The sequence below is a fragment of the Blennius ocellaris genome (genome assembly GCF_963422515.1).
Source record: "Blennius ocellaris genome assembly, chromosome: 13".
NCBI lineage: Eukaryota > Metazoa > Chordata > Actinopteri > Blenniiformes > Blenniidae > Blennius > Blennius ocellaris.
The window spans coordinates 20,048,487-20,169,629 of NC_137662.1; the positions used below are offsets into that span (position 1 = coordinate 20,048,487).

Genomic DNA, 121,143 nt, shown 5'->3' on the forward strand with positions numbered 1-121,143 from the left:
GCCCTGTGACCATCTTTAGTGGCGTTATGGTGTCGGGTGGCTTGATGCTCAGTGCCTTTGCGCCAAACGTCCAGTTCCTCATCTTTTCTTATGGAATTGTGGTTGGTGAGGAACATTATGTCCTTTTGTATGCAGTTTACAATACTCTACTACAGCTGTTGACCGCCCAGTCACCACATCCGCCTGACCACATTTTGATCAGTGAGGTAGAGGCTTGCATTTTTGCCGGTGCGGGAGGAAAAAAAAATTAAGTCTGATGTTGCCGCGGTCATAAGGGAGAATCACCTGATCTTCTTATCCCAGAACATATGAGAATCTTGTAACTTATTGCGTAATCATTTAAAGCAGGAGCACATGCCAAGTCGAACCATTGCGTAACATCACAGGCTCACAATATCCTAATCACCTGTTAATGAATACCACCGCCAATGAATGTATGTCGACAAAAGACACACTGATCATATCACTCCCATTTGTTTGAGATAACTGTTTGTGATGTGCAGAGAAAATATCATAATGGCCTCGCCTGATTCCACTGAGTGCCTTTATTGCCTCTGCGTCCTCTCTGGTGCTCGTGTGGGCAGAGCACCACCTGTTAGAGCACATTAGCTGACATCCCAGTCATGCTTAATCCTGGTGAACCCCGCACCATCAGTGCTGCCTCTTGCGCAGGGCGGGCCAGAGAGGGGAGGACATGCATATTTGAAGACGGTCGTTTATTTTTAGAGATGCCCTCAGATATCTGGCTGTAGGAGCACGTGCAGCTTGTTTACTGCTCATTGTGAGTTGTGTTTCGCTTACTTTATAGTGCCTGACATCTTATACCCAGTGGTATTTGCACTTAAGCATACTATTTTTTATTTTTTTATATATGCGAACATTATAAGTGAAACTGAAAAGTTTGTATTGTTAAAGTTGAGCTAATAGAAATTCTCTGTATGTCTGTCCTCGTCTTCTCCCATTTCTCCTACTATAGGCCTGGGCTGTGGTCTGGTCTATGCAGCCACTTTGACAATTACCTGTCAATATTTTGATAAGCGGCGTGGTCTGGCCCTCGGCATTGTCACCACAGGTACTGCCGCCTCCTCCTGCCCTGTGATCTCTGTGTGCAAACCAGCTCTACATGCTCACTCCTTACATATATGGGCTGCTGGAAGCCTTAGGAAGCTGAGGCAAACATCTGTAGTGTAGCAAACACAATAAAAATATGTAGGGGTGTGACCATGGGGGGAGTTTGGTTGGTTGATGGTCACGTACGGTTAAACAGTAAAGCAAGCAAAACTAGTGAGGACCCAGATACAGGCCAAGCTAAAGTAAAGATGGAACAGACCCTATGGAAGCTACTCAGCCCAATTTGGCCCACGACTGATGCACTGCATTATCTCATTTTAAAAATTGGAATAAGTTTGCTCATCAATCATACATCAATCATACATGTAAAGATATGAGGACTTCCGTCCATGTAAATTGTCTAATCGAAAGGCATGTGTGAGCTTTCAGTGAGCAGATTTAGTCTGGCGAAGACTTCAAGTAATTAGAGTTTAGGAAGTTTTACATTGATAAGCACTGGTACAATCATATGCATTTCTCAAATGAGCTACTCTAATATTAATGGTGAACTACTGATGGCACTGTCTACATGTTTCCCTATTTCACCTAATTCAAAGATAAGCTACATAATGGTTTGAATTGTTATTGGTAGAAAGTATAGATTTGACATCAGTACACAACCAATCTTTATTTGTTTGTTTCTCTACTCAGGCACAAGCGTGGGTGCGTTCATCTATGCCTCCGTCCAAAACGAGCTGATTGTGCTTTACGGCTTGGACGGCTGCTTGCTCATCATCGGGGCTTTAGCACTGAACCTCATGGCCTGTGCCGGTTTCATGAGACCTCTAAACATGCCGGGGTACTACCTAAAACAGAAGGCTGCCCTGGAGCGCAACACAGAGGAGCAGCTTTTTGAGAAGCCGTCATTTGATGACCTCAAGATCACAGCGGGTTCTACCACAACCACACCGGAGAAACCTTTGATGGTGAAGGAGCTACTCATTAACATTGAAGCCAAGGAATTGGCTATTCAGACAGAGAAGAAGAAAGGCAGTGCCTGGGCTGGTTTAGCATTCATGAAAATTATCAAGAAGAAACAGCAAGCTTATTCCAAATATATGCAGTCCATGTATGAAATCCTGCAGGACCAAGCCATGGTGGCCTTCTGCATTGCTATCTTCCTCTTCAGTCTGGGGGCATTCCCTCCTGTGCTCTTCATCGAAGATGTTGCACAAAGCCAAGGACTCATTGAAGAAGTTTGCGTCATTCCTCTGGTATCAATCGGAGCCATTTCTGCAGGTGTGGGTAAACTGGTATTGGGTATCCTGGTGGACATTCGTTGGATCAACAGTATCTATTTGTACGCCTCCACCATGTTTGCTGGCGGTGTGGCACTGCTTCTAATCCCTATCACTAAGACTTATCTGGGACTGCAGATTCTGTCGTCTGTCCTTGGTTTCTTCTCTGGTAACTGGTCTCTCACCTCCTACATTACCACAAAGATTGTCGGCTTGGACAGACTGACCCAGGCCCATGGGATCCTCATGTTCTTTGGAGGATTTGGGATCATGCTCGGACCCCCTGTTGTTGGTAAGATGACTAGATTATTTTCTCAGAGTCTAATTTTTGCTGTGATAACAGTTATGTTTTGAAGATATCAGGTTATGTTGTCAGAGACATTTCAGCTATAACATTTTGTATCAGGCAGGCAAGAAAAAAAAAAAGAAGAAACCAGCATTCTTTAGCTGCCTTCTGTGTTTTGCTGCAATCTCTACTGACTGTACTGACTGTGTCTGTTATTCTCATCACTTGGCAGGTTGGTTCTTTGACTGGACGCAATCATATGACTGGGCTTTCTACTTCAGTGGGAGCTGTGTTATTCTGGGAGCGTTCATCCTCTTTCTGTTCACTCTTCCTTGCTGGCACAGAAAGCACTCCGACAACGACAGACCAGACGTCCATTACACCAGCAACTGTGATAAAGTTGCCTCAGTTGCTTGACTATGAGCACCTTTCGTGAGATGTCATAAGGTCTCACACCTACTGCCCAACGACTGTACCTGAAGCACCTCGAGGAGGAAGTTCCTTTCTCTGATTGCACAGGGTCATCCCCTCATTTCTGCTGCCAGGTTTTAAAATACCAGATTTTGGAAAAACAGGCTTTTCCTCTGTACTTAACCTGCACCTCTCAGGTTCAAATTACCAACTAACAAATAGTTTCTAAAGGTAGGACTCTGATGCTTGTGTTGATTTTTTTTTTGTTATTGCCTCATTTTACGAGGTCAAAGAACAATACCGTTAGAGTCCTAAAAACCCACTTTGTGTTAAATTACACACAGGTTTTCACTTCATTGTAGCGTTGAAGTGTCATGGGGGACTATAACAATTGTTAGGTGTTACTGTAATAACGTGTTAAGTCACTCTGCACAAATACCCATAGATGAATCTCATTGCAATAGAAAATGCAGGGATCAAATGAAGGAGGGGAGAGAGCGCCCTTTTTGATAATCATCAAATATTTGTTTTTATTTTGTGCTATGGTTTTGGTGTGCGTATACCTTAATTACTCCACAATGTATGTTACCAAAGCATCCATAACAGTCAATGCCTGTCAACACATAATGCCTGTTGGAACAACTCAAAAGCCTTGCTTTCTCAATATTTTGTGTTTCAAGTGCATTGACTTTATTTGTTTGTAAGTTGTTTTTTTGTAGAACAGCTTCCACATACCTCTCTGTTTCTGTATGAAGCAGAAGTAAGCTGTGTTGATTCACAAACATGTACCTTCAAAGCATGTGGATTTCTTTTAAAACACAGTTATCATGACCTCTTCTGGCATTTATATTGACCAGGTTGGTCCTATGTCTATGAAGTTGTGTGTGTAAATGTCTGTGTGTGTGACGTATGTGCTTGTGTCTACACACGCATGGTTGCATATGATTATGTATACGTGTAGACTATTTGATAAACTTTTGTATCAGCACTAGTTTGTTATGTCCAATGTGCTAGTGACTTTTTTTATGCACAATACCAGCCAGAGAGCTGTGAAAAAAGTCATTTCTGTTTAACTTTTGTGATCATAATTGTAACAAATACATTGCAATAGACTTTTAGAATCACTTGAAAACTGTTAATTAGACCACTACAAATGTTTTTTATAGTTGCTGGGATATTAGTATTTGCATTTTATATTTGTAGAGAGAATTCATGGGGTGACGAGTTACAGTTTGTAGAGAAAATCGTATTAGACTGTTATTTTTTATTGCAGCATTATTTAAGTTGTTCTACTTTATTTAAAAAATGCAAATAAAAAAGTGTTTGATTTAATGGTTTTGTGTGTCAGCCAGTCATGATGGATGCATTTTAAACATTTCAAATTATGTGTAGAAAGTGCATATAACTACCACTCCCATCACAATCAGCATTGCTATTATTATCTGTTTCCTAAATGTATTGCCTTTATGCACACACACACACACACACACACACACACACACACACACACACACACACACACACACACACACACACACACACACACACACACACACACACACACACACACACACACACACACAGACTTACACACCATGTATGATTACAGAATATGGACTTATTTTGATAGAGCATGTAAGAGTGTCAAAAATGACATCTTGTGATGTTTATCATCTGTTATATTCACGTGACAGCAATGCAGGTGAAACTGGGTCTCTGGCTCAGCACCTGCAATTTGTCAACCCCCCCTCAAAAAAAAAAAAATACCGGATTGAAGCGATCTGCTATTCTATTCTATTAATTTCTTTTCTATTCTATTCTATTCTATTCTATTCTATATATTCTGTATCGCGTCCGGAACTGCTCTTGACGCTCTTTCGTCTCCTAGCAACCTCCACAGGTCGTCATAGTAACACAGGGGTCACGTGACTGGCAACCCAAACAATTTTCCGGGGAGCGACCTGAAGGAGGGCGGAGACGTAAGCTAGCTCCTCGTTTGTAACAGCAAGCACTATATAAAAGCCCACCGCTGGAATGTGAGGGCGATGGCCGCCACTAATCACCGCGACACAAACTTTCGGCTACTTTGCGGGAGTGGAGCGTCATGTCTGGGCGAGGAAAAGACGTCTGCGCTTCAAGCATGGAGAGCTGTCCCGGTCCGCTGAGCTGAGACAGACCAACATGGGAGCCAGCGCTTCACTGTCACTCTGTGTAAGTCCAGATGAAGAGTGTTTAATAGCCACTGGCAGCATATGCATCTAATGACTGCGCACTGCAACGTGATTACCTAAATAAATGCACTTGATGTCCGACCGCGTTCCATTCTGAAAAGAGGAATACAGAGCTCTCTGTTTGTTTCTATGGTAGAAAACTGAGCGTATCTGTCAGCTCGTTAACTCTAACTTGGTACTTTGAAATAATGATTATTGTACTAGTTAATTCCTGACACTGCAGTTAAAGGTGAATTTCTTCCACTAATTAAAAAAAAAAGAAAATCATCTTAAATATTTAACATCAAGAATCCATAGTATCCACTACAGTATTTTCCTTTTTTAATTGATAAAATATGCAGGTTTTACAGTATGTTGTGGTTATTTTCACACGTTCCCATGCTCAACTAGGGTTACTATTTGCATTTTAAGTAAGTAATTGGAATAAATAAAGCTCCCATTTCTACTCTGAACCACCTGTTGCTACTGAGGAATATTTTTTAATACTCTGCCCAATAAAACAATACTAGTAGAATCTATAATAATATAGACTATATATGTAGACCATCAGATCATTCTATGACAAATGACCTGGACCTTTGTGTTTTAACCTCCATCACATGCAATCCTGCTTCATGTTCGCTCATATTTTGTGTTAAGTGTGTAATCTGTCTACCTTTCTACACCTTGTATTCATGTATTTATATTGTGTTGACAATTTGTCCACTTTATTCATTTTATTTTGAAGCACAAAGGGAGCAGCACCTTTGATTTCATCATTCTATTCTATTCTATTCTATTCTATTCTATTCTAAGTAACTATTATCAATACAATTTGAAGTTTCTGGGTTATTTTTAAAATATAACATCAAATTATTAAAAAGTGAAATGCCAGACCAACATTTCCCTTTTCATAATTGTTTATTTTTTTTAAGTTGAAGAATAATTTATTTCTCATTGCATGCAGAGTGATGCAACTTCAGTGAGAATCCTGAGGCCCAGTGCTAAGGTCAGCCCAGAGCCCGTTGCTCCCGCCTTGGTTTCAGAGCCTGAACTGACATCCACGTGTGTGTTTGGAGTTGCTTTGGAAACACTGCAAATGCATGGACAGATGGTGCATGGAATACCCGTTGTACTGAGAGACATGGTGGAGTTCCTGGACAGGAATGGTAAATGAGGCATAACGTCACTTCTTAATTTACCCTTCATAAACTATGTCTTTTAAATTTGTCTTGTACCCTCGCAGTGCCACCTTTATACTTAAACATCATGTGCGTATATTTACAGGCTGAATTTGTTCCTTTTGTCATAGGATTGCACCATAGAGGTCTGTTTCGCCTGTGTGGGTCTGTGGTGCGGACCAGGCAGCTAAGGCAGCGGTGGGACCATGGAGAACGGGTGGACCTGGAGCAAGAGGGAGACGTTCCCACAGTGGCCTCACTCCTCAAGCTCTTTCTGCGGGAGCTACCTGTCCCCATAGTTCCCGAACCCCAGCGGAAACAGCTTGCTCAGAGCCTAACAGGTACTTGGAAGTCAAATAGGCTTCCTGGGATAAACTGAGTTAATTCCCCTACTCAAAATGACTTTGTGAACACACCAATAATAGTAAAGTGAAGATATTTTTATGATATTGAATGCAAATACTGAAACCTCCCGTGCCTATATGGGTGTCCTTCATATGGCTCCGTCTCATTAGGCCATAGACACATGGCTGGACAAAGAACAAGCAATCCTACAACAGATGGCATGACCCCAAAGAGCCCAGATCTTAACAGTCAGTCTGGGATTATGTAAAGAAGCAGAAACAGCCAAGACAGCTTTAAATCCACAAATTGACTGGCAAGTTTTATCAAAAGCTTCAAGCAACTTACCTGTTTTCAAGTGCATTAAAAATGATGGTCGAGTGTATAGCATGTGATAAAATCAGTGTAAGAAAATGTTGATCATGTAAAAAAAAACAACAACAATATTTCACTTTGAAACTATTTCGAATTGAAATTTAAAATTGCTATTGTGAAATTTGAATTTCAACCTATATAATACATTGTGGTGAGTGTGTTATTTTCTGAAATTATGAAACATTTTCCTTTCAATATGCTTATTTTCAGGATCAGCGGATGTCACGGCGATGAATCAGAGTCTGAGAGAAAATCTTTGCCACTTCCCCAATAACAGCGCCATCATTTTGTCCTACCTCATCCACTTTCTGTCCAGAGTGGCCGCTGACAGCCAATCAAATCACATGCCTGTGGAAAATCTGGCAACTATCTTTGGGCCCTGCATCTTCCAGTAAGCTACGGTTATTAATGCCACGTTGAAATCTTCATTATCAACCTTCCTTTTTTGCGCAGAAGGAGTTTCTCCCTGAAAGGAAATGGGTGTGGATTGTGGCTAATACCACAGAGCATGGCACACAGACGTTCAGACAGTTCTAACAGAAGTCATCAGCATTTTACCGGGTGTTTCTCCCTTCCTGTTTACAGAGCTCAGTCATCACTATAAACAAAGACTCCTCTGGGAGACACAACGCGCGTTGTTGTGTAAGTTTCTGTCAGTGTAGAAAGAACTTATTATACTTAGTCAGCAGCCTTTGAACTGCTGTCACTGATGAGTTCCTAGAAAGTTAACGGCATGTCAATGGAATGTGGTTCAACTCACACCATTTATTTCTGTAATTCTGGAAGGAAATATCATATCGTTGTCGCTGGAGGAGACAGTGGCTGTTATTTGGCAGCAGATGTCTGGAAAAGTGGTAACTTCACAGAGTTGGAAAATGGCTTGTTGTTTCTGCTTCGAGTTCCGCAGGAATGAAAACAGAAATAGAGGAACTGACAAATGTGAGAATGGGTCACTGAAGACGATTAGAGTGGAATAAACTGTACTAAAATGTATCTACGTCGCATTATAATTAGATGTGTGTTTGGATAACCCGCCCATAGACAGACGGAACCATACCAGAGCAATAGTCGAGTAGCAGTAGACATTTTTGGTTGTTTGCTTGAACTCGTACTGTTTTTCATATTGTCAGATATCATTCATGGCTATCGGGATCCACAGGAAATAAAAAACAAAGCCCCTTTCATCCCAGATGTATTTTGTTGGTTTAAAATATCTGGTGTATAAAGTAAGGCGAGACAGCTTTATTTGTATAGCACATTTCAGCAACAATATAATTCAAAGGGGTTTACCTGAAAAAACTTTTATAAAGAGAGAAAGATAAAGATAAAGAAAAGAAAAGATAAACACGAGCACAAAGACACTAAAACAGAAAACATTCAAGGAAAGGCCGCAGCAGCAGCAGCAGCAGACAGAAGCTTCCTCAGCTTGCTTTTAAAAAGAACAAGTTCATGCTGCCCTACAAGTTTCAGGGAGTTTGTTTTAAATATTTGGCGCATATAAACTAAAAGCAGACTCTGCTTGTTTGATTTTGAGTCTGGGAACTGAAAGCAGGTTTGATCCAGATCTCTTGATGTCTTGTGATTTAACAGAAGATCTGAGATTTATTTTGAGGCTAAAACATTCAGATTTTTTTTTTTAAGACCAGGAGTAATATTGTAATAAGCTTGATTTATGAATTCAGTTTATCTCCATTGTGCTTTTGTCAAATAAACTAACTGTAATATGCCAGGTCATATAATGAATCTCCATTGATACATACAATTGTTTGTTGAATTTACTAATTATGTGTGTCAGAGCTGTTTAATCCAAAAGAGTGTGTTTTAAAAACAAATGGCTTTACCATAAATAGCTATGTATTTTAGAGATTTCTTCTTGAAAATGTAAAGGATAAAACTTAATGTTCAGAAAAGACCCTCAGATATTTTTAACCCCCGTTCTCTCAAGTACTTTAAACTTTTTAACTAAAATGATGTTCCTCTTTTTGATTTTTTTTCCCCACTTTTTTTTTTGGTCAGACTTAATGGTTCTCATTTTATTCCCACCATTTGGATGTTTTAATGTCTTGGCCTGACAGACATTGTAGCACATGTTCGTCTCATGCACCATATGTGACAGCCTCTCTGCCAGCATTGGCCCATATTACTCATCCATATTTGTCACCCAGACCCCTTCATGAACAGCCTGTTCCCATCCTATGTATCGGTTACATAATTCATGTGACAGACTACTCATGTCCCATCATCCCCAACTGACCGGCTCTCTCTGTAAACACGCCTCTATTAATACTCACACTTCTCACATTCTGTCTGTCGGGTGTATGCCGCATTAACCTTCAAGCACCATGCGTGCAACTGGATGAAACCTAAAAAAGGTCAGAGTGGAGGATGTTAATGACAGCGAGGCGCATTTCAAACACATTGCAGCACGTGAAGACCTTCTATTTTGGTCAGGTGGCAATATCCGTCTCTCACATGTAAGATGTTTGACGTCTCTGGTATTCAGAGGAGAAGTTGTTGACATTGCCAAGCTTTGCAGGTGTTGCCTGTATAGTTGTTTATCGGTTCCAGTAGAAACCTCATTTTCCTGTGTGGTCAGGTCATGTCAGTTTACTGCTGTGTATGCCTCCGTCCACTAGGTGGACCCCTTCTCCTCTATGGTTATGTATGGAGACATAATGGAGAATACTATAGTACGTTTGACATTGTGTTGTTCCTCTTTCTCCTCTCCACACAGTGTACCAACAGGACCCAGGATGCTGGAGGATCAGAGTGTGTGTAACGCCCTGCTGCTCCATCTTCTGAGGAACCACATTGTCCTGCTGCCATGCCTGACACAGGACTCAGTGGACTCATCACTCGCCTCCTCTTCACCCCCTCCTCCTTCTCTCTCATCTCTTTCACACTTTCAGGTAAATTGCATGATCCGTCTTTTTTTCACATTTTAATGTGTCTTCACCACAGCAATTTTGCAGTAACTGATCCAATCCAGGCCCTCGTTATCAAATAAAACAATTTATCAGGCTGTATGCAGATTGTCTGGATATCAGGAAACATATTTAGTTTGCTGCAAAAGAAGGCATTAAATGGAAATAACTTTGTTAGATAGTAATGTTATATTATACTATATATATGTCGGTTTTCTGCAATTTAAGTTTTATTTTTTGTTTTAAATTCCAAATTGAACACAAAAGTGAAAGAATTAAAAAAGAAAGATGCCACATAAACAAACAAACAAACAATGCATCTGGAAAACAGTTGTAATAATAACTTTTATTTATATACCAACTTTAAGAACAGTGCTCACAAAGTGCTTTGACAGTAAAAACACACAAACATAAAAAAGTCAGGCGAGACATGAGGACACAAGCAATAAATAAAGCAATAGACTAAAATTAATTACATTAAGCATGAACAGAGAACTGTTTAAGAAGATAAATGAAAGACGGATAAAGAAAAATAGTGGTCATATGTAATATTACTGTGTGGAGCTGGGATCAACCCTATCAGACACCGAGTTGGATAAAACGGTCTCGAAGATGGATGTATGGAAGTTGTGTCCTCAAAGGAATATGCAAAACAACATCTGCTTATCAAGGAAAAATGTAAATTTTTCTGCTACATTACAGAAATGGTTGTTTTTCATGAATCTATAATAAGATCATGATTATGAATCTGGAGGATTTTTTATTCTGAAAATCAATATATTGGATACCAAATAGTCAACCTTGGAGTCTTGTGTGTTTGAATTGAGGAGTTTTTCCCTATTTTTTCAAAATTTACCATGTACACTTAAAGTTATTTCTGTAGAATGCTTTTATGTTGTTGTTGTTTATTTTGACCCTGTGCTCATGTGTCCTCACTTGTCATGTTGGCAGGTCCGACCCAGCAGCTGTCAGTCAGAGCGTAGCGGCGTGGGCCGGCTGGAGGACCAGACTACCTCAGCCACATCAGTTTGCACCTTTGAACAAGTGGCACAGAATCAGCCGGCACTCATCAGGTACGGTCACCATCTAAAGTTGTCATACTGCACAAAATGTCGCTTTGTGGTGAGTACAGAATAAAATGACATCCATGAATTCTTGTCTGTGTGTATGAATGAGTGGGACAGTCCTGAGTGATTGTCACTATAACTGACTCATTAGTAACCACACAGCTGCCTGTCTGACTGTGCTCTGCTGTCTTAAAGCACATTAAAATTGTCACTAAGCCCTACCTTTAAATATCTTACCCAGGGGATTAATGAGGAGCTGACCTCTCTCGTCTGCATCATTCAGCGAGTGGTCAGGTTGACGGGTGTGTCACTGGTGGAGTGGATGTTGAAGCATCATTCTGAAAAAATGACAGTTGATCTTTGATGGTCTTTGTTGTTATTAACACGGAAAAGATGTTCAATTGTATTTCATAGTTATATTTATGAGAACTCTTTTTAGTTTTAACACTGGAGCGTTTCTTAAATGATGTTAAAAGACATCATGGATCCTCAGTCGAGCATCAAAATTTGTTTCAGAGAAGTATAACACAATATTGCAGGAAAGAAACTTTCTATTTAGTTTCACTAATCCATACCAGTTGACATTGAAAGGTGAGAAGTTGTTTAAAATTTATTTCATTTTGGTTACTTGAAGATACCGTTTGCCTGCTCTCCTTGTACAGTTGGGACTGTGAGTTTGACTGTTTCGTTGTGTTTTCTCTTGCAACCAGTCTATTATGTTCAGTCATTTTAAGATGTCGCCAAAGAGCTGGGTGTGAAATCTGTATTTTGTGTATAAACGCGTCTTGCCCTCCTGACACAGCAGACAGTTGGAATCAACACAGTGGCTTTACCTTCCAAATGACTTTCCCTTTTCAAAAGTCCAAGCAACATTGCATTATATTCATTTTGTCTAGAGCAGGATTCAGTGAACTTTTTATAGAACAGAGGTTTCAATGTGAACTTTGTTTTTCTTTAATAAAAAAAGGATTAGGTGTCCCACGCAGTTGCGTCGTCTCAAGTGCATTGCATACAGCGTGGACACGTGGGGATGCTCCACCTACATCTTTAAACTCGAAGACCTTTCAGACACAACCTCCAATAAGAGGATATACTGGGCCCGCTTCGTGTTGTTCTACGGTTTGTGTTTATCTTTCAGCTTCTCACAGAGCAAACAAATATCAAACATTTTTCACCAACAGCTTCCCACTCTCATCTGTTCTGCGGGCATTTTAGATGCTGCGTCATTTTAACAAGTTTGTTGCTTTCTACACCTAATATATTGTCTGAAATCAACGGTACACCACTCTTCCTCTGTATCAGTGCAAATTGAAAGTGTTTATTTTAAAGCACTGGACTGTTTTGATCATAGCTTATGCTGAGCTTTCTCCAAACGTTGTGTTCTTTTCTTGCCATGTTTGGCTTTTTATGTATGTCATTAACGTCCTTGATTGTAGTGTAACTATATGTACAAATGATTTTGTATATATAGTCTGTTTTCTGTCTCTAACCATTTACTTTGATTCCAAAAGAAAACCTCAATAATATATTCCAGTAGATGGACATGTGGGCCAGTCAATTCACATGTTCTTTTTTTTAGGGCAAATCTAAATATCTAGGCCAAGAATCACTTGTTACTTTGTAGTTAATTTAATAATCTTTTCACCAAGGTTATAGTTTTTGGATGGATTAAGGAAATATGACTCATGAACAGTGAACAATCTGTTTGGTGTCTAAATCTTTATTAGTTTTGTGTTTTTGGTCAGTTTCTAGGTTCTCTCTTGTGTTGAGCTCTTTGGCCTACTTCATCCACAACGCAGCATCAGAGCTGGCATTGTCAAGCTTAAATATGACCAACTGCTTCTGTACATGAATTCATATTTTTGTCTGTCTCTGTGGACCCTTGTGTGCCAGTGTGTGTATGGTCATGGGTAATGGAAGGGGGTGGGCCAGCTCTCTGCCTGCGGGTGTCACTCACGACCATTAAAGTACTTATCGTTTGCGCTCTCTTGGCTGTATGCCTTTGGTTTACTGCCATTGTTCTGAAGTGGCAAGTTGCTGTCTGTCACATGTAATCTGAATGCTAGGCTGCTGCAAGTTCAGGATTTTTTATTTTTTTTGTGCGAAGGATGTTTTCTTGCCTCGTCTGCTTCAGCATCAGTGACAACAACCATGGAGCGACAGTCCTTCACAAGTGAGTGAGCTAAAGCCAGCTCTACCTAGAGCCAAAGGAGAGCGGCAGCTTACTTTACAATACAAGAGGCTCATTAATACGTCAAATATATTAATAGTGTGCTTGTATCTATCGGCAAAGAACGGTATTGTTTATTTGTGAGTATTATAATTGGTGACATGTGATTTATTTTTTCTGAATCTGCTCTGTTAAGATGTTTTTGAAGGAATTATGAAAGCACAACATCTTGCAGATCAGTTTATTGTTCCTTTTGCAAGTGGCTCATTGTGAAGCAATTATGACCTGGATGTTTGTTTTCCCTCAGAGACCACCAGTTTTGTAATTCATAAACACTATACTCCACTTACATCACACTTCTAATATTCATCTCAAAGTCAATTATTTCTTTCATCTTTTGCATATAGAATTTGTACACCAGCTTGAATGCACAAGGTGCATCAGTGTGTATTTATTTATTGAGCGATGCATTGATATATTTTAATTCCTTGTTAGGTTTTTGAAAAGCTCACTATGCATTTGAAATGATGTATAAAGTGGGAAAAACCTCACATAGTGCCTTACATTGGTTAAAGGGAGTGATGTCATCCCCTAGTCTGGATTTTTGGGCATTTCTGTGTGTACTTTGGTTTTTTTCTCCAGGTCCTCCAGATTTCATCCAACAGTCCCCAAATATCTGTTTGAGGTTATTTCAGGACTTCGAAATGGCCTGTAGATGTGGATGTGGATATGAGGGTGTATATTAGTCGGCCTCTCTGTGCTTGCACTGTGCTTACACTCTGATGACCTGTATCCTGCCTTCATCCACAATCAGCTGTGAGCTCCAGCGCCCCGTCATTATAAACTGGATCAAGTGGTGTAGCAGCTTGATGGGTGATAGATAAAAAATTTGGAAAAATATGGAAATTTTCATAATAGAGCTTACAAAGCACTCGCATCTAAAAAAAACAACAAAAAAACATAGTAAAATAATTTGGGATTGTTCTTTTGATTTGATTTTATCCTCAAATATGACTTTTGTATACGCAATTTGCCAAAATTGATTTGTTTTATGAACCTCCTCCCTTGACCACCTCTTTTTTAACTTAGTGCATTGTTTCTCTTGTTATAAAATCTTCACAGCCCTGACGCGCCCGCGCAGGCTTGTGAAACCAGCTGTGACGTCAGCACTGACATTCAAAAGCTGATTTCAGACCAGAAGGCTCTGGAGGAGAGCAGTGAAACCGTGGAGACAGGCTGTGTGCTCTTTTGCCCCACTGACCCGGGGCCAGAGAAACATTCGTCGAGCAGACCATCTCAGAGTGTCCGGGGGGAGCCGTTGGAGGCGGATTGTACCACCCAAGGGTAAGCACCAGTCATATCAGTGTCATGTTACTGACAAATCACTATTCATTTTGGATTTTGTGCACCGTTTAATTCATTTTTTTGTTGTTGTTTTTTAATCAACAGGACATATTTACAACTCAATTCCACATCAACAAAGAGAGACAAGGAAGAAGTGGACATGGAAAAGGATAGAAAGGCCTCTTTCTTTTCCATCAAAGATAACTTTTCCACGGTGTGCACAACCATTGATCGTAGCTGTTGTGTTCTTGTTTTCATATTTAAACTTTATTTTGCCTCACTTTTATTTTGTGTGCATTCACACGACCAATACACACGACCCGAGCTTGTGAAACTATATGATGAGCAGATGGGTGGATGGATGGATGGATGGAGTGTTTCGAAGGTCATATGATATGTACTGGTTTTTCAGACTTCTACTGACCCAGGGCAGAAATCAGAGAGCGATACAGCAAATGAAAATACCCAAACACACAGCAAAGAAAGGTGAGAAGAAAGACTCTTCTTAAGAACCATATAAGATTGTCTCTTGTTGCAGTGATGTTTATTTGTACCATGTTCTTTATTAGTTTAACTCCTTGTCCATAGAGTTTGTTGGAGACTCACATATTGGCAACACATTTTTAGGATTCTAACAGCAAAACCCTGAAAGAAGTAGCGCTTGTGATATTGTCGCAGTTCATGAAGGTCAGCTTGAATTCTCTCTAGTTTCTTGCTATAAGTTGTTTTTGTTCATCTTAGCTCATTTCATCTCTGCGTCCCACAGTTAAGTAGAAAGTAGGTTATGGGAGCAGTGTGCTGCTCCCAGTCATGCTTTTGATATGATTCCAGTCCAAATAGCACTGCCTTGCCACAGGGCCTCACGTGGAGCAGACCAACTAGCTAGATCAGATTGACCGAGCACAGTAGCATGCAGAGTTTTGGTTTGCACCCCCTTCACAGAGTGAGAGGACAAGTTATCTCACTCATGTCTCATTAATGTCAGACCTAACCCTAATGACAGTGCCAGATGCCTCCTGGCCACAGAGCTACAGTGGAGGCCTCACATTCTGCTGTGTGTGTGTAAGCAGATCTAATACAGCATTGATTAAAACATAGAGAAAGCATGACTCTACAGTACAGCGGTAAAGCCACATGGACTGTGAACAAGCACATAAAAACAAAGTGGTTACAGAAATATTTTAATTGATTTATGTTCATTTATTTCAAAGAGTTGTACTGCATATTTAGCAGTTGTTGAGATGATTTTGTTTTCCAGTGTGCCATGCTGCAGAGAGTACAAAGAGAAGGCAAAGGACAAACCCAAAGAGCCGGACTTGAAGGTAAACTGGCTCCCATTTAAATTCTACTCATTCATGACCCTGCAGCTATTCTGTTATAAGTCAGTCTGAGTTTCTGTGGAGTGAATTTATTTTTAGTGCACATTTGAAAATAACAAATATTTACCAAAGTGCTTTAAAGACAGTGAAGTAAAAGGTAAGCCTCAGACCTGCAGGCTAACCAAATGTAATGCACTAATGCACTTAGAAACCCACTGCGGACAGAGAGAATCAGAGGCCAGAAGTTTTTTTTTTGAGTTCATCTCAGATTTTTTTCGGTCAAGACTAAAGTTTTAAAGAGAAAATGCAGCTGGACATATTTTTCCTCAGACTATGTCTCAACTTTTCCTAAAGATCCTGTCTAAAAATGTTGCTTGTATGTATCGTGATGAAATATATAACACATGGATTACTTCTCCATATGTGTCATTTGTAAACACTTTTGATGCCCACATTGTTGTGTGTGTCAGAACGTCTTATTGTGACTAAGATTGAATCAGTGGTTATGCTGTCTGTCTTGAGAGGAGAGGAGGAGAAGGAGGAGGATGTCGTGTTCCTCCTGATGGCTGCACTGATTGCAGAGGCAGGGTCACCAGCTGTGACGTACGTTCTCCTTCCTCCCGGTCTTTTTAGATACGCAAATGGAATGCAGGGTGTCTGAGACACCGGGGTGGCTGATACCTCCAGTGATTGTGCGCAAGGAGTGTCTGTGTGTATTGTTTACACCTGTGTGTGTGTATTTGTAGGTGTGAGGTTGCCTGCCTGTGGGTGTTTCGCTTCAGTAATAATAGCTCCACTCCTTCCCCTCCCCTTCTATCCTTCCACCTCCTCTGTGTGACGCACAAAGCTGTGTTTTTTTTTTTTTATGAATGAAGAAGCGAGGAGGGTGAGAAAGAAAAAAACTGAGCCTCTATTTGATGCTGCTCAATGACGTTGACCACAATAGTGGTGCCAGAGCATTAAGATTAACTTAAAATTGTCCCAAACAATTCTGAATCCTATTAGTACCTCTCTTGACACCACCCACATAGGCACACGCACACACGCAAACACCCTCAGTTCACTGAGGCAAAAAGCAACGTGACTCCCCACAGCGCCATCAAATAGACTCCTTACCTCAGCCTGACAACGTTGCTGTGGAAACGCCTCGCCATATGCAGTACCTCTCTCTTCTCGTGCGCACACACCACACGCAACCACATGAGCGGTATTCCCGCCACCGCCCCTTTTCTTCCACGCATGATGAATAATCCATGTGGAGGCAGTGCAGCGACAGAAGAGTCTGAGAAGCCGGTCCAAGGGAACACCATGTGGATTTACGGATTCTCTTCCTAGTTTCTCTTACACTCACACACACTCACTACGCGGCTCAAATGGTCTGAAAATCTCATGATGCTATTATTGGAAGTGGAGCATGCACATTAAAGAGATCCCATGCTGGACTGTGGTGATTATTAGGGGTCTGACTCACTGACCGGCAGAAATATCCGTGTGTAGGTCATTGACTGCTCGCTGGCTCACCAGCTCTCTGCTTGCACAAACATCTGAGAGGAGCTACGGCACAGGAAAGTCGCCTCGTGAGGATTATTTTGCTCTTGTCAAGCATCCTGTTCACAGAGTTGTGGACAGCTTTTGGAATTTTGGATTCCCAGGAAGAGAAGGCAACTACTCACCCTCTTCTTCCAACTCTCTGCCACAGTGGACTTATCGAAATTCCCAGGGAACACTGAAGATACAACTCTTCCTGACATCCCGCTTCCCCATCCTGCCTGCAACCCTGAGGCCATGTTCTGCTTCTGTTTCCAGAGCCCCTCCCTCCAGCTACAAGCCCTAGAAGCTGACTCGGGACCACCACTACCGACAGTGGACCCCGAAGTTCAAGGTAGCCCACCTGCTCTGCAACAGCCTCTTACTGCTGAAGCACAGAGCCTGTGTTTGATCCACAAGCTGCTCCTCCAGTCGCCACCCGCTCAGGATCGGCACACAGCCGACTCCTCACAGCCTGGTAAGATACTGATAAAAATTGTCATTCTGAACTCACAGTTAGAAACATTTTCCAAGGATATAGTGATTTAAAAGTGGTGATTTATACCCCCATGACTGTACTATTTAAAGCATCTCACACGTCATTGAAAATGAAAGCCATAATCCTCGTCAGTGTGAGAGGGCTTCATATCTATTGTATATACAGTGCTATTAATAGTGCTTCATTCATTATCAGTTTTTACTGGGCATCTCTCCAAGCGCCTTCATTCCTGCAATGCCTTATTGTTCAGGAACTCTTGACAACGAAGTGTGAGCGGCATTATTTCCCAGAGCTGGGTGTGTCTTTTCTTGATAAGTTGGGTTGCAGCTCACCGAGGTACGAAGCAGTTTGTCTTGCATCACCTCATAGCCGCTGGTTTGAGTGTTGCTACATCTTATTATTAGGGACTTATGTTAATTGGAATTTAAAAAATATCAATTCAATCCATATTGTTCATTCATGCTGCATTTGGTGTATTTGTTACAGGTATACATATTCCATAGTAGCATTTTATGAGATTTGTCTTTTATCCACTCATTCATTTACAATCATTTCATCCTTTATTTAGCCTTTATATGGCATTTATTAAAGTATTTTGAGCCTCACAATTTTAACACTCAGGTTTTGCCTAAGAATTCCTTAGACCTTTTTTTTTTTAAGTCTGTCCTAAAAAACACAATGAAATGTTAATGATATGTGATAAAAACACTGGCCAAGATTATATTATATTTCACTTTTTTTAATTGAAAAAATGAATTAAATAGGGTAATATTTTCTGTCTGTGAAAATAATTCCTTTTCAATACAATCACAAATATGATTTTTTATTTTTTTTAATCTGTGATGGTTTTAACTTAAAACAGTTCTAAATGTTAACTAACATAATATGTTTATTTCTGCAAACATAGTCTAGCAATCTGTTAATATTTGATCCTGTTTCTCTCTCTTTCAGTACAAATGTCATCCCCACCTTTATCCGAGTGCAGTCCTGTCCTCTCTACGTACTGTGATGGATTGTCTGGAGAGGACACTCTGCCAAGCCCACCGGGGCCCAACGCCAGCCCACTCCTCTCTCGTTTTATGACGAGTGACTGCCCCATCCCATCTCCTCGCTGTCCCAGCCTCACCCACAGCCAGCGCTACAACCTGGACCCTGAAGCGGCCCCATCTCCGCCATGCTCGCAGCACATACGCATGTAAGGCAACAGTTTCGTCACTACTTGTATTGGAGGTGACTCATACATGGGATTGTCACAGACTTGATCTTTCTGCCACATTCGTGGGCAACAAATGAGTTTTTTTTTTTTTTTTTTAAGTGTTTGTTACCTAGAAGAGGTGTTAGTGTGGTAATGTTGCATCAATAGAGCGATGAATAATTTCAGGTGACAGATCAGTGCATGTGTAAATCAGGAAGTTGACATAAACACTTTCTGTCTCCAGGGCTCGATTTGGTGTCCTTTCTGAGCCGGAAGAAGGCTCTGTTTCCATCTCAACGCTCCACAGACACATCCACATGTTGAGGAAGAGGATCAGACGTTTTGAGGAGCGTTTTGAACAGGAGAAGCACTATAAGGTGAATAGAGCGAATCATATTCTGATATTAACAGACTTTTTCAGTACTGAGGAGACATTCAATTAGTTTTTTGGTTTATAAGTGCATGGCTGACAGTGTTGAGTAATTTTTGAAGTGATGGATGTTTTGCAAGGCACAAACATCAGACTCAGACAAAGGACTCCCTCTACTGAAAAATTTAAGGAATTGCATGTCGTTCCACAATGGCTCTGAAGAAGGATGTCTCCGTGTGTGCGTGCGTGCGTGCGTGTGTGTGTGTGTGTGTGTGTGTCACATCAACATAAATACTCCTCATTCCAGGTCAGGTATAGAGATACAGACCCCTGTCCTGTTGTTGACACCGGTTTCTTTTCTGCAGCCGGCCCATAATGACAAGACGGCACATCCAGAAGTGGCCAGACTGATGAAGGAGCTCATCAAGAGTCGCAAGCAGCTTAAAGGTCAGTTGTATAACCCACTCACACACTCACAGAAATCAATGACTGCAGCATCCTCCCTCAATCAATATTACTTCTCTCAGATCTTTGATCTTTGCTGTGCTGAATGTTCACTTTGTTTTGTGATGATTTCTTCAAATTCAACTACACTCTTGATATGACAGTGTTTGCTGCATGTTAGGAAGGCAGTCCCATTCTAAAAGGCACTTTACTGAAGCCTAAAGTCAAAACTTGAATGTGTTTTTTAGGTCTAGTTATAAAAAAATCCCCACATTGATACATGGAAGAGATTGAAAATTAAACTTTTGAAAGCAAATAATCTTTTTCTTGAAACATACTTGTAGATTTGTATCTGAAAGTGCACAATTGATAGGATAAGCAAAGCATCACAACTGTCTATACTTTTCAGTGCAAATTTACTGCCACTGCTGTTTTTCAATGTTTTACACTCGATTCAATCTGTTTAATTTGAGTTTTAAAGATGGTTTAATCACTGTCGTCCAATGTGTTGTTGAGCCTCCTGACAGTGTTGCAGGATACATTTGAAACATCTGCTCAACAAATAAATATAGTAAAGGAGGATTGTTATGGAGCATAAAATATAAATAGTAGACTAAAATGTAAGTACCTGAACCCATACTTCAATGCAATACTGGAGAAAATATAACTTCATTTTCTTACTATAATGACATGATTGCAAAACCATCAATGTAAATAATACCAAACTTCAACCAGACATTAAATCCATACAGTACTAGCTTATATCTCTGAAATACTGTTTTCTGTTTTGTAGAGATGAAACTCAGACAGTCAGAAGAATCGGGCCAGAAGAGTCTCACCTCCTCTGCAGAATCACGCAGGAACAATGTAGACCAACGGGAGGCCGTCCCGACAGGATCTGAGCTGCAGCAGCTTAACAACAACAGCAACGCCAAACCAAACGTGGAAGACACAGTCAACACCATAGCTAACAGGATGAAGGAGAGGAGAAGAGAGCTGGGGCTGCCTGACAGCATCAAGGTTTGTACTGAACACTGCTGGTTGACTTTAATACTAGGTAAGGACAAGTGTCAGGTATGTTGTACGCTGCACCGACCGATAAAATGACCGACACCTCGTCTGTACAGGAGATGTCCCATTTCCAGATGAGTATGGAGAAAACCAGCATGCAGAAGTGTTTGCTTTACTTTGAGAGTCTGCATGGGCGACCGGTGAGAAAAGCCTCCGTTCATTGCTTACTTTTCTGTTATTCCCCCGAAAATGTATTTCTTGTCCTCTCATCATCATTAAGTCAACTTGTGTTTCTGTGCTCTCATTCAGAGCACGAGGCAGGAGCGAACTTTGATGAAGCCCTTCTACGATCGCTATCGTCTTCTCAAGCAGCTGCTTTCTTCTGTCGCCACGACTGTCATTACAACTATTGTAAGTACATATTCATGGAGTAGTTATTTAAAAGAGTAGAGGAGGGTTACTCTGCCCTCCAGTGGCCGGATAGAAGAGATGCATGAGTAAAATAATGAATGCCTTGATAAGACGTCACTGAACCTGAATTTGAGAGGTTCGAAAGTATCTCTCACACTTTTCTGTTTCATGTTTGAATTTAATATGACAGCCTTGTGGTTCCTCTGCTTATTGATGTGTCTGCGCAGGAGGAAGAGGACGGCTCTGATGAAGAACACCCCAGACAGCGAAGCCCCAAGCAGCAGCAGCAGCCTCTTTGGTTAAAATTTCCCCCGTACGTTTCCTCAGAAGAATCGCAAAGTCTCTCCAGCCTGGAAACGTCTGAGACGCCTCTGGTGTCTCCGCTAGATGAGGCGAGGAGCCTTCAGCCTCAGATTATCACCATGGCAACGCTACACGAAGCCTCCAGGTACAGTCTGGACCTAAAAATAGTCTTTTGCTTTCCACCCAATAGCATGATGGTCGAGGTACATTTATTGTACATAATGACAGACAATTGAAATGATAAAAAAACAAACTGGCTTTGCAGATCAGAATTACTGGATCATCTCAGGATGGTTCGATCGGAGAAGCGGAGACTTCACCAGGCGCTGCGGGAGTTCGAGGATCATTTCCAGACGCAGACTGGCCGGTAACCGTGACCCACACAAACCACACACACAGCGCATCCAAAGTACTCAGCTTTAAAATTTTATTTTTGTCTTTTAATAAACTTGGAACATTTGGTTTTCAACAATGCCTTGTGAAAAACAAAGAAAAAAAAAAACATCCACAAAAGAAATCCCATCGTAATGGTACGACAGTGTAATGCACACTCATTTAACGTTAATCCAGCACAGAGAGCTCAGGAAAGAGACGAAGAGATAAGACGTTTGCTCTGAACTGTACACATCCTTTGTTCTGTACATGTTAGTCCTTCCAAAGTAAATACAGTTTTAGTTTTTGTCTACAATACACACTGTACAAAGCTATCTGAGTAAGGCAACATAGGGACTATCAACCAGTTATGGAAGCTGCTGCAGGTTGTTCGGAAACTACAACAAGAACAAAAAAAAAGGTCTTGCCTAAAGTTTGCATCTTTTCTCCTCTTTGCATTAACAGGGCTTGTCAGAAGGAGGACCGGGGACCAATGGCGGAGGAGTACTGCCAGTATAAGAGCCTCAAAGCGAAGCTCCGTCTACTAGAGGCCCTGCTCAGTAAACAACACGACTCAACCAAGACAAGTTGAGCTGCTCACAGTGGGACTCCCTTTCACCTCAACAGGACTTGATCCTATCTGGATGTAAAAAGAAAAAAGGTCGTTTCATGCCATGCTCATTAAGTAGATGCACTTTACAAGAAGAAAATGGATGGACGTCAATGACAATCAGAATGAAGAAGGCTGAATCACTGCAATGTCCTAAAAATGCATCCGTAACCATTCAAACTCATCCGACTAAAAATCTTATGTAGCACGTGTGTTTGTTATTGAGCACAAATTGATGTCAAGGATAAAAGAACTGTAATAACTTGTTCCATTACTTTATATATGATATGGCACTTTTTTTTAACTCACTTTTCCTTGCCAAAATACTGCTGTTTGGAGAACTGTCTCCATATTCGATGTGGAAACTGCATCATGTATATATATATATATATATATATATATATATATATATATATATATATATATATATATATATATATATATATATATATATATATACACATATATATATATATATATATACTTTTTTTTAAGTGCTATCTTGGCAAAACAAAAATTTGTAAGCGAAAATGCAATCAGTGAGACAATCCTGCAGTGTTTGTGCATGTTTGTTATTTTAGTCCTACATTGTGCTATGATATGCATCAAGGATTTCATAGTCAATCTAAATTGTGACCATTTGATTTACATGTTCACTTCGGAATATCAGTAAATGTTGGCGAACGTAGGCATGATAGTGCAACTTCTAACTGCTGTTCAATTTGCGCCCCCCCCCCCCCCCCCCTTGCCTGTATGAAGTATAATCCCCCCTAAATGCCGTTGTTGACAATGTTCAGAGCTTTTGACATTGTGCACTTCTGGTTTATATAGTTTTCTATATAGCTATCTATATATATAGATATATCTATATATATCTATATATAGATATATATATGAATGTATCAATAAAAATAAATATTTTTTCACATTTATTCTGCTAAACACAGTTTAAGGTTCTTTCTTCCCACTGACTACAACTAAATGAGAGTGAATGTTGCAGAAAAGGTTGCTATGGTCGAGGTACTGACACCTTTCAGACTCATGCTGCACAGACCCTCATCATGCTTCTTTTTTTTTCAAGGTCAACAAGTTAACAAGTAGTTTACACCTGGTCAATAAATTCCTGGTGAATACACATGGTAGAGACTGTTGCATTAGTACTGTTAGGATTCCGCAGCAGTTTGACATGTTGTTTTTTGTTGTTGTTCTTTTTTTTTTTTTTTTGCAACACCTTTGGTATAAAGAAAGAAGATGATCAATGCTGCAGCCCTAGAAAGTTGTCGTACCGGTCCAAGCCGCTCACAGGAGGTAAAAGAAGTCTGTGTTGAATGAGAAGGAAACAATCAAAAAAAGACAAGTAATCAGTAACAAAAATTCTTGTCCAGACACACACACAGTGGATTCTCAGTTAACAGCATATTCATAAGAACAAGGCAAAAGGTCAATAATAAAATATGGGACAAGTGTTTCAAATAGAAGGAAACTGGAAAGAAGCAGCCCGGGTTTGTTAGTAAAGTTAAAGGGTTTGATCGGTTCCAATGTGACTTGCCAGGTGTGAAGATGGATAAATTAGGTCGTGTCCCAGGTTTTCTTTTTTTTTTTAATTGGTGTCCTTAGGTACGTTTTTCTTTTCTTTTTTTCTTTTGCTGTTGTTGTGGTTTTTAGCATAAAGGTAACCTTTTCCGATTAGGAGCCGATGCTGCAGGTGTCAAGAGGTGTGTACCAACCCCCCCCGACCTTTTTTTTTTCTTCTTCACTCTTTGGGAATGATGGTCTCTTGAGAGTACAGAGCTGTGTCAGAGATATGTCGGTGTGCCTACTGAATCTGCTGCTTCATGCATGCGTTGGTCTGCTTCATCAGTTCTTCCTTGGTTGTTTGCAGAGGTCAGTCAACTCCAGTCCATTCTCCTCCCTCCCTCTCACCTCTCTCTCTCTCTCTCTCTCTCTCTCTCTCTCTCTCTCTACATTCTGCCGTTTCTTAGCGGCCCACGCTGATGTTGCAGGTCTTGCAGCTGGGGTCTTTCTTGGCATTTACTGTGGACAGACTCATCAGCTGGTGCCCGCTGATCTCGGCCACCGTGCCCGACGTCAGGTCAACGGGCTCCGTGTATATCACCTCCAGGATGACGTCCTGGGCGTGGTGGAACACCAGGCCGCCGCCACTGCCCTCTTCGTCTTGCTTGCAGGTGAGGAAGCGGTTGTTGGTGAGGTCGAGAGCCGGCAGCCTCTGCTTGCAGAACTCGTCTCCCCTGGAGCCCTTGGGTGCCAGGACCAGGATGACGTAGTGGTAGGCCGTGTACATGCAGTAGAAGTCTCCAAAGTACAGGTTGGTGTCGGGGTTGAAGAGCGAGTCAGCCTGGACCTCAAAGCGATGGCGCCCGTATGGGGAGTCCTGCGGCGGCTTGCCCGTGTTGAACTCTGTGTTGCAGCTGAAGAAGAGGCCCTCCAGCTTGCCGCTGATGGGCGAGCCGTGGCTGCCGCTGTTGTCTTTCACTGACGGCAGCATCCGATTCTCTTGCGCCTCCCTGCAGTTTGGGTGAGAAAAAAGACGAATGAACTAAATGAGATGAAACTGAACAAACATAATTTTTAACTTTGAGCCTCATGGAGAAAATGCTGAACACCACGATGACCAACCTGAACGGGGTTAGATGATTAGATATCGATAGATCAATGAGACAAGTCTGGCAGAATGACAGTTCTGAATGTTCTCACTAATGTATTCATGATTCACCTCGTCAGAATGAGTTTGACAGTTCCCCATTATCTATCTCTACTCTCACTGATAATATGATCAGGTTATGAGAAGAGGTTATTTTAACACAATGAGACACAAGAATGAACTTCAGATGATAAAGCTGTTTGTAGTAAAAGAGATCAAAGCGATCCAGAGAGCGCGAGGTTGTGAAAGTTGGCTGTTAAAAAATAAATGCAATCTGAAAGAAATCCTTAGAAATTTCAGGATTTACATCATAGATCATGCAAGTTTTAAATGTGATCCTTTTCATGTTGCTCATGTTGTTCATCATTGTCCATTATTCATGAACAATATTCATGTTGTTCATTATTTTTTGCAGTGCAACAGTTTTTAGTGATAGCAGGTCGTTATGCAGTTTTATTTTACTATTCAACAACAACTGATATAAAACACGTCTGAAGCAATGGAAGTTATTTTTGACAGTAAAAAAAAACAAAAAAGAAAAACAAATTGAATGTGTAAAATGCAGCCTCAAGTCTGAATCTCATAAATTCCACACAGAGTGAATTCACAATGGAAGACATATCTAGTTTCACCGCTGCTGAAGTGGCACACGAACCACATTATCCTCATCCAGTTTGTCCTGAAATCTCATGAGAGTGGAAAACCAAATCATTCCTCAAAAGAAAAGACGCCTTCAGATTAACAGATGAACATTAAAATCCGTAAATTCCTATGCGGCAGCTCCAAAGAACCAATAATGAACACTAATTAAACAACTACCACTCCGGAGGTTGCCATTATATCCTTAATTAAGGCTTTGTTGTGGGCATTGTGGACCCAATGAAGCTGAGGCCTTATGGAAGGCTACAGGCAATACCGTGTCTCTCCATATGATGGCGCAGTGGAACAGAAGCTCTTTCAGGACTCCATAGCAGCTGCACATATTCAGCAAAAGGCAGGGAAACTATCCAGATGACATCATGCTGTACAGTGCCAACAAAGGAGTGCTCACAAGCTGTGGCTTTACTGGAGACGCTGTGTTTTGTTGCTCATTTCCTCAGACGCACAGGGCAGAGAGGAGATGAAATAAATGAATCCACACCATTAGCGGGCAAAGAGAAAAGTAAACATACTGTATGAATGTCTCAGTGTAGTAGTTGGCTGCTATGGAGATATTTCCCTCTCCTCAAACCGTCACTCTCCATGTTTTTTCTTTTTTTTTCATTCTGTTTGCCCACATCTCTGAACAACTGTCAGCTATTGTCTGCCAGCCAGAGTAACACCCGACTCCACTCGCTTTCACAGCATCCACATGGCAGCACAGTTGGGGGGGTTGCGTGGGGTGGGGGGAGTGAGGGGGGGGGGGGCAACTGACTGACTTTATTTTCTGTTGCCAGTACAAATGCAGAGAAGGTTACGGGAAGAAGTGCCTGCCTGCCACGGTAGTTTGACGTAGTACTTGTGTGGATTGATGGAAATAATCAGCCTGCTTTGTGCAGCTGCAGACTCCAAACACCTGGAGCCAGGCAACAAAGAGCTTCAGCAGGAAATGGGAGGAAACACATTAGGCTGAAATGACCGTCATGTTTGTGAGGCGCTGTAATGCATAATATCAGTGCAATGTTCATCTGGGAGTAACTAATTACAAATGAAATTCTGGAATTAAACACTATTTTGGGGACTGTTATTACTTTAATATGCACATTACATTCCATTTAGAGTTGGGTGCAATTTACACAAGAGTGCAAGTCAGTATATTAAAAAAACAACAACAATAAAATGCTTTAATGCTAAATACATGGCAGTAAGTAAACCCACAATTTCAATTAATATTCATACTTTTTTCAATGTGCACTTTTTAGTCAACAAGTACTTTGTTTTACAAGAGACAACAAAGGCTGTTTTATATCATGTCATTTTTGATTATTTTACAGCATGTCAGAGAAGTTCCTTTAAGGTAGATATTTTATTTATGAATTGAATCAAATGACAGTAGCTCCCAAGAAAAGAACAACAACACTACTTTATATTCAAACCATATAACAGGCGTTGTATGGAGGACAACTTATCAACGCTCCTTCCACCGTTGATTTCCACTGCATTGCATATCACAGCTATAAAGTAACATTTAAAGGCGGCTCAATTTGATCTTAAAGGTCATATTTGCATGAAGCAGCATCACAAGGTTTTAAGGTCAGTAAGATCACTACTTGGTAATGACTGGATTTTAATGTATATCATGTACAAGAAAATGATATTCAAAGGTTAGTGTTCTAACCAGACATCTCATAAGAAAATATCATACTGGAGACTTAAAAACAGACACTTGGAATACAGTGACACAAATACACATGGCATCAACCTTTATAATCAAGGAACATATGACAAAAATAAGATGAGAATCAACATGTCCTAGATGCTTTAAAACTAAATGGCTAGATTACATATATTCTCAATCCTCCAAACAGAGGGATAGTGAAGCAGAAAAAGTAGTAAAAACAAATTAATTAGTGATATTGAAGCCTGTGGTGCCTACCTTGCGTGGTCAAAGTACTCTTTATTCTGGTTTCTGTAGAAGACGGAGAAACGCAGCATCCGGCCAGCGATGACCTCTGCCTTCTCCAGCAGCTGGTTTAGATGCACCGTGGAATAATCTGGAAATAAACACAATACCCGTGAGTTTAAAAAAAAAGTAACACACAAATGTAGCTCATGATTATTTCAATTATGCAACACCCGATGGACCATGTGTGCTCGTGCAATACAATGTAAGAATGTGTGATGATTCTTCCCTTCTGGACTTTTCCCACTTTATATGTTGATGTGACTCAGCAGTGAGGTTTTAATGGAATCTGATTTCACCAAGCATATCTGGTGTTTATCCAAAGGATGCATTCCTGAGAAAAATAAAGAAACACTTCAACACAGATGACCATGTAAGAATCTGAGCAATGGGGGAAAAAAAACCAAACAAAACAAAGTGTGAACACAGTTTATTCCCATGCTGTAAATATTTAATTTTTCATTCAGCCAGTTGCTAACACAAAGGGGCCGTCGATGAGAAACTGAAAAACATGTCTGACACCATCAAACCATGTGGTATTTTTTTCTTTTTTTTCCTATTAGACGGGCTTTTTACAGGCATGAAAGGTGAATATCTTCTGCCCCCCGGGGACGTGAAGGAGGAGCAGCATCATTAAATATTCTTCTTAATCCTCCTTCCAAGCTCCTATCAAAACTAATTTCTCTTCATCGGTTTCACCACCACGCCACCTCTCTATGGCTCTGTTTATTTCTAGATTTTTTTTTTTTTTATAATAATCTAAAGTTATCCTAGCAGCACTGATGGTTTTCTCTTTGTTACAGAAAAGACTGCTATATTTCAACTCCTGGATGTATCCCTGGTTTCTGTAGAGAAAAGCGATGATAATAATTTATGGCAACTTAATTTTTATTGCACATTTCTACAAAGATTAAAACTGATACAAAACTAAACAAAAAGATATTCACAGAAAATCTGTAAATTACAGTGCAATACAAGAGTTAAATCGACTGTGCAACATGAAATGGATTACTGCTTTGAAAATCTTCAGCCTTCCGTTAAAAGCTCTGAGTTAAAGCCATCTTGAAGATTTCTAGGAGTTTGTTCCAAATATTCAGTGCGCAAAAACTAAAATCAGCTTCTAAATGAGTGCTTCCCCCTGGGAACAGAAAGCAGGATTGATTAGTTGACCGGAGAGACCTGGGAGGTTCATAACGTAGCAGAAGACTGATAGATTTGTGAAGCAGAGCAATAAGGGCAGCATGACGGTAGTCCAGTCGAGATAAATGCATGAATCAGTCCCTCTAAATACTGATGAGACATCATCCCTTTATTTTTTCTGCTACGTTCTCCAGGAGATTATATGTCTTTTTTGTTGTCTTTATTTGTCTTTCTTCTGTTCAACATCACAGATTGCAGAGCCAAAACAGTAGTGAGCCGAGGATGGAGCCTTGAGGAACTCCATATGTAATTTTGTTCAGTTCAGCTTCACGCTACCACTAGAGACAAAAATCAACATTCTTTCAGATTCAGATTTTAGGGGATTTATACTAGTTTAGTGCCATGTCAGACATCCCTCCCTTGTCACATTCAGAAAGAGACTCAATTAAAACTAGGTTGAAAAGTTTGCCACTGCTGATTGCCAGATGTACTGTATGTTCTGCAAAACCTATTGTTAACATTATGCAAAAAGTATTTGACCTGACTCATGAAACCAAGAGAGAATGATTTTGGTTAATCTTTCATGAAGCAAAACAAAATTCAATGGAAAATTTTGCAATTTTACAATCATTTGATTCACATCAAAAGAATTTATTCCTAAAGTTGAAGCAGGAACTTTGACTGTCTGATGCCTGATGTAGCCCTTCATTTGCCTATTCACGAGACTCAACCCCCACTGTTAGACACTGTTAAATACAATACGTTCCGTTTTCCCCTAAATTAAAGAGTTTACATCAAACTGCATTTTGTTTAACTTTGAAATTCAAAGGGCACATGTGAAGCAAAGCGTGGGATTTATCAATAGTAACCCTTTGCAGCAATAGTTTTTTTGAATTCTCAAACATATGGCACAGTAATCACAGTAGTAACTGTGTGATTAAGCCATTATAAAAGACATTCAGGACATAATGCTCTTAAAATCTGGTTTTAAAGTTATTGGTACTTTGTCATTATGGTAACAGGATACTTTTAATGGATGGAGGGCAAGGACTCAGTGGTGAGTTGAAGGACATCAGAGAAGAGAGCAATGAGTAGATAAAGGGTACAATTATATAAAACCTTTTAACATTTTTGTGAAAAATGAATGTAATGATGAACTGCAGGCCAAATAAAATGTGAGCCTGTAAAAGATATTACAGATGCATTACAGTTTGAGATTTATTTATATAATCTATTCTCTAAACCTTTAGTTGTCACCAGCCAGCATCACATTTCCCTCTTTGTATTGTATCACCCTAATCAGTAGAGCCACTGGAAGCCACACTTACCCTGTGTCTTTAGCTGAGCGATTCTACCCCTCGTCTATAAACGTCAGCAGCCTTTACGGTTGAGATAACAATGGATTTGCATCAGGCCAAATTTTCAATATCTTCACTATTTTGATTTGTAATGAACAATTGTCATTCGTTGGCCCCAATCAGGACTGTGAAGTGGAACATGTGCAATAGCTCATAAAAATGAGGAATTTCTTTCCCATCTCCCAGTTTTTTAGATAATTGAAAAAATATTATTGCTACAGGATTTTATTTGGAAGGATTTGCCATGGTGAAATGTCGCCACATTGCTAATGTAACCAAGACAGACAGTGGGGCAGATACAGGACGCTGCAGCAGTATGGAGTTGAATCAGGGACACCGGTTATAGCCACTCGGCCGCCAGGATAAGCCTCCACACCCTCTCTAATAAATTACACCCTCGAGTATTCCACACCATCATCGCCTTCCCTGCTCCCCTCCCCCTCCGTAAGCCTCGAGCCAGTGATGCTGAACTCTGCGACCTCTGCATCTGAAGATATACAGCACAGCTCCCTTTACCCCTTTAATCTTTCCCTTTCCTCATCACCCCTCCTCCTGCCATACATACATCTTCCCCTACGCTCTGCACATTAGCCTGTCTGTAATGTTCTCCCTGTTATTGCGCCCGATGCTCCACTGTATCGTCGTCTTTTCCATTACCGTCCTCTGTAATTCACCTTGTCTTTGCCAAAACTCAGAAGTGGCAAAAGATGTCGCAGATCCTAAAAAATGCCCCTTTGAGCTGTGTGTGTGTTCCTCACCGGCGGTGCAGAACTCGATGATCTCACTCCACTCAGAGACGGCGTAGTCCCCGTCGGTCTGTTTGGACGCGGTTTGGACGGCCACGGTGTACTCTGTACGCGGGCTCAGGAACCAGTGGCCCCGGACCGTCATGGGCAGCGGCACTGCTTTGGCTACGAGCTTAGTGGGGACATCCTGGAACGAGGGAAGAAGTGAAGAAGGAGAGGTTATACGTGAACAGTCTGAGATGACTTGTCCTTGTATGGCTATTCTTTCGCCCATGGGAAAACACACGGCCGAGGGTTTGGCGTGTGTTGCTCGCCGCAGGTAATACTTGTGGATCACAGCCAAACTGCTCAATCCCACCACCATCCATAGCATCAACAGGCTTCAGCAGCGCATTGATTGGACCAAGAGCCACTGCCTAGCAACAGAGTCAGCCCATTAATCCACCAACAGTGCTGCTGCACTGAAATCAAAAACAGAGTATGGGGCTTGTTCGCTTTAACAATGCAGAAAAAAAACCCAAACACTCAGCTACACAACACCCAGGAAGTGAAAACAGGAGGAGATGAAGGAAGCTGATGAAACAAGGCCATGAGATTACTAAAACAGATCACTGAATATCTGTTGAAGAAGAAGGTGCTGCTGTCCTGCTGCATTAAGGACCTCAAAGAATCCTTTGAACAAAACTACTTTAAAATTATAATAATGTTTTTTTTAATTTGCCTCAAGCAGAAAAACCCGAAGGCTGTGTTGATGTGAAATGCAGCATTTCAGCTTCAAAACAATCGTTTTAGGCTCCGAAGAGCACGAGGTTACTGTTTACTGCGCCATAAACGCTGTTATGACAACAGTCATGGACATGAAAGAAAAGTCTCATTATCTTGCACCGAGGATGAGTGAATAACAGTTGAGGGTAAAGTCAGGCATTATATGAATATGTCAGCAAATGTGTTGAGTGCCCTTCAGCGTGAAGTCTGGCTCACCTGACTAAAGGTCCAACCAGATTAACCAGATCTGTTCCTTCACCAGTGGTTAGCTGTACGGATTGTAGTCTGAGCTCTCTCTCTCTCTCTCTCTCTCTCTCTCTCTCTCTCTCAAAACCGAAGTCTTTGATATGACGTCACGGCTGCTCATTTACTCTATATCAGGTTTTTCTAATTATTTCACACTAAAATTTTACAAACTGTACCTTTAAATGTTTGCACACACTGCCAGTTAAATTAGAATATGAAAGGCAGTTGACAGCATCTAAGTATGATTTTGTAACATATACTTGAATATTTATTTAAACTGATGCACTTACTAATTCCTGCATATTATAGTTTGTCATTTCTCTATTTTCCTAATGGAAAAAGCAACGTGCTCCACTTTCTGAGACGAAAGCGAAAGGCGAGGGTTGAGTCATCTCCCCGTGGTGCTCCTCTTTAAGGCATTCATCTGTCTGTTTGACTCAGGCTTTACCTTGTGTTTGAACTTGTTTGAGTTTTTGTTCTCCTTCTTGTTCAGGTCAATGAAGTAGTGCGTGATGCGCTCCTTGCTGCGCGCCTCCATGTCCCAGCAGATCTTGAAGGAGTCACAGGTGATGTTGCTGATCTTGATGTTCTGAGGAACCGGGAGCTCCTCCATCTCTGAGATGCTGCCGTCCTGGGATTTACTTCCTGTGATGTTGAAGAAAAAAAAGAAAAAAAGGGCTAAGTTGGGATGGCAACAGAAACAATTATATTTGTCAAATGGAAAATGGATTGTATTTTTTGTAGAAATATTTTGGGTATGTGCTTTTATTTTGGTTGGTGCCTTCTTAAGTTGGATATCATACAACCTCTGAGTCTCTACCTGCAGCTGGTGATTTTAAAATCAGCCAGTACACTGCTTCAAAACAGTTGGCTATTTTCTCCTATAGATTGATCATAAACCTGTGAAACACACATGCACAGCTCTCTGAATTTCTTTCTGATTATCATTCATACATATATATATGTGTTACCATGGAGACACATCAGCCCCTCGAAACCAATTTAACTGTCGGGTTTTCTGAACATATGCAGCATTAAATATTGCAAATATCTAAATTAATTTCCACTCTCATCAGAAGAGATCTGCACACATGATTTTTCTATTGCTAGTCAGCCAATGAAGAGCAGCCGCCTTTTTTGAAGTGGGTGAACCTGGGGAGGATTTCAATGTCATACCTTGTCATTGCATAGTTACTTTAATTTTAAGATGAAAGAAAGAATATTTATTTTCTTTTCTTTTCATTTTCTTTTACATTACTATGTCCTGTGAGTAAATAAGCAAAGATTTACAACCAAAAGTGCAGACTGAGGACAAAGAAGATGTCAAAACACGGTTGAATGAGAGCTTTGTGGCATTAGGATGAATGCAGACTTTGCGTCACATCATGAGACGCCCACTTGGCAGGGCAACAATGTGTTTTCTGTGCATGCTCCGGGGTCTAAACAAGAGTGTGTAAAATTCACAAATGCACTATTGGGTGGGGCGGGTGGGGGTTAATAATAGCAGAGGCAGTGAAGCGAGCAAAATCCATCTCAGTTCATCAACAAAGAGAAGGCCAGATAGCACAGTAATTCCATAATTGGGTGTGTGGGCACTTCTGTCTAACCTACACACTCCACTCTGCCAGAGGTACGTTTTAGTGTGATTCATTTAAGAAGAAAAATACAAACAAACAAAACACAAAAAGCAGAATGTAACTATGACCCTAACTATGTCTATTTTGCCTCTAAGCAAAACACAAACAAAAGAAAGGCAGCTAAGTCTTACATTGCTTTAATGTCTTGGTTTTGTTTGATGATCATCTTGAAATAATATTCATGAAAGAAAAATGTATGCTCTTTACAAGCAGAGAAGAGCAGACCCCCCGCTTGCTTCCCTCCTAATCATGAGCTCCTAATCAGCCGAGCAACAAAAACAGTAATCTTGAACTTGGAAATAAAGACCACCTATTGCTAGATGCTTGTAATAACTGCTTCATGGAGCAAAAAGCTTCACATTGTGATATAACCTTCACAACCCCCTATAGAGGTTAACTCCCTCCTCAAATTTTGAAGCTGCAAGTCTTGTCTCTCGCAGTAATTTGTGGTTGAAAACCAGATCTCAAACAGTTTTTCCTGACAAGATACTATATGACAACATAACATATTATGTCAATGGTTTTTCAATCCCTCTCCTAAATGATTTAAACTGACTGCACTATCTGAGCGTATTCCACAGGGTTTAAAGGATCCAGTGGGGGGGTCCTAAGTATGAAAAAAGTAAACATGTCAGCAGCTAAATCCTCCGCCTGATTGCACATCGTTTGGTTCTCAGATCCACACTACCATGCTTTGATTTGTGGCGACATCTCATCCCACAGCAGGTCTGCATTTAAAGCCCATCTCATTATACTTAAAGCCCACTGAGCTGATAAGTTTGGCTCAGACTAACAGGGTCAACATGAGTCATGACAGAGCAGATCTCTGGTAGGAAAATGCTCTGGCGAGTCAGCACAGTGCTGCAAAGTCACCTGAGACTTCATGTTGACCTTCAAAAAAAAAAAAAACACATGACAAGGTCTGTTGTCATCGTCTGAGATCCATTTCAAAGAAAGATAACCAAAGGGAGGAAAACATGCCGGCAGAGTTCTTGCAAGTGTCCAAAATTCCAATAAAAACTGACTTGGTGTCACTTGCGCCATCTTAAGCTCTCCAGATACCTGCAGCACAAAACTGTAAACATCAAGCACGCACCAAAGATGACAAACCTGTTAACTCACTTTCTGTGTTTCGCTTGAACCTGTTTGAGTTCTCTGTCCTCTTCTCCTCAAAATGTTCATGTCAACACAAATGTTTCCCTTTCTAAAACTCCACAATGCTGATTGAGCTGCTGTTTCCTCTGCTGCACCTCTAATTAACCTGAGAATGGAGCCACTGACACAGTGGAGCTTTCCAAGTGCAGTCTGGTGATGCACACGTAACACTGTTACTTCAACTCAGTCAAGATAAAAGCTAAAGGAGCCAAGATCAGTGAAACGTGGCTCTGAACTCGATGGTGTTCAGGGCCGAACCTTCAGTGAGGAGCAGCAACGGTGACCCCAGTCCCTCCAAATCTGGTTTCACATGAGGAAGTTCCACTGAGTTATTGCTGGTGATTGTATATTTCTCACTTTACTGTTAACATCTTTTTGGAAATTGACATTGTAGAAATAATAATAATACACATATAGGAGATCCCCACACTCAGGTCTTGACCCATATCACACTGTTTTCCATAATAAAACTAAACTTGAGTAGTTTTTGGTGATTAACACATATGAGCTTGATCGATTAAACTTCACTCTAAGTTTGTTATGTAATATGCACGGAAATTCTTTATCAAAATATAAAAATAACTGTAAATAACTGTACTAGTAGTCATCCTTGCATTTGTTTTTACACAGGCTTTGTGAGATAATGTGTTAAGCTCTCCACCAGGTCCTCTGGGACTGAAGGAGTGCAGGATGAAAGATGGAGGACAGGAAAGCCAAGCGGGCTGAAGGTCAGCTGCTAAGGGGACAAACTAAGACCTTTGAGTCTCTCTTGGAGGGCCAAACCTTCATTCTGACTTAGATTTATGTGCGAGCATTGTAACCTACCTCTTCGGTCTCTGGACTGTTTTGCAATTGCACCTAATGTGCAATTTTGCCGAGTCAGAATTGTACCACGAAACACTGTTATATAATCGTCTTCTCTAGCTCGGTCTTAATATTTACTGCACTGTATGAAGATGCTGAGCAGGATGGGAGGGCGGAGGATTCTGTGCTACATCATGCACGTTAACATCTAAATGTTGGAAATCCCAGCCTATTAAATATACTAAACCCTCTCAAATGGTCGTTATTGGGTATTGCCCTTTTGCTCAGTGTGCAGTGAAATGCCACAGTCTTGAATACCAATAGATGCAAGAGGATCAATAAAAATCTTGTTAACATGCATACACAGGACCATCTTAATGGCTCTCTATGGTAAGATTTGTTCCAGTCACACCTGCTTTCATCCTGAGTATTACTTGGTAATGCTTTCTCCTGTCGAATGGAAAGATATTTGATTGCCATTCGAGCCATCTAAACAATGTAAATAGACTCCCTCTGCGGTCACAGTGTGGGACTATAGTGCCCCAGTTGAAGGACTCTGTGTCTTGAAATTGAAACGAGTCACCTTTCATTGATGGCCAATGCTGGAAAATTAGTGTTTTGATTACTTCTTAATGAGCCTGATATGTGGAAAAACAGCAGGGTGATTCTAGTAATGCAGATCATTTGTGACTGAACAAGTAGGCACTCAGCAAAGACAGACAACCTCCTACATTTGAAGTTGCAGAGTTACTTCTGATTGTGATCTCTACACATGAGCTGCACAATCGACACTCACTAGGAACGGATGTGCACAGGCCTTTGAAAATCGCGTCTTTGTTTCTGTCGATGCACAGGCTAGACCGAGACAGAAACCATGCTGGGAGTGAGAGGAGCTGCCAACAGAACAAAACAAAACAAAACATCTTTCTCTCGGAGTGAGATAAACAATGCCCCGTTCATTGGGGTTACTCAGTCTGTGTTCCACCTTTTACACATCAGCAAGTGCCTGAGTGGCAGACAAAAGCTTTGTGTGGACACTTTTATAATAGACTTTAGAAGAAGAGAAAGACTTTTAAAGTCCAACATTGACAGGTTAATTAAATCCTTAAGCCCTTTTGACAGCAATAAGGTTTTTCCTAAATCTCTTTCCCAAGAGTCTAAAACCATGAATCATCTATAGTTGAGATTTTCTTACAGCTCAGACTTTGAGTTCCTGCATAGAAGGATCTTATGTAGCAGCAAAGGGCAAGAGACTTTGAAACATTACCATGAATATTTAAACAGGATGGTAATTATCAAAATGCACAGCGTTTTAGCTCACAAGAGAAGTTCTCCAGTATTTAGGAGCATAGGAATATATTTACATTGCAAATAAATGGCTAATTAACATGTACCTGCAACTGTTGCCAGCATAGTCATGAGACACAACTGCTCATGCTGAACATTGGCCAAAGTGAAATGCCAGCTTACTCAGATGATGCTGCGTGTCATAAGGCAGGCCTGCTGTTCTACCATGTTGGAACATTACTGGATAGGCTCTGTTAAAAAATATCAATAATACAATACAGTAAGAAACAGTTTTACCAGCAGCTCTGCACTGAGGAGCAATGGCGGTTTGAGCTCACGTGCACAACCATGATACATGTAACGCAGCAGGTGTTCGCCATCTTGAATTGAGCAATTCAATTGATAGTTAACAACAAAGATAAATGCAAATGTTCATATTCAGGGTAATAGTTTCTGAGATGCTGAAGTGGACTGTGTATTCACAGAGCTAAATGTTGCCAGCCTCAGTAATAAAAATCCATAATGGCTGAAACACTGCTCATTCATGACAAACAGATTAGGGAGGAAACATGAAAAACAACAAACCCAGCTTAAAAACAATTGTTTCTCACACTGCCAGCTTAATCTCACAAAACTTTTCCTTGTTTCACAGCTACACCCGTTTGCACCAGACTTAAAAAGTAAGTCCGTTTTAAGAGCTGTAATCGGCATTTGAGCAAGATTTAAGTCCACACCTGGCTTCAGCTAGACAACAATACTTTGATTTGCACCTTTATGAGTGCACAATTGTATAGTACTTAGCAGTCTGACCTAGGAGAAACAGATTGCATGTTCTCCCTGTTTTGCTTGGTTACTTTCTGGTTACTTTCCACAGTCCAAAAACTTGCATTTCAGGCTGATAGTTGATTCTAAATTGAACAAAGGTGCATAAAGCTACAAAGATGATGGACAGATCAGCATCTCGAGCAAACGATTTTCCCCATTTTAGACACACAGACACACAGACACACAGACACACAGACACACACACACACACACACACACACACACACACACACACACACACACACACACACACACACACACACACACACACACACTGAGGGGAGAGATATTTCAACAGCCAGAGACACTTGGCTTCATAAATGGCTCCCATTTGTCAATGCAACTTAATTATGTCAGCAGCCACAGCACAAAGCTCTTGCGATACATGTGTGTATTTCATTACATGCTGCAAATATGCTTAAACCGTGATGATAAAATCCAAATGGTGCTCGGAGTCAACTCTGCAGAGATAGGAAGCAAAACTAGCCGAGATAGCATTTCGAAAGCAGTGAAGAGAACATTTCGCTCATCAGCAGTGATCATGTCATGTTGCCTTTACTCTCTATACTGAGCTGAACCTACCCCACCCCCGCAAGTACTTCTGCAGATACTGCCCCATCTCGAAACCGAACCATTAAGGCCCCAACGCACACAAGAAACAACTTGTCTTCCAGTATATCTTTTGTGCATTGACAAAGTCAAATGGTCTTCAATGTGCGTGTGTGCGTGTGTGTGCGTGCGTGCGTGCGTGCGTGCGTGCGTGCGTGCGTGCGTGTGTGTGTGTGTGTGTGTGTGTGTGTGTGTGTGTGTGTGTGTGTGAGTGAGTGAGGCAGAGCTCTTTCCCACAAACAGTAGGCCCACTGAAGCTGCATGCATCCATTTGCTGGGTCAGCACGGGGATATAAGCCTCTCATCCCTGCAATTAAATATTAATAGATATGGGAGATAAATTTAGAAAGCTATGTGAAACTGAAATGAACGCAGTCTTCGGAAAATGTATTGACAAGATGAGATGCATCTTCATTTCCAAGGAAGGTAGAAACAAGAGATGCAACCTTCAACATTGGGTGTGGCGGGTACGGAAGGAGTCATACGATGTGGCTGGAGGTCATTTCACAGGTCAAGTGCAAAACTGCAGCATTAACTGGAAGTGGACGAATCCAATCAGAAAACAGATGGAGGAGTGCAGATTGCAGGCATGGTAATATAAATTGCTTCTTACGATCATAAATCTCAGGTTTTCCTCAGAGTTCTTGCACATCTAATGTGAACTAATGACTTAATAGACATTGGAACAGATGTTTCAGACAAACCATCGTACAATGAATGAATAAAAACAACAACAACAACAGCAGCCATTTTTCTGCAGAATTTGCACAGAAAGTAGACTGTTTCTCCATAAACAGGGAGTATGTGGATGTCTCAAGGATACAAAGATGCTATTTACACTGGCTAATCCGCATGACAAATGGGGAATGTGTTGCAAAGGACCAATTTGTCTGTTGTTCAGCTCACCTGCAGCATGGCAAGCGCAAACCTAGCATGGTCCATTTGAAGGGCGCAGCCACTACTGAAATTAAAGTTTTACAATGAGGCCACCAATAACACCAAGACAAAACCAAATGCATGCTCTACATTGTGTGGAGCAACTGAGTGTGGCAGATGAGAAAACAACCCTGTGTGGTACAATGGATGCTCTGTGGTCAGAAGCTGGAGATCCTTTAGGAGCTTAATGAAGACACACCATTGACTCCCTGGGTTCCCATAACTGGTCAACCTACACACAGACCAATAATCTGGAATAGTTTAGAAAAAAAAAATTCCCCTGTGAAAAGAGATGATCATATTTTAATGCCTTGAATCTGAATTAATCTCCAATCTTAATCAAAAGGCATGTCTGTGACAATGAGTCCGACTCAGATGTGGAATCAGTAGTGTGTAATTGCACTGATGGGTGTGCAAGGCTGCACCGCCTGTGCGCCACACACACACACACACACGCACACGTGGGGGCAGCCATGTTTCAGCCTCCTATTCCCTCCTGATGATGACTTGCTTTTTCCCCCCCATCCCCACACCATTAAGTTGGCATCAGGGTGCTAATGAAATTGCTCGTCCATATTTCCATTAAAAATGTGGCTCGTCAATGCATTCATTTGGATGACGACTTTTCTTCAAACTCAGTCAGTGGTGAATAATCACAAAACTTTTAATTTGGGTAATTTTGAGGTATAATTGCAGATAAGGTGGCGGATTTGTGAATATGAATGCAATGGAGAGTTGTTTGTTTTTTTTGAGTTATGGATGCAAAATAAGGAAATAAGGAAATAAACAATCTACAGTGATAAAGCAGACAAAATAATATGTACAATGGAACAATTTAAGGCAGCTTCTTCAGGGAAAATAATTGCCGGCAGCATTGATTATAGGCGGGGTGGCTGCCGGCCTCTGTCCATGTCTGTGGTGCTGAAGTAAAACCACTCACCACTGCTTCCTCATCGCTGCAATTCCTTTTGAATGCATTATTTTTATTTGAAGCCAAGTCCCTTCTCTTATGGAAACCGTGCTACCACTGTACAGAGACACTCAGGTATTCCACACACGCGCGCACAAGCGCACCATCCCTCCACCCATGCATCCATCCATCCATTCATGCAACCTGCAGCGCAGCCGCCGGCTCCTGTTCCTCTCTAAACACACAATAAGGGTAACAGCATGCTGTTCAAACCAACCACAAACTGACTGCGTGCGCTGGACTCGACAATGGAGCAGAATGCAGACTTTTTATGCGCAGTGACAAAAAAAAACCTCCCCTGCTTACCATCTCGCTCACACAACTGTATGGCGTCCAAGCTCAGGTCCTTGATCATCCCCTCGCAGGGACTTAGAGGGCTTGTGATGTTGTGCGCCAAGCCTGGTACCTCCATGTCTGCAGAAGAGCCTGGATGGTGATGGTGGAGATGGTGATGCTCCTTGGTTTAAAAAAAAAAAGCAGCTTTTTAACGTTCGTCCACGAGACTTGCTTAGCAGCAGGCGTCCGTCCACGCTGGTTAGGAAAGGAGAAAGGAGAAAGACAAATGGAGAGAAAGAGAGAGAGAGCAGTGTCCGGTCCGCTCGCTCCGTCGCGCACGGTCTCCTGGGTGGTGCGGCGAGTGGCGCGTCAGCGGAATCGTCACGGACTCCAGCAGCATAAACCGCCAGTTGCAAAACGAGGCATGGCAGCTTCTTCGGGTGTGTGTGTGTGTGTGTGTGTGTGTGTGTGTGTGTGTGTATGGGGTGACGCGTTTGATACGCGTGTATATAAATCTTACAGATCTCAGCCTCTTGCGTTTCTTTCAATTCGTACAGTCCTTATAATGCGCGCTGCGCTTCTGGTGCCCTCCGAGCCACAAGTGTGCGCGTACAGCGTGTCCGCAGCCGCGGGACAGTTCAGCGTGAATAGTTCAGCGGATTAGTGCAGAGACTCTCTGCAAATTCAATGGCTCCTTATGTAACCAGATTATCCCGGTGTCCCCCTCCCCCTCTACCCCCCCTCCATCTATAAAGCGTCCAGACGCTCCGTTCCTTGCACGTTCAGAGGCTGTCACATCGTGGCGCGCAGCCTGCTCCTGCGGGACCGCAGGTGCAACCGGACCGCACAATAATGAGCTGCAGGGGCGACATCATAAATGGAACAGCTTTACCTCTTTCTTTCCCATCTCATAAGCGATCAGTCTTGCGTCGCAGACACATTAATGGTGCATAATAAAATTGGAAACCCTGTCAGTTCAAAGAGGAACAGCCATACTTCATGCTTGGGCGTGGGTGTCTTTATAATAATCTCCAATAGACTTCCGCACCCCCTTTTTTTTTTCTTTATCAGTGGCCCCCAGGAGCTGGAGCGCGCGACCACAAAAGGTCAAGTGCAGATGTAAACCATGGCTAAACAAGGCTGCAGGCGCACTTCATAACTCACTAAGAGGAAGTCAATGTTGATCATCATGGAGTATTTTTTTATTCTTACATTACCGTAAGCAGCCTTGTCTGTTCTGCGCACTCCTCTGGAGAGGATCAGAGTGAGGTGGTGTCACTTTCTGTTTGTTTTTGTCTGTCTCAGTGTTATACAAGGCGCCCTGAGGAGAGAGAGAGAGAGAGAGAGAGAGGCCACAGAGTGCTTATCTATTCGGTGGACAGCGGATCGTGCAGCTGCGCCTTTGAGGACCCTGAGTCACGCTGATCATAACGACACAGTTGGAACCGCTGCGTTATTATATATGGGCGGGATGCAGGAGCCACCCTAAACTTATGCATCATGAAGTTAAAACAGAGAACGATACATAACCAACAATATAGTCTCCAGTAAAGTACTTGGTGAATATTTTCGTGCACTTTGCAGGATTAAAAATGAGGTTATGGCACGCAGGCGAATTAAACTCTTGGTAAGCTTTTAATCACCGTGGCATTCATATTCGGTATGGGAAACGCACCACGGAAGGCTTGGATATTTTATTACATGCTCAGATTTGCCGCTGCATCTGGCTCAAATTTCCTGCTTGTGAAATGCAACTCATTAAAAAGTGAAGGTCGGCATGAGGAACAGTCCCTGCAAACACACAACCATCTGTATTTGAGGTGATGCTGCCATATGCAGAATCAATAGATGACAGTGACGTTATTCTTGTGTGCATATGGTATGGACCTAATGCTGGATGTTCATATATTCACTCTTATGAAGCTTTATGAGCTCCTTCTGTCTGAGATGGCTTGATTAAAGAGCATTACACTGATTACCACAGATTAACACAGCATCTGTTTAAAAGGCCACATTGCCTCCACAATTTCATAAACCAGCTCATCAGAAGTCCAACGAGAGTCACCAAAAAAATAAACAAAAACAACTAGAGCACAGCTAATAGCCTTAAGCACCCCATTAAAAAAAAGTGCACCAGCATCATTTTCTCTCTTTCTCACCCCTTCGCCCTCCTTCCCTTCTCGTTTACTCATTTGGCCCGCAGTGCTTCTCTACAGGAGAGAAGGAGCAGGAGGAGATGGAGGATGAGGCGGCTGACCGATTCTGAGCAATCCCTTCTCATCCCACCTTCATCCATCCTCACTTCCATCCCTCACTCCACTCCACCCACCCGTGTCCCCTCCAGCCAGAGTCGTCCTGCGTTAGCGTCAGTGTTTCCAGTAGAGCTTCAGGAGGACGAGGGAGAGCGACACACAACAAGCCAAGTCCACCCCCTCCCCCCTTTCTACCCTCCTTGACCCCCCCCCCCCCCCAATCCATCTTCACCCACAGTCCTCACATCTATTCTGCCTCTTTGAATTCACTTCGCCTAACTCACTTTCTCTATCTTAATCTGCTTTTTTTTTTTACTCTGCATTTCATTGTGCCCACATTAGTCTCAGGGCCTGTTGGTGTTTATGCACATTACAAGCCTTAAGGTTGCTCCGCATTATTGGCAGCCCAACCCCGTTTGGCCAACTCTGCTGTGCTGAGGCCATATGACCCCAGAGTGACAGATGGAGAAATAGCAGGGAGAAGGGTGTCGCATGAAAACAAGCCAAATAGGTGCGAAAAATCAAGAGGCAGCATATAGAAAACCCAATGACTCATACACACACTAACCTTAATCTACTGCACGTCCATACACTGCCCATGGTCACCACACATCACTTTTCATAGTAGAGGTCAGCTGTGAGACAGGATGTGGGGCACAGGCCACAATCTTTTAAATGAGTCGAAAACAGGAAGTCCCCAGGGCTCAATTTGTGTGTGTGTCATTTCATACCGCAAACACATTTGTCTGGCATTTTAGGGCATGAAATGAAGCATGTCATTGATTTGCAGTGTGAGGTCTGGCCTCAGCTTAGCTACAGTATGATTGATAATGGATATATGTGTCTCCGGCCCTCCACTATAATTCCATTTAAATCAGAGCTTATATGAATTTCAAATAAATTGCACTTATACAATGAGAGGCCACATTTTTAATCAGAAGAATAAAAAAAAAGAAGGTTTCTACTAAATCCATCAATAAAAATGAATCTACAAGTAATTGCATGCAAAATAAAAGGGAAGCTTAAAGGAATACTCGTGACATTTGGGAAAGAAGCTTAGTTGTTTTGTTGCAGAGTGTTAGATGGAGGGATAACTATGTGGCCGCAGCACCAAAAGCTGATTAACTACCTGAGCACAGATGGGAAAGAGGGAGAAGCTGCGAGCACCGTTCTGCATGGAAGGCAAACAAAGACACCGACAAGCAACACATTTGCTCTCATTTGTCGAACCTGAAGAGAGCCAACAATTCTCAGATTTTCAAGAAGGATAGCCTATTTTTATTTTATTTTTTAAAAACATCCCATCCATCCATTTTTTCCACCCAATTTATTGTGATCAGGTTCACAGCAGGCTGCAGGGTATACACAGATTGTAGCTTGGTCTGTGGGTAATACGATGATGTGGAGTTTACATGTTGTACTTGTGTGCAAGAGAGTTTTATCCTGATAATTTTGTTTATTTTTACATTCTCAAAAAGGCTGTACCCTGCATTATCCCATCATCAGGTGGGATCGACTCCTGTCCTCTGTGACCCTAGGATGGATTCTAACAATCAGTAATGTAATAATGGCAATTATCAAACTAAGCCTCACTTATGTGACAACTTGCCAATAGTCTATTCAGATATTCAATCATTGTCGAGTTTTTGGGGTCAATTTTTGTGCAGTTTGTTTATCAAAAGTATGGGACAATTGTCCTAGTATTTCATTGGGGATACATACGATTCAGCACTTCTTTCAACTATATGGTTGTAAAAAATAAATAAATCTGGTATTTTATCACAATATTTCCAAGTTATTATGTCGGTGTCAAGTTACTACAATATTGGCTTTATTACATCCAAAATAGCCCAAATTATTATATTACTGTCAGTTGTGCTATTAGCCATTTTCAAATTATTGGTTGCGACATGGATCGAGGAGAAGGAAAGCTGAACTGACAGGATGTCGCTGCATCCTGGTTTTAAGTTCTATCCCTTAAATTCACAACATTCTCCATATTTGGGCGTCCAAAATCTTGAGAACTTGCTGGCTGATTATCTTCGGGGCTTCTTTCATATCATTACAGCCACTTGAGGTCACCCTCTGCTCCATGACAGTCATATAACTATAGTACATTCTTCTATCCAGTCATATATTTGCAATCACAGGTCAGCACTCCAGTCAAAGGTCAGATTGTGGGTGGTAACTGGGGGAAAACCATACGCAAACTATACAATTGAAGCACTGGAAACAAACCTGGATTCTTCTTGCTTTGAGGTGTGAGTGCTCACAACTACTGCAAACCACGATACATAACTAACATTTCCTTAAGATGATTAAGTTGCTGGTCAATAAGTATTATTTAGCACGTGTAGTAATAGGGATATGTAGCTTTTGAATTCACAAGTTTATCTGGCAAATGGTGGCTTATGAGCTGAAACAAGCCGATTAATGAATAGGAAGATCCTATCAAACAGCATTTGTGTGGTGAGCTCAAGCCAGAATATCTATTAATTCAATAAAAAAATTAAGTAATTTCACATTCAGTACACAAACTACAAAACACAAAGCAGTGAATGAAAGTTTGGGTTTTTTTTTCTTTTCAAATTCTCCACAAAAATGTCCTTCTTTACTAAATTCTAACTTATTTAATTTGATGAGAACCAAAAGTTTCATCTTTGAGAAGGAAGAAGTGAATTCATTCCAAGTAAATTGAGCATTTTCAACAACAGGACTAAATTATAGCTCTCTGTTCAAATTCTGAAATTATGTTGCTAAACAAGGTACTGCAGAAAGTTAAAGTGTGTTTTCTGGTGAGTTGCAGGTTTTTCTGTATTTAAAAAAAATAAAAAATAAAAAACCCCAAAACAAAATAAACAGGCGCTTGAAGCCAGACTAATCAGCTGCTGTGAGCATATTGTCCACTGGATGAGAGCCAGATTTGGTGAGGCGGCAACCAAGTCGCAGATCCTCTCATTTACACCTTTCCTGCAGAGGCAAGCTGCTCATGAGAACAATATGTGAAGCTGTGGACTCTGCTGGTCGCTGTGTGAGGAGGCTGCCAGGCGGGATGCTGAATAAATGGATGGTGGGTCTGGTGATAAAAGGCCCATCACTTGTCTTGTCAGCAATTTAACTGCCCCCCCCCATCCCCCACCCCACACACCCCCCATCCCCATCACTCACAAAAAGGAAGATGGAATTGAAATTAGCCACACTGGCCCTGGGAATGATTGCCAGCTGTGTCGGACATATAATTGTAGGGGAGAGACCAAGTGGCACTTTGACATTTGTGATTGAAAAGCGTCTTTCTTATAACATATAAAGGGCAATACAAGTTTTTTGTGTGTTTTTGGGAATCTAAAGAGATATACTTCAAGACAGAGCTATCATTAAAAACAAATAAATAATAAAAAAAAATATATATATTGTGTTTTTTTTTAATTCTGGCATTGATTTGTTTTGCATATGAAGATTGGCAGCAGACACCATAATCAATGTTTTCCCAACATCCTTCCCACACGTTACAGCCGGGCTCCTGCACCTCAACATACCAGTATTTACATCCCATTTAGCATTCTGCTGTTATATAAACATGAAGGCGGTTTGGTGTTTTTTACTTCGCAAAGCACCTGTTGAAATTAAATGACGGACGAGGACAAAGTGGGCGAGTCACAAGCTGCCGCAGAGCAGAGTTTAGTGGCACCACCTGTTTTTGTTAAGGGCTCATTTGGGTTGGTTAAGAGACTTTTTTTTGTTTGTGCTTTTTTTGTTTTGTTTTCCCTCCCGCCTGCCATGTGCCGCCTGAACGTTAATCTGCTGCCATATTCTGGAAGTGGATGAGGTTTGTCACTACCTGAAATAAAGTGAATCACCCTCCCGGCTGCACAACTGTTGATATATCCTCACAGGATGCCGAATAGACGGGCTTGCATCACATTACATTATTCTACATTTACACATCTAAAAGCAGATAAAGATAAAATATGCAGCTCATTACAGGAAGGAATAAACTGCCGCCTGTAACCTAAAAAGGACCCATCTTATGAAAATGCTCTTTAATAATTTCAAAACATTTAATAATCTGTTGCTGAGCAACCATTCTCTCTCGCTTCACCAGCCATGAGTCATTTAAAGTGGCAATACTGCCCCCTTGAGGTTTTTATGTGTACCGCTTGTGCTTTTGATATGCATTGAGCAGACTGAAACGATGGATTCAACCTAAAATGGCTCTCTTCAGACACTGGTCTCTAATTTAGTTAAACTGCTCTTTGTAAAAGGACATCGCAGAGATCAATCCCACTACAAGATATTGTAAAATTTAAAATAATTCTTATCACACAAATAGAAAAAGGTATACAACTTAAATCGGAGATTCCTAACATAAAGATAATGGGGACATTAACATTAAACAAAAAGTATATTTGAGAGTTGTCCATCTATGCACATCTCATACTTAAAACACTTGCCATTTGGATTGTGTGACCGGGATAATGCCTTAAAAAACAGGAAATGCCAAATAGTGTTCCTGCACTCAGTTGAATAACAGATACAAATAATTTTTTCCCCATTCATTACACCATGGTCTTTGTGAGTGCTTCCATGAGCCACTGATTCATTTTGTTGGATTAAACAGATGCTCTGAGGTGGATTAGACGTCATGTCACTGTAACCACGTCACTTCCCTTGGTTTACTCCCAGTGTTGACGTACATGGGATAAAGGTAAAGTGACTTTGGCATTTGGTTGGACAAGCACCCAATTTAATAGAAACTAAAAATTTGTTAAAACCAAATGCTTGTTTTTGTAGAATTATTATAATTTTTTTTTAAACTGGATGGAATTCTGTGCTTCAAGTGCATACATAGAAAATTTTGATCATCACGTCCAAATACAAGTATGCGGGAAATTAATGCATCTAAATTGCTCACATCATGAGTGTTTCCATGTTTGCCCTGTGACCTGTCCAGGATGTGCCCCGTCTTAGCCTTAGCTGGATTAAACGGTATATAGACAGATGGATTGATAGCCATCTGGTGTGTCTGACAAGCCTGCGGAAATAGGCAAGTTACCAAAAATTACAGATAAGGTAGTGGACACCAGTGATTTCCAAGTATTGCCCTCGGTGAAGGGACTTTCTCTTCACTATATATCAGAGGCTACGGAGGAAGCTCAATTTCAGCTTGTGTTGGCCAGAGCAGTAAAATAGGTGCATATTAATCTGTAAATCAGAATTTGTCTTTGTGTTGCAGATAATTCATAAAAGTACCTCACAAAACCAAACATTTACGACTGAATAAGTCTACAATCCCAACATTAAATTTATTTTTTTTATGAAACTTGTCGCACAATACAGTGAGTGGAAGGAAAATAAAATCTTTAGCATTATGTGTACTTTTAAAAACACTGATTGTTTGAATTTAAGGCTAGTTTGATAAGCAACAAGGTAGCCATCTTGCATGGCAGCGTCAGATATTTTAGTTTGAGTAATCATTGTGTCCTTAAGAAATGTTTTGACACTCCTGCTTTCAGGTATGCTTGTTACATATTGGGACAAAATAGTTTGCCATCCAGACATTATTGTAGTAAATATTACACTGTGCAATAATGAAACGATGTGATAGAGGTCAGACTTTCTGAATGCTGAAATTACATCTTGATTTTAATGCGGACTCTTGTGACAGTCCATCACTTTATCGTCTATACTAATTGATCTAATCCAGGGTTTTGGAGGGCTGGAGCGTCTCCCACCGTGCTATAGATGAAGGCAAGGCACATAAAGGACAGGCTGTGAATCAAATCAGAAATTTTCACTGAAGAGAGAACTAACCCATACTGGATATAATTCTTTGTATACAATATGGTTTGTATACAAACCTGAAAGTGCAACCTATTTAGGGATTGTATTTTCAAATGTTATTGTTGCCACAATGACACAGTGAAGACATGTCGATTCTTACTTTCCACATGATTTAAAGACAATAAAACCAAAAGGAGACATTTGTTTGCATACATTTATTACCTTCATAATATTGTTTGAATCTTTGAACAAACTTTGTTTTTTCTGCCGGCTCGACAAATTCTCCAAAACATCTTGTGTTTATGTCTGTACTACAATACAGTTAGAACAACAGTAGCATCAACAGATGCCACAGTGAACAGAGCTTTGGCCACATGGCAATGTTTATACACAGATTCCTCCCTGGAACTTTATGCAGATTTGTACCTTTCTCACATAAAAATACAATGGCTGCATAGGATGAAAAAATTGTACAAAAGGTATGTAATACATAATTTCCTTAGTGGTTTACATTTATTATAAATGTACCATTCGATTGCAATACAAAGATTCCTTCAAATAATCCCTTTGGGAACAACAACATGGACTAATACCAACAAATCAAAAACATAATCGTGAAACTACACTATTAAGGGCAATGAATAGACAGGCTGGCAGTAAACGTTTTTGACTATGCAATTCCCTTCACGGATCCGTAATTAAGATGCAACAACATGCAACAATCATTTCCCTAAACAACATTCATTTTATAAGACGAGAACCTCTTCTGCCCTCTGAGCAAACGCATCCAAACGAGGTGAAGTGTGAAAACAAATGTCTGCTAGGCAGGAACACGAGTCACAGCACTGAGAAGATCAGTGCAGTTTCAATGTAGTACCATGATGACGGAGGCCGAACCAGCCCCGGGTTTCATCTCAGGATCAAGAATCCCTTGCAATATATGTTTTTTTTCCCCCTCCCTCTCTTTTTTTCTTCTCAAAGAAAAATAAAACAATTACCTGGTTGGCATCAGCAACCATGTCATATTATTAATTAGTATAGATTTTACCAACTTGACAACCACATTGAAAATGGCTCAAATCAGATGCCGAGGGTGTTAAACTAAAAGCACCTTGAAAGGGAATCATAAAAAAAACCTAGGAGAGATAAGTGACCGACGTTGACCGTTTCACTTGATATAAACACGGCTGCTATGGTGAAACATTTGGCGAGAGAAACGTTTTCTCAGAAGAGTCCTGTACATTCCTTTTCTTTAATAATTTTATACACAGCACTTTCATTTAAACCAAAATAAGAAAATCCCTCAGCTTTTGTACTCATCGTGCCGCAAACAGAACGATGAGAAAAAAATAAACAAAATGAGGCACTTAATTGCACTTAAAGCACCCTCGTGATGTTGGAAAATCTTTGGGCTTGTAGTGTTAACCCTCGGATATATTTTTAGGAACATCAAGCGCACAAAGATAATGCTTGAGTCACCCAGAGTTGATGAACCGCAAGACGGATGATGTTTCTCTTCTCCAAACGCATAACTGAACCCAGTTCCTAATATGAGCTGTAATGACAGACTGTGCTGCTGCATGCATAATCCTGTTGCTTTATTAAACATTGCTTAATAAGGGCTTTTCGGGAGGGATCAGATTGCATGAGTGATGGTATAAATTCCAGATTATTTGTTTGTTAATCTTACAGTGACCCTCTGGTAACTTTAGTTTATCTATGCATCAGAGAAATGTTCACCAATACCAACTTGGCGATGGGTAAACCGAGCCTTTGTGTGAGGCAGCTCCCATCTGGACATGAAGATCAGACCAAAATATTAGTGTTCCTAATGAAATATGTCCCTGCTGAAAAACTAGCTATATACATTGGCACTTTTTGCAACAAAGGCACGGCCTTTTTCAGTTATGAGGTTCGTCTTTCTTTGTTTTTTTTTTTAGCTCACAAATGGAGTAGCCAGTTAATAGAAAAGCCCCCCAAAAAAAGAAGGCACAAAGCTCTGATATCACATCTCAAGTACCAGATGTGTATTTTTTGGAGCTTTAAGGCACATGGACGGGGTCACAGGGAGGCCATCGCTGACAAAAAACAAAAAAAACAAAAAAAAAAATAGATGAGAAAAAAAGAGCATGTACTATAAACAAACAAAGGAAAACCACAGAAAGATGCCTGTTGACACAATCGGAGAGAGGCCTACGAGGCTGATCCTCACTGCCTCGCGTCTCCGCTGCTGTCAAATGGCACAGCCATGTTATGGCTCCACAGATTTAGATGGCCAAAAATAAAAAGCACAAGATACTTACAAAAAAAAATAAAATAAAAAAAATCATTGAAACCCATTCATGAACATATAGAAAAATACACATTGTAAACTGATAATCAATAAACATTCCACTTATTCGCCTAAAATGGTAATACAAACTAAAAAAAAAAAAAAAAAGATCAATGCATAAATGAATACAAAATACTTAATTTTTTTTCATTTTGTCTAGAAATACATACACAAACTGCTGCTAAACAAAAAACAAAACACTGACCTGGAGGAATGTCCACCACCTGATAAACAGAAGGCAGCTAAACGGCCATACTGAAGCTTTTTCTTTGGTGTGTTCAATTTGATCACTTCGGTGCACTGGACCTGTTTGGCACTTCATTTGGTGGCGCTCAAAATCTCACTATTTAAGTGCTTCCATTTGGTGTGGTACAAAATGCATCTGTGCTTTAATGCAATAATAATAATAACAAAAAAAATGCACAAGTATTATTTCAATTTAAGGAATAAGGCTCTCACAGGCAAAATTCTAGTTTTATTAAAGTGCAAGTTACTGATACAAACAGCCTAAATGCAAACGCAGGTTGTATCAATGTGTAAAATGATTGTACTAATCATTCTGCCTGTTCCCTTGAACAAAAAGTGGACAGAAATACTGGACAGTACCCTTTTTCAGAACTGTAACATTGCCCTTCATAGATAAAAGCTCCAAGACAGATTTGTGGGTCTACAATGAGTGAACACTGAACCCTACATATTTGAGAAATCCCTTTTTTTTTTTTTTCCAATTCTTGTTGGTACATCAGGTGAATATGGCTTTGTTTTTACATATACATATATATTTATACTATATGGCATGGCAACACTGAACAGTCTTTTTGGGTAAACAACCGCTGAAACCTGGGCGCCACTGAGAGACTCTCTCCTCCTTCATGGACGGTTTGTGGGAAAGCCTGCAGGTCTGAGCGCGTCTACCATCGCCCGCTCACGCTGGCCATGTCGGCGTGAAACTGACGGGAGAGGCGGCCGCTCGCTCCCCCTTCCAGGAAGGAGGACCTGATGGGTGGCTCAAAAAGCTTCCTTCGGTTCTTGTTTAATTCTGAGGGGAAAAAAACAAAGAAGAAACACACAAGCACCACAAAACATCAGCGTGGTTTTTAAAATGTGGGCAGCTTCTTGTTGGGTTGTTATGGGAAACTGCAGTGGCTCATATAAATACGGCCAAGGAGTATGTTAACAATTCTCTACAGCCTCTTTTGATTAAAAATGACATGTAAATTACATTCATATCACTAAAGAATTGCTCAAATCAACAAAGGCCCTCTTTGTGTCCATCTGGTTTTACGAAGCCGCTTGGACAAAACGCTTTCAGGAAAAAAATGTCAGACGAGCACTCATCTCAGAGTTATTCATACGATAGCTGCGTTTGGCTGCTGCCAGCATAAACCTTCAGTCTGATTACTCGAGACAGACGGCTCACGCCAGCAGCTCTTTTTACTGGCAGGCCGGTAGGAAGCTAAAACCTGGATTGCCTTGACTGGTACTCTATCTCGTCTTGAAAAGCAGAAACTTAGAGAGTCAGGAGAACCTGACAGACGTGGATGGTCCCCGTTTGAAGCCGTAGAGTCGGCCAGCCAGGAGGAAAGTTGGCCCGGCAAAAAAATAAATCTTTGAATCATATAACTTTCCAAATAATCAGAGCCCCGCCTTCGACATTTCCCCTCGCTGGGCTGACTGTCAGGCTCTGGTCTGAGGTTAAATGAACAGAATACCCATGACAGGAAGCCCGTGATCCCAGCATGAGCGTGATTAACTTAAACAGCCAAACAACTCCAGCTATTATGACGTCCCCAAAAAAATGATGTCATTAATGAAGTGCGACATCCACCACAATCACACTGGATTGGGTGCAACAATAGGGCAGAGTCGACTTCTGCGTCGGGGCGGCAGCTGCTGCTGCAGCAACATCGACACACTCATCTGAGAAGAATTTTACTCAAATCCAATTGACTGCTGCAAATTACTCAAACATGTTTTCTCATATCTTTACAAGATGGTGGAATTTGCTTTGGCGAACTTGCTTCCATGCGCCTGCGCTTTAAGGGTCCATGTGGAGCGGTTTGAGAAGACTTGCGCTCAGTTGTAATTAGATGTAGTGCAGGTTTCACCCTTACACAGCTGGAGTGAAGCCAAATGTAGGCCTCGTCCACGCGAGCCAAAACGACATCTTTTCTCTACAGCGTCCTCAAAAAACAAAAACACTATGAAACACTGATGACTCAACACAAGGCTTCAGGGCATAGAGTTCATGTGCAAGGCCTTTAACGGGTGCTGTGACTCACCAAATACACGGAGCACATAGAAATTTAAAAGTCGGCTTATAACCCTAACCCTGCTTATAGACCTCTATATAGCTCCGAGTTGTATAGGTCTATGGCCCTGCTCCTTCTCCAGCTCGTGTCAGTAGCTTCTGCAGCTCGACCAGAGCCCTTAGTCTGAGATTGTTGTGTGAAGCAAGAGGGGGATTGCCTTGTAGTGTTTTTAAGCAAGACAGTTGACCATATTTACTTTTTGACAAAGCAAACTGTGCACAGCTGCCTGCACTCTAAAGATCTGAAAAGTGCAGTAGAAGTTGTGCCACCGCGGATTGCGCAGGCCAAGCCATCGGTTCAATGCCACAACACACACAAATTATTGCATGCACTTTCAAAAAATTAAGAAAATAAAAATGCAAGTAGGTGCATGTACTGTATTTGTACCAGAGATTGCGAGCAGCATTTTCCTGCGTGCGCCAAAGGTGGTGATTCCCAGTTCCTTCAGGTCCTGGTCGGTTAGAGTCAGGAATGTCTGGAGGTCGATCTGGAAGCAGCAATAAATCCATTTCCCTCAGTTTTCACCACAAATCAGAAACCTCAACCTAAAGGAGACCTTGGTCCATACACATCTTGAGTCAATGTGGAAGAGTAAATATTACACTGTAAAATAATTGCTACACATTACATTAAACATTTTAAATAAAACAGTTTTAAATAAAACAATTATTATCAGATTTCCAACTAAATACACCGTGCGGTGTCATGCCGTCCTCCAACACATTTGCTTGATAACCAAAGAAACAGAAAAATGTGGTGAACCTCGTCGCTCATAGCTCCTCTGTATCCTCCTATTATCATCTCTTCTTACATATGAATAATGACAATCAAATTTAAATAGAGGTGAGAGTGAAACTAACTGTACAGAAGAGATTTGTAGAGTAACCTCACTCCAAGTTCGGGGCCAAACTCAAACCACCATTCAGTCTTCAAAAATGTTTAACAAGTGGGTAAAATGATGCAGAGAAGCGGTGGGCTGCAGAGTCTCACACACCCAAACCGTTTTTCATTCTGTAGATAAGCACCAACTGAATAATCGAGAGTCAGTATGGGCCAAGCAAAGTTCACAAAGACAAAAGAATGAACTGACAAAGCCAGAAAGTGAAGATGTCCTTGAGAGAAACAGTCCGGCTAGATTTTCCAATAAACTTTCTACAACATAGATTCTAATTGTGTTTTCTCTACTTACTGTTTTCACGTTAGGGTTTCACATAGTTAAATCTTTGTTGTGTTGTTCTGGAGTTCAACACAATCTAGATTAAGAGCAGTGGATTGCATTAACACCGGGGCGCTCGTTTAAAACAAAAGCATAATAATATGCTCTTTCACATTTCTATATTCCATTAAAAGTATTGGTCAGTGAACAGTTCACCCGTTGCAATGAAGGAGCGCAGTGTGTCCTACCTCTTGTTGCTGGAAGACGTCCGTGTATTTCCCCAGGCCCAGTTTACTGAAGAGCTCGGGCAGGTCGGAGCCTTTCAGAGAGGAGTTCAGGCTGCAGCCGTTACTCCCCGTCACTGATGAGATGGAGTCCATGTAGTTGCTGCTGCTGAGGAAATGCTCTGCAGCTGCCAAACAAGAGGATCAAACCAATTCAACGTAAAGAAGCAAATACTGACTGTATGCAGAAAAACTAGTGAAATAACCACAGAATCCCATCATCCGGTTCGATCAGTATATAAAAATTAAAATGTGTTCATTTTGTATTCAGGCTGAAATATTCCGCTGATGGTGCCATGCGAAGTTCAGCATAACAACAACCTGATGGTGCTCAGAAACAATAGGAACAAGACATGATCTGCAGACACCTGACTGACTCAGTCAGATGTCAGTGGCTGCAATAAACGCCGACTGGCTGATCGCACCGGGGAGATGACAAGCCCGCTATATGTGCTGGAAGGTGTTAACAAGCCATAAAAAGGCTGCATCTCAAACGATTCGCAAGGAGCAGGTGGCACCGGAGTGAGAGAGTGATGATAACTGAAGCGGACAGGCAAAGTGCAACAGGAAGGAAACAGCAGCCAATCAGCACTGTGGGAAGCACACCAGGACTGTTCTGGTGGGAGACATTAATGGTTTCTGGTCAGAGCTAACGCCTAAACCAGAGGGATGGTTTTAATCTAAGCAAAACTAGTGAGGTTAGTTAAAAAAAAAAGAAAAAAAAAAGAAAGAAAAGAAATTCATGTCTGCTAACCATTTTCTTAATATGTTCTTTGGAAATGTCATCCTGCATTCAGTAATGTAATTTTGATTTTAATCAGAATATAACTCAATCAGGCATAGTTAAGAATAGTTAAGCATGACTGTGCATAATGAAATATCTTTTTGTGCTAATATTACACTGTTCATTTAAGTTCTTAAGTAAATGTAAAATATAAACAAATAAAAATGTGTTTGTTCGTGAGACGGACGCAAACAAAAAGACTTCTAACTGACCGGATTTATTCTGCTTCCTCTTGGGGCTGCCGACAGCTGAGGGAAACTCGGTGTGGCTTGGCAGGCCGTTGCCGGCACCGTTCCTATCCCGCCAGTTGTCAGAGTCACTGCCGTTCCCTATGCCTTCCCGACTGTTGGACCGAGACAAGGACAGCGGGGAACCCTGAGAAAGGATATAAAAAAAGAAAGAAAGTCCAAAACATTGAAGAAAAACTGAAGTTGGGAACTGCTGAGCTCAGAGTGACTGCATCTCATCTGAACATGGTGCACAAACAGAATTCCAATGTTCTAAAGCATGACGAAGTGACGCCTTAAACCTATTTGTGGAGGGTGGGGGGGGGTCTTTGTGTCTGACCTCGTATGTGGTGCTCATGCTGGGCTTGTAAGGAATGTGATTTGCTCTCCGCAGCTCCTTGATGGTCTCAGCTGGCATCGACTTGGAGAAGCCCAGACCGCTCCAAGTGTTGGTCGGAGTCCGCACCTCGGTCACCACAGGCTTCTTCAACATGGCTGTGAGACGACGGACGGGCACAAAAACAAGGCATGATAAGAAACGTTACTTTTAAGTACATAAACATTTTTTTTATCTACATAACACAAACATACATACATAAAGGTAATTCATGCTCTTAAGTCCTGGCACTGCTATTAATACATTCATATATGATGGAAAATTTATGAAAACTCACCTTTGGTTGCTAAAAGCTTCTTCTGTTCATAATCAAATGCCTGAGAACACAGAAGAAAATGGTTCATTTATGACTAACTACCAACAAAACTGTGTATCTCCTGACTTTGAAGGATTACAACTTCAGCACAGATTTGACTGGTTTCTTTCGTTCTCCAGAATTTTCATTTGAAGATGCTGCAGGTAATTTAAACATCATTCACGAAAGCTCAAGTGTGTTTATCCCACTTGTTCAGCAGAAACAGCAGAAAATGTTTTTGTCTCGAGCCCGCACAGGTTCACTGCAAGTTTTAAAACAACTAGCACCTGCGGCATCTTGCACCGACATTGTCAAACCCGAACTGACGGCATGCGTCATCTTTAAAAGGGCCAGTCCACGCACTCCGTTTTACTTTGATTCAGTTCAATCAAATCCAGCTTTATCATACCCTCCATGAGCAACAGATCAGTTTATCTCGACTGTGTGTGTGTGTGTGTGTGTGTGTGTGTGTGTGTGTGTGTGTGTGTGTGTGTGTGTGTGTGTGTGTGTGTGTGTGTGTGTTCTACCTGCATGTTTGCAAAGGATGCCTGTGGTGCCAGCCTGATCCTCTCCCTCTCATTCTGCTGAGCTGCCCTCTCAGCAGCCCGCTCGCTGCCCGGCGCTCTCTTATCGGCCACAGGACTGTCCGAGGAGCTGGACTCGGCGTCCGAGAGGAGGCAGTCAGAACTGGTGGAAATAAGCAAATATTGTTCAGCGAGTGAAAAAGAAAACAAAATCCACCATCTCTTCATCTTCTCACTTAAGCAAACGCTGATGATCAGTATAAGCATGTGTAACACTGTCCAAATGACAGCAAGAGCCTTAAACTCCTAAATCCCCACATTGGGCTAAATAACCTTTTGTCGCTTTATGTTTCCTCATTAAGTTTTGTCCAATGTTATAAATAAAAGCTTTCATTTTTGGATTGATTCACATAAATACCATTTCATCATTGCATAAAACTATTACTACAGTACCGGTACATTTAAACAGCACAAGTTCTTAAAAACTTGCGAAGTGAAACAGAAAAAAACAAAAAAAAAACAAGTTGATGATTTCGAAGTTGAGACGTACTGTAGGTGGGAGTTCTTGGTGCCCTGCAGGAGCTCCACAGCCTGTCGTTTCCCTGATGATGTCTTGCACGAAGCCAGCATCTGTTTCAGCTCACTGCCATTGGCAGAGTGAGAGGGGCTTCTGGGCATGCCCACTTCTACAAATGTATCACAGCCTGCGAGACACAAACACAGCCCGATTACTCTCCCGTCTTCTGTGCCGAAAATGCAGAAACCACAGCTAAAACACTTCTGGTTCGATCGTGTTTTTGTGGCGTACACAGTCTGCTTATTGTAAAGGAGTATTTTTATGTCGCTGTGTGGGCTTATGTGCTGCACATGTGCGTGAAGTAAAGCGTGAAGAGTCTCACTTGGATGAATTAGAAACACAGCTACGATTATGCTGGTTTTCAATTGCTCGAAAAGAACATGCTGCATGTAACAAGGAATCAACGGGTGTGAGTAAGTTTGAAACTATTTGAATGTACACCGGCTGTACGGTGTAAAAATAATGTCAGTCTGACTAATGAAGCTCTCTGGGGTTTAATGTTTGAACAATTCCCCTGGATTCGTTCGGTCGACGGTGCAGCAGTCGAGATGGACAGGCGGACTGGGCGAGCCAGTCCAAACACATCCTGAAACACGGAGGAGGTGAAGGAGGGAGGGAGGGAGGGGAAAAACTCACCAGGATGCACCGCACTGGGGGAGGACCAGCTCAGAAAACAGCCGGGAAAAACGAGACGCGTGAGAGGGAAAGTTTGAGGGGAAAACCACGAACGTAAGACACAAGAGGAAATGAGGGCCTTTCTGAAGCACTTGGAGACCAGCAGTTAATCTGTCTCCAGTCCAATAAGTGCAGTCAGAGGGAGTATGAGGTTAGCAGGACGGTATAGAAAAATAGAACTAGGTTCACTCAAGTCATGCTCCTTTAAGTGGGTTTAAGGGTTACATAAATCCTATGTGGAAGAGCTTAAATTGCACCTTTATGTTAGGTCTGAAAAGCTGAAACTGCTTAAAAATGATGTTTATACGTGCTTACAATAACATAAATCATAAGATTGTATAAAATTTAAACAAAGCACTAAAGGAAAGAGCTGCAACTAAGTACCTGTTTACAGTGAACTTTCTGGCATGAGTGAATGTTTTACTTCGAAATCAAGTATCATACATACAAAAATATCATTAAAATTGAATTATTTTAATCTAATCTTAGACACAGTTTGCCCTTGTCAGGTTGAATTTGCAAATCCGAGCAGGGTTGGATTGACTGTTTGGATGGGAAGTTATTGTTAAAACAGTTGAGCAAAAAGAAACATACAGGTGCTTTTACGGAGCGATGTATTCTTAATTAATAAATCCACAAAACATGTAGACAGGGTTACGTCAACGCCTCACTAGTGTACAGCCTAAACCCACATATTCTGTAACGCAATACCCTCATAGGTATTACTTGAGTTTTAGGGCACAAATCAGATCAGAATAATAGTTTTAAATGTCTAAAAATGACCTGAAAATGCACAAACTTAATGTGGTAGTAATCCAAACATCCAGCTCAATGTCTCTGTGAAGCTGGTTGCATTTCCCTGCGGGGAATACCTTCATCTGGGCTGGACTTGCTCGACAGCGGCTCTGATGGATTGTGTCCACTGGCCTCCTGGACTGAATCACACGGAGCTGGACTCAAAACGGTTTCTGCAAGCGATGCGGATGCTAACCTCCCATAGACTGAAGCAGGATGCTACAAAGGCAACATTCAGAGACGGAAAAAATAAATAAATAACAAAATACATGAAAGGTAATGTCAAGTAAAAGCAACTGGATTAGCAAGTATAAAAACCTGCCAAACCTTGACGTGTCCATTAAGTGTGCAGTCGGGGACTCCATTTGACTGCTTGTCTATGGGCGCGAGGCCCGGCGGGGGAGACGGCGTGTTCTGTGTGTAACCCTGTACGCTAGACAGCAGGATGCTGCTCAGCGTGGCCTGAGCGGCGGGGTGCAGCATAAGCTGAGACGAGAAGCCTGAAACCACAGACGGTAGGATCAACACTTCTTTAACGAATCATAAGCAAAATGCTTATCTGGAGGCTCACTGTCCGTCTTTGCCAGAGTAAGTGGAATCATATTTAGGTCGCGACGGCAACGATGTTTTAAAAGTTTATCTAAAAGATACACATTTCTCCCCTACACATGCTGATTTTGCAGAGAAAAAACAGGCACAAGATAAAATACTTTTCTTTCCTTATCAGGCATTTTAGCACATCTGCACTTCATTTACATGACAACTTTTTACATTTTATTACTAATAATTCGGCTTAGTTTTTTTGTGTTAGTTTGCATGAGAGATGAACAGCTATTTTGCATGACTTAATATTTCTATCACTATGAATGAGCAGGACAATAACACATCAAAGACTACAACATCACAAGCATTGTAGCTTGTGCACAACTGACGGAAATAAACAACTACGCAACAAGACAATTTAAATACATAAATCACATAAAAATGTATTGTTGCACAATAAGCAAATAACATACAAGAAAAATTACAAACGTCTCAATTTTGAACAGGATTGTTCGTGCATTCGTCTGTATCCACTTACATGTATTTTAAAAATGTTAACCACTAATTTCATGTGTTTGTAGTATCTGTATTTCAGAAAAAAAAACTGAAACCATAAAAACACGATTTTACAAGAGTAAAGAAAATAATTGCACGAAGCTGTATACGAACCCTGGGTGCTGGTGAGTGAACTGGGCCACAGGGAGGGCGTGGGGGTCGGGGTGCTCGGACTTGGGGTCTGCAGGGGGCTCATGGAGGAGTTTAAACTGTTCAGCACAGCGTTGGGAGCAGCGGAGTTGGGAAGGGAATGGGGAGCCGTCGCACCCAGAAAACCTGCAGAGGGCGTGAAGGAAAAAAAACTGAATGGTGAAAAGAAAGAATGGTGAAAATCGGAGAAGCGTGACTTGGTGGTGGTCCCGTCAATGCGCGGAGCTATTTCTCAAGCTAATCACACATTACACCAAGGCCCTCAGAAAATGATCCCGGTCTTCCAGCCATTTAACTGGAATCCCATCAAACTGACATCAACCAGAAAGCAACAGAGGAAGAATTTCTTACATTTCGACAAGGTCACGCATACATAAGTACACATCTAGTGTGTCCTCCATCGCCAGTGAAAGCGTGTTATCGAGGGCACCAACAGTGTGGTGCTTGGTGTCTTAACTCAACAGCGTATGAAAACAGAAAGACGCAGGTCTGTGGCTTTAACAAGGGGCTAGTTTGGCTCCAGGAATAAGGCCAAGGATTCTTCTGGAACGCTGGCCTGTAATCTGAGGAAAAGAGGCATGTAGCAATTACTAGAGTCCAGGATGCGGTCGTCCACAACTTCACCCCCAGGCCACTGGGTTTAAATGAGACGGCAAGAAAACCCTTCAAGTTTATGGCTCCTTTGTGACCCGTTTATAAGATTTTATTCAGCCCTATTGTTTTCTAAGGACACAAAATATTTGCATATAAAAAAAACAAAAACAAAAGAATTCAGTCAATAAATATTGTACTGGTGATATAACACTAGACATTTAACATAAATCACACGATACCAAATTTATGTAAAAGTTCTGCTGGACTGAAAAACAACAATCACGAGAAATCTGTTTCTAATAAAAAATTTTTTTAAATACGTTTGCAAATGCAAACAAAAATCTTCAATATTAGTGATGTTGCACCTTAAAATCAACCTATAAGATGGTAAAGGTCATTTCTACTGAAAATGCTGACCATCTCTTATGAGCTTTTCTTCAAAATGTGGAGCTCGATGTGTCAAAAGTATTAGACTTAAACTTTGTTTTTGTCAAGTTTTACTCACATCAAGAATCGATAAATGTAGTCAAGTATTCTGCATAAAATCTTTAAAAAAAAATAAAACATGTGACATATTAAATGTAAATTATGTATTTAATTCCATTTTACAAGTAAAATGGTGACCGTCATTAAAAATCTTATGAAAAAAGCTTTGCCTCAAACTATTTTTTTGCTGATCGAATTGAAAAATAATATGGTTTATAATATTGTGTAGGGTAAAATAGACCAGAAATTGCATTGAAAACAATGAATGCAATAAAACTAAAATGTTATTCATTTTGGATGATTTAACCAGGATTTTTGTTTAAGATGTTTTTACACCAAGGATATAGATTTACTTGTCAAGACTCAGAAAAACGTCTTGATATCTGCACAAAACATATTTGTTAGTTTGTTAGATGATTAATACTTAAATAAACATATTTAAAGTTTCTGTAATTTACAATTACAATGAACTATCAAAACAAATACTGAAATAGCATTACTGAGAGTTGTAAAATGAATAGAGGTTAAATATGTTGCTTCTGTTGTCAACAGAATTTGCTTGGCACAGCATTAGATGAACGACCACATTTATAGTAAATTTAGCCCCTAATAAAGATAAAGTTATCAAGTCAGCCATGAGCTACGTCCAGTTATCTGCCCATTGATTCATCTCATGTCTTCATTGTTATGTTTTTAAACAGTTTGAACCCACAAATACGCAGATAAGCAAGGGTAAATACATGGTAAACAATCTTTACTCCTACTTCCATCCATTAAATGTCAGTCTCGAGAGCAAAACGCGTGCACCCCCGCACTGAGGTCAGTGCTGCAGACAAACAAGCTCCAACACTCTCAAACTTTTATCATCGTGTGAATCCAGAGTCCATGATTCACACAGAGCAGCACAACTAAATATGTAATATATAGATATTTGGCTGATCCAGGATGTGGAATCTTGGCATGAGTCACACCATCCTGATCACATCTGCTCTGCAGAAATCTCCCACTATAAAATGCATGGAGGATGCCATGACTCACAGGTTGTGATTTATATGGATAGTGAAGGTATTCGTGTTTCACTGTAAAATAACATGCAGTCGCTGATTCGATGGCGTTCGCAGGCATCGAGAACATCTGCTTCGGAGATATATCGCTGGATTTCAGGAGAGAATACTGTGTGTGTGCTGGAGAGTGCGATAGTTAGAGATGGGAATGGCATTGATGAATGAGGATATTAGTTCTTTCACAAAGATGTTTTTATCTCTAATGCAGTTTGCCCAGAATAGGAATTGTGTCTTATCTTTCTTCACCAATTTATCTTCTTGTCATCAAGTGAACAAAAAACAAACAAAAAAAAACAAAAAACTGAAGCGGTAGAACTTTCTTCACAAGTTAAAAAGTGTCATTACCCAGATTGCTCAGCCCCAGGCCAGCTGAGGCCAGGATGTCCAGGCCGACGGGGCAGATGAGGGACGGGGACGGACCGTTCGTGGTGGGATTTAGCGCCAAGGAGGATGAGGAGGAGGAAGATGAAAAGGACACGCCGTTGCTCTCGAGACCCAGCAGGAACTTTCGGGCTTCGTACATGTTGACCGCGTTCCTCTCCACACTCTTGACTATCACAGACTGGGAGAGATGCACGACGGAGCAGGAGATGAGAAATCAAGGCAAATGTGGGGCAATGGACATGGAAACGACAGGAAGGAGACAGACCGGAGAAAACGTTGGGTAAAAAAAGACATGAGAAAGATGCATGGGAGGAAAGACAGGCACGGGAATGTTGGCACAAGAGATAGAGAGTGAAAGGGAGGCTGGGGGGGAGAGATGAACGTAAATGGGAGGAAGGAAGGGGGACTTAATGGAAGATTAGAAGGATAAACATTGAGGCAATGTGGGAGAGAGAAAGCCATGGAAGCACAGTTGGAAAGAAAGCAGTTTTTAATCAACCGCTTAACAGTCAATTCTTCGATATGAGTGACGAGACTATGAAGTAACACCAGACAGTGATTATTGCATGACGAAGCACAGATTTACTCATTCCACATTACTTGAATATGTCACTTATGAACTTCAAATGAAATTCAAAGTAAGTAACAAATCATGTCCTAGCTCTTTGTGCTTTGCCAGCCTAAAAAAATACGGTTTCCAACACGATCAGCCTCTCTCGACACACACGCACACAGCTACACACCCTCCTTTATGGGCCTGCCAAAGTACTGGGGGCACAGAGGCTGTGGCACGCATTTGGAGAGGCCTTTTTGAATTATGGCTGTCACCTCGTTAAAATGGTTGAGTGAAGGGTTCTTACGAGGATCTGGGCCGGGTTCCGTGTTTACACTGGCACCTCCACAACAGTCCCCACAGGCCTGTCTGGTTCGGGCACACGGCCATGGCTACGGGTGGGATGTGGGCACCTCAGAGAGTCAGTCAGGTGATGGGCCAAGTGGTGAAATATGATAAGACGCATAAGGTGTTGTTGAACCACAACTCACATTAGAGGTTAACTTTAGACATAATCCCAGTGTACTGCAGTGATTGTTGAAGATTGCAAATCACCATTTAATGTGGAAATAATCTAATATCAATCCCTAATAATGCCTTACCCCAGTAGATGGCTGTAGGTGAAGGCCAATACACACTATGTATGTAGGATTCGGAACACAAATACTGGGTGAAGTGGAAGATGCAAACCAGAGAGGAAACACCGGTGAATCCAGTGCCGACAGGTGCCTATGTGCCAAAGCTCGTCCGTGCTGGTGATGCACGATTCTCCTTAGAAATATGGATCCATTTCCTATTTTCCAATTTCACACACTGATGAAATATGACATGGTAATCTGCTATTTATTCCAGTGTCACGCTGTGACAATTTTGATGGAGAGCACTCCTGAGAAGGAACAGTGTGTTGTTTGTTCCATGGCTGTCATTTCTTCTATTTTTTTTTTTTTTAATCTCTGCCTGACGCGACATTTAATCAAGTAAGGCAGCAGTTATGCGTGTGCAGGGTATGAAGCTCGGACATGTTTCCTACCAAACACAACATTAAGCAGAGCCTGGCTTCCTTTTGAATGATTAATCTCATTTATCCACTTCGGTCTGTTAGTTTGCGCAACAAATTGGAACAGTATTTTTTTTGTGGTTTGGGGAAAATGAAATATTCAACACTTTCTCTCAGGGTGGTTTCATCCCAACCTGCTGACGAATGAGGATTGGATAATGTCCCGTTTTATTTAACAAGTCTTGCGCATCAGAAATTGTAAATGGAGGTAACTAAACAACAGGCAGGCATATTCAGACACAGCCATTAGACCAGCTTAATAAAGGCATGGTCTGTAACATTAAGACAATTCAACTTTATTTATATAGCACCAAATACAATTTCGAGGTACTATTAACAGAGAGAAATCCAATGTTTCAAACAGTACACCAGAATTAAAAACACAAAACACTTGCAGTAACAAGGAGTAGTGTCTCTAATTTTATTTAATTCTGGTATAAATAAGCAAGTAAATACACGGAGAAAACGGGTCAAGATTTAACCCTGTATCTCAACGTATGCTATTCATTTAACACAGCTTTTGTTTTTTTGAACATAATAGGAAGAATATCCTGTAGGAAAGACAAGTGCTCTCCTGATGTCTCTGTAACCTCGATCAGTGGCGGTAAAGTTACCTCTTATGCACCCGATTGACTTAAGTAACTAAATATCTGCTTCCAACTGGCAGGATACAGACGTCTTATAGTTTATCAGACGAATCCCGCATATTCTCCTTTGTACTTCAATTTGCTTTTGTTTTGCAACTAATACACCTCTTGAAGGTCCTTAAATTTCAGTAAAAACGTTCTTCTAATGTACTGCATGCATCAATATTGCATCGACACATCCAATTACCAATACTGCATTACTTAATTTAAAATCCAAACCAGAGATTTAATCTCAAGTTATTAATTTGATTGTAGAAATTGATGCATATAGTCATGCTGAATTGTACATTCCAAACATGCTCACTTCAGTTGCACTGATGTACTGATCATAGTGCACCAAGATGACAACAAAGCAAAATTCTATTTATTTAGACACAGCTGTTTTCTTGATAATGGTGGTTAAAATAAATAAATAAATAAATAAAATTGAGGAAAATTATATTTTGATTCAGTAATCTCTCTGTAAATAAAATTACATTCAGTTACTGGCATGGATACTCTCACAGTAGCTGCATCATGGTCTTCAAACAAAAGCCAGGCATTAAAGTTTCCATTACTGAAGACTTTCTGAGGACAATAGCCGCCTGCAAAAGTCTGCTGAACTATTTTCTACATGTTTACTTTGTGCATGTAATTACTATGAAAAGACTGTGGCAGTGTTGGTCAGCCTTTGTGCTTTATGCTGCAATAAATAAATGTCTATAATCATCCCTTAATTGGATCATTTTTAAATTGTGTTCCATAAAATGTAATAAACAAAAATATGTTGTCATAGTGTGCACCCCATTATCTAAATATCTTGACACGATATTGTCATAGAAGCCTCAAGTGAGTAACAATCCTTGTATTTTGTGTTAAAATTGATTCAAACCAATTCTTTGGATGATGCTGCCATGAAATTTGTTTTCATTGTTGCCATATGAAGGATTTTAAATCCTTTGAATGTTTCTGTGCTGTGTGAGAGCAGGAAGACGTCCGGCCATACCTTGCTGGGCTGTTTGGGCTTCGGTTTGATACTGATGAAGACGTCCAGCTGCTCCATTAGTGCTGTGATACACTGCGGCTCCACCTCAATGTCTTCTTTAATGTCGAACATCAATACCAGCGGCAAACAGCCCTGTGGAAAACAAACAAATACATGCAAACTATGTAAAAACCGTCTATGAAAGTTCTCATATTATATTATATGATTTGTATGGCAATAACGTTAGCTATGCCAATAAATACGTGATTCAGTGCTGGAGGGATCCCACAGCGAGTTTGGGAAATTCCTCCAAGAGCAATCTGTTTTGCATGATCACCACCGCAGGCACCACAGACATCTATATTTTGGTCTGAGAGCTGGACAGCGCTACAATTGTGAGTGGGTGTAATTAGCATCAGAGTATAGAACCCGGCTGGCTCTGACGGGTCCCGAGACTGAAGCTGTAATCTACAGTCTGGCTGGAGGAGGCCGAATCACACAATACACGATGGCAGGCAAGACTCTCCTCTCCGTCTTATATGTGCACTCTTACTTTCACAGCAACTCACTTCACCTTGTACGCCTCTTTCCAAGAATCACCACCTCAATTCCTCTGCTATCTGTCACTACTCTGTACACTTTATATAATCTCACATTAATCAACAGCTTGAGTGAGACAGTAAAAGACAATCTTTCCAGACCAAGAGAAAAGTCCTGTTTAGATACTGCAACAACTCTGGCATTTGCGAAATGTCTCTGGGGCCAACTGGGAGACCGCAGACAAAGAAAAGGCAGCTGTGGCAGAATTACTGCCCCACATTATGGATCTCCAAACAGAAAGCCAGAGCTGTTTACAGCCGCGATGTGTTATACACACTCGCTCAGCAGAGGCTCGAAGCCAACAGTAATTAAACAGCCATCACTTCTACACATTTCTTGAAACGTCTGATTATACTGTCGAGTAATTCCGATAAGGGTAGCCTCAGTGGTCAGGGGCAACGGGACAAGAATGACCGTGCAGCAGTTTTAACCAAAGGAAATTTAAATCCGAGGTGATACCATTGGTCCAGAAGACTAAGGCTCACATAGAATTTGAACTGCCGACCGAGGTTGAATTCCAAAGTACCGCACATGAAGGTCAAACCATTATCTTGAGCGTCAATGACAATAATCTTTATATTAAGAACTCAAACCAAGCTCATGCAAATGTTTGTATGGGTCTTGCGTGCAGGTATGTGCCAACCATAAGACAAACTGACCTCGCGTCTCCTACAGATTTGCATTTATCTCACATAGATGTTCCAGGAGTACAAGCGGAGCCAAGAACATCTCTCCCCAAGGCTATTGAAAACCCCCAAGGCAATCGTGGTTTACTTCTTAAGCCCCGAGCCTAAAACCCACGTATCATTCACACATACCATGATGATGGTAATGAAACAATGGCATCCATTAAAGTTACCGCACAGTATGTGGAATCTGTGTAGAAATATAATGCCATTGCCATCTCTTCACCACAAAAATAAAGCTTTGCAGTCCAAAACGACCGTTTTGTAACCACCGTGGGTCAATGAACAAAATAGGTACCCACCATGAGGTACTGGCGTGCCAGGCACACAGATTCAATGGTGCCCTGAATGTAGACCGTAGATTTCTTCTGGGGGCTGTTGGGGTCGGGGAAGTGGATCTGGGCTCCCGTCCTCTGAGTGATGTGCTTGATGTTGCTGCCATTGCGTCCCTTCATGAAGAGGTGGTGCTGCGGCGCGATGTCCAAGTGGGTGGTGACTGAGATAGTGCTTGCAAGGCTTCCTGCCAGGTGCTCCAACAACAGAGCCGTGCCCCTCTGTGTGAACAAAGAGCAAATGGGAAGTTAATGACCCTGAAAGTCAACTTGCAGATTACAATTTTATCATCTGGATTGCCGTGTGGTCAAGTGGGCAACACTCTCGCCTCACAGCATGAACAGCCCCGGTACAAGTCCAGACCATGTGGCTGTTCATTTAGTCCGATTTCATCCCAAAATCCAAAACCATGCATTTGACTAGTGTGTCTCTAAATAGTCTGTCATTGTGAATTTAGGTGTGTGTTTTTTTCTCCTGTGATGGTTTGGTGACCTGACCAGGAGACAGAAACCCTTTGTTAGATAGAGATGGATAGATGAAACATACAAACGTGCCTCAAAGAGCCAACTGATCATAAATTGCCGGTGCTCACACATCATACTAAAAATCTTTGTTTATGCTCTTTCTAATGCGAGATTCACGTCTGCTTTACCTTTGATCCACCTGTCAAAACATTTAAGAAAGGTATTCTTCTAAAGCTACAGCGAACTCAGTCCAGATTTCTTAAGAGTGTTCACCACAGAGGCAAAGATGAAAATAAGCACAATTCTCAGAATATAGTCATTAAGGGTAAAAACTGCAATGTGAAGTTTACTGCACTCTCCCCTGAACTGCTGCTGCTGCAAATCAGGTATGTGCTTAAGTCAATCCAACTCTGTCTCTTTGTTTACCTGCTTTTCAGATCTGCTCCAAACTGTCACACACACTCAGATCAACATTTTTGGACTGTGGTGAAAATACCAAGGATGTGCAGTTGTGAGCAAGTTGCAGACCGGGGTGTCAAGCACAGTTTATTTCAGGAGCCACAAACAGAATATGCAGAATATACATGATAGAAGTGCCCTTTTTATTTCATCCCAAAACTAAATTACTGCACAAAATAACTACAATCTCGATATAAAGCCTATTTTAATGATACCATTTGGTGCAAAATGCAATGAAATGTAAAAAAAACAACAGAAGACTGTGACATACAACAAAGCTAAAATAATTTTGGATTTTGAGAAACACCATTTGACTTAACAGATTAACTGAGCAGTCAAACACCCTGTGCCGTTATCCAGAGACCACTACTTTGTCATATAATCAATGGAAGCTATTGTATTTTCCACTGCGACTGCCGGCCTGTTAACAGTCTCATTCCTCGCTCCCTCTGCAAGCCATCACTTGGCCTTGTAAAGCAGGTCATTTCCAGCATGCAGCAGGAATCCACACGCTGTGGCCAGCATAAGACAACAATCCACTGCGTTTTTGGCAATCCTCAAAGGTGTTTCCAGGGTCTCGCATGACCACACAACATAGCACACATATCCCTCTGATCCTCTCTGGCCTACATCTCGCACGCTTCCTGGTCCTGACTGACCCCTCAGACCCACCACAAACTCACGGGCAAAGCTTCCACATTCGCACACATAAAATGTAGTAATGTAGGCAGGCAATGACAAGGGAACCGGCGTGCATGAATAAATGAATTTACTCCAAAATGCAGTGGCTGGCAAACAAAATAGAGCTGTGTTAAGGTTGTGGAGAAAGGTGAGGTGGTGGATATGAATTTTCTGGCAGAGATGAGAAGTCTTGGCAGGTTGCGACTATGAGCAACCCAAGCGCCAGATGAGGAAATGCACTAGAGTTTTTCGATAATGAACTTCAGTACCGACATACGCAGACTTCAGAGAGGAAACATGGTAAAGAAACTCCAAGACCAATTTAAAATGAAAAGTAAACCCGGGGGACACGATGGTTGGGTCTCCTTTCTGGGAGGGAGCCGATCCAGCAGTTTAAGGAACCAAACATCTTTCAGCACTCTTTTGACCCTGCAGTGCTGAAAGCAATGAGGCGGTTTACACGAGGAAAGTGTGGAACGTTGACGGTGTTGGTGGGCCTCGATGTACAGCCCAGGAAACCTTATTTTGGTCTGTGGCTTGCTATGGGTGGAGAATAACATGAGTGACTGACAAGATGCTTACTGGTCAAAGTTCAGTTGGATCTAAACAGTAGAGACGAGGGCTATTTCTATAGTATTGGTGCAAAAGTGAAGGTTAAGGAGAAAACACAATTCACACAATGTAAATATGTGTACAATGACATTCATTCAATTCTGCATTATAGTTCAGAGCAAATGTATAAAGTATGTCGCTCTGGTCTCACAGTACAAATATCTCTATTCAAGTCCTTGCTTGGGGACTCTTTGTTTCCTTCCACAGTTCAAAAACATGCGTTTCAAGTCAATTGAAGACATCAATTTCCCAACAGTGTGAATGTGACTGTCTCTCTCTGTGTACACCCTGGTGACATGTCCATTGTGGACCAATAGTGGCTTATAGAAGCCTCAACCCTCAATGGGATAAAGTGGCATGCAAGATGCATGTAACTCAAATATTTCATATATATATATATATATATATATATATATATATATAAACCTTCAATCACCTAAATGTGCGCTCACTGTTTCACATGATTTTCTCAGTTTAAAGTTACAGCATTGATGTTGACTAAAACTAAAGGCACAATAGTGATAGTTCTTTCTCAAAAGGCAAAGCCAAACATTTACTCATTCCGGATCATAAACTTTGAGTGTTTCCAGGTAGTCTGTTACTGCATGTGCTTTTGAGAGTTCTTCAGGCCAACAGTCAGTTGGCCTCCTCAATATTGTAACTGGCTTTTTTTATTCCCCATTATTATTTTCCAAACAAATATCCAAAAGTATTGATTTTGGCTATTCGCACAACTCTGCAACACCACCAACCGTTAACCGCCTCCAAGCTATGAGGCTATTCTCACCTTCACTGCGCTGGCGTTATTCTGTGAACCTCGAACAACACCAGTGGCTCTGTAGAGGCGTGTCGGGGGCTTGAAGGAGACTGTGAGGTTGTAGGTCTGTGAGATGTGCTGCACCGTGGGGGAGCTGGGGTCCGACTGCATGATGGCTGGAAGCTCGAAAGACAGGACGAGAGGTAGCAGCTCCTGAAACACGAAGGGAGCAGCAGGAGGAGGAATGTGAAATCCACAATATTCTTATGAACATGTGGTCACTTTAAAACATCATGCTGGCGGCTTAAATATTGCCGTTATGCACTGCTGGATACCTTACCGTCGTATGTTTGAAACAGAGATTTTATTAAGCAAAGTTGGCAGCTTGTATCACAATGCTCCGTCTGTCAGGCTGATTCAAACCATTTGGACATCAAGTGAAAACACAGAAGGCGAAAGCTGATTTCTTACATATTGTACATGCAGGCGAGTTGACGCACAGACATAACAACCCTTCATTTAGCAGGAGGTGGCAGAACTAGCCATGTAAATGTGTCAGCACTAATAAATCAAGAAAAAAAACAAGTTCAGCAGTTCGATGGTAGCACGCTACAGATCACTGTCCACGATACCACGACGTTCTCATGCTTTGCTCGTTCACGTCACTGTATCAAACCACAGCACTAACAACAAACATCAGCTCTTCTCTTTGGCATCGCAGTCATCATTCAGACAAAATACAAGCTCACGGGAAGCCTTCGATTTATGTACACACATGCTTATGCATACATCACACAGGCACACACCCATATGCCGACCAACTGAGAGGAATGCACACACAAATGCGTGCACACACACACACATACGCACACACTTATCCAAACACTGACTCTCTTGGCAGTGAGCCACAATAGTTTTGGCTGCCAGTGAAGGGCAAGCAGCATGAATTGCTCTGACCAAAAAAATGCATCCCTGATCAGTCCCATATGTGCTCAGCCTTACATTTATATCACGTTTCAGCATTTGCTTTCTGAAAGCTCGAGAAATGTAGGTCAGGGAAATATAGGAGGGACGAGCTGAGCAGCAGGACTCGGGAGCTGAATGAAGAATAGACTGATTTTTATGGTAGAGCTGACTTCAGCCTTTTTTTATCTTTTTTTTCCCCCTCCCCTCAGAGTCTACCTGGCAAATATGAAGTTCACGTGTATTCAATCAGAAACATAAGGGTGAGAAATGAAGAAAAATGAAAACATCTTCGAGGCACAGCGACTGGCAAGACCTTTCATCACCTGCTTTGTCAGCTCCGCCACTGAAAGCATCGAGAAACCCCTGAAGAATCCATCACCTCAATAAGTGACCCGTAACACACCCACACCCAAAGAGGCCTCAGAAATACAGTAGACATTAGAACTGAGTAGGAACGTGTGTGTGTGTGTGTGTGTGTGTGTATATATATGGCAAAGGGACATTGCAGCACAGTAAATGCAACAAAGGGAAAAGACAGCTTGGCCACATTTGATGTCAGGAGGGATCGGGGAGGATGTGGTCGAAAGCCCACCCAGAAAATGGTACGCTCGGACTGGTAACCTCAACAGCAGGGGGTCAGCAAACCGAGGAAAACTCTTCTTATTGCATTTTATGGGACATTACATTACTCAGTTTTTCATGCATTCATTTGATTTAATTTGTTTAATATAGTTAGAAATTTCATACAACACGTTTTTGTTTTTATTCTTCAAGAAAAACACGGAAAATATATACAATCAGGCTGGGCCCATGAAGATACTTTCATCCTTTGCTCTAAACCAGAGGATTACAGGATAACAGGCTTATTAATGAATATTTTCTTTACATTCCAATTAAAACCAGCAATGGGAAAATACACATTTGGCAAATATATATAGTACTTCAATGTACTTGCACTGTAAAATGCAAAATGTTTTACTACTATTTATATTGGTTTGGTAGTAGTTAAACATCCACATAATGCATTTTAGGATTATTTTCACATCTTCGGCAGCGATGTCCAGCACTGTAAACAAATGCATCTTAGGTGCATCTTCTGTGCATCTAGCATAAAACCTGTTTCATGTGTAACACAAACTGCTGAGGCGATCCTATAAGGGAATACAAGAAAGATAATCATTATCTTTTTTACATCTATCAGGTATGAAATGTACTTATTAATGGTAGAATAGATTTGGATGCTGGAAAGGGGCAATATAACAAAATACAAAAAAAAAAGTGATAATTATTGGTTGAAAGGTGAAAATTTTACTTTAGTGTTCTTTAGGTGGTGGTCAAATGTTAAAAATAATAGTAACTACCCAAATTCCTGATCCCAAGTCTGCTTTTCTGACCTTAAGATCACCGCTGCCTAAAACGTGGGTACAATGGATGGAGTTGTATAATTTTACCTCCCTATCCATCACTGAGCAAATCTAACATAGTTATTTTCTTAGTAGCAGCGAAACTAAAAGTTTCAATTCAAGAAACCACCTCCAGTGGCCCAAGAAAGCTTTTCCTGAACAGAAAATAAATCTACATTGATTTGATAACAAACAAACAGTTTTATCAGATTCATCAAGAGCTGCCCTGATTAAAAAATGACCTAGGTCAGTAAAGTGGTGACATATTTTCACCAAGAGTGATTATTTCTTTGCCTACCTGAGACTTTTAGAACCAAGAGGAGGAGGAGAAAGGGGTGGCTCCTCTATGTTGACTCACCAGTTTTTGTGAAGCTATGGTTTGAGTCACGAGCAGTCACATTTCCTCAGTTCCTTTTTTTTTTTTTTTTTTTTTTAACTTCAGATGGCTCTATTGCCAGGCTCTGACAGACTCGAATTTGACGGCCCATTGTGTGGTTGGGTTTGAGCTTCTCCTCTTTCTGTTTGTTTCAGCTGGAACTCCCTTCTCTTTGTTGGTTTTGGTTTGGGATATGCAAGTTTGTACAATTAAACCCTTTTTTTTTTTTTTTAACAGCAGCAACACGTCAGCATCTTCAAGCATTGAGGATCCACTTTGAGCCACGGTTACACAGTGATTATAAAATATGTATGATTTTAACCAGCAGGCAACATTCAATGCCCTTGTTGGTGTTTTAAGAGCAAACATAATATCTGGGTACCTTGGGATAATTTGAGCATGAATGTCTGGTTCCACTGAGAGGAGCCAAACTGGCTGAGAGGAAAGTTTTTTGTTTTTTTCTCCTCTCTTTCTTCTAACTCACTTATGCGCCATCTTCTTTGGAGGCCAGAATTATCTTTGTGGCTTTTGACAGTTCATGCTACAAAACCCTTATTAAATCACTGCTATGGTTAAGTTTGATTATTCTTTATTTTCACTCATTACAAAAAAGCGACATTCTCGATGTTATGTCTTGTTGCCCATTATAACAACCATTAGGCATGGAGAAGTATGGTTACCAGTGTACGCTGGTGTTTGCCAATGCACACGGCACAATTATCCCGCACGACCTTCTCGTTTCGTCTCTCGCTCCATCACAGGCTTCACTCGCTTAGTTTTTCTGTCGTGCAAACACAGCCTTGTTAGTTTTGGTCCGTTCATGGCACAGGAGCGTGTTCAGCGCAGGAAACTGCCGCAGTGTTGAAATAAGAGTAAAAAGTTCAGAGATGAAACGGTTGACATGAGCACCGGGGTGCACTGCCCGCAAAGATGAAGCTGGAGGTCAGGCTTCCAGTCAGACCGAAACTGATGCTGCAGAGGAGGATAGGAAACGGGAAGGGGAAGGATTGCCAAACGCACTGAGGCTCATTCTTGTATTATACAATTGTTCTAGGGAAGTGGTCTGGGAATAAGTTAGGATTTGTGGCTTCGAGGAAGTGCTGAAATTATGCCCGAGGTGCACAATTACCTACTGTAACCGAGGAGCGGTTGAACTTAAGTCATTTTTCGTTTGACGCTTTCTTATTTAACTTAGTAAGTGCGAGAGTAATGCTCCTTGGAGGCAACCAGTACATTTTACCAGGAGTTCAGACTGAGGCTGTGTTCACACTTGTGGTGCGTCTCCTTGAGCCAAAAATGGGGTTAAAAAAAAAAAAAAATGTTTTTAATTCACTGGAGCTTGTGCTCAGACTGGTATTTTTTTAACACAGGACCCTCAATAAGCACTATAAGGTGGTACTGAATTGCTCTTCTGTTGTATATTGTGCAACACAACTTTCATGGCTGCGTGTGACATGACATCACATGTTGTGGCATTTTTAATTTACCCAGAACTCTGCTGCAACTTGCATTAGGCCACTATAGAGGTCATTCTCCAATGCTGCAATGAAACTCAACTAAAACTGAAAAACATTTTTTTTTTAAAATTGTTTTTCTTTACTCAGATATTTGTTGCACACGATCCAGTGGATTGGTTGAAATCAGGCGAGATACTTCCTGAACCAACATGATATGGACACCATTGAATTTCATGAGCGGAATGTCATTAAGCTCAAGGCAAAGAAATAAAAGAAATGTGTTGACCTTTCTTGCACTGGATACAGGCAAGCAGCATCCCTTATTCACTGATGCTTAAATTATTAAACAATAGTTGAATTAATTGATGTTTCTGATCAGCCTCATGAAATATCAAGGTCTGGTGAAGAAACAAGAAACAATTGTGCCCAATTCTGTTATGGAACGGGCCCAAAATACACATAATCTCATGACATAAAACCATTTGTAGGTGTAAACATGAAAGAAAAAAAATAGAATGGGCAAAGAATTGCACACAACGACATTTGGGCAGTTTTTCCTTTTACTGTAAAATTTGGTCATAACTATAATCAGCCGGGAAGTGTTTCATACTTCAGGTTGTGGGTGGAGTATCCCTTCAAGAACAGAAAATGGATAATTTCAAACTTACCCTTATTTTTACTCGAGCTGCCTCCACCCCTCCTGGCTGCCCTGCGATGGACACCTGTTCACAATAAAAAAAATAAATTAATTAATTAAGGAAAAAAAAAAGAGCGCCATATGCAAATCAGTGAGCCGGTAACCCAATCCAAGACTATTAACAGTTCAGATACCTTTCATGGAGTTGCAGGTGATTTCAAAGTTTGAGAGTGCTAAATGTCAGACAAACAGCAAAAGTTCAAATCTGAAACTGGATCCAGTCTGTGACTTACTCCCTGCACCACATCATTACCATAAACATGAATTTAATCATGTGCATGATAATGAGCTGAATCACTGTTACAAGAATAGCCTCCACAAGTTAAGCAGACCCTTTTTTTTTTCCGAACCACAGAGATTACACGCCAGATATAGTAAATTTCCATATTAATGAAACAAGTGATGGATAGTTTCATTACATTTCTCCTTCATTATCTTTTCCTTCTTTGGCTTGCAAGTGGAAAACACCGTTAGGCGGAATCCAGCTCCACAAAGGCCGGGGCAATGTGTGACATCGAAATAACACAGAATGCAATGTTTTCACATTTTTTGGTTTTTCTACTTGAAGTGGAAATTGCACTGCATTATAGATGCTCAAAGGAAAACAATTCATATAAATTTGTCTTTTAAATTTGATGGCAGTGACACATCCAATTAGTTTCCTTGGCAACATGAATCAGTATGAAGAAGAGTAGAGTTTTACCAGTCTTTCATACAGTAGATCTAGTATTGAGGAAGTGTTTCAGGAAAAAAAAGGTCCCTCAATGTAAAATTACAAAGGTTTTCAATATGCCTGTGTGCAATAAATAAGCCTTGAGGTGACAATTTTGGGGGATCTCAAGCTGAATTATATTAATGATATTTATGATTCTTTAATGAGAACCACTGCATGACTTCAGGAACACTTCCAGAAATATTGTCTGTGCACACAAATGAGTGCGCTTAAACTCTATCATTATAAGAAGTAGGAAAATTCCACACAATCTGCAAAAGGAAAACAGTTTTGAGGTCAGACAAATCAAAACTTGTGATGCTGGTTGACGCCTTGGATACTGTGTTCTGCACACAAAAGAGGAGACCATTTTGATTTTCATCATTCAGTTCAAAGGGAGAAATCTGGGGTTGAATTAGTATATTTATAAAACATGATGCTTGACAATGATCTGTCTGGCCTGTCCCTATGTATTGATGCTGCTTTTTTCAGTTGAAGTTCTATGTTGCATTGTGAATAGGATTTTTTCCAAATCAAACAACTTGTGCCATGGTGATTCTGCTCTTGATCCTTTTTTCCGGAGGCAATGATAGAAAAGAACACAAGCAAAAGCAGGAGTATGTGCTCACCTGCAAACATGTCAAGTGTTCTGCTTTGACCAACAAATAAATATTTCACCACGAAAAGCACTGCTGAGCTTTACGTTAGTCAATATCTGTCGAGCAAAGGTGTTGCTCCAGTAATATCCTGAGTCCTGGCAGCGCCAGTGAAAAGTGGTAAGCTCCCACTTCATTGATTTTCACTTATCTATTTTCGCTGCCACGCTCAACAATATGTACAGTATCTCAGAAGCAAAGCCGCAGCCTGAGAGCTTTTGAAATGAGAGAAAGATGGGAGTTTAGAGAGGCTTGGACCTGAAAGAGGTGTGTTGATACTTCTCTGGCTATACTTGCATGATCAAAGTGAAACTGGAGAGGGTCATGCAGACCTCGAGATAGAGATAAAAGGAAGTTTAACCGTGTACACATACAGTATGTTCAAATGGTGCAATGCAGATAAGGCTGAAGTCACACACCACACTACATTGAGGCACAGGTGCAGTTGAAAGATGCATATCAAATGCACCTCCTGGCAGCGTGCTTCCCAAACTCCTCATAATACACTTTAATGGTAATTGCAGCAGGATCCTGCGGCTCTTCTAGTCAGTCCAGTTAAAACAGAGCAGTTTCCTCTGGGTTGGCCAAAGAAAGCAGCCAACTGTACACTATTTCCTTAACCTGTCCAATCTGACACCCCGTGACAGTCAGATACAACTTTGATCAAGTAATACAGCCATTTACCAACACCTGAAACCCACCAAACTACTGCCGAAGAAAATTACTGACGGAACGATGATGACAGGAAGCACTTACGGCGACAGAAAGCAATGCAATTCCATTTGGTGCGTAATCATGGCCCAAAACTGGGCAACATGAGATGAGCGATAAATACATAATGGGGCTCAAACCTGGTTGCTCTTCTCCGCTTGGTTGTTCCTATTGGAGTCGGGGAAATGGATGTGGCACCCCGTCTCCTCCATCACCCTCTTAATGTTGTTGCCGCCTTTTCCAATTACGTGGGAATGCTCCGTGTGAGAAACGTCCATCTTTAGAGTCACCCTGTTACTCTAATGAGCGGGAAGAGAGGCCGTAGATTATTGACTGCCGACAACTCATTCACATTTGTACGATACATTTCACTGAGTGGAGCAGCTTAATATGTCACAAAAAGAGTAAACCACATTAGGGACAATTCAGTGACTAAATTATTGCAATATGAAAAATATTACTGTGGAGGTACAGTGAACATCGAGGCAATGATTGTGTAGTAAAAGTGCCATTTATAGCATTCCCAAGGCTTAATATTGTATCCAGTCGCTGTTAGTTTAATATCACAGTTTAAAACAAGGGCTTCAGTTTTTTTTATAATGGAAACAATCACAGTATAGCCATGTTTCACTTGCAGAGCTGTGTTAGTCTGGATTTTTTTTTTTTTTTTTTTTACATTTTATTTCCTTGCACTGCATAGGGATTTAAGAAATGTATTACTTTAAAATGTAACAGCAGCTATAAAACGGCAATAAACAAAGTTATGTGGAACTATGCAAATAATCCGCAGTTTGTATATGAGCCAAAGTGTGGGTGGTGAACCGTACAATCACGGATAAACTCCAATCCATTATCCCGGCAGTATAGAGCATCATAAAAACACGATGCACTGATCTCTATATAAAGATCATGATCTTGACATGTTAAGTGTACAAGCGCATATCAGAAAAGAGGATGAACACTCAGGTTCCCACTCTGTTCCACTTGCACATGCTGCTCTCAATTGGGAAAAAAAAGAAAGAAAACAAAAATATTCAGCATATTGACAATTGTTTTGTGTTATCTGTCAAACTTGAAAGGAAAAGAAAAACAGCCTTTCTGTGACAAAACTATATGAAAATCTCTTAACAAAACTAATCTTGCACTTCCTTTTTTTCCCCCCTTGTGAAGCTTTTCAAAGTGCATGTATGACATCCTTCCCCCAGGGGGTGCTGCAGTGCAGTCCCTCAAGTATGTCATTTTTTGTGTTGCCATGGCAATGGAGCCTGCATTCACACACTGCAATCCATGAAAAGCATAGGATGTGAATATTTGGCTCAATTGGAGATAAGTTTTCCCACACTGCTGTGTGCAATCTGCCACTTGGACTTGGGGAAGCTGAAGGGACACATTTGGTTCAAAAATATCAAAAAGGGGTGAAAAACTGGAGAAATAAAATGCTTTAAGTGCATCATCTTCACTGTACCTTTGTGTCGAGGACAGACATGATTCTGTCTTTGGCTTCCCTCACGTTCTCCCTCTTCCCACACACCTTGATATGTGGATCTGCAGGAAAAAGAGATGAAGGGGGGAAAAAAAATGAGACAGGCAAACCTCAGAAGCGGGAGAGATAAAGCACGTGTTTAATGTCACTGCGTGTTCAGCATGTGCTTGGTGAGGCACTGCTGATGAAGAGCTGAGATAGAACGTGACGGAGACGCACGTTAAACCCATTTAACCGAACATGACAACAGTCTGCGTTTGTCAACAAATGAGACCGCACTGGCGAAAATCTATGCGACGGTAATTGAGGCTTCGATATCTGACGAGTCTTATTTAAGTCGGCATGCGAGCAGCATGGAGGAGGGATGGGAGCATCTCTGTGGAGTTAGTCAGTCTGTGGATTATTATTGCACTGCAATTTGGAGTCAAAAGAACATAAACATTCTCCCTCAGGTAAATTTAGAACATATTTCTTTCCGAAAGAGTTTGTTGCAGTTTGCAACATTTGTGTGGGTATCTGCAGGGTGCGAGGATAAATTCCCACTTCCTGGTGGATGGATCAACTGTTTTCTTAAATCACTTTTACCACAAGGAAGTAATCACATAACTAAAAGTTTACAAGCATCACAAATACATATTCTCATCAGTACAGATAAATACTGACCGATATCAATGCGAGTTAGTTTTAGCAATTAATACACGTTTCATAAGTCAAGAAATGTCTTTTTTTTACATTCCCTAAGCTATCGATTTTCAATTCTAACATTTCTCATTTTCACCAAAAATTAGAAAACATTTTTCAACAACAAGAAATAAGAAATGACACCAAAATAAAACTAGCATGCAGAGGACCATGCATATAAGGTCTTAATAGTTTGAGTAACCATACTCCTGCAGACTTTATACAATAGTAAATAGTACAGGTAAAAACAGCCAAACGCCACCTAAACCATGTCAAAGCTAATGCTCGTCCGTGTAGCATTGAGTAAGCCCCAACCTGGCTCAGCTGCACGTCGGACCCCCGGAGAATGTAAATGCAAAAAAACACGAACACACATGTACTGCACGCCCACGGTCCATTGCCCCCGTGTTAACTGTACCGAGCAGCAGGAAGTCCACTAAGCCCCGTTCCAGGAATCCCCCTCCGCACACACAGCAACATCTCGGATGTGCAGCCTTCAGACCGGACTCACTGAATCAGATTTATTGTTACAAAGTCACCAGGACCTCAGAGAGACCCACGGTTGTATGTTTTGACTATCAAGGAGCTTACGAGTGAGAAATCCTGTGGAGAACACCGGCAGCAGTGCTGTCACCATTTAGTATAATATAATGCAAAAAATATTTAATAGGATCCCTTTTAATTGACAAAGGTTGACAAGCTTTGCAGCGAGTTATAGAAAGTCAATGAATTAACATGAGAAAGGACTGAGAAATCAAGCAAATATAAATGATTTAACTTGGATACTTGCATGGATATAATCCAAGCATTAATTTTGTCACTCACTGTTTAACAACCAATTAATGCTCATCAAGAAGGATAAGAAGTACAATCCTGCAGCCACATAGAATGATCCAACAGAGACACAAACGAACCAAAGTTTGCTCCTCTGCATCATTTCAGGTCTCCGATCATCACCATTGCACCACAATGTCCCACCTTGTTGTTAAAGCCAGATTTGTAAGTGAATGAACCAACTTTTGCATAACTACTTATGCACTAATTTAGTAAAAGGACATATCAAAAAGTGCAGTGGTATGTCTGACATGTTTAATAAAAAAACAAAAAAACAACTAATCTGAATATTTACAAGAACCTTCAGATATTCTCTGGAGATTTTTAAGGCCGACATTAAAACAATCCAAGATAATTTGATTGGTTCTGTTGAAGTTAATTTAAGGTTGATGGTGTACAATAAGAGAAAGCTGCATTCCCTAACTCTGCTTTTCACTCAGATTACATCCTAATGCAGACAGAGTGCTGAATGGAGTGATGGCTCATGTTAGAACTTTCAGGCTGGACCGTATTAGGTATTGCAATTAAAATAATGAAAGCTGTTCCTGGAACCCTACACGGTCAAAGATAAATTTCGAATTTGCAGCTCAGGAATATAATATAGTCTACTGTAATGTATTTGAACAGCAAACCTCAACTTTACTTTAAATACTGCAATCCAGATGAGGCGAGAGCTTTCCAGGAACATTTATGGAGACATGCAGTTGGAGCAGCTGCTGCTACTCCGATAAACAAACTGCTCATGTTATGCCTACTGTCTAGGCAGCAACTGAGTCCTGCTTATTACATCACAATCAAAAAAGACTGTTTATGGCAAAAATGAGCATAACTTCATGTGGAAGAGTCCCACTATTTCCAACAAAACTCTGAAACAGAAACTGGTGTTTTTGATGGAAAAACTAATTATGAACTTGTTTTTTTTTACAGTGACATCTTCTCAGTTTTAATAGTAACAAACAGTCAACTTAGAAACCAGCCCACATGCAATCATCTGAGAAGGAGGGTCAATAAAACAAGAAAAACCACTGGACAACAATAGAATGCGTGTGCGTGTGCGTGCGTGGGGGGGGAGGGTAAAGCAGTTAGAGACCCATCATAGGCTCAGAACTGCTTCTAAATCTCCCCCCTCCCCATCGTTCAGCTGCTGCTGTGAACAAAAGAAACCTCTCCGCTTCCTCTGGTGGCACCACCCACAGTTACCATTAGAGGGAGTATGGCTCTTTGAGTGTCCCTGCTCCAACCTGTGCAGCACATCTGGCAAACATTAGCCAGCCTAAATGAGTGTTGCAGTCCTGATGTAGAAACACCCCCGCATTTTTGAAGTAGAGTCTGCGCCATGCTTTTTCTCCCCCTCCTTTTTTCTGATGATTGATGAAATAAATATTAAAAAAAACCAACACCTTTAGGCCTAACTTGGCCAGTGCCACACCTATAAAAACAAACAAAAACATGAGCAGGTCTACAGCTGCAGAACCTGAAGTTTTTTTTTGTTTTTTTTTTTTAAAGATTTTTAGTTGACGGAGAAGGAACCTTTTGACTCTACTGGCAAAGCTAAAGCATTTTTCCAGTTTGGGGCCTATACTCAAAAAAATACCACACAAATGAAGAGAGTTAATTCCTTTCTGGCTCGACGTTTCTCATTCAAAACATATGCGGAAACACTGAAACACAATTGGCAAGCAGGGGTCGTGTAAAGATGATTATCACATAAAAAACATGAGCCTCAAACACAAAACTTTCAGACTTAAAGGCATGTTTAAAATCTAAAGGCAAATCAGCAGTACTGACCGCAATGGCCTGCAGCCGGTACTTTGATTTCAGCAAGGACAATGCATGTGCAGTCCACCCGTCACAGTATAAAATGTTATTGTTTAGTGATGAAGATGGGCCCCAGAGGTTAACCATCATTATCACACTCATGCAGGTAGGTAGCTGAGATGGAAAGCTGCAAGCGATGAATGAAACTGGTGAGCTGGCATTTCGAAGGACTGTGACCCCCCCGTGCATGGAGAGAGGCCACAAATGTACAAATCCCCTCACATCTGGCACTATCCGGCCGGGGGTAACCAATTCCAGATTGTACACGAAAGATGACACTGACGCAAAATTCCAAAGACAACCAACATCCTACAGAGGATGATTTTAGACTTGGATGACTGGAAATCATCTGTTAGGCCTGTATCAACAAAAACTGCCTCGTCATCGGTTACTTCAAGGTCAGTGGCTGATTTCCAAGTCTGTCTGATCCAGTAATGCATGATGAGGGATGAATGGAATGTGCATGATTGCCTTCTGGAGTCTTCTACAAATTTTTAATCAGCAGGTGATGCAACAGTCGTGCATGGTAAACTTCAAACATGTTTAGTCTGTAAGAAGTGAAATGCACCCTTGTTTTGCCATCTTGTCCATTCATTTGCCTTCCCAGGAGGCCAGGTTGTTACAGCACAGTTCCACATGTCTTGTCGCTGACAAATGCATTCACTCAAGCGATAACGAAGCGCCTATCCAACGCTCCTCCCCTCTGCTCCTCGCCGTTTATGCAACACGGATGGAAAATCTGACATTCTTCATGCCCCAAGTCAGAATTTTAAATATTCTCACTTCGTGCAAACAATACGATTTGCAGGTGGTGTTGGGGGGCAGGTTTCGTGAATGAACCGATACTTTTGGGGTGAATGGATGAGCTCGAGCTGCCAGTTGATTAAGCATCCAGAGGGAAGAATGTCTGTGACTGAGGAAGTTACATGACGTCATTGGATTGCACATCTGGCCCGAAGACGTTCGCGGACAATCCTCCTGAGGAAAACAAAAGCGGGCACAACTACACCTACTCCCCCGCACCCCCTCCTCCACACTTTGGTCTCCACCTCTTTCCCCTCTCGGAAGAGCTTTAAATAGCCGTGATCATGTTTTATTGGTAACAGAGCGCAGAAACAACTTGGCCAATAACCGAGCGGGTTCGAGTGCACGCAACTTCACGTCCACCTCCACATAAAATAACAAATTCCTCCATACAGATGAAGTTCCTGGCTCATAAGGAGCGGAAAACATGCAAGCTTTCATCTTTTATTCAAACAACTCAATTAGCTTTTTAAATAATGAACCCTTGTGCAACCTTGAGATATTTCTTTATTCAAGTCGAATGGTTTCCTGGGAACATATTTCTGGCTTAAACAACATTGTGTCAAAACCATTAATCTATCTTAGTTGGACAGCGAACACAAGTGCAGTTGTGAGCAGTGTTGCAAAACATGTTCGAGATCCATCACATCTAAATGCATGGAAAGTCTGGTCTTTATTATATATCAGATCCATACACTCTGGAGGCTGCCATTTGTCAAAAACTGAGGTTTCACATGGCAAAAGCAATGGGAGCATTATACGGATTTCATTTAGGAAAGAAAGAAAAATTTAATATTCACCTTTTTTGGACTTGGCTCCGATTTTCAGTTTGGAGGGCCAGGCTATCTGCGTTTGGGTCTCGTCCATGATCTGGAACAGAGGGAAGAAAGGCTGACATTAGCTGATCACACACTTCAGGTTTGGCACATGTTGCATGTTGGCAAACAAAAATAAGCCGAAACGAGCCCACTTTGATTCCTCAGTCATGAAAATCATCACCTCACTGTGCAGCAACACACGCTTCCACTCCATACCACCCGCTAGCTCACAGCTGAAAGAATAATATTAGTTTTACACCAACCAAAATGGGTTTATATCCATAATTATCTGATTCTCCAGAACCAAAAAGGGTTGTAAAAGCTCTAGCATCATTGGGCTACAATCAGTCTAGTGGACCAGCAAAATCGGACAAAAAAGGAGTCGATTTATTAACATTGACAGTGTAAACAATCCCATTTCTGCACACCAGACCAAGGCCTCGATCATATGTAGTAACAAATCGGATATGTATCCGTCTGTCTTTCAAGGCAACCGCTGTCTGAATGGTTAGGTCGCATGGATGCGACTTCCTTGTCAATGAGGCGAGACGGAGATTAGCATCTTGTCTTGAGTCGCGAGGAGAGACACTGACAGATGTATTCAAATGTCTTCCTTGACATCTGAAGTTGTGGATGAACTCAGTCAGTGAATCTCCTGGAGTCACAATCCCACCACTGCTGAGTCCAACTTCACATCCATTCATCCATCACTCAAAGTTGTGCTCTCTTTTTTCCTCCATCTCCTTCATTCTCCATCATTTTGTTGGCTCCTATTGTGCAACCACTTGAAAATGGATGTATGCACGCCGACCTGTGTAGCATCCATATTTACTTCCATAAACAGCATGACGTCAAGCCGCCTTCTGCGCATGCAGGCAAGTTTGGGGTTGGATCACATTCGCACTACAGTCTGATGGAGGTTGCATTTAAAATACATTGTGAATGATCGTGCAAATAAGTTGGATCTCGAGGAGAAATTGGAATTGAGCATAGAGACCTGCAGTGTGAACGGAGCCTTACTGTCGCACCCAAGTTCATTTAGTCCATGTGTAGCAAGTAAAACCATATGAAGCAGTCTAACAGATTTTAAACAAATGAAGCAGTCATTGGTCAACAGACTCTGAATCAGGGTTTTCTGGAGTTTCCTTCCTGTTGGGGAAGTTTTTTTTTATTCAAGAATTGAATCAAAACTGTTATTTTAATGCAGCTTAACAGTGATCTGCAACAACACACAACTAAAACATTGCAATTATACTGTAAACGTCTTGGAATGGCCATACTATACACACAAAAAGTTGCAATATGATGATGTCTAAATGCCTAGATGAATAGAAATGGAGTAATTATGAAAAAGATTTCTGCAACTTAGAAAAGTCAATGTATTGTGACTTAAGTTCATATGTTGATTCCATAAACTACTAAGATTCTGCTCAGTTAATGACACAAATGAACACAGAAATATAATAAAACCATAAAGGCAAAGTTCAGTAACAACGCTTTGCCAAGTCTACTTTTAATAACAAGAAGCATGTGCATCAAGAGAGAAGAATACAAAATAACGGCATTAAGAGAAAGAGCAATGTGCTTGTTGAGCGACTGTCAGTCTGCACGTGCTTTTCCTTTTTTTATGAGAAAGCTCACCTTGCAAGTTACAAAAGCATAAACAAAATCAATCACGAACCCTATCATGCGATGTGGTCGATGCTATTGAGAGAGAAAAAAAACAAAAAAAGGGGGGGGGGGGGCTGCGAACTGCGAAGCCTTCCAAAATCTGAAGAGCTGATGTGCTCTCTCTTAATTGCTCTGTCCTCAATGTGCACTATTCTTGTTTTCACAAACGTCCTGCGGTCTTGTGTTTGTTTTAATACTTTCCAGGGGTTTGTGTTCTCGGGGGTGGAGGAGATATGAATTTCTCAAAGTTTCAGCCTCGTGATCGAGTAACCGAGGACCGTTTCAACACATTAAACCGGCGGCGGTCACTTCTTGATATTCCTTGGTGGTCTAATGCATTAGGCTGTAAGCCATGGTGCTCATATGGGAGAGCAAGTGCATTAAGATCTGTCATTGCTCCCGAGAACCATTTAACATGCAGCTTATAAGCAATTAGCAGCTTTCATCATTTTCCCCAAACATTGATTGTATTCAGGAGTGGTGGACAAATCCAAACGGAAATAGCTTAAAATCCTCCAAAGGCCTTTCCGGATGTTGCCAGGTCTGTTTGGCATCCTTTACAATGAAGTCCGACAGCTTGTCCACTGCTCGTCTCGCGCACCTGTAGGACAAAGAGCCAGCTGGTCTTTACTCTCAACTCCATGGTGGTTGAGTGAAAGCCCCTTTCAAGCCTCAGTGATTTTCTCAAACCCAACCTATAATCGCATATAAAAATGGATTTGCCAGACCTGCGACAAAATGAGGTGCCTCAGCTGCTACTCTACCACTAAGAAAACCCCCAAAACAAAACAAGAACATGAAGTCAGCAACTTCTGCTACAAACATCTCCAAACCATTCAAAGCCAGCTGTATTTATTCCTTCAGCTCTCTTATTAAGACCTCTTCTTTCAACAATGCAAGCTCAAGTCCAACAATGCAAGTGAAGCAAGATGAAGCTTGATGAAGAAAAACTAATAAAACTTATTTTTGCAGGCCAATAAAAATGATTGCACAACACACTTGGTGAACAAATGCATGAAGTGAAGTTATGATACATTCTTGTTTCTCCCTTTCTCAAGCGCTTGGCTCATATTGCATATGTTTTGAAATAATCTGTATTATCTAACAGGAGGAAAACACCCATCCTGTCATTCTCGTGATTCATCCAAATTTTAGCTCTGCTTTTATTTCAAATTTCTTCACGACAAATACTTCAAGAACTTTACAGTATCATATTGTGCAATGAAAATAAAAGCAAATTCCTCTCATGAACTTGCGCAACTGTTTCTGTAAGGAATTCAGAGGTGGTATCGGTAAAATGACTAAGATGAAAATAGTTCACTTCACCAGCCAGCATAATAATCTCGCATGTCTCTCCTCATAATGGAAAACTCCCTTTCTGCAATATTTCCACAACTGCTGCGATAACAGTATGATTACGGAAAACTGTTTTACATGCAGGGCAATGCACGCCTGAAACCAAAATGTGATGAGTTTTTTGCGTTACTGGGTGCCACACTAGCCAGAGGCAGAAGCAAGTCTAATCTACTGCATGATTCCCTCCTACTGTTGTCTGGCAGATGTAAGAACAATAAATCACAGACAGAGCACTGGCTGAATGCAAACTAGAGTCACACAGGAGCATCAACAGCTGGATGCAACAGAAAAATTATTGTAAAAAAATGACACTTTGCTTCAAGCGAGACAAAAATGTTTTAACATTTCTTTAATTTCCGTTACATCAACCCAGATTGTTCAGCCACTAATAGAAACCAGCAGTTGGACCTGGTTGTGTGACAGGTTAGGTTTACTCTTCTGATTATACATATATTGTGTTCAATTCAATAGCTAAAATAAATGTAACACTGATATTAACTAAAAGTTTTTATTATCCAAACGACCATACAGGATTGAATTTACAATGGGATGGGAGCAGATGGTGTGAATTATACGATCAGTGTCCAAGTAAATCAGGTGTCAAATAAGGTCTGTGGGCCAAAACTGGTCTGAAAGAGGCTCCAATCCAGCCTGCCAAACCACTGAGGAAAATGTAAAAAAAAAAAATTCAAAGAAAACAGTGATTTTTAAACTAATTTCTTAAGAGTAGTGGACACAAACCAACACTGAGACCTGAGCTGAGATATCGGTGATGCTGCCATGAAAGATAGCGACCTCCCTGTGAGCAATACAGCATTAGTCTCAAAGTTGAGTTTGTAAAAACAAGTATTAAACTGCTATGAGGGATTTATTGACATTTCACTGAAATCGGTGTTTTGGGTGTCTAAACAATCCAAGTGTCCAAAAAGCAGTGAGGCGGGGGATTGAATGATCATTTACAGATATCCAAACGTGTAACAATTTTGAAAACAAAAATTTTGATCAATCATAGCTCCATAGAATTATTCCCACATGTATGGATTCTGCATATACAATTCCTCATCTTGGAAAAGAAATTTCTAGAAATTCCTCCTCTCTGCTTCAGCATTCAAATGCATCAGGATGAGTAGAAGAGAATTATGAACCAATCAGAGGCAGTCTTTTACAAGGAATATACAACATGACATGAATTGACCAATCACTTTGCTCGATATTTGGTGTAATACAAAACCGGAAGTCAGTTGTGAGTGGCGTACTCAAGCCAATAGTTTGGTATATTTCATTGAAAAAAGATGGCTTTAGATAAAATTAGAGGGTGACCTGGCAATTGCCATTATACACAGATTTATTCTGTGAGCAACACGTCCATTATTATTTATAAAAGGTAATTACAGCACTATTTTATCGGTCTGGCCCACTCAAGGTGACCTTGATGGTCCAATGGTGGCCTTTTAACTAAAATGTGCTCAACACTCCTGATGTAAATGGCACATCAGATTGGCTCCCACGATTGATGCTTTACTCATGGTGTTTTGATAATAAATTCGGGAAACGACAGTACATCATCTTAAAAAGCGCTCCACTCGCATCTCTTGGTGCAAGAGTGAAAGAAAATGCAAGATGACTATATATATATTCAGCTACAAATACAAAATGGGATTCAAATTACACATCCGTTGAAAAATAACATTTAAAAAAGTGAAACTTTGTAGAATCCTGTCCTAACTCAGTTAGAAGTAATGACATCATGGTAACCCTCAATTATACTTTCCTAGAATGATGAAGCATGAAGGCTGATGTATCATCAAGTTTTTCTGTAAGGAGGGCTTTGTTCAAAGAAACCTGTTTCCTGTCCAGTGTTGCTGTTCTTGGCAGCGCTCTGCAGATGGGACTGATTTCTGACAGACCACACACCATTTTAAAAGGGTGGATGGTGTTTATTTTTATGAAGGCAAGCAAATATCCCTCAAATGAGTAAAGCGATTTGCACAAATTAAGAAACCTATATATGTACCGGGCCACGCTTTCTTGTCTGCCGCTCCACCCGTTCTGGAATTGGACAAACACAAACGACTGTGGCTCCGATACGTTTCGTGGCACGACCTTGACACGAAGATTGATCCCTAAAGGTTTGCAGCTGGCGTGGGTATGCAGATGTGCACGGTGCATGTGTTCCCGACACACGTGACCACGGGTACGTACAGCACAACAGCAATCAGCATGGCAGAGGCATGTTTCCTGGACCCCGCTGCAATGGTGCAGCTGTTGATTCAGCTGGGGTCTGTGTGTGTGTGTGCAAGGGGGAGACAGAGGTATTTTTTTTGGTGGGGAGGGGGGGGGGGGGGGTAACGCAGTTGCGAGCAAAGTTACGACAGAGAACAGCAGGGCTCGAAGCTGACAGCACCGACTGAACACTCCTCAGGAGACTTAAGAGTCACGTCAACAACGTAAGCCTTAAGTCGCAGCCATTACTCCTCCACTTTAATACAAACATACAGTATACAGTTGTGGAATTTTAGGAAGTTTGCCATTGAAAAATCAAGCCTTCACCGGATGTGAATAAGCAAACAGTTTTGTTGCCACTCACAGTGACCCAGACATTTCAATGTCTCTCAGTTTGACGCCAGCCAAATGTTTCAATCTGGCAGTCTTAATTATTCATATTTGTGATGTGTCAGCACAGTGAAATACAAGATGTTTAAGTGCTGTACACCAGATGAAATGAACTCCGCCTGGCTTCAGATCTGAGTGCACTGGCACTTGTATATCACGCCTGGCATTATTTACATGACCACAACCTCTGGGAAGCAGGGATGGAGGGGGGATCTGGGATGCACTGGCTGGAGGTTCAAAGGAGTCTCTCAACTCAAACCCACTCCAAGCTCATCCGCAGACCAAAGTTATCGTCTCAACCAGCTCGGCTTTTCAATGCCGCACTGCCCCTCGACTCAACTCCTCCAAAGAGCTTAGCGGCCTGTGCCAGTTTGTCACTCCCAACAGCTATGCCGTCCAAAATCTCCACTGCGCAAAAGTGAGTTGAACTCCACTCTGAGGCGCGTTTTCTGTTCATTTTTGCAGCAAAATCCCCTGCTTACAGCGGACTGATAACGGCACACCAAAGGTTTAATGGAGTGCAAAGACGAAATCACATTAAAACAGCGGGAGGGCCGAGGGAAAACGACGGAGGAGGATAAGGGAAAACATGAGTGAGAAACTAAAGACCAAAACAAAGACTGGAAAAAGGCAGGGGGACGTAGCTGGAGAGATTCCCTCAAGTGAGCTGCAAATGGCTAATTTCCCAGCTGGGACACCCTCCTGTGGTTGCACTTCCATCTTCCCTACATTTTCATTGACTGTGAGGATGAAGTATGCTCTCTGTATCCTGAAACGTAGCTCTGAACTCAAAGGAAGTCCAGCAGACAGTGAGTAAGAGGGTTTGAACGGGCCTGGGGAGAAGGTGCGGGGGCGGAATGTTTTTTTTTCTTCTTCTTCTTGCCCTTGCCGGTGGATGAACTCTAAATCTCACTTCCAAAAAATAGTGTGTGAAAAAAAAGTGCGTCAACTAGACAAAAAAAAAAAAAAAAAATGCTTTCTTTACATGACGGCGAAGGCTTAACTTTATTAGTCTCACTGAGAGTGTGCGGTGCATGGGTGTGTTGGACGGGCAGGAAGCAGTCCAACTAAGAGTTTCCATTTATTTCACACACCTCGTCCATTTTTATTTCAACAATACCGCTCCACAGTCACACGCCGCGTTTATTTTGCCCACTGTAATTGTGCATGTATGCTGATCACGCTATCAGAGGGAAACGGCAGAAAGTTAACCAAATGGAACGTCTATAATGAAAACAGGAGTCCGGCTCTCCTCGCTCGCTGCTGCTGACCCACGTGCCAACCCAAACAGCTGCACACTAATTCCTAATTGACAATTTAACCTCCGGTAACCACCGTCTCTTTGAACAAGCTGTGACAATATTTAAGCCAAAGACATAAAAAATTAAATTAAAAAAATGTGGCTGCCAAGGTTAAAACACCAACAGTCGTATTTTGTCAGAATGTGGTGGACATCCATCCTTGATATCTTAAACATTATGGTTAAATCCAACCTGAGACGTGGAGACAGAGATACAGTATATTACACCAAGAGCCCTTGTTAAAATTCCAACAAGAGGAATCTTAAGGCGCCTGGTTTGCATTACTTGGTTGGTGAAAACTGCTTCAGGGACAGTTAAATTGCCTCGCCCCCCCCTCCAACATTCAACTCCGCTTTCTAACCTCCAAAACCAAAATATGGAAAATAGACACACAAAAAAAAGGAATGCTAAAACAAACCGCTGTCCATCATTTATTTCATTACAGGCCATTAACGTACTATAGAGGGAGTTGAACATAATCAAGAAACTGTGTTTTAAACAAGAATGAATGCACAAGAGAAGCTTAAAAGGAAACCCTCATAATTAACAAGATACACTCAAAATATCTACTCGAGTTTTTGTTTTGCAGAGTTAATAGGACTGCAAGCTATTGTCCATTCTGCCAATCGGCAAGGATGTGTACTTGAATTTGAAACTTGAAAGTACTTGAATCATGTCACTGAGAGTTCAGTATTTAGAAAAGAATAAACTCCTCCAGATTAAAATGTCTTTCATAGAAATGCTATCATAAAACAACTATTTAAACTGTAGAATACATTCTTTAAAACCAGCCAGTTTCACACTTGACTGGTCCACAAGTACCAGAAACTAAATATAAGCAAGTTGAAGCCCATTCATGACCATTAAAGATCATCGGGGCAAATCCTTACTTTATTACATGCAGTGAAGCTTGAGAACTTTTAATTAAATCATTCCCAGACAAGAGTCAGCGACTGATCAGTTCTGTGTTTGATATAGTTTTAAACTCGGTACACTGCGGTATATTATGGTACATTATGCAAGTGAGAAAGGCCGCCAGTGTAGCATCAGCTGTGTTACAGCATCAGAGCCCTGCAGCGGCTCAACGTCAGTGCCTCTCTTTTTGTCTTTTATTTGTTTAGATTTGTAGTTAGGAATGACTGGCGGACCACCTGACATCTGCTCCCTGACCAAGAGAGAACTCCGGCTCAGTGACCTCAAACACATCATGAAGACCAAGCAAACAAGTGGAGACTACACACTCACCTTCTGAAAGAAATCCTCACCGCCGTTGACTCTTCCCTCAGAGGCAGCTAGAGAAAGATTTTGGGGGGGGGGACAGAGAAAAATATATTATTAAAACTCCACAGAAATACCCAGTTTTAACCTTAAACTGATAAATCTCGCTCAGATTATCCAGTCCTCAAGATGCTGGCGTGGCTCTACTCAACAGCAGAGTTTATCGTGGAGCCCAATTTCTTTAGATATGGGGTTTGGCATGACTACTGATGCTGCCGATCAGTAAAGGAATACAACGCATTTTTCTATAATCCAAAAGATTGAATCCAGCTTCCGTCAAACAAATTGTCAGCTACAGAAAAAAGTATCTGGTCATTTTTACAGTAGGTACTATGGCGGCATTTCAAACCAAACTTGGGTGGAGTTGTGTTGAATTTGCAGTTTAAAAAAAAAACTTGTATAGAGTTTTCAGTCAGCTTGATTCGATCTTCATGGAAGTGGTTTAAATGGTAAGTGGACTTGACTTATGTAGCACATTTTACCACACATGCTTTACACAAACCATCACACTTTCCTCTCACACAACCACACACGTCAATAGTGATGGTTGCCATGCATAAACCTTGAGATTGGAAAAAGATCGCAGCTTTGGCACCATCACATTCACCTGTGAGCAAGCTAATCACGAGAGATAATCCGATGTAAAAGACCTGATACTGGAGGCTGGATTGAAGCAAGACTCCAACCAGCACAGCCAGTCTGGCCTGAAGTCACTCAAACACATCTGCAAGTCCTTCAAGCTGTGGTAGCTCCGTTAATGCAAAATGCATATCTCGACATCCAAGAGGAATTCTCATGTTTCTCAGTCATCTGGGGATACGGAGAAGGTTTAATGATGCATTGCAGCCAGCGCTTGTCCGCATGGATCCGTTGCTGTCGACACAAATCTGGGTCAGAGACTCAACGAAGGGTTATAAAGTGCATTTCACTCATGAATGCAAATTGCAGTGCAAGGACAAGAGTAGCGTTATGAATACGTTTCATCTCTAACTATGAAAGAATAAATTATTTCTCCAACCGGTAAGTACACATTGTGGTGAATTGATGGAAATGAAATGTTTTGAAAGAAAGGCCAGTTTAAGAAATGATTGAAGATTTGATGTGACAGAAAACTCACTTTGTCCAGCTCTTCCTACTTTATAGTCACAAAAAAAAAAAACCTTTAAATACCAACTAACTCAGCCACTCACTAACCAGTGCTTTGTTTTTAAAAGCAGCCAATTTAAAATTTATGTACCATTTCCTCGAACTTATAAAATGTGTTCCCTTAAAAAAGTAAATAAATCCTGCCTGCAGTACACGCGTGATGATCACCTTGTGAAACCTGGACGTAAAAAGCATTGCTAAAGGTTTTCAGCAGACAAACAGCAAATGACATGCCTTAAACACAGTTTCAGCTCAGTGGCTGTAATGCCTACATCACAAGCATTCAACACGTGTTTGTACTCAGGCAGGCACATGGGTCCAGGCAACAGTTTGTGACTGAGACTCTGCCTCGGCTTGACAGGTTAGTAAATTCCAGATGAAATATCTCATCGTGCGAGCGGATAATACATAATACACAGCTGCCTCTTGAGTTCAAACGAGAGGAATGACAGAGGGATGGAGATGCAGATCAGAAACTATGCAAAAGAAGAACCAATGTAAAATAGCACCAGTACAAAATTGAGAAAATTGTGCACAACCCCTTTTAAGGTAGGTATAACACTGCGTGATTTTGGATATTGTGACAATATCTCTTGACGAGGCTTAACATCTGTGGTCTTATGTCAGACAATGAGAAGGGTTCATGGACTGCTGTTGCCACGGTGGTGAGCCCACCGACAACCAGAGATAATCTTCTGACAGTGGCAGAAACTTCACAAGCATAGTCTCAAAACAAGGCGACAAGACGCACATCTTAAAAACCAAGAGAATTGCAACATTAAAGTAAAAGCATTAAAACGATAGCTTGCAACATTAACAGGAAGTAAACAGTTACTCTGTGCGCTTGGTGGAACAGACTGAACACAGGCAGTAATTTGACGGCTAGCCAGTTTAAGTAACAGCAGCTCCATTTCAGTGCAGTTTTAGGCTGCGAGCCTCCACCAGTCTGGACGGTAAATAAAAAAAGAAAGACCCCCCCAAAAAAATATCGCACGGTTTGTACCGTCTAAAATATGTGTATAGTAGAATCTCGGAGGAGGGGACCCGTTAAGAGTAGAAACACAGTCATGCATGGAGAGGTTTTAAATATCAATGCACCTTAAAAAACGGAAAACACACTTAAGTGTGTACAGCCAGGTGTATATACTGACCAAGAGCCAATTGCAATGCTTCGCTTAACAATTCAAAATAATGCAAATTCAAAGTTTGAATAACTAATAGATAATATGCAGAATTTCCTAGGACATACTCTTGCATGTATAAATTTAAAAATGATTATCAATCAATCAAACTCATACTAGGCCCATAGCAGACATACAACATACATATGATCTCGTACTGAAGAAAATAACACTTGTTAAGATCGACAATGTTTGCAGTGCCGGCAAACTGCAAAGTTGATGAGCTGACAATGATTTGTCTCAGTACTAGATATCTGAAGTTCCTTGGTGGAATGAATTTATCCACCCTTATGCAAGACCCAGACGCACGAAATGATTCCTGTAAGAGCAAAGATAAACAGAGAAAAGTGTGGTTACATCCAGCAGACTGTTTTCTCTTCATTGTCTCATGAAAGGTCATCTAGTAGTGCACTCTTGTTCTTTGCAGTCAATTGTTTGAAACCAACAAAACAAAAGCAAACCCGAAAGTCACTGCCACTGATTCTTTAACGAGACAAGGGACACTGGAAACCAACCAAAAGGTCACTTTCATTTATAACATTTGTTTGAAGTCAGCGATAATATGAGGAGTAACTGTGTTTAACGTCAGACTCGCTAAATCTCTGCTGCGTCTAATCCAGGAAGCACAACTGCAATCAAATCAGATTATTCTATTCTCCAGAGCATAAATGGACAAACAAAGATAAACATGTCGATTTCTCTGTCAACCATTTCATTTTAGCCATAACATATTGCGTCCATTCAACAGACAGTTATTTAATTAACACCTGATCTATTAACTGTTTATGAAAAAGAAAATGCAGCAGATGTTGGTATGATTGAGAAGGTCAGTTAAAAAACAAATGCACGAGGAATGCAATGCATTTGGTTGTTTATCTTACAACAACAACAAAAAATAACAAAAAACAATGTCAGCATCTTTGGCACACGTTTGCAGGGAGCTGAAAGGAATCTGATTTGGAACACGAGCGAAAACTTGAGTCCTGTGCTGAGAGCAAAACATCCTGTTGGCACATGTGTTGAACTGGCCGTGGGAGAACTCCAGAGAGGCGAGAGGTGCAGCGGGGCGTCTTCAAGCAGAGCTCTTGTATGTATCACCACAGTGCAACACTTGGGCTTACACGTTTGCTACGAGTCCAACATATGAAGTAAAGTGCTTTTGAAAAAATCCTCATGAGTGACATCAGAATAGAGTTTTTAGCTTCTTGAATGTTGTGAGATTTTAGCAACTGGAGGTGTTTGCAGCAAGACGCAGAGCAATTTCAGCGAGACAAACCTTTTTTTTTTTTTTTTAAACAATGCATTAAACGAGAGGTGTCAAAAATGGCTCGCGGGCCAAAACCTGCCAGCAACAGGGTCTAACTGAGAGGATCGCCAACCTACAGCTTGCAAAATATCATTAACATCCAAGCAGAGGCAAAATTCCTGTCTTGTGAGAAGCGACAGGATTTTCTCCACATGAAACTAAAGAGAAACGGTGTGACAAAGAGCATATTGGGAGGTTTTTGTTTTGGAAAAGAAATGAAGCTTTTTCATATTGCGTTCTGTAGAAACTACAATTGTGCAACTATCCAGGGTGTACTTAAATTTTCTTGCACTTACGCGAAGCCAAAACTTTAGAGTTGCTGTCAATTTACATGATTTATCAATATACTTGTCCAAAGTCGAATCAAACTGGATTGTAACCCAACCTAAAATGAGTTAAACACCCCTGTATGAAGGCATTTTAAAAATAAAAAGTAAGACCTGTTTTTAATCTAGTACAGGGTGAAAAGGCTCTCAATAATGTCATTAAATAATTTGGTAAATGTGTAAAAAAAAACATTGTTCTCAACAGGATAGCGAAATTGAATAAAATGGATGATTCCGTTGTTTTCTTATTCCAGACTCCAGATTTTCAAGCATCATGTCTGTTTATTTCTTTTTCCTCCAATACACCACTCTAGAGACAACATGCTGACATCAGCTCATCCACCAACGTGACCTCAATGTTTTGAACAGAACAGTGAACGTTCAAGCGGCAGTAATGACAATTCATCAAAATCAATAAATAAAGAACATGTAATGGAAATGATGTAATTCTAAAAAATGTGACTGCATTAAATTCTCAAATGAGAACACAGTACCAACAGGAACCTAAATGCAAGTACTCAGACTCCGCAACATACCTGTGTGTGCATGCAGAATTAAAAACATAGTAAGACCTAAAATGGTCTTTTCCGTTTTTTGGCTCAGATGTTGCACAAGATTAAAAACATACAAAAACCTGGTTTTCTAAACGTTTTTGCATTTATCTGTTGAGCCACTTGTAATAATGCAAATCTTTGTTTTGATAGCAGTCTACATGGCATCAATCAAAATAGCACATTAAATCAGCAGCTTGTCACTGCCATGTCATTTATGTTATACCACAAACATTGAGAAGTTAGTTGAGAAAACAACTGAGATGGATCGGGTATGAAATGTTAGTAATGTTGATGTCGTTGGTTGAAAAGCAAGAGGCAGGAAACGTTTAAAAGACATCGGCTCTCCTGGTGCATCGATTTTTCATTATTTTTAGACCCACAATTGTATAAGACAATGTTCATCATGAACAGAGCTCCAAGATGCCCGGCACAAATAAATAATCCACTGTATCACTCTCAGAAATCTAATGAGGACCCATTCATGAGAACTGAATACTGAAACACAGCATGCAGGCAGTCCCTGAAGGTCAGGCTGGAGAAACACTGAAGAGTTAAGGCGCTACACTTTGGAAAGAAAAAAAAAGCTACCATGGGCAAATGGCATCTGTGCAGTATTAAAAATGGATGATTAGATGACTCCATCTGTGGTTGTTTATTCCTCAAACAGTTTTTGAAATTTGATTGCCGATTTCATGGTTTTTGATGAGTTTAAATTGGAAAATTTCTCTCAGGAAAAGCACAACTCTGAGCCAGTGAGACTCTGCACTGTTGTATTAAAAAAAAGAAAGAAAATACACTGCAATCTTTTGGTGGGGTTAATATAACCTGTTGGGAAATTTTGACATATCAATCCAACTCTGTGCTGCCTTGTGATGTAATTTTATTTAAAAAAAAAAGTTGTCAGGCATGCTTTATCTCCAACATCTGGAATATAAAAGGCAGCTGCTGCCTCCCATCTTTTATAGTGCAGAGAACTACAAAAGTGACAAGTTCCCGTGTCTTATCCACAAGCAAGTTTTCATGTCAACATCAAGATTTGATTTGCCAACACCATAAATTCAGAAGGAAAAAAAAAAAAGAGACTAGGGAAAAATTTTTGCATTTGTCTTTGTTGTGTCTTTCTTCGGGATTTCACTGCCATTTTTCCACAAAAATGCACAACTCATGCATCATTACTCAAATAACCAAGAACCCCATTATTTGGTCTGGTCACATAAAACCCAGTTCAAATTACAGGACTGCCTTAACATGCATCAGTTGAATTTTCTTTGCTTGAAAGTGTATTTCTTAGCACTGTCTTAGCTTTGATGTGTTTTAAAAACACTTAGTTTTTTTTTTTGTGCTTTTGGATCCAGGTTACTCAAGGACAATGCAGAACTCCTCCCATCCAGCACAGCAGATTGAAAAGGCATTACAGATGAAAAGTGACACAAAACCCCCGAGCAGAGATCAAATGTTGCAACGGTTTTTCTCCTTTTTTTGCCTTCTTCAAAATTATCGAGTAAAATAATGCAACTAACTTCAAGAAAGAGACTCAAATGTCTCGTGTGGATAGACTCGTCACATTTTAAGTTAATCAGATCCACACCCTCCAATTCCCTTCATCTAATTATTCGATGCGTCTCATCACTGTCATGGCGAGAGAAGAGGAGGGAAAACTCACACTGGAAAGCATACAGGACTCAATGCAGGCAGATGAAGTGTGGTCTGGTATCCATTATTTTGTGGAAAGACTTACTTTCTGGGAGACTCCACTGTTTTGACACTGCAGGAATGTAAACAGTGTTGATTTCTGCAGTTTTGGCTTTGATCCACACACAACATTCAAGCAAACAATAGGGACACGGGCCCTAATAAATGAATTCAATTGACATTTTTTAACATTAATATTTCCGCCATGAGATAGTTTCAGACTACACGGCTTTATCAGAGAGCTTGGGCATCAGCACATATTGAGCTAAAGCAAAGTTACAATAACTTTTAGAACAGCAAGAGGGCATAAACGTCACAGAATAGATACAAGTCATCATTTCATTATTGTGAACATGCAATATAAATCAGTGTTGACATGCCGAATAACGAGGCAAGTATATTAACCTGTATTACTTGTGTTTTGGAAGATTGATCAATCAAAGTCTTACAAAGTATTGCATAAAGAGGAGAAACTGAAAAAGGCTGAACATGCATCAGCGAGAGCTCAAGACTTGTAGAGCTGGCAAAGATCTAGCCAGGGCAAACTAAAACCTCCAAACTGGCATCTTTCACAAGAAGGACTTTCAAAGAAACTTTCAGTCTACATACGCTTTAAAATATAAAACAATGTCTTTTTCCGCTGGACATGATTTCACAACACATGATGGATCTTTGTCTGCTCACGACCTTTTAACAGAGTGATTAATGTGAAAGGTAGCCTTATGAACCAGTCTCTTCCGGGCTGAGAGGAAAACAACTGGTACCAAAGACTTATTTCCTATATCTTACGAAACTCGGATGAGAACACCATGTTTTCATAGCGGCTTTGTTACAGCCGTCCCTACAAAGTGTGCATAGACTCTCAGCTCTTTCGAAAAAGAGTGACTGAGGGAATCTAAAAACCTGCCATGACAAAACATGACCACCTTCTCAACACAGCTGACTTACAACATGAACACATGTATTTGTGGTGGTGTGGCAAGGTTGGAGAGCAGGATTGGGGAAACCTTCGTGAGGAGTTAGCATGTTGTTGCATGCACATATACGCAAGGTTAATCTGTCAATCTAACTTGACTGTACGTGTGAATTTGAGCGTGCGATTATCTCTCTGCGTTTGTCCTGTGACGGACTTGCAACGTGTCGAAGGATTTACCTGGCAAGGATCTGCTTCAGTGCCTCCAAGCTGGATAAAGTGGTATGACTGCATAGAGGGGACGCATTCAGGCCAGACTACCCCGGGATCCTCTCACCAAACAAGAAAATGATAACTTATCAGCCGTCAACACATCAGCCGTCTGACTACGAGCTGAATCTGACTCAAGAGTTTTTTGAGGAGAAAATATTCCATTGTGGCATCAACATGTTCGAATTCCTGCAACTTGTAAGTGGTTAAAATATTGGCTAGACCAGAACGTTGAAATGAAAGTAAATTTACTCATCTCATTTGCAAACTGTGGCATTGCAAGACACTTTGTGATGTTTAAGGTCACCTGAAGACATAAATTGGTAATGTGGAGCGCTATTTATTTGCCGATGTCTGGCCAAAACGTTGCAACTCATGATCAAAACCAGCACACACTTTTTTTCCAGAATATTACAGCCACTTGTCCAATGAGAGTAACTTTTGTATTTTTCTGATTGTGATAGATTATTAAATGCAAGGCTTTACAGCATGTAAAAAGCTCTTTTTGGCCAGTGCACCTCATGTCTCTCACTCAAAATTGCACATCAAGTGCAACCAAAAATAATAATGCAACAGCAACACAAATTTTAGCTCAACTCTTGGAAGACAAAACACATCTTCTATATTTCTGTGAACTTGTGTTGTCGGAACGTTGGATATCTGAAGTTAGTATATTTGCTGGAAGGTCGATAAACTCATGAAAACTCAAACAGAGTCCGTCACAGTGGTAAAGCACCAGCCTTCATCACACTGCCCCAAAGCAGAACTGCACAGTGACTTCACACACACCGCTATTCCTCCTGCATCCAAATCACGCAGTAATTGAAACCTAAAAAAACCCCTCAAGAAAGCTAAAAACTGCAATTGATAGTGTTTCACCAGGTTGTTGTGATGATGATCAATCAACCTTAAAACACCTCACTTCAAAAGAAGTGAGGTGAGTAGATCACCTTACAGCTGAAATAGTAGTTGGCAGCAATACAACGAGGATGTGAATGAAAACAGACTGAAGCCAACAGATTTTAGTCTCAGCGTGAACAGCTCCGGCTTATTTTATGCAAAAGCTGGCATCCAAACAAAATACCCCAGTATCTTAAAGACACTTCAGCTGATTTCTCTTGAGGCAATGGTGCCATCGAATCACCAAGTCTACCCAGCGCTCTGCTTTGTGTGAACGCTCACAATGACACCGTCAGAAAAGCATCCTGGGTTTTCAACAGACTTTATTAGCAACTTTAATTTTTTTCATGTGAAAGATAACATTTTGTGGCAAAAAAAAAAGCCACATACAACCTTTATACAAAACTGTCCAGGTCAAAATATAATTCTTAATTTTTGATCAATATAATCTCATCAGGTACATTTATGCAATCTCATGTGAACCATTATCTGCCATGGATACAAGTATGTGTTCACAAAAGTTAGTTGTTGTTTTTTTTACACGTTGCAGTTGTTTTAACGGTTGCTGCATCACATTGATAGTCAAAATGCACATTTCAGCATGAAACATTAACATGTATATAAACTTCTGCCAGCCTCGATAGCAGCAAATGAAACCGTTCCACCAATGATTTTTTTGTTCAGTTCATACACCACTTCTGAGCAAATGGGACTTCCAACAAGTTTCTCATTGCCCAGAATTTGTTGCCTTGGTGGTTGAAGCATGAGGACTGCGATTGGTCAAGGAGTGAGACAATCGCAGGCAAGTAGAGTCCCGCAGGCCGTCACTGAACTGAGGAGTGAAATCAGCTGGAACAATCATGACTGCGACAGGCAGAGAGAGAATTAGGAGGCACGTGAAAGAAAAGTAGCCAAATGTTTCGAGTTTGTGGAGTTTTTTGAAGCTTGTCAGATTTACAATGAAACTGGTTAAGCCTGTTCAGTTGTAAACATGAAAATATATCTCATGCATTTTTTTTTTAACAGCAGCAAGGCTTTATGTAAACCTTATTAAATTCTATTATAAAATAATTTTTAACCTCCTTTTTGCTCAATATCATCGATTATTGTATGTAGTTCTCCAGAGTTGACAGTTGCTCTGTAAATTATTGTTTTTATATTGTTCATTGTACTGCCAAATTCCACTCAATGTGGTGTATGGAAAGCGCTTAACTTCAGTCTCATCTGACAAAACTCCATTTTCCTCAGGCTTATCCAAATATTGGGCATCAAACTTTCTTCATCAATGGAGTCATGCATGATTGAGTGCAAAACGTATTTTCTTAGGAACACATGCGCCTGTTGACTCTTCGATAATCTTAATGATTCATTCAGAAATCTTGCAGGGAAACTGCTCGGGGCCTGTTTATGGTGAAAATGGTACTGTGAAGGGATACTGGGGGATAAAGGGTAATTGTAAACCGACTGAAAAAAAGAGCGTCAAAATAAAGTATTACTTCTTAGAACAAATTTTTTTTCTTTCTACAATACAATCGACACCATTTCCCACCACACTGGACACCTGTCATCATTTCTGCGCCGAGCTGAAGTCACTCGCCACGCTCTCGATGGCTCCTTTAAATTCCCACAGGGTTGCCAAGCAACCACACTATCAAATAAAGGCACAGAGTGCCAGATGTTACTGTTCGACAAGGACGAAAGCCTGCCAGGCGGACAAGACTCGCTGACCCCGGGGTCACAAAGTCAGAAGGAGACTAAACAGACCACAAGTTGTGATTACACTCTATGGCTAAAACTGTTTTTTTTTTTTTTTTTTTTTAATGGATGTGACCATTATTGCATCACATCCCCAGAAAGCTTTAGTCACACACGCATGCATCTCTGTCGTAGGGTCATCTTGTTCAGGAAATAAGACATCCAAACAATGTTTGAGTGAACATCTCCTCCTCCATCTCCCTTGTGTGGATGCTGCCAAGTGGTTACACAATGCCGCGCATTCCTGGTGCCTGGTATCTACTGTACTCGATCCCCCACGGAGCGAAGGGAGTCGGTCTCAGTGAACAGGCTACAAGCTGTACGATAAACATTACATTGTAGTGTTAAGAAATCGCCCACATCTCAAATTCATTTTCTGCTCATACATCTTTCTTTTGGAGATCTGAACAGGATTTTTGTAATGGAAATTCGAGGAAATTGCACTTCATTACTCAATCTCCAAGTTAGCTGTGCTGATGTATCCGATCAGAATATAATGGATGAGCTGTAAGGAGATAAGCATAAATCAGTTCGTATTTTATTTTCTCTGAAATGAATGCCACTTGGACTAATGAAAAGAAGAAAAAAAAATTATTTCCTTCTCCCTCATTTCTGCCTATTCTCTTTAATTCTTGTGGTGACATTTCTGGCAGTGACCAGGGTGAAATCTAAAGTGCCCTTATAAAAATGGGTTTTCTCCAATCAAGGGAAGTGGAGAAAAGGCAGCTTGTGCTGGATGTTAAATGAGAACAACAAACCGAAACCCCGAGGTTCTCCATACATAAACACCGAAAGCTCTTGGGGGAGTGGTTAGGGGCTGGGTTTTGTGCATGTGCTGGCGTGTGTGTGTTTTCCCCGTTTGTGTGCGTGAGGCGATTGTGCACGTGTGCAGGGCAAATCAGGGGCTGCCCCCCCTCCCACAAGAAACATTTCTAAAATAGCAACCGCAAACCAGGCAGAATGTAAATCTGCACTGCAAAAGGGGTTGAAGAAAAAGGAGGCTTTAGAGACGGAGAAAAACAGGTATTCATTTCAGCCCATTTACAGTTCCAGAAGCGTAGAAATGGGTCACAGCACTCCAGCTTCACTCGCACAGTTGAAATAAGACTCCTGGTTTTATTTTCTAGAGTAATGAATTACAGGTTTTTCCGCCAACTGAAGCTCAATTATATTACAGCTTCTGAAAGCTTCATCATGCCCAGGATGAAGGAATTCAATGTGTAAGCAAAGCTGAATAGAATTGTTTAATTGTATCAGCATGTTTCAGTAAAAACCTGGGAGAAAATGAAAAAAAAAAAAAAGGGAGATTCAAAGTGGTGAGGGGGCAAATAGGAAAAGCCCTGTGAGGAACCAAACCGGCAGTTCAGGAGACTTTCAGCCATTTAAATCATAAACTAAATGATGTGAGGAGAGCTTTAATAAATGCTTTCACTACTACCATATCCTTAAAACAAAGGTTATGCAACTGCAGGTTTAAAGAGTTGATAAATGTAAGTTTCCTTCAAATGGTGTTACTAGTCTTTTTGGCTGTAGAAGAAAAGATTTTAAAAAAAAAACGAAAACGTATATATATATATATACACACTGAAAAATATAACACCTTTGTTTTTGCTCCCATTTTTCAGGAGCTGAACTTAAAGATCTAAACATTTTGTATATACACAAAAGTCTAATTTCTCTCAAATATTGCTCACAAATCTGTATAAATCTGTGTTGGTGAACACTTCTCCTTTGCCGATAATCCATCCCACCTCACAGGAGTGGCATATCAAGATGCTGCTTAGACAGCGTGAATATTGCACAGGTGTGCCTCGGGGTGGCTACAATAAAAAGCCACTCTGAAATGTGCAAGGCAGTGTCACATCAAATCAGAATCACCTTCAACTCAAGAAAGTAAAAACTTCAACGCCATGCTAGAACACAAAATAACCTCCTTCTGCCCCCACGTTGCAAAGTGCTTCATATTTTTGTTTCATCAGAAATATTTCAGAAATTGTGATTGAAGGCTCTGAATACAGACAATATTTTTAGAAGATAAGGTTTATAACACCCGATTATAGTGTGTTGAATGAAGGCTTTCTGTTTTATAGAAAAGTGGATTAGTCTGAATTAGTCTTCACGAACACCCGCGGTAGTTAAACCATCATCTACGAAGTTGAAAAAGTTGTTTGCGTAATCCAACTCTCACTACTTAATCTTAGCAACTCGTATGTCACGCTTCAGTCAGACTGAGCAAAATAAATGAGGCAGAACTTGGTATTGGATGCAGATGCAAATGCAGCTGCATCATTCACTAATAAATGGAAAGCTTTTTCTGTTCTGGCACACGTATACAGCTATAACACGCATTCTGCTTGTATAAAATCAATATAAAAATCTGGTTTGAAGATCACGATATTTCCAAATGACGGATGACTACGTCATCAGGGGAATAACGGATTTTCACATCGAGACATGAGAAAGGGATTTTCTACTGAAGTGCCTGGCCTTGCTTTTGTTTTCCGCTCTATAAACACGTTGTGAAAAAGGTAGTCTGCCCAAGGTCTCCATCTTTTACTTCCATCCAAACTAGACCACTATAAGGGTGCCACATTCTTAAGATACTAGAATTTGAAGGTTTTCATTATTTACGATGAATTGTTCATGTCTGAAATAGCTTTTGATGCCCTGGGAGCTTTCAGTAAAAGTTTGTCCTGGGTTTTGTTAGGTTATAAGGGTCAACATGAGGATTGTGTTGTAGCATCAAATAAAGACAGGGGGAAAAGTCCAGCGACTGCACCGTGGATTTGATGGAAGCTGGAACAACAGAGCAGTGTTTGAATACGCGAGAGGGAGCAATAAAGGGGGGAAAATGCGAGAAAGAGTGTGCCTGCAGCACATTCCCCACAAGACACTCACTTCCTGTCTGTGAGCCTTACTCAGCACTCAGGAGGAAGAGGAGGATGAGGCCCGCACTCGTACTCCCTTTATGTGGATATAAAGAAAGTCATTTGCAAAAGATTTAGAAATAGAATTAGAAATAATACTGAAAAATAAAAAAGACAATTTCTCTTTTGTTTCAATTGGCATCAAAATATCCTTATAGAATTGTGGTTTTACATTAATATTAACGTTTTTCTCAACACATCTCTATACATTCTCTACACATATACTATCTAATGTATGTCTCAATGCTTTATCTTTCGTTTTCACATTTATAAAGATGACATTTGATGACTTTTTTTCTTTCAATTACTATACCAACAGTTTTTGGGGAATAAAAGTAAATGTGTGAAAATAATATTTTCCAAATATACAGCATTGGGCAAATGTGACAAATCATCAACATAACTCAACAGTAATCCTCTGAGAAAGTAATTTACAGATGTGCAATGACATAAAAGCGAACCCTGACTGATAATATATTGATTCCATAGTAGATCGTTAGGGTTAGGCTGCTGTTTATTCACTTTAACTTTGTTTTTGAAAAGTTTAAGTCAATATATCTTCAAGTGAAAGAAAAGATCGACTAAATGTATATTTGAACAAGTATTTTTTTCTTTTTTTGCAAAATGCATCAAATATTGTCAATTATCCGATTGTGTTGGATGCTATTCGTCACCAATCTGTTCAATAACATAACTAGCACATTGTGGAAAAAAACCCTGTGAAAATACCTCTCCAAGTGAAACAGTCCCCCCCCCCCCCCATTCTATTACAAAGCTAACCAATAATGGTGTGTGGTTAGGCAGCAAGAAAACAAATTAGTCCAAGGAGGAAAATGATTCACTTAGCCTAATTGTAGGTTGCTCTTGCAGTTACTCAGCAAACATGCTGTTAAGATGCGAGCACACACCAGCAGATCCGATGTTCAGTGAGAGACACCGCCAAGCTCATCCTTGCCAGTCAGTGCATTAAAACCCACAGCCGGATCTTATTTAATTAACCCACACAAACATGCCTTCAAACCACCAGAGTAAAAAACAACAACAAAAAAAACAACAGTGCTACATTACGACCTTCAGCGACTGAGAATATGCCACCACTTTCCCACACTTGATCCCAGTTGCTCACCTTCATAATGAATGCAAAAGAAGGAATCCAAGTTGTTTTACAGCGCCCGTTGTGCACCAAGTGATCTTTCAAGCTTTCACGTCTCCAAGCCATTAACTTTAGACCTCCATTCTCAGGTGCCAAGAGTACGACAGTAAACTCCGATAGCCGTCAGGGTAAAAGTCTTATTGTCACTTCACACTATTGATGTGAAGCCAGTACCCATATCCCTGCCAGTGAGTGGGACGGTACATTTGTGATTGCTAAGCAGTTAATTATTTTCATTTTCTCCTGAGGCAAACCGTGCCAGAAAGCAAGGCCAGTAGAATACAAGTCTTCGAGAGAGTGGCTTAAGGGTCTAACGCAGGAACTTCGTCTCAGGGTGGCTATAAGCAGAGACCTTCTGAGAAGGGTGGCAAAATTTCCATTGGAAGTCAAGCAAGAGAATTTGGGAAATAACCCATTAAAATGGACTATATTTGTCACTGCATCCACGCAGAATTGGCCGTGTCTGCATCGCGATGCACCGTAGAAACGATTAAATATTTGAATATGAAATATTTGTAATATGAATAAGTAATAAACTCAGTTATTTGAAATTGAGGAGCAGTTACATTTATTTTACATTATATTTGTTTATATTTATTTACATTTATACGGTCTTAGTTACATTTGGCCCTTTGAGGGCAACCATTAAGCTGATGTGGCCCTCGGTGGAAATGAGTTTGACACCCCTGGTCTATGAGATGCCCTCAAATTGATCTTAATATACTTGGAAAACTATGATGGTTTATATGCAATATTAATAAATTAATATATGAAATTAATGGGGCTGCACAGTTGGTGTAGTGGATAGTACTCTCACCTCATGGCAAGAAGTTCTCAAGTTTGGACTCAAACTGGCCCAAAATGAACTTAAACTGGGGGTTACTCTTCTGTGCAGTTTCCATATTCCTCCTGGGCATGCGTTAGAGGTTATTTGGTAAATCTCAAACTGTCTGTAGCTCACTGTCCCCCATGTTCAGCTGGTAGCCACTTCAGCACCCCACGGCAAATAAAATCATTATTCCTACTGGAACCACACTGGCTAATCTGCAACAATATTCATAAGTGCTGACAGTAATGTTGCCCTTACCACAAGCAAGTGGATGTTTGTCTCCCGCATCTAAACCTTGGAGCCGTTTTATCAAATAATCTGTGAATCTGGCAGATAACTGAAGCTATTGTTGTTTAGGAAGAGTTCATAGTATTATATGGCTTCCCACTGTGTCCCAAAGGGTCAAGTAAATACTTTTTTACGGGAAAGACAAGCCAGAGATATGGTCACAGACAATAAAACACTGGGTAAAAATATACTGGAGACCCCATAAAACGTTTCACTATCGGCCAAATTCTGAACATGATGTACCACATCAAAATCTCCAGCTTATCCAATCAAAACACAGCCAGATGTTAGAAAAGTCTGAGCATACTGGATGGGCCTGAAGGAGCCATTTATTAGGATGGGACTTTACACCTAAAAACCAAAACCATGTTGACAAGATCTGATCCAGTCAAGTTAAACCAAACCTAGTGTGACTCGCTATTTTTTGTAGCCTGAACTGAACAGATGCCCGGGTTGTGTAACATCTGACAGATAACCAAGGTTCATTCACTGGAACCAGACGTCCCGGATTCCTCCTGAGGCGAAGGGGTCAAAGGTTAAAGTAGTTTCACAGTTGAGATGGTGTGAGATTTAAACCCAAACCTACAACTGGGCAGGAACATGAGGAGACGATGAAACACAGCCGCTGCATCCGGCTGCAGCATCAACACGAGCGCCGTCGGCCGTCGTGTCGTAAAGAAGCAACTGGAGACAAGAGACTGGCAGAGCTGGAGGACAGCAAAGACCAACCAAATATGTGTATAAACACATGTGCACACTCACACAAACAAAGACACGTTTGGACACACTGCGTGACGTGGCACATGGTATGTCCGGGACACTGGGATTCAGGGCCGGCCTCTGGTTAAGTTGTTTTCCAGGAAGAGTTCGGGATGACATGGAGCTTTGAGGAATGCGTGGAGCAGCGAGGAAACAACCGGGACACACTGGAGGGGGAGCCACGAGCATTGCGTGCATTCGGCCAGTGTGTGTACGATGAAGGATCAACAAGTTTCCCGGTCACAGCGGAGACAAACTTAAAACAGATCTCGGCAACAACGCAAAGCTCAACTCATCACTGTCACATGTCGCAATACTTAATATTGTTCTTGTTTTCATTTCAACATGATCATGGTATATAATGTGCTCCCCAAAGCCCGGTTTGGCTGACCCTCAAGTCCAACTTACAGTCTTTCTGTTGAAATGATAAAAAGTCCAGCCCACTCATATAATACAACACACAGTTGAGTTTTAAAAATCTGTGATAGATGACATCAACCTTTTGAGTTTCCTGGGACCTCTCAACAGAGACTGGCCTGGGCTCTAGTTACAGCTCTGTCACTGCTGCTTTAACTGTTCAATGTCACTTGCACATCATCAGAGGGGCAATAACACATATTTAATATATACATGATGTATAACTTTTAGTGTTAATGGGTTACAGCAAATTTTGCACGATACTCAAAACTATAATCAGAACTGTTACGACAGTATTTGTATGTGAGGCTTTGTTTTGTAAACCAACTTTTTTTTGTTTTGTTCCGAAAAGTCAGCCAAGGCTGGTGAAAGGTTTCTTCTTTTTTGTTTCCATCTACTCGGGCAGTTTTGCTGGGAACTCAGCAAATTGCAAGTTCAGGTCAATTTCAATTTACTCCATAAACAAAAGCGCCCAAAGCAGCTTGCAACAGCGACAGCTGGCGGTCGATTCGCGTTACTACCTCACCATATTGCGTGGGCACGTACTTGATAATTAACTGACATTTCTTTCACTTCTTCGACCTTCTGTTTGAAGTAAAGTCTGACTTGTAGACTTTACGCATGCATGATAAAGTGGCAGTGATGCCGTCAGTATTGTTCAGATGATATATTTCTCCGTTTAGAACGAAGTGACACTAATTGAAAGCGGCCTGGCTCGATTTAATTGCTTTAATTGGATTGGTTTCGATCACGCACGATGCACGCGCCACACACGCTCGCGTTTTACGACCTATACTCACTTGAAGCACTAAAATGTGGTAATTTATTGTGGGTTTTTACGCAATTTCACGCCACTTAAATGAACAAAGACTGGTGAAAAAGTTGGAAGTCTGTTTGAAAGTTTTTTGTTGTTGTTGTTGTTTTTATTTCAACCAAACATGGAGTTGTGTGAACATTGGAATTATTTCCTTACCTAATAACATGACTTCCAGCTTCTTGCGGTCCACCCGAAACCTCTCCTCGGTCCACTCCGGGTCAGGCAGCGGATGGGGGCCGCTCAAGTCCTCCTCCGATCCGGGTAGAGGAGAGTCGGTGCTGCGCTCGCTGTTGGAGCCATGGTCCGACTGCTGCAAGTATCCGCTTAAAGTGTCGCATTGGGCAGCCATCGCGCTGCACGGAAACTTCTTCGGTGGCCACCGCGTTTTGTTATCGATTTTTTTCCCACCCCCCCCTCCCCTTCTCTTTTCTTTCTCCTAAAAGTTTAGGCAAGGCGCGCGAGGACTTCTCTCCAACTTCTTCAATTTAATCCCGTCACTTCTTGGCGTTGTGATAGCTCATCTTAGCGCAGTCGAAAAAGCCTCTGCAGTTTCTTCAAGCCCCTCGGATTCCCCCCCATTTGGCAGCAGATTTCTAAAAATAGGCAGCTCAGCTCTCCGGTCCACTCGCTATAGGTCGTGTACGGAGTTAACGGAGCGCCCGAGCCGCGCGCACTAAACACATCAAGCGCCTCCTCGGGAAAGTTTCACGTGTCATCCTGTTAAAAAAAAACAAAAAAGAAACGAAGCCAGGACTCCTCCCAGAAACTTTTTTTTTCAAAGAAACATCTACCTCCCCCTAGGTTCCCGTGAAAACAAACTTTTTTCTTTTTCTTTTTCTTTTTTTTAAACTGTTTTGGAAAATACTATAGTATTTAATTTGCTTTCCGGCGCACTCATTGTATTCCTATTTTTTTTAATACAGCACGTCAACATAACCATGGTTATTAGTCCCAAGTTGCGCAATATTGCCATTAGATATCATATATAAAGCCACACTAAAAAGTTTAATTAGTTCTGACTCCCCTAAACGAGGTTCTACCCCATGCAACTTGTTAATTGGTTTATAGAGGAAACGCGACACATCCTGAGAGTGCGTGAAAGGAAGCAATACAGGAAAGAGAAACCAAAACAAATGTGGAGTGAAGTCGTCCTCAAGTAAAACCTAAAATAGGATGGAATCCCAAAATGGTTTGCCACGTTTTCTGTGCTGACGTTGAAAATAGTAAAAGTGGTATGTTTAGGGGGGGAAAGAATGAATAATGCTAGGAGAATGTAACTGGGTCATTCCAGAATTTGAGGACGATTTATGTCCCAGTCATATAATCCATCTACATGAATATTAAAACGTGCAGTTTGTGAGTAACGTGTACTTGTCCTGACAGCAAATGAAATAAGTACAACAAATTGGAAGCACAAGTTGATTGAACACATGTTTTTAAATTACCATATATGTCTGTATTTTCTGTTTTATCATTTTGTTCATAGATATCCCTTACTGTGGAAACATTTGTTTAGGCAACATCACCTTACTATGCAAAGATTCTGTGTCCCTCAACATGCACACAACCCTGTTCAACGGATCATTTTAGCAAAGTAGAAGGAGAAGAAAACAGGGAGTTACATGATAGAATGGAAATTGTCAGCTTTACTTGAAAGAATCACTCAGGCAACACTGTGATGCAAATACGTCGGAATTTTTTTCTTCTTCACTAATTTACTTATTTAGGTTTGTCCTCTTGGCCATGTTAGTTTCTATCCCTGAAGAAAAAAAAATAACATTAGCATGAAATTGCAATCCTGTTACTGGGATTGTGCCAGATATAGCAAATAACAAATAAAACAGGTCATAAAAAATATTCCTTTGATGCCTGAGCTGAGCCAATCAAGCTTTTCATAGTTTATTACTTATTATTGATGATTACATAACAGAAACTTCAAAAAGAGATTTTTTTTTATTTGATGACCAATTGTTCTCAAAATGTGGAAATATCCAGCTCACAGATCATTTTCTTGGAATATGTCAATGTGCATTTATATACATGCTAGTTAAGCTATGTTAGCTTGTCTTTCTGTGACTATCCAGACACATAAATCTGCTATATATATACAATTTTCTCTGCAGCTCTATTGATGTTTCAGTATCTCGCCATGTCCATCCATTCATCTTCTATGGCCGACTGTTTTTTCAGCTTAAGGTCATGACCTTATGCGCTGGAGCTGTTCCAAGCTGACCATGGGTGAAGGCGGGGTACATCCTGGAAAGGTCAGTCACACAGACGGACATGGGCAATTTAGTCACCAATTCACCTCAAATGCATGGTTTTGGAATGCACCAGTAGAACATGCGAACTCCACACATGAAGTCCAACCTCAACCAGACGGAAGATATTCTCCTCATGAGGGGACACTGTTAACCACTGCACAACTGTGTAGCATTGGACAAGTGCATCGAAAACAGTTTTGTTCTTTCATTGTCAATATGCTTTATTAAATAATTCATCATCTTGGTGGAAATCTAACAAGCTAAGATGGCTCTATACTGTAAAAACAAGTACTTAAACATAAGCAGCACTGCTGCATATACAACTGACTGGACTTTTACTTTTGTACCATTAAAACAAGGTTTGTATTAAAGCAAAATTGCATGCCTTGTATAAAATCTACTGCAGCACTGAAACGTGACTGACGTTAAAATACTGTGCATGCAGAATTATTACAGTCTTAGACTAATCATTTAAACCATAGGTTATCGTATAAAAACAGATTATCAACAGTTTAAAATTGACACTTTCATTGAAGTTGATGCCAATAATGTCTTAAATATAGCTACAATTAAAGATTTTGACGGATAATTATACATACACACACGCTGCATTACCATCAGCCCAAAAGCAACATTCACATTGCTCGTTTCTATGTGCTGCAGCCTGTAGGTGTCCCAATTGAAGGGATAATATTAATCTACCCAACATTGTTTTTAATATTTATGCCATTGCTATAGCGCGTTATTAAAATATACACTGTCCACACGAATAACCATTCAGCCAAAGGGGCCGAGTCAAATTTAAAACAAACATTAAGTTACACTCGCCATAAGGTTGACGAGCAAAAAGCAAAGGCTGCCACCTGGTGGCCACTTCAATGAAAGACAGTTTGGTTTGTTGGCTTGAAGATAAGATGCGTTTCCGTATACTTGACAGTCAAGAAACCTCGTGCAATTCATTTTTGTGTAATTCCTTTAATGAAAAATTTGTCAGTATAGTCCTGTACAATAGCAATATCTCAAAAGAGAATATACAATCATTCCAACTCAACACATCCAATTGTATTACAAAATGATAATAACAATGATGCCACTTTAAGAGAGAAAAAAAATGAAAGTAAAAAAAAAGAAAAAAAAGAAAAGGTAAGTCAAGTAAAGTCTGAGTAAAGAAAGTGCTTCAAACGTATCAAACACCTCAACTACAACCAGTGTAGGTAAAGCCGTTGAACAGTACTGTCATGTTGTGAGGTGTTCAGGGATGCATCAGCTCTTTACATTGCATACTTCTGGGTCCATTCCCTTGCCAACCTGTTGTACCTGAAGGAGACAGAAATTTTACTCGGAATAACAAACCCATTTGGTTGATTGATGTAAAAAGAAGGGGGGGGGGGAAAGATAAGTATTCATTCTCCCACTTACTTTTGTCTGTCTGATTTATAGATATGTGCAATGTCGGGAACCAGGGGATCGTCTGGATTTGGGTCGCACAGCAAGGAGCAAATAGACAGCAACACTAGAATGAAGAAAGATCATGGATATAAGTATCACAATTTTAGATGCATATTTCAGCTTCTCTGTAGAAAAACATATATACTGGGGGAGGGGGGGGGGAGTTAAGATTTCCGTTTCCTCTCATTAAAAGTGTGTGCGTGTGTCATGCGTATATGTAGCCGTCATGTTTATTAAAGAGATTTACACAACATGTCTGCCACCTTCCCACCCCACCATCTGCTTTCACTCCTCCGGCTCATGAGTACAAAACGTGACCAAAAAAAACCCCCACACAATTCTGTACAAAAAGCCCACGAGCTGCAGGGGACTTTATTAATAAAGAACTCCCAAAACAGTTAACTGGAAGCCGGAGATTTGGAAGAATCCGGATCGGACATGACAATGCGACACCAACATGTTTTGTGTCGCACAATACAACATCCCCATTGTTGAAAATGTGGCGTCTCTGTATCCCGGGCTACTTGAAAAATTCCCAGGTGCAGTATTATGTACTTTATAGTGAGAATATGAATGTTAAGTTACCTTTCGACACTGTGAGTGCAGGAGACCATTGTGATCTTAGGATGTCGAGGCAAATACTGCCATTGCTGTTTATATTTGGGTGATAGATTTTTGTGGTGAAGGCAACCTACGAAACCGAAGAAAGAAAATGGTTAAATGTGTCTGAAATGATGTGGTCTATAAAACAATTTAAATATAGGGCCTTACCTTTGGTGGTTTAAAGGGATAGTCAGTCGGGAAATTAACTGTGAGGAAGAAAACTCCTCCGTGATATGGGCTGTCATTCTGAAACGGAGCAAAAATCATAGTTGGTTTCCTGACACGTTTCTCGGTAAAACTACACGCTTCAGTGAACAACAGAGGAGCAGAGGGTGCCTTTCTGTGTTCTCAATACAAAACAAAAAGGGGTGTAAAGTCAACATAAAACACTATTGTCAACTCATCCAGAAAAAGGTTGTTTAAAAAAAAAAAAAAAAAAAAAGATCTAGCAAATTATCGAGAAAACAAACTTACCGGTCCTGTGATGGTGGCTTGCCAATGAAACACTAGAGAAAAGGCACATCAATAAATATTAAAAAAGGAAGACTATATAGTTATATAATACGAGTAAACAGACAGGTTGAACAACACTTACTGTCCTCTCCTACAGGTCCAGCTGAACATGAAGCTGGTGGATCCTTCTGCAAGTCATTTAATTCCTATGGAGAGAAAGAAAAAAAAGTTTGACTGTTTTCGCCTCGTTCAAATTGTAAAACTATACGTTGACATCTTCTAAAATAGTAATATACTGTTAAGTAAGATTACATGTATTCAAAGTCCGACATTTTCTCACTGATAGTGTCTCTAGGCCATTTTAGCTGATAGCATGTGTGGCTTTAAGCTTTAAGTTGAATGTGTTTGAAAGGCGTCAAAGTATCGCTACAAATAAATCAAACCACGATGTGGTTATGTGCTTATTTCCGTGTTTTATTCTGGAGTTTAAACGGTTATTTTACCGTCATTCAAGTCAAACTGCGCTAAGAAAACATCAGAAAGGCCAGTTCACCGAAAAGTTTAAAGTCTGCCACAACAGCAGTCAATCTGGAGACGGCGAAACCAAATTAAACGTCTTTCTGGCAGTATGTGCTGTCTTATTAACTCGAGATACTGGATTGTTTCGGTTTGATTAAACTGCCAGTCGATCATTTATGTTAGCACGGATGCTACTAGATGACTTGCTAATGTTACAGCGACGTTTCCGCATTGCTCCAACCTGTTCTGTACATTGAAATGTATGAAAAACACGATATTTCTCACCCTTTGGATTCTTTTCAACGCCATGCCAAGTCTCTCGGAGATGTTAGGAAAAGCTACGCTGCTGTTTTCCCCAGCTGTCACTTTATTACCACTCGCTGCTGTTTGTTGTGACAAACTGATTATTTCTTTTGTTTCCGCGTTTTTGTTTCGACGACGACTCATGCAGAGGTGCATTATGGGAGTGGTAGTCTTTTAGTGTCGCTTCTTAAAGGGACAGTCCACTGAGGCGTGCGCGTTTATTTAACTTGTATAAAAAAAATACTTTCAAATGAAGGGAAAAAAACCCTTCTTATTACAGTATCGTTTTCTACTTTTGCTCAATCATCGTATTCAAACCGTGCCATATTTTAAGATGAAATAAAATGGGATAATCCATTATTTCTCCCACAATAGGGAAAGTTGTATTGTTGCATCATCAAGTAGATGCTGAAACAAAGAGTAGTAAAACTATATATATATCAACTATGAACATAAAAAAAAAACAAATGAAAAAAAACAACCTATAACATAGAAACAAGATGATAAGCATGACACAATTCTAAATAGTATTGTTAGAAATTGAAAATATACTTGAGATTACGTTTATTGCACGGTAAATAAATGAATAATGTATATTGCACACAAAGGACCAGACATTAAACAGTGCAATGTGTCAAATTGTCAGGCGGTTAATTAGGGCCGTGCTGGATGTCTCACGATAGTTTATCCTTTAAATAAATATAGGATAGCATTTAAAGGTTAATTATTCTTCAATTATTTATACATTCACACTGACTAGAGAGTTTCAAACGTTTTTTGAAATGTACATTTCTTATGATTATGCATTGTGCTGAAATAAAGAAAAATCAATGATCTCATAAAGTATTCAAATATTAGTAGATATTTTATTTTCATCACTTAATCATAAAGAAAATAGACTCAAAACATATCAGTTTCTAAAAATTTATTAACTTTTGTTTTTAAATACAATAAAATAAACTGTATTAATGAAATGTATTGCGTAACACTACTGGTTTTATTCATAAAAATATGGAGGATCAGTAGTTTAACTGTTTTGGAAGTTTATCAGTTTGGAATTATGTTGTTTATTCTAGAACTGGCTAGGAGTTCCTCATGGGGCAGGGCCCACCCAACAATGTGGTTGGGCAACTTTATCACTCTTCTGCTGTGCAATCTGCATACCACACAGTGTGTGGAGAATGATAAAAGCAGCCTCTCATTTCGTCTGTTTCTCCTCAGAACTTGCTCACCAGTATTGATGCACATGTAGGTCCTCAGATGAGTGAGTCTTTATGTTGAAATATTGCTGGGTGTGCATCTTTTTTTATAACTTTTTTGATCATATATTATTTAGAAAGGATGATCAAACATAATACTTAAAATACATACTAGAATCTACTCAATATGCCCAGCTGACAATTCCAGGTTGATGCACTGCAGACTACGGCCAATGTTTTCACAGCTGACTTACCGTTCCTCTGTCTTTGTTCTGAAGTGGATGAAGCCTGTAGGTGACTGTAGGCAAAGAGAGGGAAACACCCGGGATGTGTCGCCAGTCTTTAAGGCGAGCTATGAATAGGACGTTTTAAATGCAGTATTCTAAAAATGATCTGTAACAGTAATGATTAAGAAAGGTGACATTCGGTAATTGTGTGTTACACTGGATTAATATTTTGTTCTATAATGCCACTTGTAGGCTGTATGTTACTGAAATGTTTTGCAAATAAAATATTCGCTCGCTTGCTCAGGCCTGAAATGGTCCATCCTGGGCTCGCTCATGACCTATTCGTTGTAATTACAGAATTAGAGACAGTGCTGTACTGTCCAATGAGATGTTCTTATAACACAGTTGAGAGTGATGTCTGACCTTTGAGGAACAAACAATATTTGAATTGGAAAGATCTGACTGAGCTGCTCTAATGAGATGTTGATATATAGTCACTCTGGTGATTAAAGCCACGGGATAAAATATTATAGTTTGGGTGAGAAAGGGTAGCCGCATGATATTAATGGGAGCTCTGACATATGGAGCCACAAAACAGACATGATAAAGTTATTGAATTGTCCTTTCATGATAGAGGCCAAAATAACATTCCCAAAAATGAAAATGACACCACAATATATTGGAATCAAATGATCAGAGCAAGAGAATACCAAATAAACCCGAATGAGCATTATAGTATAATGCAGTCACCCTATAAAGGAGAAATGCATGTGATCCTATTTAATAAATGGATGAGAGTGCATCACTCTAAACATGAAGACAATTGACTCTATTAAAATTAGAAACTGGTTGACGTCAGAGTGCATCAAGCACTATGGAAGCAAGTTCATGCTGTGTTCACCATATTATCTTAATTCGACAAATAGTGTTTAGTTTCTTCTCAGGGCACTTCCAGCCGACCGCTTCCTAAAGATCTAAGGCATTTATATCTTGGCTGAGCATATCAAAGATGTATTTTGGCTGTAAGCCACTGAGTGATTTATATACTAACACCAGCATTTTAACATCCTCTTTATAACTCACCGGAGGCAAAACGTATAATAGCTCTTTCTGTGGCAGTGCACTAAATGGGTCTGCAAGGATCTAAACAACTAAACAAGTGACCATTTCTATAACCATCCTGCTGAGATGAGGGCTTGAATGACTTTCTCTAAATTTACTGTGAAAAGGAATGCTGTTTTTACTACCCTTCGTTGATTAAAAGCAAGTGCAATTACCATTTTTATGTCTTTTATCACAAAAAGATTCACCTCTGACTTTAGCCCTATTCCATTTCCTTCCATAAAGCAAGTTTAGAGTGATTTTCAGGATTATTTAGAGTATTTGGCCTAAAGGTGTCTTTTAAGGGCTTTACAAAAGAGGCCCAAGAACTGAACTATGGGTGAATCTGGATGTCACAGTGATTTGCTCTAATCTATGATAATGCCATAGTCCTGCACTCAATACAAGCAAGAACTATAAGAGGCAGCTGGCACAGCCTTCTCCAGCATGTCTGTATAAAAAAAGAGGGTCGTTGTATTAAAGGCTGCAGCAAGTTAATGTCGTCTTTGCTGATTTTTTTCTCCCCTGAATCAATTATCATACAGAAGCCATTTAGCATCTTTGTTAGAGTGGCTTTTATCACCCAGCCTGAAGTCAAAATCATCAAACTGGCAGATGATGCTATAGTGCTGTTTGGTAAAAGAAAAACAAACAACACAGCTTTTAGGAGGCGTGAAGTGACACCTGTCTGATAAGAGTGATACATCAGCATCACAAATAATTGAAAATACACATTGCTGATACATTATCAGGTAATGACGGTATGAAATATGGACATAAATTGATTCACTCTCACTCAGGGTTGTAAGTCCACTGCTGTTTCTCTTACTAACCCATTAGCTGTTCAAAACTGTTATGGCAGCACATCAGGTTGTGCCTTATTGCAATATGGCAGATCACAAGGAAACACAGTAAAGACGCAGCATGTCTGGTCAACCTTGAAGGACGAGAGTCCTCGGAGAGCAAAGGGGAACATAAGACATAAGGCTGATAAACATGGAGGCATGCAACTACAGTACATAAGGAGAGGGGGCACATCTGCCACCGTTCACGCCTGGACTGCTGCATATACCTCATAGCCATAGGTTGTAAGAAATTTAGCAGATATAACTGCACACATCAAGCCAGAAATTCATTGTCGGGTTGTTAACCCTTTTAACAACAAAGGGATGTTACATAACTACATTCCCTGTTAGATGGATGCATATTTTAGTTCTCAACAACATGTAACCAGGACTCAAAAATGTTGATTGTTTCAAGTTTCAAGTTTTTTACGAGAAGGTCAATTCTTCATGTACTGTCTTGCTTGATGAACCTGCAGGACTAATATTAAATTAATTTAATAACCGTGAAAGGATATTATCAAATGGAGCCATTTTCTTTTCAGAATGATGCCCCTTAATGAAAACGACCCCCCAAAAAAACTATTACAGGTGGTCAAACATTGACTGTGAAAATCTGTTTGTTTGTTTTTCTTTTTTGGTTTACTATAGGAAATGAATAACCTCCATAACTGATCTTAAGTAACAGTGTTAAATATGTGTTTTGTTATCTTGTGTGATGGAGAACAGGAAGGACCTGCAGCTGCTGGTGAGGTGGCAGACCACATCATAAATAGAAATTTAAACTGGCTGAAAAAGGCAAGCTGTTCATACAAACTGTTCAACAGAATAAAACGCAGACCCCAAAAGAGATTTGAGGTGCAAAAACCTCCAATCTCCTAATTCTGATATGAACTATATATGTACTTTTAAATATTCTTGTTCTTTTCTCATGGGTAAAAGTTTCATTACTGTATTTCTCATTATTTCCAGTGCGTTGTATGGGCACCGCATTATCACATGTGAGAGGGGCACAATATTTTGCAAATTAATACGATCTAACTCAACATTATAAATCACTTCTTGGGGAAAAAACAAAACATAACAATCTATGATATATAGATAAATCAAAAACTGTCATTAATACCAATGTAAAGACAGGGTTTGTGGCTGAGCTGTGGCACCACACCAATATTGAAGAGCCAGTGATTGTAGAGAACAAATTCAGACTAAACAGCACCCAAACACGTTCAGCTGCGACAGCAGGGCTGCGTGTTCCTGTCCTGACAAGAGTTTCTGAAAAATGGACAAATACAATCTGTGCGTTGCTGTGTCCCTTCTTGACCTTTTCACGGAGCCAAGATTGCAATTGTTAAAATATGAACGTGCTGCAGGTCTATTTCATCTCGACCCAGCCTTTCTGGAGCGATGAAACATCACCGCAGTGCATAGCTGCACAATTTGTTTGAGCTGAATAAATAAATAAATAAATAAATAAAAAATATATATAGCAGTATGTCTCCAAAACGGGTTGTAATTTATTCCTCACACGCGATTGGTCACAGATCGATGCGCGCTCACGGCGCTCGAAGGTGGCGCGCCCGTGCTTCTCGGAGCATCGTTTGGAGGAGAGGAGGAGGAGGAGGAGATAGATAGATACAGAGAGAGAGAGAGAGAGAGAGAGAGAGAGAGAGAGAGAGAGAGAGAGAGAGAGAGAGAGAGAGAGAGAGAGAGAGAGAGAGAGAGAGAGAGAGAGAGAGAGAGAGAGAGGAGAGACTGAGACACAGAGCTGTACCACACCAAGTGTCCGCCGAATGTCTGCCTCCTCACCCTGCCAATGAACACCCCTCGCATTCCTATGTCTGCCAGTTGACATCCTGAACGCGAACGGAGCAGGTTTCCACCCCGGTGAGGATCCAGGAGTCCGATAGCGGGGCTGCGTGTTTTTTCAGGTAAACCCCCCTCCTCCTCCTCATTCTCGCCTCTCGATCTCCCTCTCCTCCTCCTCCCTCTCCTCCTCCTCCTCCTCCTCCACCACCTCTTCCTCCTCCTCCTCCTCCCCCGGTGACCGATGTCGCTGTGTTTTCTGTATATTTACGTCCGTGATTAAGAGGAGGACGAAAAGGGAGGCGGACGGGTGTTTTGAGCGCGCCGTCGCTGTCCAAGGTGCTGAAGCGGACAGCTGCGTCTTGTGGTGAGGAAAAAAAAAAAGAAAAAAGAAAAGCCAACGGCCTCATGTTTTAGAGCAGGTTAAATGACTTCGCTGTTTGGTCGCTATGGGCTATTTAGTGTTGCAGACTGAGCCTCTCAAAGGATGTCGTGTTGGGTGTCGTAAAGAGGGAGAAATGAACGATGAGGCTGGAACGTGCATTGCGATCTCCGTTTGCATTTTGCACAGTCTTTGCACAATTTTTTTTATTTTTTTATTTTTGACTATGGCTGCTCTGCCCGAATGGATGTGTCTAAGCTGCATTGTAGAGTAAGCTCCCTCCTCCAGGGACGATGTGTTGTGTTTTCACAGCATTTACCAGCCGCCAGCGATCGGGGGTCTTCACCTCACTTTATCTTGACAATGCAATCTGCAAGAAGAGCCGCAATAGTGTCAACAAATATTGTTTC

General features: G+C 40.8%; 5 protein-coding genes across 7 annotated transcripts in view; 2 read left to right on the top strand and 3 right to left on the bottom strand.

Annotated features, from left to right (window-relative positions):
• Nucleotides 1-4,286, top strand: part of slc16a9a (solute carrier family 16 member 9a) — a 7,003-nt gene extending 2,717 nt beyond the window's left edge. For all 3 annotated transcript variants that reach the window (XM_080507188.1, XM_080507189.1, XM_080507190.1), the window contains exons 3-6: nt 1-105; nt 977-1,072; nt 1,762-2,640; nt 2,867-4,286. The exon at nt 1-105 is cut by the window's left edge and continues 39 nt beyond it. In XM_080507188.1, the coding sequence (XP_080363314.1) occupies nt 1-105; nt 977-1,072; nt 1,762-2,640; nt 2,867-3,051 (1,265 nt within the window). In that variant the 3' untranslated portion in view covers nt 3,052-4,286. The remainder of the gene's footprint in view (nt 106-976; nt 1,073-1,761; nt 2,641-2,866) is intronic.
• Nucleotides 4,287-6,216: 1,930 nt separating this feature from the next.
• Nucleotides 6,217-23,077, top strand: LOC308138367 (protein FAM13A-like; the record flags this gene model as incomplete). The annotated part of the gene is made up of 19 exons (XM_080507451.1): nt 6,217-6,424; nt 6,568-6,777; nt 7,364-7,544; nt 9,888-10,062; nt 11,029-11,150; nt 14,437-14,658; nt 14,764-14,872; nt 15,071-15,144; nt 15,917-15,980; nt 17,784-17,982; nt 18,955-19,198; nt 19,443-19,575; nt 19,934-20,015; nt 20,806-21,032; nt 21,140-21,223; nt 21,333-21,434; nt 21,662-21,882; nt 22,003-22,104; nt 22,575-23,077. 19 exons carry the CDS (start codon nt 6,217-6,219, stop codon nt 22,699-22,701), a joined length of 2,886 nt encoding a protein of 961 aa, XP_080363577.1. The 3' UTR covers nt 22,702-23,077.
• An 831-nt stretch (nt 23,078-23,908) lies between these two features.
• Nucleotides 23,909-41,391, bottom strand: LOC308138898 (phytanoyl-CoA hydroxylase-interacting protein-like). The gene is made up of 6 exons (XM_080508190.1): nt 41,258-41,391; nt 40,768-40,918; nt 32,687-32,883; nt 31,240-31,414; nt 27,957-28,074; nt 23,909-25,244 (listed from the first exon to the last, which is right to left on the bottom strand). Exons 2-6 carry the CDS (start codon nt 40,871-40,873, stop codon nt 24,698-24,700), a joined length of 1,143 nt encoding a protein of 380 aa, XP_080364316.1. The 5' UTR covers nt 40,874-40,918; nt 41,258-41,391; the 3' UTR covers nt 23,909-24,697.
• Nucleotides 41,392-48,970: 7,579 nt separating this feature from the next.
• On the bottom strand, nt 48,971-109,969 carry bicc1a (BicC family RNA binding protein 1a). The gene is made up of 21 exons (XM_080507804.1): nt 109,742-109,969; nt 92,320-92,366; nt 84,116-84,185; nt 79,161-79,240; nt 77,836-77,994; nt 75,588-75,641; nt 70,748-70,930; nt 67,714-67,965; nt 66,147-66,278; nt 62,866-63,082; nt 60,341-60,502; nt 59,456-59,628; nt 59,206-59,347; nt 57,632-57,785; nt 57,085-57,244; nt 56,540-56,579; nt 56,206-56,360; nt 55,851-56,013; nt 54,819-54,982; nt 53,802-53,901; nt 48,971-52,141 (listed from the first exon to the last, which is right to left on the bottom strand). The coding sequence occupies exons 1-21, from the start codon at nt 109,932-109,934 to the stop codon at nt 52,014-52,016; spliced, it is 2,928 nt and encodes a 975-aa protein (XP_080363930.1). The 5' UTR covers nt 109,935-109,969; the 3' UTR covers nt 48,971-52,013.
• A 2,835-nt stretch (nt 109,970-112,804) lies between these two features.
• Nucleotides 112,805-115,291, bottom strand: LOC308138867 (ubiquitin-conjugating enzyme E2 D4-like). The gene is made up of 7 exons (XM_080508151.1): nt 115,159-115,291; nt 114,497-114,560; nt 114,376-114,407; nt 114,070-114,147; nt 113,884-113,989; nt 113,269-113,362; nt 112,805-113,166 (listed from the first exon to the last, which is right to left on the bottom strand). The coding sequence occupies exons 1-7, from the start codon at nt 115,180-115,182 to the stop codon at nt 113,121-113,123; spliced, it is 444 nt and encodes a 147-aa protein (XP_080364277.1). The 5' UTR covers nt 115,183-115,291; the 3' UTR covers nt 112,805-113,120.
• Nucleotides 115,292-121,143: the final 5,852 nt, after the last annotated feature.

Coding starts and splice junctions, on each gene's coding strand:
- LOC308138898 (XM_080508190.1), bottom strand. CDS start 40,873: ATGGAGGTACCAGGCTTGGCGCACAACATCACAAGCCCTCTAAGTCCC. Junction 32,884..40,767: donor ACAGTTGTGTGAGCGAGATG/GTAAGCAGGGGA, acceptor TCAACATCACAG/GAAGTAAATCCCAGGACGGC. Junction 28,075..31,239: donor CATCGAGTTCTGCACCGCCG/GTGAGGAACACA, acceptor GTTTATTTCCAG/ATTATTCCACGGTGCATCTA.
- bicc1a (XM_080507804.1), bottom strand. CDS start 109,934: ATGGCTGCCCAATGCGACACTTTAAGCGGATACTTGCAGCAGTCGGAC. Junction 63,083..66,146: donor AGCCCAAACAGCCCAGCAAG/GTATGGCCGGAC, acceptor CATCTCTCCCAG/TCTGTGATAGTCAAGAGTGT. Junction 56,014..56,205: donor GCATGAGCACCACATACGAG/GTCAGACACAAA, acceptor ATCCTTTCTCAG/GGTTCCCCGCTGTCCTTGTC.
- LOC308138867 (XM_080508151.1), bottom strand. CDS start 115,182: ATGGCGTTGAAAAGAATCCAAAGG. Junction 114,561..115,158: donor CGTTGAAAAGAATCCAAAGG/GTGAGAAATATC, acceptor TTCTCTCCATAG/GAATTAAATGACTTGCAGAA. Junction 113,990..114,069: donor ATCCCTTTAAACCACCAAAG/GTAAGGCCCTAT, acceptor TCGGTTTCGTAG/GTTGCCTTCACCACAAAAAT.